This window comes from Magnolia sinica, chromosome 9 (assembly GCF_029962835.1).
Source record: "Magnolia sinica isolate HGM2019 chromosome 9, MsV1, whole genome shotgun sequence".
NCBI classification, from domain to species: domain Eukaryota; kingdom Viridiplantae; phylum Streptophyta; class Magnoliopsida; order Magnoliales; family Magnoliaceae; genus Magnolia; species Magnolia sinica.
In genome coordinates, this window is record NC_080581.1 from 87,035,363 (window position 1) to 87,179,541 (window position 144,179).

The 144,179-nt window shown below is 41.4% G+C and overlaps 7 protein-coding genes, 1 long non-coding RNA gene and 1 other non-coding gene across 17 annotated transcripts; 7 read left to right on the forward strand and 2 right to left on the reverse strand.

Moving 5' to 3' along the window:
• Positions 1 to 12,034: 12,034 nt before the first annotated feature.
• LOC131257043 (small nucleolar RNA R71) lies at positions 12,035 to 12,141 on the forward strand. The gene has a single exon (XR_009177066.1). It is a non-coding gene; the product is annotated as a small nucleolar RNA R71 (small nucleolar RNA).
• Positions 12,142 to 30,467: 18,326 nt separating this feature from the next.
• LOC131255958 (disease resistance protein RPM1-like) lies at positions 30,468 to 49,419 on the forward strand. Its single transcript, XM_058256923.1, has 3 exons — positions 30,468 to 32,479; positions 43,205 to 43,265; positions 49,149 to 49,419. The coding sequence occupies exon 1, from the start codon at positions 30,474 to 30,476 to the stop codon at positions 32,451 to 32,453; it is 1,980 nt and encodes a 659-aa protein (XP_058112906.1). The 5' UTR covers positions 30,468 to 30,473; the 3' UTR covers positions 32,454 to 32,479; positions 43,205 to 43,265; positions 49,149 to 49,419.
• Positions 49,420 to 56,006: 6,587 nt separating this feature from the next.
• On the reverse strand, positions 56,007 to 69,977 carry LOC131255959 (uncharacterized). 8 transcript variants are annotated; one of them, XR_009176539.1, is made up of 5 exons: positions 69,797 to 69,976; positions 65,017 to 65,231; positions 59,759 to 59,947; positions 58,253 to 59,048; positions 56,007 to 56,143 (listed from the first exon to the last, which is right to left on the reverse strand). XR_009176539.1 is itself a non-coding variant. In XM_058256925.1 (5 exons), the coding sequence occupies exons 3-5, from the start codon at positions 65,203 to 65,205 to the stop codon at positions 58,602 to 58,604; spliced, it is 825 nt and encodes a 274-aa protein (XP_058112908.1). In that variant the 5' UTR covers positions 65,206 to 65,231; positions 69,227 to 69,655; positions 69,797 to 69,977; the 3' UTR covers positions 56,933 to 58,601. The 8 variants fall into 8 exon arrangements, 5 of the variants coding, with proteins under 5 accessions (XP_058112908.1, XP_058112909.1, XP_058112910.1 ...); XR_009176537.1 differs by lacking the exon at positions 56,007 to 56,143 and adding an exon at positions 56,933 to 57,696; XR_009176538.1 differs by lacking the exon at positions 56,007 to 56,143 and adding an exon at positions 56,933 to 57,729.
• Positions 69,978 to 81,024: 11,047 nt separating this feature from the next.
• Positions 81,025 to 82,526, forward strand: LOC131255964 (disease resistance protein RGA5-like). Of its 2 annotated transcripts, none has more exons than XM_058256935.1 (3): positions 81,025 to 81,107; positions 81,189 to 81,291; positions 81,897 to 82,526. In XM_058256935.1, exons 2-3 carry the CDS (start codon positions 81,225 to 81,227, stop codon positions 82,172 to 82,174), a joined length of 345 nt encoding a protein of 114 aa, XP_058112918.1. In that variant the 5' UTR covers positions 81,025 to 81,107; positions 81,189 to 81,224; the 3' UTR covers positions 82,175 to 82,526. The 2 variants fall into 2 exon arrangements, with proteins under 2 accessions (XP_058112918.1, XP_058112917.1); XM_058256934.1 differs by having other exon boundaries at positions 81,027 to 81,107; positions 81,213 to 81,291.
• On the reverse strand, positions 82,184 to 96,298 carry LOC131255965 (uncharacterized). The gene is made up of 2 exons (XR_009176540.1): positions 96,182 to 96,298; positions 82,184 to 82,289 (listed from the first exon to the last, which is right to left on the reverse strand). It is a non-coding gene; the product is annotated as an uncharacterized LOC131255965 (long non-coding RNA).
• Positions 85,202 to 86,775, forward strand: LOC131255963 (disease resistance protein Pik-1-like). The gene is made up of 3 exons (XM_058256933.1): positions 85,202 to 85,353; positions 85,460 to 85,538; positions 86,144 to 86,775. Exons 1-3 carry the CDS (start codon positions 85,348 to 85,350, stop codon positions 86,419 to 86,421), a joined length of 363 nt encoding a protein of 120 aa, XP_058112916.1. The 5' UTR covers positions 85,202 to 85,347; the 3' UTR covers positions 86,422 to 86,775.
• LOC131255962 (disease resistance protein Pik-1-like) lies at positions 94,925 to 96,295 on the forward strand. Its single transcript, XM_058256932.1, has 3 exons — positions 94,925 to 95,096; positions 95,201 to 95,279; positions 95,836 to 96,295. Exons 1-3 carry the CDS (start codon positions 95,091 to 95,093, stop codon positions 96,114 to 96,116), a joined length of 366 nt encoding a protein of 121 aa, XP_058112915.1. The 5' UTR covers positions 94,925 to 95,090; the 3' UTR covers positions 96,117 to 96,295.
• An 18,536-nt stretch (positions 96,299 to 114,834) lies between the features above and the next one.
• LOC131255961 (disease resistance protein Pik-1-like) lies at positions 114,835 to 116,317 on the forward strand. Its single transcript, XM_058256931.1, has 3 exons — positions 114,835 to 115,008; positions 115,115 to 115,193; positions 115,805 to 116,317. Exons 1-3 carry the CDS (start codon positions 115,003 to 115,005, stop codon positions 116,083 to 116,085), a joined length of 366 nt encoding a protein of 121 aa, XP_058112914.1. The 5' UTR covers positions 114,835 to 115,002; the 3' UTR covers positions 116,086 to 116,317.
• Positions 116,318 to 135,063: 18,746 nt separating this feature from the next.
• On the forward strand, positions 135,064 to 136,549 carry LOC131255960 (disease resistance protein Pik-1-like). Its single transcript, XM_058256930.1, has 3 exons — positions 135,064 to 135,212; positions 135,316 to 135,394; positions 135,975 to 136,549. The coding sequence occupies exons 1-3, from the start codon at positions 135,207 to 135,209 to the stop codon at positions 136,253 to 136,255; spliced, it is 366 nt and encodes a 121-aa protein (XP_058112913.1). The 5' UTR covers positions 135,064 to 135,206; the 3' UTR covers positions 136,256 to 136,549.
• Positions 136,550 to 144,179: the final 7,630 nt, after the last annotated feature.

A 144,179-nucleotide genomic window follows, 5' to 3' on the forward strand; every position in this document is an offset into this window, starting at 1 on the left:
TACATGTATACCGGGTTGAAGATGAAAAACAAATATCGGATCCAAAACTTGTGTAACCCTAGGAGGGATTCAACAGTAGACGTTCAATCTCCCACTGCTTTTTGTGTAGTTCATTTGATCTTTGGATTTGTCTTATATTTTTTTTACCTCGATCCTCAAGATAATCTAGCCAAATGGAAGGGCAGTTGGGATATAACACATAACTTATAATGGAACCCACATAGCTTGTTGACGTCTGCACACGCTCAATGGGTGATGTGTGGTACGCCAGCCAATTCTCTCCCCTATCTCATTCCGTGGAGTGCACCTGCCATTATTCTATGAAAATAGCCTAGCTACCTTTTTAGTTAAGAAAGTTTTATTCATATGCTTGACACTGGATTACCGATTCCATAGATTGCATCTGCTATTATTCTGTGAAAATAGTTCATATGCCTTTTTAGTTAAGAAAGTCTTATTCACATGCTTGTCACTGAAATGCTGCAGCAGCTGCTATTATTTGGTGCATTTTCTTCCCCTTCTTCTGAACTGTGGAGAGAGACAAAAACGAGGTAAACACTTCTCATTATTATCTATTTATCATATGGTTTTTATTTATGACCATGCTGGCTTCACTTGAGTAGGAACTGCATAGGCCGGAGATACATCATATCTGCCCCGTCTCCATCAGCTGCAGCATCACATTTTCACCATTAATCTTAAAACTCAATCAAATGTAAAAGGAAGCGTTGAGTAGGCCACACCATAAGGAACGTGTGAAATCATTCTATATTCATTCACATGGGAAAATGATGAAGGATGAATGTGATTAGGTTGATCACTGTCTTCATCAAAGATAACTACTAATCCAGGGAGCCTCTTTGGACTCCTCACTATCATTCCTCAAATCCATGAGGAAAGAATAAAAAAGAACATAAATAAATTCTAAAAGTTCAAAATTTCATTGATAGATAATAAAAGCAGATTTACAACCCTTTAAATGGTGATGCCAAATCTTACAAAAAATTTCATAATCAACATCCAACTCAAACTGCCTATAAATCATATAGTAAGTATCTAACTCAAACTGCCTATAAACCATATAGTAAGTATCTGATTTGACTTGACCAAATTGTTCTCCTAATTTTTCTAGGCAATTTTCATGTTGGATATAACTCTTAAAGCTCAAAGGATGAAGAGTTATAATCAAACTTGATACCATGGAATCTCATAAATTTTGGATAAAGTAGCTTCTCCTGCCTCAAAATCACATGTGGTATGTCAGATAACTTATTTTGATTTGTGAGATACGCTTGTGGTAAGGTTTTGGCGGTCTGGATCACCTCCACCTCTGAATCTTCTCTGATCAATCCTGAACATGAAAGTGTGTGCTACCCACTCTACATCATAAAAGTTCACGGTAAATGGGGATACCTGACTATGAGTCCCACTAATACCCATATCTATCCCATCAAATCCTCCGTCCAACAGCTAAACTACCGTGGCTTTGGTGGATCCCCGACTGTGGGGCCCAATATGATTTGTGTGACTTACATCCACACCGTCCATCCATTTTGAAACTCACTTTTAGGGATCAATCCAAATATGAAGCGCATATCCAAATCTTAGGTTGACCACACCGCCGGAAAAAAGTTGTGATTGATTACCCACCATTAAAAAATTTCTTGGGAGCCATTGGAATGTTTATTTGCCATCCATCCAGTTAATAAGGTTACAAAATTTAGAAGAAGGGACCACACAAATATCAGCTTGATCTCAAACTTCTGTCGCCAACAAGAAGTTTTTTACGGTCAGTCACCACTATTTCCAATGGTGTCGTCCATCTGAGATTTGGATCGGCTTCATTTTTGGTATCATGCTCTGTCAAAGTAGATGCAAGGCAGATACATCAGAGTGGGTCCCACCTCAGTTGATCACCAAAGCCGCCCACCCGTAGGAACATGGACTAAAACATCAATCGGTTTGGAAGATCTTAGCCATTTGATATTTCCCATTGAATTGAGATTTATTGGTAAATAAATGGCTTAAAACAAAAACGAAGCCCGAGAATCACGGACCCACCAATTCATTGAAAAAATAGAGATAAAACCTATAACGGACATGCCTGCAATTTTGGTGTCTTTCACCCACCCGAATCCGTTATAGGTTTTATCTCTATTTTTTCAATGAATTGGCGGGCCCGTGAATCTCGGGCTTCTTTTTTTTTTCTTTTTTTTTTTTCAAAAATAAGAATAGGTTTGAGGGTCATCAGGTCATTAAGATTTTCAGGCTATGCCCCGTCTACAACAGGCCTTTCAAATGGGATGGCCTGGATTAACATGCATGAATGTCATGTGTGGAGTAGATGCATTCGTACCTTTAAATTAAAAATGGCAACAGTGCATGAAAATGAAATGCGCCATCTCCGGTGGCCAAACCACACGAAACACTAGTGATTGAACGCCCACAGTTAAAAAATTCCTAGGACCCACTGTAATGTTTAATTTCCACCTAACCTGTTGGTTAGGTCACACAGACCTGGATGAAGGAAAAACGCAAATATCAGTTGACCCAAAACTTGTGCCTCCCAATAACTTTTCAATGGTCGCCGTTCAATCCCTACTGTTTTATGTGGTGTGGTTCACCTGGGATTTGAATATGTATCATGGATGGGTGAATGTAGTGGGTAAAATACACTTGTCATGATGACCGCCTCAGAGCTTTTTCCAGCACTAACTAGTACCGAACTTGGGATCATTTCAGAATCTGAGTCCGTTACCATATGCTCTGTAGAGCCCAATGTAATGTTTGTGTTACTTCCACTCCGTTCAGGTCACTACAGGAGGTAGTCTGGATGGAAAAGACGCACCTAATATAATGTTCATGCCATCGTACCCTTTCATAAGTTGATTACCACTGGGCTGCAGGGAAAACACAAATATCAGCCTGATCAGAAACTTACGTGACCCTTAAGAAATTCTCGACGCTTGCATTTTCATCCCTATAATTTTTATTTTTTTTTGTGGGGAGTCCCCGTTTAAAAAAAATAAATAATAAAAAAATAAAATAAAATAAAAAATTTAATGAGAACCATTGATATTACTCATAGGAAGAACAGGATACATGAATACAGCCCTTTCAGTGGGACCAAGGCCAAAAAAGAGGAGGCCCCACCTATCATATCCTTTACAAAGAACCTATTAACAAATTCTAATCGATCTGAGGCCTGCCTTGTCCAAAACTATTCCTCCCTTTACCTGACAAGGGAGGTTGGAGGAGTCCCTGAAGAAACAGGATGCTTGCCTGGCACTGCCTTCCTTAGCAAGCTTGTCAACCGGGCCGTTCGCCTCCCTCGGGATCGGGGAAAACAGCCCTTATCAGCCAGCCTACGAATCCTAAGGAACCGGTATCTCCAGCAACAGGCAGGGGAGGAAAACCCATTCAGGCAGCCCACTAGCCAAGCTGAATTTGATTCAATCAGAACCCTGTTCAGCCCAAGGGAAACACAAAAGGCCATGCCATCGTGCAGAGCTCGCATTTTAGCCACGTTGTTGGAGACGTTGCTGAAGCCAGAGCAGAAAGCAAAAATCAGGTTCCCGAGATTGTCCCTACAGATGCCGCTGCCCCCTGCTGGGCCTGGGTTGGACAGAGCGGACCCATCAACATTAAGTTTATACCAGCCAATGCTTGGCTTTTTCCATCTCACCAGAGATCGCTGGAGGAGAGCAGAGCGGGGCACGATGATGAATAGGATCAGGAACATCAGACCGCAGAGCGCACGCATGGTGGCCGTGGAATATATTTCTCAACCACCAATTGGCCCTGCGGATGATCGAGAGGGGGGAAATGTGAATGCCATCAAATCTGGAGTTGTTCCTGGCCCACCAGATCTCCCAGATGAAGAATATCGGGGCCAGGTGCAAGGAGGCTAACTGGCCGGGATGAAGAAGGGGCCTCTGCCACCACCAATTGAGACAGTCCTAAATCGAAGAATGATGGAATAGTGGAGCATGAAAGGAGACTGCAATGTGCTTCCAAACATAAACAGCCAGCTCCCTATCCAAGAAGAGATGCTCCAGCGTTTCAAGGAGAGGTGTTCACTACCCAAGTATAGGGTTGTGATGTAGTAATAAACTCAGTAAGACCGAGGCCGAATCCACAGGGACTGATACCTGTACGTTATCTGAAACCAAGTAGAACTAGAACTAGACTAAGATGTGATCTAAATCAAATAGAATTTCAGAAATAATTGTAGAATAATTATCTAAAACTTTAAACAATTCAGGGAAGGGAAACTAGGGATTCAGAGGATCCACTTGTAGAGATCAGGGAGATCTTATGCCTGCATCAAGAATTATGGAATTTAAACTGAACTTCCTTTGATATAGTTGTCAAGAAGTGAAAGGTATATGAATTAGAATGGATTCCATCACCAAACCATGCCCAGGAAACAAAGTTGACAACAGAATTAAACTAATCACCAACCAATCAATAGTGCATGAAGGTTAGGAAGGGTACCATCATCCGACCATGCCCAGGAGGCGATGGTGAACAACAGGGCTTCCTGACGTCATATACATTAAAAGGGAAAAAGAGATATTCAAGGCCATTGCAGATCCATTGTAATTTCAGTCACAACAGACCATTAAAGACAAGAAATATTCTTTTAATTAATCTAAAAGCAACATCAGTTCTGTTTAAACCAAAAAAAAACATAAGTAAAAACTCCCATCAGGCTACAAGCTTCACCTCTTAGCCCCAGCTAAGAGGTTTAGCCTAGCATGATCATGCTAGAACCATAGGAAAAAAATCAAAGGAAAGAAATAAATAAAAGAAAAAGAACAAAACCGGATCTCTCTCTCTCTCGCAATCGTCCAGCCACCTCCCTCCAAACGCTGATCTCCTCCAAACGCTCCCTGTCTTCACGTTTCTTCCTTTCTTCTTTTCTTTCCAAAAACCTCTCTACACAATAGACGGTCCGGATCACTGTTTTGATCAGCGATGATGGCCCACCTGGATCGACCGCAACTTCCTATTGCGAACAGAGCTCACGCGGTCGGGCGCTGTGAAGGTCGGCGAGCCGCTTATTGACGCCGTGTGTAAAATCCACTCCGACCATTCGATTCGCGTCGAAAAACCAATAAGATTCGGCTGGTTTTATGTTAGATTCGGTGTGGCCCATGCGATCTTTGTTCCCACCGTCCATTCCTGCGTTTACATGAAATCTGCCTCTGTGTGTGTGCATGGGCCAAAAAGGAAAGCTAGGCGATGGTGTTGGTCACCTCGCAGAGCATATGGACGGCTCGGATTGTCGAAACCTGTGACTGATGGGGCCCACTACACGAAAACGGACGAACAGCGTCCGCCCGCTGTTCTCCGTATGCGAGAAGGATCGGGTCAGCGGCGCTGACCCGATCGACTTGATTCGGTGCACATCGAGTGCACTTACGCACTGTGCACTGGCGATATCGATGGGGTCCACTCGTGATGAATCTGTACAATCCTCTCCATCCATCTTCTTCCCCATTCAAATTAAGATGTTGAGTCCAAGACTGAAGCGTATCCAAAGATCAGGTGGGCCCCATATCACTATTTTATAGGCTGATATGTCCATTGGGACACTTCTAGAGCGATCCAATGGATGAAATTTTACGTGTACGGTTCATTTATGGTCCTCAGGCCACGTATGGAGTTTCGAACTGATCAGATGGTGGGAACCCTATGATCTTGCATTCTGGACACTTTTCAGGCCACTTGAGCTTCAATTCCTCGATTTTCTTGGATCCTTGGCGTGCAAATCTGTCGATCTTGGTCTCCTAGGGTCCGTCGCTTGCCTTGGTGACTTCAGACTGTTAAATCCATGCTTTTAGTACCCTTTCTCAGTCCAGGCTCGTGAATACTTTCTGCATCACAAACATGATTAAATCAGGCCGATAACAGTACTATGTTTGTAAATCCAGGCAAAAACTGGGGTCTGATATGCAATATTTGACCCTCAACACAACCCCCAACCAGCATCTTGGTTGTCCTGAGTAAGGTATGCGAAAAATAAATTGAGAGTTATAGGACAATTTCTACAAACTCAAGAGGTTTATGAAAAACAATTCAGATACTCGAATTCTAAGATTCATGAATGTTGGCATTACTTTCTCCTGGAATCAAGCTCACATATTAATCCATTAATTAGAACGATTCAAAATATTGAGTTCCATGAGTGTATAGTGTAATATCGGCTTAACATTATTAAAATTCACTTCTCTAATTCAGGATATCATTGGTAACCACAAGAGAATTCATGATAACCAACACCTAAACCAAAGCTTGATTCATTCTTCCAGCTTTTGATGATTTTCCCACTATGTCAACTTGCTTAAAAGTACAGCCAAGGAGGAGAATCGAATCTATACCTATAGGGAGCAAACCTATGGTAAAGACCGGTTGCCAAAAAGTTTATGAATGTCAACCTTGGGGAATCAAACCTTCACCTGTAGGGAGCAAACCTATGGTGAAAACCATTCGCCCAATCTTTTCAATTTCTTAAGTTGGTTCCTTTCAAGCTTAGTGATCACCAAATTAATCCTTCAATATCGAATGGAACCTTAATGTGTAAGCGAAATGTGACATGTAAAATTATGATTCAATCTATGTTTAAAACTTCTAATAATGGATTAATAGTTCAAACTCTGAATCCAAGGGTCATAAATTACCAACATCATGTATTTTATAACTCCAAGTGTCCCAGATGGCCATCAAAATCACTTTGAATTCATACGAAATTCCAGAAAAATTTAAAATTTTCACAATTTTCGCTCAAGACCAAGAAAATACAGATTAGGAAACCTAATCTCCCACCCCCAACCTAAAATCTACATTGTCCTCAATGTAAAAGAAATAGGCATGCAATGCATATGGGACAACGAAAATATAAGAGGAGTGATGGAAAGATAGTACCTGGACGAAAGAATCAAGAGGTTTTCCAAAGATATCTACGTAAGAGCGGGTCAGCACAAAAGAGAAACCAACAAAAATAAAAATAAAAATAGCACAAATGAAATCCTACCTATACCACTTTCGCAGGTACTCTCGATTGCATTTAGCATATGCAACAAGCCTTTAAACCCCTAGGTTGCCCCTAGTGGACGAGTTTGAGTCTCGTGAGGGTTTGCAGTAATGTTACCCACAAACATTGAACTAACTAATGAAAAAAAAAATGAAATGAAATGAAGGGCTGGGTTGCCTCCCAGGAGCGCTAAGTTTACCGTCTTCAGCCAGACAAATGAAGCAACTACCCTAGTCCTATGAAAGCGATAAACTTACCTGTACCTCCATCAGACTAGGAGATCAATCCTTGTAGACAGGATCAGTCAGAGGCATGGACATGTCCTCTGAATCAAATTTCTTGACAAATGTTTTCAATCGATGTCCATTGACTTTAAACTCCTTGCCATTGTCGGGATCTCTTATCTCAACGGCCCCATGCGGAAAAACAGTGACAACAATGTAAGGGCCGGTCCAACGAGATCGAAGCTTACCCGGAAAGAGATGTAATCGAGAATTGTACAAAAGGACCTTCTGACCAGGCGTGAATGATTTTCGCAAAATGTGTTGGTCATGAAATGCTTTCATCTTGTCCTTGTAAATTCTCGAATTATCGTATGCACTATTCCGGATTTCCTCCAGTTCATTCAATTGAAGTTTGCGTAGCGAGCCAGCGTTGTCTAGATTGAAATTAAGATTTTTGATCGCCCAGTATGCTTTATGTTCCAGCTCCACAGGCAAGTGACAAGCTTTCCCATAGACAAGTCTAAAGGGAGACATTCCAATAGGGGTTTTAAAGGCAGTACGATATGCCCATAAGGCATCGGTCAATCGAATTGACCAATTCTTACGATCTGGGTTAACCGTTTTCTCCAAAATGTGTTTGATCTCCCTATTGAAAATCTCAGCTTGTCCACTTGTCTGTGGATGGTATGGGGTGCTCACCTTATGAGAGATACCGTATTTCTTCATTAAGCTCTCAAATGGTCTATTACAAAAGTGTGAGCCCCCATCACTAATGATGGCTCGAGGCGTTCCGAATCGAGAAAAGATGTTTTCTTTGAGGAATTTAATGACCGTGCGATGGTCATTAGTTCGACATGGAATCGCTTCAACCCATTTAGTGACATAGTCCACGGCGAGCAAAATATACAGATTTCCAAATGATTGGGGGAATGGTCCCATGAAATCGATGCCCCAGCAATCAAATGCTTCAATGATAAGGATGGGATTCAAAGGCATCATATTTCGACGGGACAATGCTCCCAATTTCTGACAATGCTCACAAGCTTTGCAAAACTCATAAGTGTCCCTAAACATAGTGGGCCAGTAAAAGCCACACTGCAGAATCTTGGCCATGGTCTTTTTAGCAGAAAAGTGACCACCACAGGCCTATGAGTGACAGAAAGAGATGACGCTCTGATGCTCATCGTCTGGTACACATCTCCTTAGGATTTGGTCTGGGCAATATTTAAATAAATAAGGATCATCCCAGAAAAAGTTGCGCACCTCGGTGAAGAATTTCTTCTTATCTTGCCCAGTCCACTATGTCGGTATGGCACCTGTAGCAAGATAATTAGCAATATCAGCGAACCAAGGTGAATGGGAGACTCGGAACAGTTGTTCATCAGGGAACATGTCGTTGATATGGGTTGTCTCAAGGGAATCAGAGGTATTAAGGCGAGAAAGGTGATCGGCTACAACGTTTTCTACTCCCTTTTTATCTTTAATTTCCAAATCAAATTCTTGGAGTAGAAGATTCCATCGTATCAAGCGGGGCTTAGAATCATTCTTAGAAAGAAGATACTTCAGTGCCGCATGATCTGTATAGATAATGATCTTGGATCTGATCAGGTAGGACCTAAATTTGTCCAAGGCGAACAATACGGCTAAGAGTTCCTTTTTCGTAGTCGAGTAGTTCACTTGGTCAGGATTTAGAGTCCTACTCGCGTAATGAATGACGTATGGCCTCTTATCTTTTCTCTGGCCTAGGACCGCCCCAAGAGCATAATCAGAAGCGTCGCACATAAGCTCAAAAGGAAGGCTCCAGTCGGGTGGCTGCATGATAGGTGCAGTGGTTAACGTGCGCTTAAGCTTGGTGAAAGCTTCCTGGCATTGCTCGGTCCACTCGTATGGAGCATCCTTTTGAAGAAGATTACATAAAGGACGAGAGAGGAGACTAAAGTCCTTTATGAATCGCCTGTAAAATTCTGCGTGTCCTAAGAAGGATCGCACGTTTCTGATGTTCTTGGGTGGAGGTAGGTTAGAGATAAGATCGATTTTTGCCTTATTTACCTCGATTCCCTTGGACGAGATGATATGCCCAAGGATAATTTCCTTCTGAACCATGAAATGACACTTCTCCCAATTAAGTACCAAGTTCTTTTCTTCACATCTTTTCAGCACACATTTAAGACTTTCCAAGCACTTGCTGAAAGATGGACCGTAAATAGAGAAATCGTCCATGAAGACCTCTAGATATTGCCCTACCATATCAGAAAAGATACTAAGCATACATCGCTGAAAGGTGGCAGGGGCATTACATAGTCCGAATGGCATCCTTCGATAGGCAAAGGTGCCGTAGGGACATGTAAATGTGGTATTTTCCTGGTCTTCAGGGGCTATCTCTATCTGGTTGTAGCCTGAATACCCGTCAAGGAAACTGTAATAGGAATGACCAGCTAACCTTTCCAAGATTTGATCAATGAATGGTAAAGGAAAGTGGTCTTTCCTCGTGACGGTATTCAACTTCCTGTAGTCAATGCACATTCTCCAACCAGTAGTGACTCTAGTTGGCACGAGTTCATTATTAGCATTGGCTACGATGGTGATTCCGGACTTCTTAGGGTCCACTTGAGTTGGGCTCACCCATTGACTATCAGATATAGGGTATATGATACCCACGTCCAATAGTTTAAGAACCTCGGCCTTAACCACTTCCTTCATGTTTGGATTTAGTCCACATTGTAGTTGCCGAGCGGTTTTTGCATTATCCTCAAGATATATGCGGTGAGTACAAATCGAGGGATCGATTCCCTTGAGGTCCGCTATCGTCCATCCCAGGGCTCCTTTATGCTCAATGAGAGTAGATATGAGCATACTCTCCTGTTCTTTCTCCAAGTGGGCAGAGATCACCACCGGGTATGTCTCATCTTGACCTAAATAGGCATATTTCAAATCAGAGGGCAAAGGTTTTAGGTCAAGCTTCAGCGGCTTGAGGTTAGACGGTAGAGGCACTACATCGGTTTGTGGTAATTTTTCAAATTGTGGCCTCCACCGGTTAACTTCAAGTACCGGTGCAGTATTAAGCAAGGCGCATGTCTTCCTAAGCATGTCATCATCAAAATCATGGGAGTGGGCCAGGCATGTCTCTAGATGGTCGGAGGATAAGGTCAGAGGTGTCGTATCGTCCATGAAAGAGTCAATCATGTTAATGTCGTGGAAATCGTCATCATCCTCTGCGTTGCTGCTGTTATTGAAAAAAATGTTTGACTCCAATGTCAAATTTCCAAAAGACATAGTCATGACACCATTCCTACAATTGATAATTGCATTTGACGTGGAAAGGAATGAGCGACCAAGAATGACAGGAATCTGAGTGCTCATGTTATTGATGGGTTCAGTGTCCAGGATGATAAAATCTACAGGGTAGTAAAATCTATCAACTTGGACCAACACATCCTCAATTATCCCTCTTGGTACACAAACAGAGCGATCAGCAAGTTGTAGTGTGGTTAGGGTGGGTTTTAATTCACCCAAACCTAACTGTTTGTATACCGAGTAGGGAATTAGATTTACGCTCGCTCCTAAGTTAAGAAGTGCGTGATCAATTCGATAGTTCTCAATTACACATGATATAGTTGGGCTACCGGGATCCTTGAATTTCTGCGGCACGTCTTGCTTCAGGATGGCACTCACTTTCTCAGTCAAGAAGATTTTCTTTTGAATAATTTTTCGTCTTTTGGTCGTGCATAAGTCTTTCAGAAATTTAGCATATGAAGGAATCTGTTTCACGACATCAAGTAAAGGAATGTTAACTTTCACTTGTTTCAACACCTATAGGATATCCTGAGAGTTAGAAAGAGGTTTTGGTGAAACCAACCGTTGGGGGAATGGAGCAACTGGCTTCTCTAGAAGTTCCGGTTCTAATTTTTGTGGGGCATCACTAGCTCCATCATTGTTGTCCTCTTCTGGTTCTTGAGGCTTTTCAGGCCTAACCGGAAGAGTTTTATCAATGATCTTTCCACTCCTAAGAGTGGTGATGGATTTAACGTGCCTCATCTGATTTGAAGAACTGGGATCATTAATCTCGTACTGCGGTTTAGGATTGGGGAGAGGTTATGCAGGAAGCATCTCCTTTTCTATAACCATCATACGAGAATCTAACTTTTATAAAAAATCTGTAATTCCCTGCATAGCCTGAGCCAGCTCTTGTATGGAATTTTGAACCGGTTCTTCTTGAGGTTTCACTTGATTTGGATTTTGATTGAAGAAACCTGGAGGAGTAGCCGTTTGTCCATTCCTCCAACTAAAGTTTGGATGATTTTTCCAACCAGGATTGTATGTATTGGAGTTAGGTCCAGTAAAAGGTCTTTGATAGTTGTTTACGGCATTAGCTTGTTCATTCAATACTCCTCGAAAGGCGGGTATTGTAGGACAATTTTCAGTTGTATGAATGTTGCAATCGCAGATGCCGCAAACAATTTCATTAACCTTATCCTTCTTTTCTTCCATGGCTTCAACTTTCCTTATGAGCGTAGTCACTTTACACTTGAGATCATTCTCTTCTTTCAAGAGATATAATCCACCTTTCTCCTTTAATTGAGTCGGCCTAGACGTGGTGTTCGCCATTGGGTAATAGTCCCATGATTGTGTTTTTTCAGCGAGACTATCGAGGTAATCCCATCCATCGTCAACATCTTTATTAATGAACTCTCCATTACACATTGTCTCGACCATTTGGCACATGAAAGATGTCAGTCCATCATAGAAAAAATTTATAATACGCCACGTTTCAAATCCGTGTTGTGGGCATGAACTGACCAAATCTTTGAACCTTTCCCAACATTGGAAGAATGTTTCATCTTCCTTTTGGGCAAAGTTCATGATTGCTTTTCTGAGGGTAATCGTTTTATGATGTGGAAAGAATTTTTTTATGAATTTCCTCTGCATGTCGTTCCATGTGCCAATGGATCTAGGACGCAGTGAATGTAACCACGTCTTAGCTTTCTCTTTTAAGGAAAAAGGAAAGAGTTTCAGCCTGACTGTATCCTCAGATACATTAGGAAAACATAATGTAGCCATAATCTCATCGAACTCTTTCAAATGTAAATATGGACTTTCTGATTCAAGTCCATGGAATTTGGGAAGGAGTTGGATAACTCCTGGCTTGATGTCCATTTGTCCTGTGTTTTCAGGGAAAATCATGCATGAGGGCGTACTCACTCCCGCCGGTTGTAGATAGTCTCGTAAAGTACGAGGCGGGGGTGCCTGTTGTACCTCATTCTCATCTTGGGTATCCTCCACCCTTGGTGGAAGTAGAGGAGGTTGGTCTTCAGCCATAACTTCAGTTAACTCAGGGGATTTCGAGCGGTGTCTAGTCCTGCGATGGATAGTCAACCCCTCAACCAATCCTCTTTCAGTCAAGAAACGTCGAGTGTTGTCACGGGCCTACTTGGGCATGAAACACTCGCAGCCCTCAATCAAATTCAAAGCCTAATCTTAAGAAAGAAAAGAAAATCTAGAAAGAAGGAGAGAGAGAGTTGGAAAGAAATTACCAAATTGAAGCCCCTAAGTTAAGGACCTGTAAAAGAAAACAAACAAGTTAGTTCTAAAGAGAATGTCTAGAATTAGAAAATCCTTAAAAAGGAGGATAGAAGTAAACTAGTTTCTAAAAAGAAGAAAATCCTAAAAAAAATAAATTAAAAAGAAATATGAAAAATAGAAAGTAGAGAGAACGAACTTACCAAATTAGAAATTTCTATCTTAAAGGCCTACACAATAGGAAAGTTAGTTTCTAAAAAATTCTAAAAATAAATTAGGAAACAAATTAGATTCTAAAATTAGAAAGTTACCAAAAATAAAAGTAGAAAGTTAATTTCTAAAAAAGGGAAAGAAATAACCTAGTTTCTAAGAATAAACTATTTCCTACAGATGGGAGGATACTAAAATTAGAAAATTTCTAAAATTCAAACCCTAATTCCAAAAATAGAAAAAGTAGAGGAATTAGAAAAGGATTACCAATTTAGAAGTTTATGTTAGGATCCTACAAAACAGGAAACAAGTTAGTTCTAAAAATCAAATAGAAATGAAACTAAAGTTAGTAAAATCCTAATCTCAAACTAATTCTAAAACTAATTAATTTCAAAGAATCGTAACCGTCAATCCCCGGCAACGGCGCCAAAAACTTGTTCACTCCCCAAGTATAGGGTTGTGATGTAGTAATAAACTCGGTAAGACCGAGGTCGAATCCACAGGGACTGATACCTGTACGTTATCTGAAACCAAGTAGAACTAGAACTAGACTAAGATGTGATCTAAATCAAATAGAATTTCAGAAATAATTGTAGAATAATTATCTAAAACTTTAAACAATTCAGGGAAGGAAAACTAGGGATTCAGAGGATCCACTTGTAGAGATCAGGGAGATCTTATGCCTGCATCAAGAATTATGGAATTTAAACTGAACTTCCTTTGATATAGTTGTCAAGAAGTGAAAGGTATATGAATTAGAATGGATTCCATCACCAAACCAGGCCCAGGAAACAAAGTTAACAACAGAATTAAACTAATCACCAACCAATCAATAGTGCATGAAGGTTAGGAAGGGTACCATCATCCGACCATGCCCAGGAGGCGATGGTGAACAACAGGGCTTCCTGATGTCATATACATTAAAAGGGAAAAAGAGATATTCAAGGCCATTGCAGATCCATTGTAATTTCAGTCACAACAGACCATTAAAGACAAGAAATATTCTTTTAATTAAACTAAAAGCAACATCAGTTCTGTTTAAACCAAAAAAAAAACATAAGTAAAAACTCCCATCAGGCTACAAGCTTCACCTCTTAGCCCCAGCTAAGAGGTTTAACCTAGCATGATCATGCTAGAACCACAGGAAAAAAATCAAAGGAAAGAAATAAATAAAAGGAAAAGAACAAAACCGGATCTCTCTCTCTCTCTCTCGCAATCGTCCAGCCACCTCCCTCTAACCGCTGATCTCCTCCAAACGCTCCCTGTCTTCACGTTTCTTCCTTTCTTCCTTTCTTTCCAAAAAACCTCTCTACACAATAGACGGTCCGGATCACTGTTTTGATCAGAGATGATGGCCCACCTGGATCGACCGCAACTTCCTGTTGCGAACAGAGCTCGCGCGGTCGGGCGCTGTGAAGGTCAGCGAGCCGCTTATTGACGCCGTGTGTAAAATCCACTCCGACCATTCGATTCGCGTCGAAAAACCAATAAGATTCGGCTGGTTTTATGTTAGATTCGGTGTGGCCCATGCGATCTTTGTTCCCACCATCCATTCCTGCGTTTACATGAAATCTGCCTCTGTGTGTGTGCATGGGCCAAAAAGGAAAGCTAGGCGATGGTGTTGGTCACCTCGCAGAGCATATGGACGGCTCGGATTGTCGAAACCTGTGACTGATAGGGCACACTACACGAAAACGGACGAACAGCGTCCGCCCGCTGTTCTCCGTATGCGAGAAGGATCGGGTCAGCGCTGACCCGATCGACTTGATTCGGTGCACATCGAGTGCACTTACGCACTGTGCACTGGCGATGTCGATGGGGTCCACTCGTGATGAATCTGTACAATCCTCTCCATCCATCTTCTTCCCCATTCAAATTAAGATGTTGAGTCCAAGACTGAAGCATATCCAAAGATCAGGTGGGCCCCATATCACTATTTTATAGGCTGATATGTCCATTGGGACACTTCTAGAGCGATCCAATGGATGAAATTTTACGTGTACGGTTCATTTATGGTCCTCAGGCCACGTATGGAGTTTCGAACTGATCAAATGGTGGGAACCCTATGATCTTGTATTCTGGACACTTTTCAGGCCACTTGAGCTTCAATTCCTCGATTTTCTTGGATCCTTGGCGTGCAAATCTGTCGATCTTGGTCTCCTAGGGTCCGTCGCTTGCCTTGGTGACTTCAGACTATTAAATCCATGCTTTTAGTACCCTTTCTCAGTCCAGGCTCGTGAATACTTTCTGCATCACAAACATGATTAAATTAGGCCGATAACAGTACTATGTTTGTAAATCCAGGCAAAAACTGGGGTCTGATATGCAATATTTGACCCTCAACAAGAGGGCCTGGGTTGCATGCAAAATCGCAACACTCACATTTCGAAGCCAATTGAATCCCTTTGGCTTGGACATGTACGTTAACAGGGATGGCCCCTCGAAGAAGTCTCCACAGGAATGAAGAGATTTAAGGAGAACCTTAGGATGCCACACCCAACTCGCTCAGGCTTTCTTCTGGCCACTGCTTCTACCAACACTCTAAGCTGATTTTGACAAAACCACAACACACAAAACAGAATACTACAAACACAAGAAGAATGTTTGTGGTAAATTTTTCTACTATCAACTGAGAGTTTTCCTGTCCATAATATAAATATTCTACAGCAATCTAGTTCCCCAATTTAGGGGTCAGTTACATCAATCTAGATCCCCAATTTAGGGGTCAGTTACATCAATCTAGATCCCCAATTTAGGAGCCAGTTACAACAATTTACAGCAATTGGTCAGTGACAACAATTTACAGCAACAACAATTTACAGCAATTGGTCAGTGACAACAATTTACAGCAACAACAATTTACAGCAATCTAGATCCTTTATGTTAGGGGTCATATCGTTGACACCCCCCCTGAAATTGATGCTGGAGAATCAAGGAGCATCAATTTGTTTACGAAGAACTGATGCCGAGCGAGAGGGAGAGGTTTGGTGAGAATATCTGCAATTTGAAGATTTGTAGAAATGTGAGGAAGGATAATGATGTTGTTTTCAAAAGCTTCACGGATTAAGTGACAATCAACCTCTATATGCTTGGTACGCTCATGGAAAACTGGATTTGCCACAATTTGAATAGCACTCGTGTTATCAACATGCAGGAGAGTAGGGACAGTTTGTGCAAATCCCAGTTCAGAGAGCAAGCCACGCAGCTAAATAATTTCGGAACAGGCCGAGGACATAGCACGATATTCAGCCTCAGTGGATGATTTGGAAACTCGATCTTGTTTCTTACACTTCCAGGAAATCAGTGCATTACCCAGATATATACACCATCCAGTGGTGGAGCAAAGTGTATCGGGGCAGCCAACCCAATCAGTATCACTATAAGCGACAAGTTGAAGAGGAGAACCTGAAGGAAAGAATAGCCCACGAGTAGGAGAACCAAGAAGATAGCGGATGATGCGTCGAACTACAACCATATGTAAATGACGCGGTGAAGTCATGAATTGACTCACAAGATGAATAACGTATGAGATATCCGGCCGAGTAATCGTTAAGTAGACGAGGATCCCAACTAGTCGCCGATATATATAATTTAGGGTCGGGAAGAAGATCACCATGCATCATCTTGGCGAAATTTCACATTAACTTCCATAGGAGTATCAACCGGAACAGAGTCTTGTAAGGCAGCCAAGATAGTAATATCTCTGATGTACTTCTGCTGATTTAGGAAGAGACCTTTGACACCTTTATGAACTTCAGGCCCTAAGAAATAGGTGAGGGAGCCAAGATCTTTCATGTGAAAGGAGGAACGAAGGGAAGCTTGAAGTTGTTAAATCAATACACTATCATTGCCGGTGATAATAATATCGTCCACGTAGACAAGTAAAAGGATGATACCCAAAGATATCTTACGCAGGAATAGAGAATGATCATACTGGCTTTGCACAAAGGAGAGTTGAAGAAGTTTTTGCCGAAATTTCTTAAACCAAGCACGAGGGGCTTGTTTCAGCCCATACAATGAACATTTCAAGCGACACAGCGTTACCACTAGAACCAGAAATACCCGAGGGAGGGAGCATATAGATTTCTTCTTTAAGATCCCCATGAAGAAAAGCATTTTTAACATCCATCTGGTGGAGAGTCCAATCCTGAGAAGCGGCAATAGCGAGAATTATACGAACAATGGTCATTTTGGCCACCGGGGCAAAGGTTTCCTCATAGTCAATGCCATATTCCTAATGATTGCCAAGAGCCACAAGGCAAGCCTTATATCTGTCCAAGGATCCATCAGATTTAAGCTTGACAGAGTAAACCCATTTACAACCAATGGGCTTGATGTATAATAAAATCCCAAGTATTATTGTTCTGTAAAGCATCGAGTTCTTACTGCATGGCTTCTTTCCAACACTCATGTTTCATAACCTGGGAGTACGAATTAGGTATAGAAATTGAGGGCAAGGTAGCAACTAAAGATGTATGAGGAAAGATGTATCGATCAGGGGAGTAACCATAGTGATCAGGAGGATGAGAGAGGCGAGTGGACCATCGAAGAGGAGTAGCCATTGTGTCAGATGCAGATGTCAGAGGTGACTCGTGAGGGGTTCCATTAGTAGAATTGTCATGCCTTTCTCACCTTTCATACACAAAACTAGGTCTAAACCGTGTGATAGTGGGGGAAGGAGTAGACACCTCCTCAAAGTCAGGTAAAGAGCATATAGGTGTAGAGTTGGAAAACTCCATATGAGAGGCAAAAAAATATTTTTGTTCAAGAAAAACAACATTCCGAGAAGTCCGAATCCTGTGAGTGACAGGATCGTAACATAGATAACTCTTTTAATTTGGAGCATAGCCAAGAAAGAAACAACGTATAGATTGAGCGGAGAGTTTGGTGCATTCAATGGAAGGGAGATTAACAAAGAAAACATAACCAAAAGGACGGAAATGGTTATACTTAGGTGGCCTTTGATGAAGAAGAAAAAACAGGGAGTGATGATGAAGATTAGAGCAAGGAAGGCGGTTAATCAAGTGCACAGCGGTAGAGAGAGCAGCCTCAACCCAGAATTGAGGTGGAACGGATGACTCAAGAAGCAAGGAACGAACCACATCAAGGAGGTGATGATTTTTCCTCTCAGCGACTCCATTTTGTTGAAGAGTGTACGGACAAGTCCGTCGAGAAATAATCCCCTTCTGTTGGAGAAAATCCTGGAATTTGTTGGACATGTATTCCCCCCCTGAATCAGAACGGAGGATTTTGATGTTGGTAGAAAACTGGTTTTCAATTAAAGCTAAGTATTTTTTAAAGGCATGAAAAACTTCAGATTTCCTCCTTAGAAAATATATCTATATAAAGCGACTGTAGTCGTCAATGAAGGTGATGAAATACTTGAAATTAACATGAGAGATCACTGGTGTTATCCCCCATATATCACTGTGAATCAAATTAAAGCAAAAAGCAATGAGTAGAAGGAGGATCATGAGTTGGAAATAGAAGACTTTTGCTCTTTCCCAATTTGTAACTAGAGCACTCAAAATCAACATATTTAAGAGAAAATGGGATTTTATTATCCATCAAACCAGAATTTAATACAGAGAGAAGGGTCCTAGAATTTGGATGGCCTAACCAATTATGCCACAATTGACATTGACTCTTGACAGAGGTACAAAATAGAGAGAGCACACTTGAATCCCTAGGTTGTGTATGGAAGCGAAGAGGGAAGAGTCATCCACATTTAAGCCCCTTCGCGATTGTCTTCCCTGACACCTGATCCTGCACAATGCAACCAGAACGAGAGAAAGAAACATGACAATCAGTATTAACTAATTGCCCAACAGAAATAAGATTAGCAGATTATCCAGGCGAATAAAAAATATTTTGCAAGGATGGAGAAGAAGAGATATCACCGACGGCGGTGATGGGAAGACAGTCCCCATTGGCGGTATGGACTTGCAAATTTCCATCATACTTTTTTACATTGACAAGATTGTCATAGGAAAAGGTCATGTGATTCGAAGCACCAGAGTCAAGAAACCACAAGCAAAGAGAGATTGATGTTTACCTGTGAGACCAAGTGAAGAGAATGCAGATAAGATCATCTACTGGACTGTTTCAGTTGTGAGAGAAGGTGCTACTGATTATGAAGGCATGGAGGCTGAAGCCATGGAGTCAGGGGCTATATTATCCACGGAGGTATGAAAAACTCGTGGATTGCGATTTTGAGGGCATTTCTGATATTCAGAAATGATGTGGCTCTTTCCTTTACAATAATTGCAGAATTTCTTTTGACACTAATTAGCAATATGGCCAAACTCCTTACAACTATAACATTGGACATTGATCATATTCTGAACCCATTGTTTTCCTTGTGCAGCGTATGCAACATTGAGAACATTGGGGAAACTTTCCTGTTGTTCTAAAGTTGCTTGAGTCAAGCAACGCTGCTCCTCCCTAAGGAGTTCATGCAAACAATATCCAAGGATGGCAAGGGAGTCCTGATCATGATGTTGGAGCGGACATTTTCAAATTCATGTCATAGTTTCATCAAAAATTGGTCTCGCTGAGTAGTTTGATGAACTGTTTGAATAGCTTCTAGAGCATTATTGGGGACTGATGCATACACGATGTCTTTATATTCAGTCCATAAATTGATAAAACCTGAATAATACTCCTGAATAGACATATTTCCTTGAGTTTAGTTGGCGATTTCGTACTCCAATTGAAATCTTCGAGCCGAACTATCTTGATTATACACCTTCTTCAAATAATCCCACATAGCTTTGGCTGTCTTATAGGGTCGTAGATTGAGAATAATGGCGGGATCCATGGAGCTTAATATCCAGCTCATAATACGAGCATCCTTTGCCTCCCATTGAACGGCCGTTGTTGGATCAGTGGGCTTGGTGTCGGATCCATCAATATACCTCCATAATTCCTTCCCCTTAATATAGATCTGGAATTGAAATGCCCAAACAAAATAATTCTTACCTGAAAATCTGATGTACACGAACTTAGATTTCTCCATAGGCGAGTTGTAAACAATATCAAGAAGAAAGAGAATCAAATCAAGTGAATCTGATGCTGCCCAAGAATGCCACAGAACCAGCGGTGAAGAACCTCCACCCCTTGCCAAGATCCAACTTTAAAAAAGTTCAGAATTGGATACTATGAAAATACCCAAGAAGACGACCTCTTTATGCCCAACGAAATCACAAATCGAATAAAGATTGTTCTAAGACGATGGCAAGAGACCGGGCTTTGATACCATGACAAAACCACAACATACAAAACAGAATACTACAAACACAAGAAGAATGTTTGTGGTGAATTTTTCTGCTCTCAACTGAGAGCTTTCCTGTCCATAATATAGATATTCTTCAGCAATCTAGTTCCCCAATTTAAGGGTCAGTTACATCAATCTAGATCCCCAATTTAGGGGTCAGTTACAGCAATTTACAGCAACAGTAATTTACAACAATTGGTCAATTACAGCAATTTACAGCAATCTAGATCCTTTATGTTAGGGGTCATATCGTTAACAGATTTGACCGAGAATTTGCCAGTAGGATCGAGGGGCTAGATAGGACGATCAACGCTAGCAGAACAACAGAAGCCACCTTTCTGAATGTGGTCGAGGATCCAAGGAGGGAGGGGAAAAGGGATATTTGGCTTGACCCCATTTTCACCAAGGAAATCAGCCATGCGGAGGTCCGAAAGTTCTGGAGGAATGAGAAGAGCACTTGTGTCTGGGCTCATGTACTTAAAATATGTTGGCCAAACAAATTAACAGAATAGATATAACACAAATATCACTATGGGCCAACAGAGCTTAGGGACTAAGCATACAATCCCAGGTCAGTCAGGGCCTTTTCTAGGTGTACTCACCTCACATCATGGAACGAGGAAGACGTGCAAGATCAAAGATGCTCATCCTACTTTCTACATAACTTGTTTAGAAAATCAGGCCGACCTGATCAACTTTTCATCTTATTTCAGAAGTTTGGCCCACCTAGTAATCACTTTGGCCTACTTAATAAACAAATACTTTACTCAGTGGGAATAGCCTGATGAGTGGCCCCATCTTTCACATGTCTGCCTCTTTAGTGAGTGCACTCAGCACTCTTCTTACTCGAGAAGATAGAAGGAAGCCATATGAAGAAGAAATGTACAGTATTTTCATCTTTAAAATCATACTTTCTATGAATTATTTTATCACTCGCTGTTCTTTTCAGATTTTGTGCGAGTTTCATCAAACTCTCATTTCAATAACTGAAAGCTGAGAGTTCTCCTGCCAAAGAGAAGCATCCTTTAATCTCTATTTGTATTTTAAGGTATGGTCATCTCTCTACTAATTGAGTTTGTTTTCAACATGCAATTAGGCTCACCACCATTTGTCGTCCTATCTTGCCCATATGGTGGGATGATCAATTCGATGTCCATGTCTTCCTGTTATTTTACTTGGGTCACATTTCAATTTTTCTTTTTATTTCTGAATAAATTTATACGTGCATGCGTTTTAACATCCATTTCTTTCTGTTGTTTTACTTGGGTCACATTTCAATTTTTCTTTTTATTTCTAAACAAATTTATACATGCCTTTTAACATCTATCCTTAGATAAAGATATGTCTCGACAACTATATGGAAAGCTATACAGATTTCTTAGGATAGTATTCAAATTGTATAAATACAATGTTGTGAATGAAATATGATAAAGAGAATTCTCCGCAATTCCTTCTCACTTTAGTGAATTTTTTATTTTCAATAAATACTGAACATCCATGGAACCCATTTATTTTGTGTGAGTATTGCGAGTGCAAGCTCACGTGTTTATATTCTCCTCATTATTTCTAGTAGTACGCTACTTGTGTGAATACTAGTGTGCAAGCTCTCGTGTTTATCAGAAATCCCATCCACACACCACCACATGTGCTAGTGTGGCATACTAGTGTAACATCTAAGGGATTTGTCTAGTAGGTTTAACCATCTGTCTTTCCCATCAATCATTTTGGTCTATTCATCAGGTAGGGCATAATTTTATATATACTAGATGGTTAAGAAAATTTAGTGTCACCCTCTACAGTTAAGATATGTACTAAGTGTGCACTCTTATGCTTGAGTTACGGTACATAATCTGTAGACTCAATATACTTAAATCAGTGAGTCACATTATTTTGATAAAGTTATAATATAATTTGAATTCTATGTTCTCATTAATATCCATCAATACACTCATATAAACTACTAATCCATTCATAAACATTCACCATAACACATTCATAATAATCAAGAATAAAACCTAAAATATTTATATCCACCCATTTGAATCTTTTATTAAGTCATTGTTCAGAATCATCAAGTTATTCAAAAAAAAATTATAAAATCTAAATAAAAACTCATTTCGAAATAGAAATGAGAATAATAATAGGAAACACATATCTCATTTAATCATTCTACTGATCCAGCGAAGTAAGCTTGTCTTCGGTTAAATATGATCACTATTTCTATAGATCATCCACTGGTTTGGCCTCATGCTCTTGCTCTTGAGTCGTTGTATCTGTTTCAATTTCATTTATGTAGTTTTTTTATTAATACAACATCAATTGGCCATGACTAGTGAGTGAACCTATTATATTTCGTGCACAATACAATTAAAATAATACACACTATTGGGAATTTGTGCTGCGGAATCACACAGATATAGATCTAGGATAGCAAACCAAGACCAACAAGCAATCATAAGAGAACACAAAGTTTTAACATGGCAAACCATTGCAGGAAAAAACCACGGCACAAAGCGATAGAAATCCACTATGAAAAGAAATTACAAGAGAGAGGACTTACTCGTTTCAAACAATCTCGAATCTCACCCTTGCTACACCCTTTGATAACACTAGAACCCTTTAGGAACCCTTGAAAAACTTTTAGAAAGCTTTAAAACACTTTAGAATAGCCCTAGGGACCCTTATTTATAGTTTATGAAACTCCACTTACGCACTTAGTCTGAAAAAGTCCAGAAACCGCCTCAACTTTACGCAGTCCGCACAGGATCTACGTAACCTCGACTGGTTGATGAACCCCCTCGACCGGTCGAGCCATCTCCTCGACTGGTCGAGCAGCCCGGACACTAAAAATAATAGCTCGTTGGGCTTTGAGTTGAGCAGTGCTCGACTAGTCGAGCGGCTCACTCGACCGGTCAAGCTAGACGCTTGACCGGTCGAAAGACCCAAAGAAAAACCAGATTTAAGGCATCTCTGCCAACAATCTCCACTATGCCTTCAATCTTCAACCGTGTAGCTTGCTGACCTCTTCTTTTATCTCTTCATCGCATCATAGCTTCAGTCAATGCTTCTCGTGCACACTCCATCCTTCTTTTACGCCATCGTCAAGCCCAGAGAAATTGCACAGAACTTGAACTTCTCTTTAAGAACAACCTTGGTGAGCATGTCTACTGGATTCACGCTGGTATGAATCTTCTTCAGTGTCACGCCTCCTTCCTCAAGCACATGTCGGATAAAGTAGTGACAAACATTAATGTGTTTAGTACATGAGTGATAAACAGAATTTTTAGCCAAATTGATAGCTCTCTCGTTATCACAATTAACCGGCACAGCCTCCTGTTGAAGTCCTAACTGATTTATCATGCCTCTGAGCCAAACACCTTCTTTAAACGCTTCCGTCACTGTCATATATTCTGCTTCAGTCATCGAAAGAGCCACCCAGACTGAAGCTTCGACATCCAACTGATTGATCCACCCGCTAGTATAAACGAATATCCTGAAGTAGACTTCCTAGAATCTATACTACCTGCGTAGTCAGAATCCATATACCCTACCAACTTTGTCCCTATTTTCTCAAAAGTTAAGACGCAGTCTTTCGTACCTTGAATGTATCGAAGTAGTCATTTCACTGCTTCCCAATGTTGCTTGCCGTGATTTGATATGTATCTGCTTACAACACGACTGCCTGTAAAATATCTGGTCTGGTACAGACTATGGCATACATTAAACTGCCAACCGCATTTGAATAAGGCACATGAGACATAACTTGTTTTTCCTCATTTGATTTAGGATATTGTTCTGAGGAAAGCTTGAAATGAGCCGCATGGAGAATGCTCACCGGCTTTGCTTGGTCCATCCCATACTTGATAAGCACCTTCTCAAGGTAATCTTCCTGTAATAACCAAAGCTTGCTCTTCTTCCTGTCTCTATGAATATCTACACCGAGAACCCTCTTTGCAACCCTCAGATCTTTCATCTCGAATGCCCCTGATAATTGAGTCTTCAGTATGTTGATTTCAGACATATCATGATAGGTGATTAACATATCATCAACATACAGTACTAGGATGATGAATTTTCCATCACTCAGTGTCTCGTAATAGACACAGTGATCGTATTTACTCCGAGTAAATTTCTGACTCACCATGAAAGAACTAAAATTTTTTATACCATTGCCTAGGCGACTATTTCAGGCCGTACAACGACCTCATTAACATGCAAACCTTTTTCTCTTCCGCTTTAACTTTGTAGCCCTCTAGTTGCTTCATGTAGATCTGTTCTTCCAATTTCCCGTACAGAAATGCAGTTTTCACATCCATCTGTTCCAGCCCGAGATCATATTAGGCAACCAGTGCCAACATGAATCTGATAGATACCAGCTCAACCACCGGCACGAATATCTCTATGAAGTCGATTCATTTTCTCTAAGCATAACCCTTCGCTACCAACCTTGCTTTGTATCTATCCTGTTTCCTTTTGAATAACCACTTGGATCCGATCGCTTTTCGGCCCACGGGAAGCTCTACCAGCTCCCATGTGTGATTTTTGTGCAACGGGTCCATCTCATCGTCCATAGCTACCTTCCACTTTTCTCCATCAGGCTCATCAAGAGCATCCTGAATAGTAGACGGGTCCCCCTCATCTATAATGAGGGCATATGCAATATTAGAGTCGTCTCGATCACGTGGTGGATTCGTTCTCACAGGTGGCTACTCCACCTGATCTTGTACCTCTGTCCTCGCGTCTATCTCTGCCTGAGTATCATCTGAGTCAATCTGGACATTTACGATCAACCTTTCTGGTTCCTCTTGCTCCTCTTGATCATTCTTGTAAAATAGGGAGCTTTCATCGAATCTGACGTCGAGCTAGTGATGACCTTGCGTGTAACCTTGTCGAATAACCTGTAACCTTTCACACCAATGTCATAGCCAATAAAGATATACTTTTTGGCTCTATAGTCTAGCTTATCTCTCTTAACTGACGGTACATGAAAGTTAACTTCACAACCAAATATGCGCAAATCTGAGTAGTCAATTTTCTGACTACTCCATACTTCCTCTAGAATTTTACATTCAATTGCCATTGAAGGAGATCGGTTCACCAAATAACAAGCCGTGTTAACGGCCTTTGTCCATAGGTCCTTGCTCAACGCAGCATTACTTATCATGCATCTGGCCTTCTCCAGGAAAGTTTGATTCATTTGCTCAATCACACCGTTTTGCTCAGGCGTATGGCGCACTATATTGTGCCTGATGATCCCTTCATCCTTTCAATACTCATTAAACTCAGTGGAAGTAAATTCTCCACCTTTGTCAGTTCTTAAAACCTTTATTTTCTGCCCTGACTCTTTTTCCACCATTGTCTTTCATTGTTTGAATATGGTGAAAACTTCGGATCTACATTTTATAAAGTAAGCCTAAACTTTCCTGGAGTAGTCGTCAATGAATGAAACAAACCATGACGACCCCCTAATGGAAACTTCTGGTAATGGCCCCCATACGTTAGAGTGCACATAATCAAACACTCCCTTACAAACATGTTTTCCAGATTTAAAAGATAATCTAGATTGTTTACCATATCTACAATATTCGCATATATCTAAATTAGAATTTTTAAAAGCTGGAAGAAGCCGCTGAATTTTCTTTCTTCGTTTTAGGATTTCTACAATCTTTCTTCATATGTCTAGACGACCCATAATTCCAACACTTTAATTTTCCTTTGCCATTGCAATTGAATTTGGATCTAGGTCTTGAAGATCCTGTACCTCGCTCAGAATCTCTATCCCTCGTAATCAGTACATCTGAAGATACCCCCATATCGCCGTTTAGCTTCGTTGATATGGCAAAACAAAACTTTTTACAACTTAGGCTATTTGGGTAGGGCCCAAAGCTACACAACAGCCCTGCCTATCATATCCTATACATTTGGGTGACTCTTTAGTTCTCTAATAGCGCCTAAACCCCCTTTATCCAAAAGAAAACGACCCTTGATTAGCCGGGGGAGGGAGGAAACCTCCCGGAACGTTCTAATAGATTGTAGCCTACTTCCCTCTTTAGCTAGCCCGTTGGCAGGCCCATTTATTTCTCTAGGGATGTGGGAGAAACAAAGGTTCCCCGGGCACCGAGATTTCTGATTCTAGTTAGCTAATATTTTCATTTCCAGGCACAGGTTGACTTCCCGGATATGCAATCCACCACCGATTTGGAATCAGATTCTATAAGCACTTTATGTAGACCAGTAGACACACACATCTCCATACCATCAAAAACAGCCCGAATTTCAGCCATGTCATTGGACACAGTCCCATACCCACTGAAGAAAGCAAAAATCATATCGCCTTTACTATTTCTACAAATACCTCCTGCACTCGCTGGCCCTGGATTGGCTAGAGCAGAGCTGTCCACATTTAATTTCAAACAGCCCCCAGATGGCCTGATCCATTTGACGATATCAAAGGCCGGAGACGGGCAGGTCTGGGAGGCCTGACGAATAGCTATGGATCGAGAGAGGCTGAGGACGGCTGCCGAGGGGCTCTCTTAAATTGAAGGGAAATGGTCTCCATCCACCATTTGAACTTGATAAACACGCCAAGAACAGAAAACAGGCTTCCCTCAAACCCGGCTGGTTCCTGGCCCTCATCTATATGGTTTCATGCATTTATGGTCCATTTGAGGAGCGAACCAACCTGATTAATGCGGCCCATTTTTAAAATGCATAACTCATTCAACTATCTTTGAATCTGCACATAGTGAGGGCCTCAATCATGCACACGCAAATATTTGTCGGCACGGAATCTATGTACGAGCGTGGATGGCATCAGTGTTTCCATGATCATGGAAATTCAAACGCACAGAATTTGGTGATTTTGTTTCAAGGAAAGCTTCCATAAATTTGAATCCCATTTAAAATTGAATTCTAGATGGAAGTATTTTAATCAGATTCGTTGATTTTGCAAACACATACAGTGAAGTCCGTTTAGACATGCCACGCTGATTACTCATGGTTAATATCCGAGCCATCCACGCACAGGTCTCATGCTGTAATCCTCCAATATGAGAGGCTTTTCTTTGGGTGTCAGTGTTCCCATCCACGGTAGGCCTCATTAGTTGAGCAGTTTGGATAATTGAAACATGTCACTAGGTCCAATGCCCCTGATCCCAATTTAACTTCGGTGTGCCCAGGAAAAGGCTTCAATTGCTACCATCCCCGTCCATAGTTTTCCCTGTAATGTGGACCACCTGAGTCTTAGATGATCTTAAGTTTTCGAATCACACCTAAACTGATCTGTCTCAAATGATGTGCGGATTGGATGTCACACAAATATCACAGTACAACCCACACGGGTTGTCATAAGGAATTTTTTTATAGTAATCTTGTTCGTGTTGCTCGCCTGAGTCATGGGTTAGCTCATTTTTTGGAAACATTGCCAAATAAATGGTCAGAGCATCATGTGGGCCCCACTTACCATGATCAGCCATGTGCTCAAAAATGAGGCCAATCTATCACTTAGGTGGGCCACATGAGCAGGAGCAGTTGGGAGGGGGAGGTCGTGCCCTCTCAAGTGTTCCTTATGCTGCGGCCCACCTAAGTCATGGATTGACTTATTTTTTAGTTCATTGTCGAACATGATTTCCCAATAGTCAGAATGGATGTCCTGAACACATTATTATCTGCCCACGCAACTACCTGTGGTTCAATCTGTTATTTGTTGGCCCCACCGTGATGTGTTGACATGTACCTCATGCATGTCGTCCATTGTTTTTGTTGTACTTAAAAATTAGGCAAATCCATGACTCAAGTGGCCACAGCAATAGGAATAGTCGAGAGTAGAAACCTACCACGGATTCTCGGCTAACCATGCTGCGTGTATGCCATCCAATCCATCAATGTGAAATACCTTAACCTCCCCCAGGCGCTGGTAGTCTTGAAAAATCAAGCTATGTTGATCAGATTCGGATGGACCAGTGATAGGTGTCCACTTCATAGCTCTCTCTCAACAAGGCTGGGCGTCCACTTCAACTCTTCCTACACGTTGGCCCACATGGATTGGCCTAATTTTTGGGGCCAAATGAGATAACAAATACATGATAGTTGTAGTAGATGTCATCAACAGATCACATGGGGCTGATGTAGAGCGGGTTGTGGACACTTTCATGGCCAAGATGGACCAGAAATGGCAAAAGTGATCAGGACCGTCAGAACTCTAAAGCAGGTGTATCTTGCAAACTAGAATGAGTTATTCAACATACCTTGTATGATTTTGGGATAGGAGAAGCTACTTTAGCCAACCCCTCTAAGCTGGGTTGCCCATGTCGGATTTGGGAGAGTACATCAGATCGGTGGTCGAAATCCCATTTTATTTCTATTTTTTTACTATTTATAGTGAGTACTTTTGATCCGTTGAGTTCTAGGAGTCTTACCAAACATGAAAAGAGCTTAAAAACATTAGGAGAATAATGTGGTTATGCAAAATTGGATGCTTACTATTTTTGGCTGAAAACCATGAAGTCTAGTATAAATCATGACCATCTATAAATAATAAGTTTACTACTTATAGTAAGTCACGTTTTTAGAGAGTTTGACGATGAAACTTCATCCTAGATTTGATATCACTGTTTAAATGGTTGTAAGTTCATTTTTATCACCAATCAAAATTTTTTTTTCAAATTTATTAGAATTTATTTCTATTTTATATTTTCTATTTTCTCCTAGATAAACTCTGTGGATTCAGAGTAGTTATCCTTGAGAAAGACAGGGATCGACATCATCGCGTCCATCAATCAGGGACCCACAACAACCTTTTGCGCACACACGTCCGTGTGTAGAGAGAGCATCCCCGCCAAGTCCGGCTAGGGCAGGATCCAGAGTCATGTGTATGCGAAATCCATTCGGACTATCTAGTTCATCACTTAGGTTCAGAGCCAAATATTTAGGTAGATCCGTTATTCAGGAGAGCCACACAGTGCAACATGTTTGCCGGGGGGACACCCACCCTTGATTTTCATACGGTTCACCATTTTGTGTATGTGAAATCTAGTCCATCTATTACGTGTATCACCTAATGTTATGCCCAGGGCCCAAATCCCAGTCTATAACGAAATTTAGGTGGGCCCGGCCAGGTATTATCATTCGCTCCCAACTGGTTCCCTTGGTGCAGCCCACCTAAATTACAGACTCCCCTTGTTTGTTTGGCCCTGGACCAACATGATCCAATGTATCTAATCGTCCGAGTAAATTTCACATGCATATCACGGTGGGGGAAATCGTGTTTGTCTCGGTTTTCTTCCACGGGAGACCCATCTCTCTACGAATAGAGACATACCCGTATGATGCATACATATATGCAAGCACACAGTAATATATAGCCGAAAGAATAACGTAATATTTCTTTCTGACATCGATTGTCTTCTTTTTCTATTTTACAGAAATTCCGATGGCAGAGAGTGTTGTTCTATTCTTGTTGGAAAACTTAAGTGCCCTTCTAAATGAAGAAGTATCACTACTAAAAGGAGTACACAAGGAAGTTAAAGAAATCAAGAAGGAACTTGATAGAATGCGAGCCTTGTTGAGGGATGCTGATAGAAGAAAGGATAGCAATGAAGAAATGAAAACATGGGTGGGAGAAGTAAGAGACGCTGCACATGATGTGGAGGATATCATCGACGAGTTCTTGCATCGCATGGACAGGCCACGAGGAGGTGGATTCAAGGGTTTTCTCGTTGACACTATCCATTTCCCCAAGAATATCTGCGACAGGCATCCGTTCGCCACGCGACTTCAAGAAACCAAGGTTAATGTTCAGAATATTTTTCAGCGAAGACCCAGCCAAATAGAAGAAGTTGCCAGATCCTCTGATGTTAGCGAACTGTGGCGACGTGATGTAGAAACTTCTGTTTTCAAATCGGAAAATGACATTGTGGGGATGACGAAAGAAATAGATTTGATAGACGGATGGTTAGGGGAGGAAGAAAAACGGCGCACGGTGATTTCAGTAACAGGGATGGGTGGGGTGGGCAAAACCACTCTTGTCGCTAAAGCCTACAAGAATCATCAAGTAAAGAAGCTCTTCGACTGCTACGCATGTGTTTCTGTCTCACAGTCTCTTCGAATTGATGAGCTACTATGAAGCATCGTAAAACAATTACTTGAGGCTAAGAAAGATGTTGTTCCAAATGACTTAGCCACCAAAGATGCTGGCGAGTTGAGGCGGATGGTTAGAGGACTTCTCGAATCAAAAAAGTACCTCATTATCTTGGATGATGTCTGGACTGTGAATGATTGGAATAAATTAAATGTCGTATTTTCAGATTGTGGATGTGGAAGCAGGTTAGTAGTTACGACCAGAGACTTCGATGTGGCTACTGCAGCAGGAGAGGGGAGCCGTGTCTGCAAGCTTCGGCTTCTAGATCAAGAAGAGGCCTGGGTGCTTTTCTGTAAGAAGGCATTTCCGACTGAACCCTGTCCTTTAGAGCTTGAGCCATTGGCTCGATCTATAGTAGAAAAATGTGAAGGCTTGCCGCTTGCTATTATTGCCATGGGCGGCCTCCTGTCATTGAGAGACAAGACTGCATTGGGATGGAATCGAATCTACAAAAACCTGAGCTGGCAATTGACAAACAATCAAATGCTTGAACCAGTAAAGCGCATCCTGTTGCTTAGCTTCTATGATCTACCGTACCGCCTTAAGCACTGCTTCCTGTATTGTTGTATGTTTCCGGAGGATTACGTAATTCACCGCAAGCAGCTGATTAGGTTGTGGGTGGCAGAGGGTTTTGTGGAGGAGACGGGTAAAATTACAATGGAGGAGGTGGCAGAAGACTACCTGAAGGAACTCATCCATCGAAACATACTTCAGGTTGTTGAGAAGAACTTGTTCGGAAGGTTGAAAGCTTGTCGAATGCACGATATTGTGCGTGAAGTGGCATTATCAGTAAGTCGCGAAGAAAAGTTCTGCACGACATACGATGAGCTGCAAGAAAGGCAAAATGGCAAAGTCCGCCGCATGTCAATCTACAGTAGTGGCGAAATTAATCATTCGAGCGCAGGTATGACACATCTTCGTTCCCTCATGGTGTTTGATGGAAACATGTCTCTTTCATCCTCTTTAAGTACGATGGCATCAAGCTTTAGATTGCTGAGGGTCCTAAATCTAGAAAGAGTTCCTATCGAAAGCATACCAGATGAAGTGACTAACATGTTCAATTTACGATATCTAAACTTAAGGGAAACTAAAGTTAGGGAGCTTCCTGAATCTTTATGGAAGCCACAGAACCTTCAAACACTGGACGTCAGGAATACGGGGCTAGAGAGGCTACCCAGTGGGATTGTGAAGCTATGTAAACTACGACACCTGTTTATTAATCAAATGACTAACGTGTCTCGAAATAGTGTTAATTTCTTCAGAAGCATCCCAGTTCCTATAAGAATATGTAATTTAACAAGTTTACAGACTCTAAGTGCTATCGAAGACAGAGAAGGGGAGATTGTTAGAAAAGTTGGGAACTTAACCCAACTTAGAAGTCTTGGCATTTCTAAGGTCAGAGAAATCGATGGAGCTGAGTTGTGCAATTCAATCGGAAAGATGAAACACCTTCTGAAGTTGAGGGTGACTGCAACTAGAGAGGAAGAAACACTTGAATTGGAAGCACTCTCTCCTAACCCTCCACCGCTTCTTCATAAGCTTTTCCTGTACGGGCGTTTGGAGAAGATGCCTCCATGGCTTAGCTCCCTTGTGAACCTCACTCATTTGGGTTTATATTACTCTAAGCTGAGAGAAGAAGATCCGCTTTCATCACTCCAAGCATTGCCCAATCTGGTGTTCCTTTTTCTTTGGAATGCCTATGAAGGGCAGCAGTTGTGTTTCCGCGATGGACGGTTTACTAAGCTCAGTATACTTTCTTTACGGGGTATGAAAGAACTAAATCGGATAGTAATAGAAAAGGGAGCATTGGCAACCATCCAAGAGCTAATTCTGATCAACTGTGGAGAGTTGAAGACTCTTCCAGAAGGGATTGAATACCTCACCGGACTCCAACAGCTGACCTTATTGGAGATGCCAACGGAATTGACAGATAGGTTGAAACTAAAAGATGGAAGCGAGGAGGACCGTAGAAAGGTGGGGCACATCCCCATCATCGAGCGTGGACAGTGGACAGAAGCGGAGGAATGGGTCACGGAACGACTAAACTAGTCATCTATCCTTCATTCGTTGATGAGGTAAGTTTAGCTGTACAAAGTATCTTTTCTCCATGAATGTGCAAATTTACAAATTTATTTCCAACACATAATTTTAAAGCTTGAGCTCAAAAATTAAATATATCAAACTGAAATAGTATGAATTGAACATTTACTGTTGGGCCACATAAATTTTGGATCAAATTGATATTTGTGTTTTCCCTTCATTCATGTGTGTGACAAATAAGCATCACTGGGCCTTAGGAAGGTTTTTATTGTGGAAATCATTATTTCCACCGTTTCCTGTGGTGTGGTCCACTTGAGCTTTGGATATGCTTTAATTTTAGGCTCGAACCCCTGTAATGAGCTGAAAAATCGATGGACGGTGTGGATAAACTACATACATTCATACATTCACGGTGCCCTAACATAATTTACTAATTACCATAAAAGCATAGTGAGTTTACTCAGTAGGCAATTCGATTTCCGGATTTCGTGCATGATCTATCTTTAGTAGGCGCCATTTGAATCGAAGCAGCAACTTTTGACTGTGTATCTTGTATAGATAAACGGTTCGGATCATTAGTAGGCCACATTTGATTGGGACTCGGATTAGCTGCTGATAGGTCGAGTAAGGAGACTTGCTACTGAAGCAACGTCAACAAGTTCTGTGGGTGCCACCATGATGTATGAGTTGTATCCACACCGTCCAACCATTTGGAGAGATCATTTTAGGGCATGTTCCAAAGCTGGAGTGGACCCCACCACAGAAAACAGTGGAGGAGAGTGACGCCCACTGTTGAAACTTTCCTGAGGTCCGCCATGATGTTTATTTGAGATCCAATCTGTTCATGTGTTAACACAGACATGAAAGAAGTGAAAACACAAATATCAGCTTCATCGAAAACTTTTGTGGCCCTTAGAAGTTTTTAATGGTGGGCGTCACTCTCCCCACCGTTTTTTTATGGCGGGTCCATTCGAGCTTTGGATCTGACTCATTCTTTGGCTCATGCCCTAATATGATCTCTCCAAATGGATGGACGGTGTGGATATAAAACATACATCATGGTGGGCCCCACAGAACTTGGTGACGTAGCTTCAGTAGGGAGTCTGTCTGCTCAATCTGTCAGTAGCTAATCCGCGTCCATTTGAATAAGGCCTAAATCCCTATCCCTTGCCACAACACTGACGGACGTACGGAAGGACGTGGCACACGTATATTGGATTTGGACCCTTGATTTTTTGTCGGCCGTGGATTGTGGTTTACCCTAAAAACCACACCCCTCCGTCATCCTAGGAACTGGTCGGATGAAAGATGTTACCTCAGAGCTGGTAGAACTGTAAGATAGCAGAACCATTTCTGTACTGCAACCTTGGATGGATGATGCCTCTATTGGTCCCATCCATGTTGTGGACCTCATCAGGGATGGACCATGTATGAAAAATCACAAATGTAGAGAATTTTAACTTTTTCTGTTTGAAGAATATTGCAAGGATGTGAGCTCCTGGGCACAGTATTTCAGCCCAACTGTGGTCAAAATAAGCCATTACCAAAAGCCCAATGGCCAGTCTGCCCCTTGAGCCCTGCTATCAAGCTCATAAGGTGGGCAGGCTAGGCTTGCACTCGGGTCTTACACTGATGAACCAGGCCAGACATGCTTGGGCCTGGCACTGCACACAAGCAATTGTTGAAACGTCCAAACCAAATGGACGGTTCAGATGCTACCGTTTCATAGCATTTGAAACAGCCACACGTTATGGCAATTTCGACATTTTCCACGTGTCGTGGCTGGTGGGTTTCAAACGTTTGAAACTGATAGAATTAATGTAGTTAATGAGGGCATTTGTGTCTTTTCACATTGGGGGGAAAAATCTATATAAGAAGTACTTGTAGTCCGTTTGGAATCAACTTAGTGAGCTTGAAAGCAATATAAAAAATATATAGCAAAAGTTTCTTTCTCTTCTCACGTGTCCAGTGAGTCAAAATTATAGGCTTTGTAAAGCCAAGAATAATTCTGGCTAGTACAGCCAACAAATTGGTATCAAAGCAAGACGATTCTGTGGGACCAGGTATCATTTGAAGGTTCAGATCGTGTGATCAAGGTGTTGCCACTGCTACGCCAAGAAAAAGGGTTGTTGAACCGTAGTGTGAAAAAGTGATGGCGTCCATCCAGCCGCAGATTCCAAAGTTATCTAAGGATAACTATGAAAACTGGTGCATCCAAATGAAGGCTTTGTTCGGATCCCAAGATCTATGGGATATCATCAGTGATGGGTATGTAGAACCCACAACGGAAGAAGAAGCTCTCTATACCGCTGATCAAAGGGCGGTCCTCAAAGATCAAAGAAAGAAGGACAAGAAGGCTCTATTTCTTGTCTATCAAGGATTGGATGAGTCCACCTTTGAACGGATCGCTGAAGCGACAACATGCAAGCAAGCATGGGAGATTCGTAGCACAATCTTCAAAGGAGTTGATCGTGTGAAGAAGGTTCGTCTCCAAACTTTTAGAGCCGAATTCGAGACCTCACACATGAAGGAAGGTGAGACCATTTCTGACTTTTTTTCAAGGTTACTTGTTATTGTTAACAACTTGAAAAGAAATGGTGAAAAGATCGAAGATGTACGGGTTGTTGAAAAAATACTTCAATCCCTTACAACCAAATTTGAGCATGTGGTGGTTGCCATAGAAGAATCAAAAGACTTAAAAAATCTGTCCATCGAAGAATTGATGGGCTCGTTGCAAGTACATGAGCAACGAATGCAAAAGAACGCTGGTTCAGTGCTTGAATATGCCTTAGAGTCTAAGTTGACTCTAAAGAATGATCTTACACAACTAGGGGGCCGTGGCACTAGCAATCGTGCAAGAGGCAGAGGGCGTGGATATTATCCAAGCCAATCACAAAATCAACAAAAGACTATCAATTTCCGTGGAAGAGGAAATGGTAGAGGTCGTTCCATGTGTGGTCGTGGAAATACAAAAAATATTCAATGTTACAATTGCAACAAGTTCGGCCATTATGCTTCAAACTGTTGGAGCAAACCAGTGGATCAAGATGAGCATTCTAATTATGCAGAAGTATCAAATTATGAAAAAGAAGACTCCACACTTCTTCTTGCACAAGAAGAAGCATGTGATCAACATGACGTGTGATATCTCGACTCTGGTGCGAGTAACCACATGTATGGAAAGAAGGAATTGTTCGTGGAACTGGCGAAAAATGATCGTGGCAATGTGAGTCTAGGAGACTCATCAAAAGTTCCCATGAAAGGTAAAGTAAAAGTTAAAATCTATCAGAAGAATGGTGTGACGAATTTTATCTCCAATGTGTATTACGTACCAATCATGAAAAGTAACATCCTCAATATCGGCCAACTCCTTGAGAAGGGGTATGTCATACACATGGAAAACCATTCTCTCTCTATAAGAGATGCATATGGGAGACTTGTGGCTCAAGTCCATATGGCAAAGAATCGCATGTTTCTACTCCATATTAACACAAAGGCTGAGAAGTGTCTCTATGGACTCGTGAAGAATGATTCATGGAGATGACATCTTCGCTTTGGGCATATCCATTTCAGTAGCCTTAAACTCTTATCCTCATCAAGTATGGTGTATGGCTTGCCGGTTATTGAAGCTCCAGAACATGTGTGTCAGGCGTGCACACTCGGCAAGCAACAAAAAAACTCCTTTCCAAGTGGAGTATCCCGAAGAGCAAGAGAACCATTGCAATTAGTTCACACTAACATTTGTGAACCATTGGAGCCAATCTCTCTTGGAGGTAATAAATACTTTATTACCTTCATTGACGATTTCAGTATAAAATTGTGAGTGTATGTAATCAAAGAAAAGTTTGCTGCTTTTACTATTTTTAAAAATTTTAAGGCCTTTGTTGAAAAAGAAAGTGGTCTTAAAATCAAAAATCTTAGATCTGACAGAGGTGGAGAGTACACCTCAAATGCCTTTCGAGAGTATTGTCGGGATCAAGGAATCAAGCAACAACATACTGCAGCCTACACGCCACAGCAGAATGGCATTGCAGAATGAAAGAACCACACCATCCTCGACATGACAAGAACCATGCTCAAAGAGAAAGGCCTACCAAAGAGCTTCTAGGCAGAGGTAGTTGCATGTACTGCCTACTTGCTCAATCAATGTCCAATCAAGAGCGTAAGAAACATGACACCACAGGAGGCATAGAGTAGCTACAAACCAAGCGTGGTGCACCGAAGGATCTTTGGGTGTGTCGCGTACGCTCAAGTTCCAGAAGTGAGAAGGAAAAAGCTTAATGATCATGGTGAAAAGTGCATCTTCATCGGCTATAGTGAAGTATCGAAGGCGTAAAAGCTCTACAACCTACTAACTAATAAGGTGGTGGTAAGTAGAGATGTTGTATTTTGCGAGGAAGAAGCCTGAAAATGGAACGAGGAAGATTCAGCCAAAGAAAATCAAGTCACGGTTGAAGAACATGAAGAAGAAAAGCATGAGAACCAGGAGCAGACACCTGCAACACCCTCTTCCGCCGAAACGTCTGCATGCAGAAGTCCAGCGATACGTTCCATCTCCTCTGGAAGTATTCCATCAAATCAAAATTCAGCCAGCACGTCATCATCCAGTTCTCCTTCACCCTTGACTCCTATCAAAATGAGGAGCCTAAACGATATCTACGCCGAAACTGAGGAAGTAAATTTGTTTTGCTTGTATGCGGACCACGAGCCTCTTACATTTGAGGAGGCCGTAGAAGAAGAATGTTGGAGGACGGCTATGGAAGATGAGATCCAGGCCATTGAGAAGAACCATACATGGGATCTTACTTTACTTCCTCAAGGCCAAAGAACTATTGGAGTCAAATGGGTGTACAAGATCAAGCGAAATGCTGATGGTGAAATAGATCGCTACAAGGCAAGGCTCGTAGCAAAGGGTTACAAACAGAAATATGGGGTGGATTATGAAGAAGTCTTCGCTCCTGTTGCTCGCCTTGACACTGTAAGGATGATTATCTCCCTTGCAGCCCATCATAGTTGGATGATCTACCAACTAGATGTGAAATCTGCATTCCTGAATGGAATTCTAGAAGAAGAGGTCTATGTTGACCAGCCTGAAGGTTTTGTTGTTCAAGGGGAGGAACACAAAGTGTATCGACTGAAGAAAGCCCTTTATGGGTTGAAGCAGGCTCCTCGTGCCTGGAATGCACGCATCGACAACTATCTTCAAGAGAACGGCTTCACCCAATGTCCATATGAGCATGCAGTCTACATCAAGAAAAATGCTCATGGCGACATCCTCATAGCATGCCTATATGTTGATGATCTGCTGTTCACAAGAAACAGTCAGGCGATGTTTGAAGAATTCAAGCATGCTATGTTCAATGAATTCGAGATGACTGATGGTGGATTGATGTCCTTCTTCTTGGGCATCGAAGTAAAACAACAAGTCGGCGGCATTTATATATCACAGAAAAAATATGCCAAGGAGTTGCTTAAAAAGTTCAAGATGGCAGACTGTAATGCCGTGAACACGCCTGTAGCAACGGGCCTGAAGCTGACAAAAGAAGGAGAAGGAAGAAGCGTGGACTCGACTCTATTCAAGAGTTTGATTGGAAGCCTAAGGTATCTCACAATCACAAGGCCGGATATCGTCTACAGTGTTGGACTTCTAAGCAGGTACATGGAAGCGCCAAAAGAATCACATTGGCTAGCCGCAAAAAGAATCCTCAAGTACGTGAAAGGAACAACGGAATTTTGTCTTTTCTATCCATACGAAGATGAAGCAATACTGTATGGATACTCAGACAGTGATTGGGGAGGTGACCAAGATGAAAGGAAAAGCACCACGGGATAGGTATTCTATCTTGGATTGACTGCTTTCACATGGAACTCAAAAAAGCAAAGTATTGTTGCTTTGTCCACATGTGAAGCAGAGTACGTGGCAGCATCGTCCACAGTCTGTGAAGCAATATGGTTGAAGAACATACTAAAGGAGCTGAAGCATCCGCAGGGGGAATCCACCATTATATATGTAGATAACAAGTCGGCAATTGAACTTGCCAAAAATCCGGTGCAGCATGGAAGGAGCAAGCACATTGATATTAGGTATCATTTTCTCAGAGATCAAGTGAAGCAAAAAGTAGTGAAATTGGAGTACTGTCACACCACTGAACAGGTCGCGGACATATTCACCAAAGCATTACTGACTGATACTTTCGGACGACTAAGATCGATGCTTGGAATAAAGCCTAGTTTGGTTTGAAGGGGAGTGTTGAAACGTCCAAACCAAATGAACGGTTCAGATGCTACCGTTTCATAGCATTTGAAACAGCCACACGTTATGGCAATTTCGACAATTTCCACGTGTTGTGGGTGGTGGGTTTCCAAACGTTTGACGTTTGGAAACCCACCACCCACAACACGTGGAAATTGTCGAAATTGCCATAACGTGTGGCTGTTTCAAATGCTATGAAACGGTAGCATCTGAACCGTTCATTTGGTTTGGACGTTTCAACACTCCCCTTCAAACCAAACTAGGCTTTATTCCAAGCATCGATCTTAGTCGTCCGAAAGTATCAGTCAGTAATGCCGGCGCCGACAGCCTCCGTAAAACCCCATTCTCGGATCTCGGCACCCATTCACCAGGTTCCGATCCTGGGATACTACAAGGAGGGTTTCAAATCATCAGTCTGATTCATAATGAGCATAACAAAAGCGTAACCCACAAACAATAAGCACAAGAACACCACCACAAAATCCACTATGATTAAAAACTTTTTAGTACAATGCGACTGAAAGGGGAAAATACAATGTAACAAAAGAAACAAAACTCCAGAAGCTCGGCTGCACGCTCCTGCTGCTACTATGCTACGGCTGCATCTTGGCATCACTTGCACGCATCAATCATGCATAAGCTTATAGAAAACTTAGAGGGTGATGTAAGTGTGTGCGTAATATAAACGTGCTCAGAATGCAATGCCAGAGTAATGCGAAATCATGCTGATGAATACATGAATGCAATCAGCCATACCAAGGCTATGCAGTGCAAGATATGAATGCTATCGGCCATATCGAGACCATACGATGCGAGATGCAATTCAAGCATACCAATCCTCATCATGTATCAGTATAGTTCTCATTCTGGATAATCACCGGGATCTAGTGCACTCTACGCCAGCTTGTCGCCCCTATTTGAACGTATAACTGGGTGAGTGGAAGAGACATCACTATCTGTCTGCCAATATCGAGCCCGGCTCATCGATAGCAGACCTATTCCTCAAGCTGATCAAACTTAACGTAGAAATTACTCCCTTACTCAGGCGGGTAAGGTCACACCTCTTTCCAACTGACCATGACACAGTGCGAGACGCAGCCTACGGTATACGGCCCTCGCGCGCTCATGGTTCCACTCGGTCTCGATATTGGAGTCATCCTCTGGTACCATCGGGTTTAGAAATTTTCACCCAGGGACATTTATAGCGCCCCGATGCTAGAAACAGTATTTTCGGTATCCAATCCGGCTATCCACGATGTGTCTGTAGAGGTTATGGCCCTGATGCCGCTAGGGCATACAATAATCACAATCATACAAATGCAAAGTGTATGAGTCACACTATCACTCATGCAACAATCCTGTATATACCATGCACTTATATGAGGCAACTCCACCTATCGGGAGCCCATAAACAGTCTATCCAAAGGTATATGCTATGATCGGTCGCCCTCACATCAGGCATACATATGGTGCGAATGATCATGAATCATGGATCTATACTAAACATGTATAAAGAGATGGGCTCTAGATATAATGGAGATGGGCCTAGACGGCCTACTTACCACAAGTTTGGGCCTATCAGTGGGCCTTAGGGAGAGCTATAATGCGGACATTTAACCAACATTATCAATGTGGACGGCAAACCAACATCGCTCCTGAGGAATGGCCTTCCATGGAGTACATATTGTAATGGGCTTTTTATACATCTAATTGGGCCTTGACCTAAGGACCCAAATACATCAAATGGGCTACATAACATGAGCCCCATATCTATATCAAGGTGGACCTCAATGGGCCTCATAATATGGGCCTAATACAAATCAAGGTGGGCCTCAACAAGGATCACTTAATACATGAAGATGGGCCTCCACAGTGGGCCTTAATTATCTCCAATACAGTTGGACAGTTGGATAAAACACATACATCATGATGGAGCCCACACTAATAGAGGGCGTGGGTTACAATACATACATAGGCAGGTCCTAAGTAGGACTGGCCATATTTTGTTCTCCACCCAGCTTAGAACGCAATAAAATGTTTATTTTCCACCCAACTTAGGGCCCATTATAATGTTTATTTTCCATCCAACTGTTCATAAGGTTATGTGGACCAGGGTAGAGCCCACAGTAGTTTTTATTTGTCATCCAATCTATTCATAAAATGTTTATTTTTCACCCAATTGTTCATAAAGCCACTTAAACCAAGGTAGGGCCCACTGGACTGGGCCCACTGGAATGTTTATTTTTCATACAACCTATCCACAGGGCCATGTGGTGAAGGGGCCCACCGTAATGTTTACTTTCATCTAACCTGTTGACAGGTTACGTGGGCAGGGAGCCCACGGTAATATTTATATAATGTCCAACCCCTTTTTAAAGGGTCATGTGGACGGTGGATGTAGGGCCCACCGAAGTGTGGTTCACGAATCCAGCCCGTCCATTATGTGGGTCCCACTTGGCTGAGGGTACAGACCAAGTTTCAGTCGCATCCAAATTTCAGGTAGGCCCCACCAACGATTTGATATATATTTTAGGCATGACTACACATGATTTTAAATGATGTGGCCCACCAGAGTTCCATATACAGCTGACTTTTGGCGTGGACGGATGAACTGTGGGGACCCATCAAATGCTCGGTGTTGATGATCGAAATTCATCACCGTGGGGGCCCACAACTGGAGCCGTGAGGCCCCAGCGTCCGTCCGCCAGTGGCAGCAGGCGCTGCCCTATACATATATATATATTTTTTTATTTTTATTTTTTTTTGTTTTGGGGCCCACCGAGATGTGATTCACAATCCAGCCCGCCCATTATGTGTATCCCACTGTTCTACCCGTCCAGAACTAGTTTCACCTGCATCCAAACTTCAGGTGAGTCCCACCGAGTACTTTTTTTTATGATCTGGCATGTCTTCACATAGTTTTAGATGGTATGGCCCACCTGATGATCAGATCGCCTTAAAATTTTGGCTCAACGCCTAAAGAAGACTGGAGAATAGATTGGACGGTGTGGATCACATACATACATCAAGGTGGGGCCTGCATGGGCAGCCCACTAAAAAGTCACCTTTTTCTTCCCCTTTTTCTTTAGTTTTGCTAGCTTGTGGGCACACACCACTGTCAGTATACACACTCCATAGGCCACGCCCGTCCAGCATCCACTGACGCTGGACGGTGTGGATAAACTCATGCATTATGGTGGGTCCCACATGGACGTGGCCCACCAGATATATATATATATATACACATATATTATATTATATATATAATACATATTATATTATATATATTATATATATTGTATAAAATATAACATATATATATATATGTATATATATTTATATATATATATATAGCATTTGGCCCATTTAAACAGTGGATGGTGCGGATCATCACCTATAATAGAATGGGCCACACCATCTGATGTAGATGGACGGGAGAGATGTAACACATATTGGTGGGATCCACACCCTTGCAAAGAAAGAAAGAGAGAGAGATAGAGAGAGAGATACACGATGAGATAGAGGAACCCCGCCACTATGGGCCCTCTTGATTAAATCACATACATCCAAATGGGTCCCACCAACAAGTGGGCCCTAAAATTTAAATTAATGGAAAAACACCCACCTTATCTTCCTTCTCCTAGCTCCCTTGGACTCCTTAGCTCCTTACCTTCACTTTTAATGGAGATTGATGAAGGATGAATGGTTAAGATTGGAGATGAGAGGGTGGGCCACACTTGAAGTTGAGAGGGAGTGTTGGATGAGTGAAATTTCTCATGGGATTTGGAAAAATTGCTAGAGAATGAGAGGGAGAGATAGAAATAATGGATGGAGGGATGGGTGGAGTGATGGTTGTAAGAAAGGAGTGATGAGAGGTATGGTTTAGTTTGAAATTGGTGGAGAAGAGAGATGGTTGTGGTTGAAAATGAGAAAAAGAGGAATGGTGAGGTGGAAAGATGGTGGACTTTTGGAAAAAGAGGGAATGGGTGAAGTACTTTGAGGTATGGTTGCATTTATGGTTAATTAGTGGGACTAATTGAGTAGAGATTCCCTCGAAATCCGCAACGCGCTGTGTTTCTTCGGAATAAACGCTGATCGGCATCTTCTTACCTGGTATCGGTTCGGTGCGCAAGTCACGGCGTTGGAACCGCGGCGACGACGCGGTCGCTATGATACAACTTTCGGATCAAGCCGACGTCAGTGCGCGGGACCTGGCTTAGGATCGTGCGCACTTACACTGATGAACCAGGCCAGACATGCTTGGGCCTGGCACTGCACACAAGCAATTACATACCACACAGGAAACGTACAAACTGTGCATTATGTGCTCTCACCATGTAGATGGACGGGCCAAAAATCAAAGCTGGATGTGTAGGTTCTCATATAAATTCTTTAGTGCATCTGTCATGAATATGTTGTTATATCAATTATCGATCTATTGTTGTATCTGTTATGAATCCATCGTTATATCTGCTAAAAATCTATTGTTTGTGTGTTCATGCTATAGATCTATTGCAGTGTCACTCTAGAGTTTTGAGGAGATTAGCAAGGTGTCGAACATGAAAAGAGTATAATGCACTTGATGGAAAAGGCCAGGTCGACGACAGAAGTGATCCGGACCATCGAACCTTAAATCGTGCGTATCTTGCAATCCGAAATGAGTTATCTGACGTACAATCTATGATTTTGGGGTAAGACAAGCTACTTTAGCCAACCAACCTGGTTATACTGGGTCACCCATGCCAAATTTGTGAGATTCCATCTTATTGATGGTCAAATTCTATGTTTAATTTCATTTTTACTATAAATAGTTTCAGTTTGATTATAACTCTTCATCCGTCGGGCTTTAGGAGTTGCGCCCAACGTGAAAAGAGCTTAGAATAATTAGGAGAACGGGTTGGTGAAGCCAAATAGGACACTTACTATTTTTGGCCGAAAACCTTGCGCACTAGTAGACATCACGACCGTCTATAAATAGTAAGTTTACTATTTATAGTAAGTCGCGGATTCTAAGAGTTTGAGTTGTAGTTTGATTCTAATTTCTTTCCCATTGCTTGGTACCCCTATTTAAAGGGTTGTAAACTCGTTTTTATTCATCAATTAATCAATTTCGAATTTATTAGAATTTATTTCTATTTTCTGCTTTCTTTCCTCGTGGATTCGAGAAGTCTCTGTGAGGAGTCCAGAGAAGCTCCGTGGATTCGGAGTAGTTATCCTCATCACGTTCATCCCTGCGTCAATTGGTATCAGAGCGAGGATTCCCCTTGGGCCGATGGCAAACAACGAAGGTATGAATCAAAATCCTGTGGATGTGATCCAGGGATTCGTTATCTTTCGGAAAGAATGGAAGCTTTCCACCGGGAGAGTCAGTTGACCATGCAAGGGCTGCAGGCAACTCTCGACCGTCTTGCGGATGCGCTACTTCCGCCCCGAGCCCTAGGCGGTGCTCCACCACCCATGGTTGCTGTACGACACAACCCCGATTTTCGTAGAGCACTACCAGTGGCAAACCGTAGGGCTACACCAGATGATTCAAGTTCTAGCGACGAGGACCTTAATGAGGGTTTTGCTCGACGACCAATCCATGGAGGTGATCATCTAGATCGTGCTGAAAGAGACTATCGAGGTAAGGCTGAACTTCCTAGTTTTAACGGTTTATTACGTATAGAAGATTTTCTCGATTGGCTAGCCGAAGTAGAGAGATATTTTGATTACATGGACGTGTCAGATCATAAAAGGGTAAAATTGGTAGCGTTTAAATTAAAATCTGGTGCTTCTGCATGGTGGGAACAATTACAACTCTCACGAGCCCGCCAGAACAAGGCACCCATCTCATCATGGCCACGGATGAGACGTCTTCTTCGATCACGATTTCTCCCCAGTGATTATGAGCAGATATTATTCCAGCAATATCAAAATTGCAGACAAGGAAATCGAACTGTCACAGATTACACTGAAGAATTTCAACGGTTGGCTACACGAAACGATCTGTCAGAATCTGAGTCACAGAAGGTGGCACGATTTATAGGTGGGTTGCGACCGATAATTCAGGATCGAGTTCAGATGTACCCAGTCGGGACCGTGGATGAAGCAGTTCAATTGGCGGGTAGGGCAGAAACACAACTTGCAAGAGCTCCTGCTCGTCCATATCCTTCAAATCGACCCCCCATGACGGGTTCCACGCAGGATCCAGTGCTGCCACGAGGAAAAGACCCAGTACCTCAACTTCCTACAACCGCAAACCGTGATACGGGGAGTGGCTCATCCAGACCTCAACGTGCAGCACCCACAACAGCAGGTCCGAGTAGGATTCCAAATCCTTATACTCGGCCAAGGTCGAACAATTGTTACCGCTGTGGCCAACCAGGCCACTTATCAAACACTTGTCCTCAACGTCCTGCAGCGCACTTGACTATAAACGAAGGGGGCACTGAAGATGAGGCCGCAGAAGAAGACCATCACTTTGATGAACATGAACAAACCACTGAAGAAATAGCAGGTGGCGATGAAGTGACGGGCGAGGATCGTGGCGAATTTCTAGTTGTGAGGCGATTACTGTATGCCCCACGAAAGGAATTACATCCACAGCGACACAACATATTTCGTACTCGGTGCACCGTCAACGGAAAGGTCTGTGATGTGATCATAGACAGTGGTAGTAGCGAAAACATCGTCTCAAGAGTAATGGTGGACAAGTTGCGGCTACCAACGATGAAACATCCTTCCCCATACTCTATTGGCTGGATAAAAAAGGTGAATGAGACCAAGGTAACTGAACAATGCACTATCTCGTTTTCAATTGGCAAAAATTATAAGGATCAAATACTTTGTGACGTGGTCGATATGGAAGCTTGTCATATGTTACTCGGTCGACCCTTGCAGTCGGACCGTGATGCGACCCATCGGGGACGAGATAATGTCTACGTATTTGTCAAGGATAGTCGAAAAATAATCCTTGCCCCTATGGCAACAGAGAACCACCCTGAAGCCTCTAAAGTGGAGGAGAGTTCCCTCTTGACCATTTGAAATTTCATGGAGGAATCCAAGAAAACCGGCGAGGTATATGCCGTAGTGGTGAAGGGCGAGGAAGAGGAACCCTCAAACATCCCTCCAAGTTTAAGACTATTGCTAAAAGAATTCAAAGAAGTCTGGCTTAAGGATCTACTTGATGGATTGCCTCCCATGAGGGACATCCAACATCACATAAACCTCGTCCTTGGGGCTAGCCTACCCAACCGCCCTCATTATCGGATGACTCCGAAGAAGTGTGAGATACTTCAGGGGCAAGTGGAGGAATTAATCCGTAAGGGTCTCTTGAGAGAGAGCATGAGCCCATGTGTCGTACCAGCATTATTAACACCAAAAAAAGATGGAAGCTGGAGCATGTATGTCGACAGTCGGGCAATCAACAAAATTACCATCAAATATCGGTTCCCAATACCATGGTTGGACAATATGCTTGATATGTTAGAAGGGGCCAAGGTGTTCTTTAAACTAGATCTAAGGAGAGGGTACCATCAGATTTGTATTCGACCCGGTGATGAGTGGAAGATGACATTCAAGACCAAGAAAGGATTGTATAAGTGGTTAGTCATGCCCTTCGGTCTATCGAACGCACCAAGCACTTTTACACGTTTAATGAATCAAGTGTTAAAACCGTTCAATGGCAGATTTGTGGTAGTATATTTTGATGACATCTTAATATATAGCCAGGATGAGGCGGAGCACAGGAAACATCTCAGGCAGGTGCTGCAGGTTTTACAAATTAACAAGTCGTACCTCAACTTGAAGAAGTGTAGTTTTTTAAATGACAGCCTGTTGTTTTTAAGATTTGTTGTAACGTTCACGGGCATTCGTGTGGACGATGAAAAGGTGCGAGCCATTAGGGAATGCCCGATCCCGACAAACATTCATGAAGTGAGGAGTTTCCATGGGTTGGCGACATTTTATCGTCAATTTGTGTAAAATTTTAGTACGATAGTCGCACCTATTACAGATTGAATGAAAAAAGGACCGTTCCAGTGGACCGATAAAGCTGACAAGAGCTTTCATGAGATCAAGTATCGTTTGTCTACAACACCGGTCTTGGTGCTTTCTAATTTTGACAAATTATTTGAGGTTGAGTGTGACGCTTCATACGTCGAAATTGGGGGAGTATTATCACAGGAAGGCAGGCCGGTAGCCTTCTACAGCGAGAAGCTCAAGCCCGAAAGAAGTGGTCGACTTATGAGCTTGAGTTGTCCGTAGTTGGCACCGCGACATTGGCGGCATTATCTCGATTCAAAGAGAGTTTGTTTTGTACACCGACCATCAAGCATTAAAATTTATTAATAGTCGGACTAACGTGAATCGTGTGCATGCTAGATGGGTTGCGTTTTTACAGAATTCACGTTCGTCAAGCACAAGTCGGGCGGCAGAACAAGGTGGTGATGCACTTAGCCGTCGTGCATCACTACTAGTTACAATGAGCAACGAGGTAGTCGGCTTCGACTATCTCAAGGAGTTGTATGAGATGAGGACCTTAAAGATTCTTGGATGAAGTGTCGAGAAGGTCACCCCAGTGACCTACATATACGGACGGTTTTCTCTTCAAAGGGAATCGATTGTGTATCCCCCAAAGTTCTCTAGAGGAGCAGATTATTCAAGAGCTACATGGAGGTGGCCTTGTTGGACACTGGGACGAGACAAGACGCGAGCTCTTGTGGAAGAGCGATACTACCGCAATTAGTACGCGATGTGGGAAAAGCCGTACAACGTTGTCATGTTTGTCGGACCTCCAAGGGGCAATCTCGGAATACGGGCCTCTACACCCCGTTACACTGCCTAACGGTCCTTGGGAGGATTTATCAATGGACTTCGTGCTTGGTCTCCCACGAACACAACGCGGCATGGATTCAGTGTTCGTGGTGGTAGATCGTTTCTCAAAGATGGCGCACTTTATCCCATGTAAGAAGACCCTCGATGCAACACATGTGGCGAATTTATTTTTCAGGGAGGTCGTTCGGCTACACGGGGTCCCCAAGACCATTACTTCCGATCGTGACACGAAGTTCATTAGCCACTTTTGGCGAACTTTATGGAATCGATTCGATACACGACTTCAATTCAGCAGTGCTTACCACCCACAGACTGATGGGCAGACCGAAGTTGTGAATCGCACATTGGGAAACCTCCTTCGCTGTATTTCAGGAGAAAAACCGAAGCAGTGGGATTTGTCCTTGTCCCAAGCAGAGTTTGCATTCAACAATATGGTGAACCGCTCGACAGGGAGATCACCATTCCAGATTATCTACGGACGAGTGCCTCGCCACACACTTGACTTGGTCCCTCTACCCAAGTACCCAGGCACGAGCATTGCAGCAGAACATATGGCAGACAAGATCATGGGCATCCATGCAGAAGTGCAGACCAAGCTACATGCCTCGAACGAGAAGTACAAGGAACAAGCGGACAAGCATCGGCGACAAAAGGTGTTCGAGGTGGGCGACCGCGTTATGGTCCATCTGCGCAAAGAGAGATTTCCGACCGGGACGTACAACAAATTGAAAAATAAGAAGATTGGACCCGTCCCAATCATCCGAAAGATCAATGATAATGCTTATATTGTTGATCTTCCAGATGACATGGCAATCTCACAGACTTTCAATGTCGCGGACCTGACCGAGTATCATGAATCAGAGCATGACGAGAACTCGAGGACGAGTTCTTTTGAAGTGGAGGAGACTGATGTAGAGCGGGTCGCGAACAATTACATGGCCAAGATGGATCGATGACAGAAGTGGTCGACGACAGAAGTGATCCAGACCATCGAACCTTAAATCGGGCATATCTTGCAATCCGGAATGAGTTATCTGACGTAAAATATATGATTTTGGGGTAGAACGAGCTACTTTAGCCAACCAACCCGCTACGCCGGGTTGCGCAGCCCGGAATTGCGAAAAACCCCTGGATCGATGGTCGTTTCCCTGTTTCAATTTCGTTTTTACTATAAATAGTAAGTTTTAGTTTGATTATAACTCTTCATCCGTCGGGCTTTAGGAGTTGCGCCCAACGTGAAAAGAGCTTAGAATAATTAGGAGAACGGGTTGGTGAAGCCAAATAGGACACTTACTATTTTTGGCCGAAAACCTTGCGCACTAGTAGACATCACGACCGTCTATAAATAGTAAGTTTACTATTTATAGTAAGTCACGGATTCTAAGAGTTTGAGTTGTAGTTTGATTCTAATTTCTTTCCCATTGCTTGGTACCCCTATTTAAAGGGTTGTAAACTCGTTTTTATTCATCAATTAATCAATTTCGAATTTATTAGAATTTATTTCTATTTTCTGCTTTCTTTCCTCGTGGATTCGAGAAGTCTCTGTGAGGAGTCCAGAGAAGCTCCGTGGATTCGGAGTAGTTATCCTCACTCTAGAGTTTTGAGGAGATTAGCAAGGTGTCGAACATGAAAAGAGTATAATGCACTTGATGCAGAGCTGAAGGGCGTGTAGTGACCTCACCAAGGATGTGGAGCTAAAGGGTGAGATGCTTCAGAAGCTATGTATTTATATTGGGTGTATTTTTAGCATGGAATTTCTTGAACAAGAGTCTATTTCTATGATAAGTGCGTTTGCCTATACATAAACGTAGCTGGAAATGGGTTTTATATATGGTGATGGGCATTGCTTAATATGGTTGTAATTTGGGGATGGCTATGTATATTGCAAAACATGGGTTTTTTTTTTTTAATCAGCATGGTTGAAAGTTGGCTTTAGAAATGTACTATGTTGCATGTGTATTTGGATATGGTTGCTTTTACATTATACGTGGTTTTCCTTTTCACACATATTTCCTGTATGGATTATATGTGAAAATTGCTTTGGGACGAGAAGCAGTGTTTGTGTTTATGGGTATGTCAAACGTGTTTCTTTCGATGTCAATGGTTATGCCATTGGTACGTGAATATAAATTTTCATGGTGGAGAGAAAATACTATTGGCATTTTAGGGACATTGGCTACGTGATATATTTGTCCTAAGCGGAGTACAATATATTGTCTGTCAAGGCAATTGTTGAAATGTTTGGCTTTCAACTCTTTCCCTAATAAGCAATTTCACCTTCATGGCCAAAGCTAGCCCACATGTTTGAACATAGGACAAGTACTTAATACCGGTTTAGTCCATTGATGAGCAACTATAGCATTGAGTTTCACAGAAAACTAGGGTATAACTGGTCCAAATAGCATAGGACTGGCTTTAGGCCTGGCCTTTATTTTCCCCATTGAACTTAGCCTTCATTTTCTATCCTGAATATTAATAAGGCTATGTTCGGATCCAGGGCCGATGCAGCACCATAGCTACAATTACACTATATTAAATTATTAATATCATGTTACAATCATTAGTAAGATATTAATATTTCATAGCTGTGTTTGGATCGAATTTAGCTGAGGCTACACTATATTAAATTATTAATATCATGTTACAATCATTAGTAAGATATTAATATTTCATAAATATTTCATAGTTGTGTTTGGATCGAATTTGTCTGAGGCCAATGCAGTTTCTCTTTTCTTTCACTTGATCTCATTTTGATGGTTATCAAAGTGGGTTTGGAAGTCTCATTTTTAGGGATGGATGGGATGCACACTTGATTGGAAGTCTCAAAAATCATGCTCATGATGCAATCCTAACCACCCAAATGATGGATATCAAATTAATATTAAAAGTCAAACAATAAGTGGTCAAAACAAGAAGGGAAATTAATATTAGACAGTTACCACTAAGGTCTTGTACTGCAGTTTTCTAGTTTATGCTTCATCCATACGAGGGTAAGTGGTTTGGTCAGTCCAGATTGAATCGGGATTCTCTGGTTGCCACAAGCAGAAAAATCATATTTTCGTGCATCCAGATTGGTCCACGTCATCTTGATGTTGTCAACACTATTGCATTAAATGCAGTGTGTGATGATGTGGCCCAATTAGATTGCAACAAGCAGTATTTTTCTCCTTTTGGTAAGCGGATGATCCAGATTTGCCGTTTGTCCACGTGGCTGAAGAAAATGGGATTCTAAAATGGTGACTATTCAGATAGCAAGTGGAATCCTTAGCCATCTTTTTTCACAGCCATGGATGGGATGATTAGGATTTCCTGCAAAAGTTTGACACTTTAGAATGGAAACGGATTGGCTACTCCCCCTGCCACCAGCCAATGGCGGGTGGTTGGTGCTATGTGGGCCCCAAAACTGAGGTATATCCCAACCTTAGGTTGACCACATTACAGGAAATAGTGTTGAATGAACGTGAACAATTAAAAACTTTTTGGGGGCCATAAAAGCTTTGGATCAAGCTTATCTTTGTTTTTTACCTTCATCTGTGCCTATATGACCCAAACAACAGTTTGGATGTCAAATAAACAGTACAGTGGGCCTTAGGAGGGCCTTAGGAGGATTTTAATTGTGGATATCCAATCACTGTTGTTTTCCGGTGTTGTGGTCCACCTGAGATTTATATTCCTCTCATTTTTGGGATCAGACCCTAAAATGATTTATAAAAATGGATGAAACACATACATCATGGTGGGGACAGCCATCAGGCTGGTGGCAGGGGGACTAGCCAATCCGTTTTCCTTTAGAATCATAAGTAATATATGATGGACCCCGATAAATAGATTGATCAAAATATAAATTGGACTCATTTTGTATGAATGACCTGGACCGTCCAAATTAAAGTCTAAAGATCAGACGGGCCGTCCAGTTCGCAGATTATTATAATATTTGCATGTAGTGCATAAAATCTAACCAAATCATTTATTAAGACCAGCTAGCCACTCAAGGATTCCCATCTTGATTGATAGAAAGTGGACAAAAGCATTTAGCTATAATAAAAAATTGCCCACTTTATAAAGAGACCAATGCTTTTTAACGGGAGGAATTCCATTTGGAGCAAATGTATATTGAGGGACCTTAACACTCTAACACTCTCCCGCAGAGGGGCATACTTGCTAGGAACACTTGACATTGTGCAATGATACCATGTCAAACAACCAATCTCTCTAAAAGCTATCAATGTACATAAAGGGACTTCACGTTTATGGTGTGGATTGTGAGTGTTCCTCCACCTAATTGTGAGCTGTGTCTCTCCACCGATACCCAGTATTTTCCCTGTAGAGTTCCACCCCACATGTGCAGGGAGTGTTGGAATAAAAAATTTATATAGGCCCGGCTCATCTGGCTTGAACCAAACATGATCCGGCGAAAATGATGAACAAAGTGAATTTTACATAGACATAGAACTGTCAATGTGCCAGCCTCAGGCCATGCAAAATAATTTTTTTTATAGATCCGGCCCAACTGGCCTGAACCAACAGTTCAAAATCCGGGCATTTGTGCCCCCAATGTTCACCTTTGGCAAGCAGATTACGATTCACGTTGAATGTGGACCACTTGAAATATTTTCCAAGCTACTGATGGATACAGTACTCAAGTAGCTCACCCCATCATAGATGGACTGTCCTCATTGTTGTGCTGCTCATCTAGGCGGTTGGCCCTGCTGATGCATGGATCAGATGTACCACCAGCCTTCCAAAGCTGCCAGTCTGATGCTCTCGATGCTAACTTTCCGTAGGTGACTCCAAATGTAGACACGAAAAGCAGCCATCGAGCTATAGGTCTGAAGGAATAGGATACTGTCAACTCCATTCAAAGCTAGGTCATACCCAATCGTGATGATACATGATCTCGAGGGTTTGGATCGACTTGAAAAAAAAAAAAAAAAAAGTGGACTCATTCCACCTTATTTTATTAAGTTGAAAAAGATTGTACAACCATTTGGGCGGGTCCCAACAAAAAAATTTCGGACCACACCTATCATATACCTGAATTCATACACAAGGCTTTGTTGAAGTCGGACCAAAATTTGGAATGTCCACGTGGTGCAGCAGCAGCGCTGATGCAGAAAGTGGGGAAAGCTATTGTTGCGCAGCCCATTAGCAATAGATAAACCAGCTCCATCCAGCGGCAGGCGATATATGGAGCCAAGAAAACTATGCCCCAGATTGGGTTGTCCTGATAGTCTCTAATCCGGCATTGTCTAATACTATAGTTCCTCTAATCCTTCTGGGGAGGTCTGCTCAGCATCTGTAGAATCTGTTGGAGCACCCTTCACTGGCCAACCTAGCCAAAGCATCCGCCACCAAGTTACCCTCACGATAAGTGTGCTCAAATATGAGGTTAATGGGGTGACGCTTATGATGGATGGCTCTCATCCTATACCAGATATTCCATGGACTGAGAGCCGAGGGGTCTCTGGCCGCATCCGCTATGAGTTTGAAATCGGTCTCAACAATAATGTTAGAAAGGCGCAAGGTGGAGCAAATGTCTATGCCATCTAGCATAGCCTACGCTTCCGCAATCGTGTCCGTTGCTCTCCCATAATATTTGTGAAAGGCAAAGATTAACCGCCCTGAATGGTCCCTGCATTCTTCTCCTCCACCACTTTCACCTGGGTTTCCTCTCGACGATCCATCAATGTTCAATTTCAGCCAACCTCTTCGCGGTTTTGTCCATTTGACTATGAGTGATTTGCCTTCGGGAGGCAACTAACTACTTTCCATCCCAAGAGCCTGTAGGGTGACAGTTTCTGCTAATGAATTCTTGTCTGTCTCTGGCATAGTGAAGCCTACTTCCTTCAGCCACCGGGAAACATTTGTCTGACATCTTATGACCTTCAAATCTGGATGCATTTCGGCTCAGCCATATCTCCCAGGTTATGAAACACGGGGTCAATCCCATTAACTGTTTGAGCTGGTCGCATGGTTTGCCTTTATGGTCCAATGCGTGATCCTTTGTTGGATTGTCTTATTGGAGATTGGAGGAATATCAAAAAGTCGGGTGAAATGGGACCATATATACCTTTCCTGCAATGTTGCTATGACAAAAGAGGTGATCGAGATCCTCCTCATTAGAAGTTGTGGAGTTTGATCGATACGGCTGCCTTGAGGTGCCGAGTTGCATCTGAATGGGGGCGTGGGAACCTTGCACGAACATCGAAGCAGCTGTATGAAGAAGTCCCATGATGGACGAGCTGCTCTGCTGTGTGGACTGAATTGAATCTTCCAGACTTGCTGGCCCACTGTCGTGCACTGTTTGGATCGACTTATCGCAATGGGTTCAGTGACAGAATTTAATTGAGTTATTTAATGTTATTGCTGAACTATGGTTTACATGAATATAAGTAGGAATTGTTCTAGCGAAGTTACATTTGATGAGAATAACCTTATTCCTCGTTAGGGATTCGGCGTCTTAACCTTATCCCTTGTTTGGGATTTGGAGACGGCTAGTCATATATGCTCTCCTCTCAATCTATTTCCTCATAGGATAGTGAAGGTGGTTGCACTCCCACAGTACACGTTGCCAATATAAAAAATAAAAAATAAAAAATCCAAGCCACCCAAATAGTGGGACCCATTGTAGATAGTTTATAGTCCAAAAAACTACAACGCATGTATTCTCCTGACTTACCGATTGGTGGTCATCTAATGGACAATAACAACTAAATTGTAAAGTGTCTGAATTCAGCGAACAAATGTCCATTAATCAGAGGTCAATTTGCCTCTAATCAATCTGATTTTTGGGTATGCATAGGCCCCACTACTTGGGTTGTTTTGGGTGCAGTAAAATAGTGGGACCCGCTCTCACCAAAATGAGCTTCTTTTGGGATGATTTGAACGGATCCTAGTTAAATCTTCTTCTTTTTTTTTCCATTATGTATGTTTGGAGGACTTGAGAACAATAAATGCTCGATTCTATAGGGATTTTACATCTCTAGTGGGATCATTGCTTAGCTAATCATGAGAGTAGGACTTTAAACCCCTCTTACATGACACGTGTGTGCAAGATAAAGGTCATTCTCAAGTCAGCCCCACCATTTTTTTTTAAATATTCTGTTTTATTTGGTAGCTGTAACCCTATATGTTTTGAGTGTCATTGCAGAAGGCTAAGATAGTCTTATTTATAGGATTGGATCTTCTCTCCCATCATAAAAAAGCAAGACTACATGGCCTCTCTTTACTTGCACATATTAGCTTGCCCTACTAAAAAGTTTCCTTTTTCTATTGGGCCACTATATGGAAGAAAAGTTAACAAGTCAACATGTTAAGATGTGTCTTGCTTGATTACCCTAAAATAAGCCAGCAAAATGGATGGTTAGTATTTCTTGATTATCATGATTCTAGAGATATACTCCATCCTCAATGGGATACACAATTTGGATGGTCTGGATAGTTGCACATGAGCATCACATGTGTGAGGATGAGCAACCACCATTTTTCAAAATTAGCCCTTGCCTTAAGATGATGCCACAGGCAACATAGTCAACCAAGGACTGATGGTTATAAACGTCGACAGCCCACCTAACGGATTCTAATTACCGTGGGATTCCATGGTAATTAGGAATTGGATGCATCATCAGTCTAGAAGAATGAGTTGAACTTCGAACCACAACACCTGGTTAGCAGTCAACCGCATTCGATGGCCCAGCTCTTCAATTTCTATAGGACGATGGCTCAGGGATCTAAACCACTGATATTAAGGCACTCGACGTGTATCAGCCATGCACACAAAATCACCCAGATGAAAAGATCCTCATCCTTCTAGGAAAGAATACATAGTGCCAGCTCACATCCAGCCAAAAAAGAATCCATATAGTAAATAGTTAGGATCTTCCCATCAGTGTGAATCTTCAGTGCAGGGTCTATCCATCGTGAAGTACATCATATACTGTCCAAAATATTAATGGTTTGGATCAGTATGACTGAACCATGGCCCATTTTTGTAAAAAATCTCAGCCAAAGGATTTCTTCATCTCTAGAATGAGTTGAAATTTGAAACCACAACACCAACTTAATGGTTCATGGGTGAATGACCACAGTTCTTGTTTTCACCTACCCACAGAACGCACCATCATTCTCAGATGGTGTGGCCATTGCTGCATGAGGACTAATCATTGCAGAACAGCATGCAATTTCTATAAAAAGAAAAATAGACATGTAAAGCAAGAAGCATATGATTCAATTAATGTTAATCACTTGGCTTGAATATTCAAGATTCAACCCCCAGCTTAACAACCAAAGAAATACTTACTAGGGACGGATTTCTAAACACATGGCTGACTGATAAGGCATCCCAACCATAGTTCTAAAACTCAGTGTCTCAAAGCTCACTAGAGTCGACTCAATGAGATTTTGAGCCAAGTCAATGGGAACTCACTCCCGGACATGTGACTCTGCGCAGAATCAACAACTCCACTCGAGTCAGCTAGACACCACTCGAGTCAGCTAGACAATTTAGCCAATCCACTGTGACTCGGACCCAACCTCGAGCTCAATCAGCTATGTTTTTGTTTAACAAAACGAAAATGCCACTGCTTTCAACTCCTGACCTTCTCCAATGGAACAGAAGCCAGCAACCAATCTGCCATGAACAGTAGATATGCTAAATTAGCAATTTTCATTTATATTCACAAAACACTTATTGCCACTATATACTTCTAATTTAATTATTAAAATACTGAGTCAAGTCCAGCATAATTTAATTTAGAAGTGCGCTTGGATTCCTAAAATACAGTTATTGACAAAGGAATCATTCCTCAAAAATAAATAAATAAAACTTTGGTAGAAGATACACTATGATTATTACTAAATAGTCTAAAAAATAACATGGTAAAAACAAAGAAGAAAAAGATAACCATCTGTCCCTGAGTCATCATCACCCCCAAGCTACCACTCAGTGGAGATCATGGGCACTCCATAGAAAGAGCATGTTACCCGGTAGAGAAAATGCAGAAACATTATGGCGTATCATCATCGCAAAATCCAAATCACAAATGAATCATATTCTATCCCGATTATTAAAAAACGCAGATTACGCAGATTAATACATTAAGAAACTCTGAGCTTTGACACCACCATATTATTTTAGGGACATTAAAACAAGTTCAATAACTGCTTTCAATATTCCAAAAATAAAAATAAAATAAAATAAAAAACTTCACTGTAAATGTCAGATCATTGTCACACCTGTGCCACAATTCAGTATCCCACATAATGTAGCTGAGGGTGCGCGTATCTTCAAATCAAATACTGTCACCAGACAGGAACTTAACTACCACTCATTAAGTATTCAATCCTGTTGTATGGTTCGAGACCGCTTTTTTTTTCTTTTTTTCTTTTTTTTTTTTTCTTTTTTTTTTTTTGAGAGAGAGAGAGAGCCAAAAAAAATTATAAAAATAAAAATTTATAAACAGAGCGCCAAGAAGCCCAAGAGCTATACAAAAGGAGGCCAAAGCCAGCCAACCCAACTATACAAAAATAATAGCAATAATAACAATAATAAATAATAAATAACAAATCCCCACCCAAGACTACAAAATAATAATAATAATAAAATTACATTCAATATTCCCATCCAAGCACAAAGCCTAATCCAGGCCCCTTGCATGCATCTTGATCCACCCCAAAGCATGACTGAAGTTCCTAAGGCACCTTCTGTGATTTTCTTCCCAAATCACCCAAAGACCCACCAACAAGTAAAGCTGCCAAATGTCTTTCTTCCCCTTTCCAACCTCCATTGTGCCAACATAAAAGATGGTAGCCAGCAGAGTTCGGTGAGTCATGACCCAAGAGACAAAACTTGAGAAGCAAAAAAATCCATAACATTCTAGCAAAAGGGTAGCGAAGAAATAGATGATTAACCGTTTCCAAATAGACCATGCACATGATGCAAATATTTGGAAGCACCATCCCCTGTTTCTGAAGTTATCCACAGTCAAAACCTTGTCCCTTCCCACCAGCCATGCAAAAGCTGCTACTCTCGGCAGAACTCCATAACACCAAACATACTCTGTATTGATGATCCCATCTAATCCACTACAACTGCACCAAATTATAGAAAGACAGCAAGTGTGTCCCAAGTGTGCCTTTCTTTTTTAACAGGCCGTGTTACAAGAGTGCCTCTTTAAACATGTCCTGCACAACAAACCATGACAGCAGCTTTTATACCTGCAAATTCTTAAGTTACATACTATTTGTCCACGAATTCAGGGCTCTGCTCATCCACAAAGACATAGTTTACCAATGGACTGGACATCTGGGGCCCATGGTCTGGTGATCTGAACCATTGGTCTAATGCCTCATTGATGAAGACTCCTTCGAAATGTTCCAGAATGGAATATCCCAAATCTTCATATGAAGGTCTGTAACAAGATGTTTCCAAGAGAAAATACAGCAACGATCTACATTCGAAGGGAAAAAGACTAAATAAAAAGGCTAGGTAGGATCTTCTCATCTTGGAAATTGCTACAGGCATCACCAATCTTGGGGCAATCATATCAACAGATTGGACCAGCAACCCATGACCACAATGTACAGAATCATGCCCATAGGAAAAATATAAGGCCGCTGGTGAACAGAACCCATGAACCTGGTTGTTTACTAATAAGCAAGAAAGGCATGACTCAGCCCCAGACCTCTGCTAAAGCAAGTCTCAAGTATGAATTTGAAACACCAGATATTGTGCATGTACCTGAGCTCTCCAATAATGGTGGTGATGGAGCCAGAGGGGCAGAAAGCGATGATGAATAGTGGCATTGCCACATATGAGGAACTATCCTCGATGAGAGTTATCAGCGTCCCTAAGTCAGTTCTCACATTCCATATGAGTTCCCCTTTTTTTTTCCATCGATGATGATGATGATGACAATGATAGCCATGATGGTGATTGAGCCTTCCAGTACTTGACGGTTGAAGAAGCTTATCAGCTTTTGACGGCATCACTGTGGACATTGCCAATAACTTTCATACACAGACTCATATCATATGAAGCTGGCTTTATATTTTCCAGTTAAATTTTAATTTACCACCAACCAGGACCCTCATTTCACAGGCCGCACCCCAACAGTCCTGACACGGAACCGATACTGAGGTTGCACATCTTCTGCTTCATCTTCCTCTTCACTAGAATCATCTTCAACCCGGTCCCACCGTGAGTAGTCCAGGCCTGAATGACCTTTCGGTTTTGGGATTGCTTCCCATCCTTTGGGATGTAAATCAGAGTGCTCAAGGCTCTGAGCCTGTGGTACAGGGAGTTTGGAATTATTGCTTCGAGTCTCAGCTTTCTGATCTGAGATTACTGCTGCACCTAGTGCTTTCTCTTCTTGAGCATCAGCTTCCATTGTTTCTTCTTCAAGCTCAGCCTCCACTGATTCTTCTTCTTCAAGCTCAGCTTCGATCGCTTCTTCTTCAAGCTCAGCTTCCAGTGCTTCTTCTTCGAGCTCAGCTTCCAATGCTTCTTCTTCAGATTCGGGTATCGGAGCGAGTGACTTCGCAAGTGTAAAGAATGCCCAAGTTAGTTGATCAGGAAGGTACAAAAGATGATTTACATCAAAATTTTCTTCCAAACCTCAATTTGCATGAGCAAATAAGGAATGTAAGTTTTGCTAAGCCCACGTGCACCTCTCCAATCCATGCACACCTGTACATGCAGCCAGATGTTCTAACCCGGCTTGTAGAACTCCATGCAGATTTGGGCATCTGTAGAAAACATGCCCTTAAAAAAATCACATCCAGTCCATTTGTCAGGGGATGACATATTTATGTTGAATGTAGGCCACTGAAAGTTCTTCTGAGCCACCCACCTGATGGGTTGATCAATCATATCTTTTAGACAGGTCAAATAGAAAATGTGGGCCTATCTTATGCATTGATTGGATGTCCAACACAAGTGTTGATGAGCATTTAGGTGCATGTGAGCTCTTAGCAAAATGCTAGGATTAGTTTGGGTGTTCTAAGCTTTTGGCAATGGGGGTAACAATAAAGTTGGGGGAGAAAAGAATGATGGAAAGACATTTCATGCTTTTTTTCCATTTTCCAACCTGCCCAAATCCACAAGGGATTGGTTCCACAAAATACAAAATAAATAAATAACAAAAAATAAAATAAAATCATCAATCTCTGAAATTGGCTGAAACCATGTAATAACAAGTGTTTCAGATATCAATCTGTTAGAGAGTGAAGCAAGGAAGAGGTATACCAATTGTGTCTTTAGTCGAGCTTGAAGGTTATGGTACACATCAGAAGAAGGGTTCAGCTCTATAAGCCTATTGACATCAAAGAGTGCTGATTGGTATTCCTTAAGGGTGACCAGAGTCTGTGCACGCAGCATCAAGGCTCCAGTGTGATTGTGATCCAGCTCAAGCACTGATGTACATTCTTCTGCTGCCTGAGAGGATAATCACTATGTTCGTTACATCGGAAAAGCCCCAACAGCCAAACAAAGTCATCGATTTCATGGTTTATGTTGCATGAGAGAAATACAAGGATATATGTGCCAAAGACGATTGAGAGGCCCCTTTTGAGATGCTGCTGTTTCTGGTTCAAGTGTGTGGGATCCAGGCATACAGCAGGCAGGCTCCAACATGAGCATGCCCTGGCCCAAAATTCATGCCGATCACTTATCAGATGGGCCACACACGTATGTTGAGGGTGGAGCTTTGGTCAATTTATCTCAACGATTGATTTACACATGCACCACCATATCTGATGAAAGGACCAGCCTGATTTTGGGTCAGAGCATGTCCACGATGGAGCCTGCTCAACAAGGAGCTCACATATGCGTTCCACACTCGCAGGCATGCTACGATGAGAACTCTCAATCCTCATCAAGCAGATAACATTAGCAGAGCTCAAACTGTACACTTTCCATATAACTAAGGCCTTTCATACTAAAGAATAAATTATTACTAACATCCAAAATAAAAACACAATTGCCTACTCCCAGCATTGGAGAAAGCTGGAAATGCAAGTCCACCTCTTGTTCTTCGAGGCATTCCTCAACTACTGCAAGCAATAGGAAGCAGGAAGAACAGAAACAAAATGAGGAAAGACAAACTATTTTAGAGACTGGAAGCATTTAGGAACTGTGATATTTTGAACCGGGGCACTGCAAGTAGAAGATTCACATGCCAGATATGTCAGTAGAGTAATTGAAATGGGCATTCTTTTGATTCTCAAAGATGTGGGAGTGCCGTATAACATTTCCATCTGGTTCATATAGGTAATCTTGTACACAGTCAGCATTTAAAAGTAACAGAAAAGTTGCTTTCTTTCAGCTGATAACATTTTTAATCTTTTTCAGCTTATGACATTATCCATCCATTAATTATAATGTTAATTTTAATTATAAATTTTGGATCTTTCTTCTTTTCTTCTTGCTCTTAGTTTTTGTTGAAACGGGAACTACCGATTTATTTGTGTTTCTCTAGATTTTTGCTTATGAAAAGGACAGAACCTAATATCATATATGGTCAGGATGTTTTAGATGTCTCTAAGTAAACTAGTACGTATGGCACATGTAATGCACGTGATAAGTTGACTCATGGAAAGTGGTGGAGAAGCAATTCAAAAGGGGGTATTATTTGATAATTTAGTAGTGGACCTAATTTGATAATGTAGTAGTACTCTCGGTTTTTTTTCAACTTCTTCTTCTTCTTCTTGTTTTGAAAAGGTTCCTATTGAAGTATTTCATCCCTTGGAAAAGGTTATCGCGACTGTACAAAATCAACGGAAAAGAATCAAATGCTCAAAGGGATAAAATATACCAATCTAAGACATTGTTTCTTTGTATATACCCCATCTAAGGTGATACCATCGTATATAAACAGTTTGGATCATTGGAAGACGACCCAGATCCAAAGGCCAAAATCCCAATTCTATAGCAATACAAAGATGATGTATTTGAGCAAACCTTGATTTTGTGTTGTAGGACACACATTTACGGCTACTGACATCAACATTTAAAAGTGTCAAAAATGCCATTAACTTTGGTTCAAATCCCTTCCCATAACTTTGAAGATCTAATGTTTATGACCCTCCAAAATTGAATTTATGCGGCCCCAGCTCCTAAAAAAAATAATCCATTAAATAGCATTTCAACAGTCACCTTCAATATACAAGGCTGTGGAAAAAGATCAGCAAAAATTAACTAGCCTTCAACCACACAGCCTAAAGAACTTAATGGTATGCCCTTAGGCCTTTTTTTTTTTTTTTTTTTTTTGAATGAATCTGAGGTGAGGACATGAAAAATTGTAATCATGATTTGCAAACAAAGAGAAATGCAATCAATAAGGATGGAAATGTTATTGAGGGTTCCTCTCCATTACTAAAAAATGAAAACAGTGATTTTGTGGAAAACAAATTCTTTTTCCTGTTTGGATCACATGTAAAGATTGGATTCCTCAAACTGGTATTGAAGAATGACTCCAAATGGTCACCTCATATCTTCCAAACAAATTGCAGCGGCAAGATGACTTTTTTCAAGAATCTCAGTTACAATTTTTCAATGTGTCAGGATGTAAATGGAATTGAGGATCCTCACTGCCTTTTACAATCCAAACAGTGGAAACAGTGATTTTGTGGAAAACGAATTCTATTCCTGCAAACTCCTATCCAGTAATTAGGAGATCTTAATTGGAGATTCATAGGGAGTTTAGCGTGTCTTTTACGGTATATGAAAAGGGGATTAGTTTAGGAGGTAAAGCATTCCAGTTTCATTAGTTATGTGAGTTTTGTAAGTATTTGTATTAGTAATTTTGATTTCAATACGGGCATGTTTGGATACATGGAATTCAAAGGGAAACAAAGGAAAATGGCAATAATTATCCAATGATGTTTTCCATGAGAAATATCGAAGCATGGATTCCAATTTTGAGTTCTTGTTTGGATAGCAAGCGGAATCCTATATTCCTCGCACAGTACTCACCTAGTTTCTTGTGACACGAATTCAAATCATGGAATGGTGTGATGATTGGTGAGTAGAATACACCCATTTTTGCGTTGTCCAAACAGCACAAAATGTCACACCAAAAGAGAACCCTTTTCCTTTTCCATTGTTTGGAATGGATCAATGGTTTCCAAACATGGCCTAAAGTTATTTCTCCCTTTTTATTCACTCTTCAGGGTTTCTTTCTGATTCAGGTATCCAAATCTCATTGATTCAATAACCAAATTGTATCAGAATGTGATCGACCATTGCCTTGATAACCAAATTGCATCAAAATGTGGTCAACCAAAAAAAGGAAGCCAATAATTAGAAATGCATGGTTTCTTTAACACAAATTATCAAGATTCAAGAGTCACATTTTATTGGCCATGGCAGTCAAAGAAAAAGCCTCCGTGACGCAGGACAGCCCTAATTATGATGCATGCTCATGGACACAATTAAACAGCGGAAATAAAAGGAATAAATGATCTAAAATTCTAACAGTAATCATCATAACTGAGAAAATCATAAAGGAAATATGCAATGGAGCGGGCCATCACTACAACCATGGGTTATGGAATTCAATTACTACTTGGGTTGGATCCGGCGAGGGATGAGACCTCCCGATCTTGCATGGTCACACCCAATCGATCAATGAAGATCACTAGTCCGAAGAACCAAGAAGTTTCTCGAATTAGGGATTTGAGAATTTGGGGATTAGGGTTTAGATCGGTTCTCAAGATTTTGATCGAAGAAGGATTAGCCAAAACTGGAAAATAGAAGAAAGAAAATTATTACCTTGAAGAAGTTGGAGGGGCACAAGAAGAAATTAGAAGAAGAAGATCAAGGGGAGAGAAGAAGCACCATTAGAAAGAAGAGAGGAAGGAGGCAACCAAAGGGTTTGCTTTTCATTAATCAATAGTTGAAATTCGTGTTTAGGGCTTTACCCCACTTAAATAAGCAAATAAAGACATAAAATTACTAAAATACCCCTAGGATAAGCAAATAAAGATATAAGATTACTAAAAGACCCCTAACTAAGTCAAAAAACGCGCAAATAACATAAGTATGGGAAAGTTTGGGCGCTCGGTCTTCTTTCTCCAATCTTCCTTCACATGTGTCTTCCCTAAGTGGGGTCTTCTATATGTCCAATCACATGTGAAAGGTCTTCAGCTCCTCAATATTCACCTATCCACAAGGACAGCACTTGTGGTTGACGCTTTCTTCGTTGGTACACCTTGAATGCACCTGTGTCCGCATCACTCCGCTCTCAGAGGTAACTGAATCCCCCACACCTTTGCACAAAGGACACTCCTCAATGCTAGAAGGTGATGGTTTGCAGAATGTCTTTGAAGAGAAGCACCATTTGAGGTGCCCTTCATATCTTTTGATCCTCCTCCATTTAAAATATACCTCCATTAGAATGCCCATAAACTTGTCAAAGGACACAATCCCATCATCCTTCAGATTCAGGCAGACCATGGCACTCCACACGAGAGGTCCACCTAGGTATTCATGGTAATCCTCCACCATGGCATATCCACACATGGATATGGAGTAGAGATATGGAACAAAAGTGGCATGGGTTGCCACTCCAATCCACAGGTCCTCCTAAACAGGCTCACTCAATCTGACATGTAATGAAGACAATTCTTCTTCATTTTAATTACAATTCCTCAGTATTACCAAAAAAAAAAACAGTCCTATTCATGATTTCCCAAAACACACTCACTCAATCTGACATGTAATGAAGACCATTCCTCATTATCACAACAACAACAATAACAAACCATCCTATTTATGAGTTGATCTCAATATTCAAATGAAAAAGTGAATGTCAAGGTTTAGGTAGAATTTCGGTGGCTTTAAAATTTTTGACTTCGGCCAATCCTTTTGCTTCTTTTCAATCCAAGGGGCACAGTAACAATACTCATGCTGGATGTTTGAATAGTATTGTTCAAGGTTTTGGTTTGTACAAGTGTAATCAATAGTTTAATTATCCTAGCTGTTGATATGATGGGTCCCACTCTGGATGGACCAAGCACAAAAATTACCCAGGACAGGAAAATCCAGACAGTTTAATAGGTTGCCCAACAAACAGACAATTAAGAAAGAAAATACAGCAAAGTTCATACTTCAACCAGGAAAAGATCAATTAGTCAATAGCTATGATCTTCCAATCAGGGCATTTCTAGATCTTCAGCCATCCAAGGTGAGGAACATCATATTAATGGTTTCGATGATCGAACCTTGGGCCCCACTAGCATGAACAGAATTGTGCAACTCTTGGCCTGAGCTTTCTACAATACCTCTTAATCAAAAGGTCTGTACATGGGCCACGCAATATATGGCCCACTGGATGACAGTTCTGGTGGGCCATGTATGCTAGAGTACTGTACATGGAAGATGTACCATCATAAAATCGGCATTTCAACTCATCTAAATAAACAAAGGATAACAAAAGGGTTAAAAAAACCATTCTTAAAAACAAATATGTGATCGATCATCTCTTTAAACAGTTGGAATCACACCTTCTTGAAATCATGCAATTTCAAATAGCACGCTGCCCGGTTGCTGTGAAGTGCAATCTTCTGTGCCTTCGTCTTTGCCATCACAAGTGCTTCAGTGTAAAACCCTAGGGCCTCATCATGCTGTCCGTCTTTGTAGAGCTGATGTGCTCTTTCGATCCTGTTGAATGCTACTGCCACTGCTGATGTCATTATCTTTTCCTAACCAATTCAATACTCTGCAAGCTAATATTATCAAAATCCACAAAAACTAAAATGCGATCAATTAAAGGAAACAAAAAGTGGAAGACACAGATATTGGACATGATATGCAGAAGGCAATCAATTAAGCTAAGAATCCACAATCAAAACCAATCTCAATTGCAAAATCTGGGAAATGAACAGCGAGGGGTAATTATACTTCCCTCAACCGTTTCAAAACTCAACCATAAGATTTGAAAACATAATATATATATATATATATATATAAAAGAAAAAAAAAAAAAAGAAGAAGAAGAAGAAGAAGAAGAAGAAGAATAAGAAAGCGAATGAGATCAGGATTGATTAAAAACCAAAAGAAGATGAGATTCCCAATGCATATGGAGCGGAGAAATCATAGAAAGGGACTAGTTAATGGAGAGATTTGGATGAGAAAGATGGATGGAGTGTGAGGACAAGAACAAACCGTAGACATTTTTTATTAGAAAAAATGAGATAGGTAAGTTGGACATGATCCCCGTACCTAATGTGGGGGCATTTTCACACCGGGCTAAAGTGGGGTGGCCTGTGGGATGCAGGGGCACACTCGGGGTGGGGGGCCCGCAGAACCCATGGATTTGGGGCCCGTGTGAGGTGGGTGGCTCGTGTGAGGCGGAGCCCATGGATTTGGGGCCCACGAGGGGGTGGAACCCATGAATTTAGGGCTCACGAGGAGGGTTTGGCCGAGGACCTAACCCATGGATTTGGGGCCTGGGCTATGAGATAAAGGGATTAATTTGCCATGCTCTATCAGTTTGAGCTTTTGGAGCAAGTGGTTAATTGTCCCGCATCAAGACCTCAATGTTGAAATGCACTTTTTTCTTCATGTACCTTCTCTACCATGGAGCTAGGGTGCAAACCTAGTTCCACTTAGTACTTGAACCAATCAAATCGTTTGTAAGACTATAACTCAACCAACAAGTATATAGGCTAAACAAAGCTCCCATGCAAGGTATTCCACAACAATAATGGTGGACATAACGGGCACCACTATTACCACTACAATACGAGCCGTGATGGCCTTTTTTTTCTTTTTTTTAATAAAATAATAATAATAATATTTCAATCATTTTTTTTTTTGAAAAGTGAGAACTTTATTAATCAAGAAAAGAGCTACAGAGTGGAAAAGGAGAAACAGCACAACGAAAAGAAAAGGAAACTACAGAAAAGGAAAAAACAAAACAAAACAAAAAAAATACAAACATCAGTCTCAAGACCGACCCAAACCCTAACCAAGGTATCGATGGAGCCAAAACCCTAAACCGAGAAAACACCCACCAAAGAAATAATCGGATTTCTAAAACACCAATTATTTATTTTGGCCCACACCACCCAAAAGACTACTAAAAGGAGGATTCTCTATTTCCTCTTTCTTAAGGCCCCTTCATGATCCACATACCAGATGCAAAAGAGTTGATCCGCAAACACCAGCATTGCCCACGACACTCCTACCAGGAGCATTACGCTCTACCAAAGATCTGATGTGAATGGGCAGTGGATAAACAGATGATCCGTTGATTCCTCCGCACATAGACAAAGGAAATAGACACATTGAGAAGGCGCATGCTCCTTTTTTCTCAAATTATCCATCGTTAGGACTCTGTTTTGGCCAACTAACCAACCGAACGCAGCAACTTTTGGAGGGAATCCATAATGCCACACAGATCCTGTGTGACAGAAAGAGATAGAAAAAGCAAGGGCCGCCAGAGACTTATAGAAAGATTGGACCGTGAATAATCATAGAATCAGCAGCAATCATCGAATGGAGTCCTGCTGGTTAGGTGAGGAAGAAAAGTCATGGAGACTGGAACAGAGAAGATTAGAAGAATATAAACTCTTGAATTTTAGAGTCCATAAGGTTTCTTCTAAATGGTGGGAGCCAAATGCCCCCGCCCCCATAATGCTCAAAACAGTTACCTACTACTATATTTGAATTTGGAATAACAGCAAAAAGGGCTAGGAAAGAGTCAGCCAAGGTGGGGGAGCCACACCAAAGGTCCAACCAAAATCTAATTTTGAAGCCATTCTGAAGGGAGAAAGACACCTTTTCAAAGACTCTCGAGTCTACTTTTGTTATTCCTTTCTAGATGAAGGAGGCACAATACAGAGAGGATTCTTTGGTCCACCACCCTTGCGATGAAATGCCATATTTAGCCACTAAAATCTGGCTCCATAGACTTTTCGTCTCAGTTCCAAGCCTTCCAATGCATTTTCTCAAAAGAACATTTATTCATTGTTCCAAGCCTTCCAAATCCATGATAATGGGCTTTCTCAACATCGAGCTTACAAAGAATTCCTGATCGCCTCTCTCGCACACAGGAATCCAAACATTTATTAGCTATCAGAACACAATCAAAGATCTCTCTCCCTTCCACAAAGGCAAAATGAACGGGAGAAACTACCTTAGAAATAACAACCCTAAGTCTTGGCTCAGCACTTTGGCCAGGATTTTATAAAGACTTCCAAGTGAGCTCATGGGGCGGAAGTCTTTAAGGTTTTAGGCCCCTTCGAGCTTGGGATTTAGGGCGAGGAATGTACATACCAACTCAAAAGACAATCGATTATGATTATAGAAATCCAAAATAAACAATTGTAAATCAAATTTCGCAATTTCCCAAAATGATTGGAAAAACGCTATTGGGAATCCATCTGGACCGAGCGCTTCATCCCTCCCTAGCCCCCAAGCTGCTTCCTTAATTTCTTCCAGATCTATGGGCCTTTCTAGATTCATCGCATCTTCTTCCGAGATCGAATTGATATGCAAATCATCAATGCCAGGATGGGCCACTTCATTAGAAGCCAACAATTTCGAATAGAAATAAACAATAGAGCTACAAATGGTGTTCTCATCCGACACCGGAACCTCGTCTATTGAGAGAGAGAAGATAAATTTTGTTTGTGATCTGGCATTAGCTATATTGCGAAAAACTTAGTATTACAGTCTCCTTTCTTGAGCCAAGTAGCCCTAGATCACTAACGCCATTTTATCTCCTCCTCCTTCAATCTTGAACAATATTGAAACAAAAGATTAGATCTAGCAGCCATTTCCTCCTCCGATAATTGGCCAGCTTCCTCTTTAACATCTAAATCTTGAATTGCTGTCGTTGCGGGCCATTTTTTCTATAACGGCCATTGCATAACCATTTTGGTATACCATGCTCCCATGTCTGTAAAAAAAGGATGGTGGCTCTAGGATCACGTACATTGGTCCCTTAGAGTAGTCTGGACTACAAATGGATCATGTGAAGAAAATGACATTGAAAGGATTATGGATGTGAACTGCTGCCATTTTTTAATTCTGCCATGTGCTTGAAATAAACAATTGGATGGTTAGGATTATCCAATTGTTGTGATTATAGGACCATGGTTCATCCGTGGTGGATCCTGAGTATTGTATAGTAGCAATAATCATACCCAACTAGGCGCGGTAGAGATTGATATATGATTGCTGGTACTAGGCATGTCTCTACCATAAATGTGATAGTGAACATGATTATCTCGATTGCCTCCTGTTTGTCATGCATGCCTCCTGTTTGTCATGCATGCCTCCTTTAGTAGAAGATTAGCATTTGGAAGCTGCACAGCACTGGCAGTCCAAATCAGTGATCATGTATGCCATGTGTTTGGTAATGGTTGGCTTGTGAATCAAAGAGCAAGTGCACTACATGATTTTCTAAATAACCTCCCACATGTCATGCCAATCCCCTTTGATGCATTTGCTTAAAATTGCTTATCATTCCAAGGATGAGCAAAACCAACAGTCCAAATCAACAACCACATGAACGGCGAAGATTGCTCGTGAATCAGTTCAGAATTGATTGGCCAAATAATCATAGAGGATGCAAAAGAAGACCTTTTCAGTAGAAGAAGCTTTGGTAGATGCACATTCATGCTTATTAGTCTAGATTTCCAACATTTCAACAAAAGAAGAAGCAACCCACATTGGCACTGACCCGCCAAAGAATCGAAATCTCACATTGGCACTAGTTGGTAAGAGGATATGAGCAGAGCAATCGTTGTTGCTGCTGTCGTTGGGCATGGAACTAAGAGGTACCAAGCGATACTTATGCCAAGGAAATCAACAAGGTTATCATCAAACCATGAAATGTAGACCGCTGATCTGATAGCCCCACCTCTGATGGAAGGTTCAAAAAAAAAAAAAGCCCTGGTGAGATAATCCTAACCCTTTGAACTAAAAGATGGTTAGGAAGAAAATTAGGCGAGCAGAGATTGAATAAAATGATAGGAGAGATGGGACGTCTACTGTCCTCGAAATATAACTTATCTTCAGGGAATCCGCCATCCAAGTTGGGACCTAACAGATTAACGGTGTGAATCACCCAGATAGGGACCGCCAATCAGAGAAAGTTAGATTCAGAGAATAGAGAACAAATTCGTGGTTCCACTGTGTATTTACCGGCAAAAGAAATCAAAGAAAAAAATCAATCTTTTTGTTAAGATATGAAAGTTTCAGTAAAAAAGATGCGATTTTGTTTCACATGAGAAGAGAAGAAGAACAAGAAGAAGAAGAAAGATGATTAGTTACCTCAGATTTAGAAGGGCAGCCGAAGAATAACTCCTCCTCTCTCTCTCTCTCTCTCTCTCTCTCTCTCTCTTAGGGTGCGTATTGCTATATAGCTGTTTCCTTCTTCGTCTTCCCAAAGGCTAGGTCTGGGTTCTTCTGAGAGAGAGAGCTCTGGATCCCCGGAGAGAGAGAGAGAGACAGGTGGGCGTTTGGACGGACGGGGCGCGGATTAGGCGAGGCAAGGGGGAGACGGACTGGCTACTCCCCCTGACACCAGCCCCGTGGCTGGAGGTCGGTGCTCTGTGGGCCCCACCATGATGTATGTGTTTCATCCATTCCGTTCATACATTTTTAAAGATCATTTTATAGATTTTCGAATAAATTTTAGGGATGTAAATCTTAGATGGACCACACCACAGGAAAACAATAATAGTTGGATATCCACCATTAAAATCCTCCTAAAGCCCACTGTACTTTTTATTTGACATCCAATCTCTTTATTAGGTCATAAAGACCCAGATGAAGGGAAAAAATAAATATCAGATTGATCAAAAACTTTTATGGCCCCCAAAACGTTTTTAATGGTCAACATTCATTAAACACTGTTTCCTGTGATGTGTTCCACTTGAGACTGATATATATCTCATTTTTATTTTCATGTGTTAAAATAATCTATAAAAATAGATGGACGGAATGGATGAAACACATACATCATGGTGGGCCCACAGAGAGCCGACCATCAGCCAATGTCTGATGGAAGGGGGAGTAGCCAATCCGTTTCCAGGCAAGGGTTAGCGGGACGCGGCTTCGGTGGATCTTCGGATAGACAGAGGTCGGTGGATCCTGACTATGTGGCCCATCTTCATGTATTTTTATTGTATCCACGCCGTTCATCTGTTTCACCAGATAATTTTAGAGAACTAGCTCAAAATTGAAGAAGATTCTAATGCCAAATGGACCACACCGTAAGAAACAATGGTGATTGATCATTAGAAACTTCTCGTGGGCCACGAAAGCTTTCAATCAAGCTGATATTTGCGTTTTTCCTTTATTCGGGTCCGTGTAATCTTGACAACAGGTTAGGAGTGGACCTTTGGAAGTTTTTAACGGTGGGCATTCAATCACCATCTTTTCCTGTGGCATGGTCCACCGGAGATCTGAACCGTGCATTTTTTGGATTATACCGTAAAATGATATGGCAAAATGGATAGACAGCATGGATATGAGACACATACATCACGGTGGACCGTACAGTCAGGGATCCAACCTCGGTGTATCTGGGATCCACGGAAGCCGCGTCCGAGAGGTAGGCTCGTATCTGATATGGCAGGTATATACAGCTCATTGGGTCAGGCCCGACCGTGGGAAATGGATTGGCTACTCCCCTTTCCACCAGCCATGGGCTGGTGGTCGGTGCTCTGTGGGCCCGCCATGATGTATGTGATTCATCCACGCCGTCCATCTATTTTTATAGATCATTTATAGCATGAGAACAAAATTGAGGTATATCTCAATCTCAAGTGGACCACATTACTGGAAACAGTGTTGAATTAACGTTGACCGTTAAAAACGTTTTGGGGACATAAAAGTTATGGATCAAGCTGATATTTATTGTTTCCCTTCATTTGGATGTCCATGACCTAATCAATTGATTGGATGTTAAATAAACAGTACAGTGAGCCTTAGGAGGACTTTAACTGCGGATATCCAATCATTATTTTTCTTCATATGGTGTAGTCCACCTAAGATTTATATCCCTGTCATTTCTTATATCAAGCTTAAAATGATCCATAAAAATGAATGAACGGAATGAATGAAACACATACATCATGGTGGGTCCCACAGAGCACCGGCCACCAGCCACCGGGCTGGTGTCATGGGGAGTAGCCAATCCGTCTCCCTGACCGTGGGGACGATGGGGTGCACCTCGTACGAGAACAACCATCCGTTTTGCCGTCTGGTCTAAAAAAAGAGGCAGATCGAAATATCAGGTGGACCACACAGTGGGAAAACAACTGTGATCAAATGCCCACCATTAAAAACTTTCTAAAGCCACTGGTCCAACCATTTTTCCTTTGGACCCAAAAATAAGGCATATACAAATCTCAGGTGAACCACACACCACGGGAAAGTAACGGTGACTGAACACCCACCATGAAAAGCTTTCCAAGTCCCATTGTAATATTTATCTGCCATCCAATCCTTCCATAAGGCCTCAGTGATGTGGAGGAAGGGAAAACACAAATAGCAACTGATTCAAAACTTTTGTGTCCTCAGGAAGTTTTAAATTGGAATTCAATCCCTCATGTGTAATCCACCTAAGATTTGGATTTACCCAATTTTGGATCATGCCTTAAAAAGAGTTGGCAAAATGAATGGACAGCGTGGATGTACATCAAAGTGGCCAACGGTGGGGGCCCGTACGTACTAAGCTGCTACAACCCCCTCACTTGATCCACCCCCACGGTGTCAGCACAGTCACTCACGTTTTTAAATCTTTTTCTTTAGTTAGAATTCGAACGAGAATACAGGACACAGTTAGATATGATATGTTTGACCAGAGTTGCCATTAGTAAAATAAAATTTATAATTTACAGTCAATAAAAAAAATTCATAAATTTGCTTTTAGATTTGGAGAACTCCAATTTGAGTAACTCTAAGGGTTTGATTTACATTTATAAATTTTGAATTAGTACTTGGCCAAGGAAAACGGATGCTGATTGCGTCCTGCACTGCCTAGACGTTAATCTGTCTAGACAGGGCTTTGTGGGGCCCACTGTGACGTATGTCTTTTATACATACTGTTTATCCATTTTCTCCGATCATTTTAGGGTAAGAACCGAAAAATGAGGTAGATGCAAGGCTCAAGTGGACCACATGGTCGGATTGAATGCCCAACATTAAAAACTTTGGGAGTTTGTATTTGTGATGTCATTAAGAACATGTTGGATTGTAGATAAACATCAGGCCCTTATGAAGGTTCTAGGAAGGTTTCGATAGTGAGTGTCATTACTATCATTGCTTCTTATGTCGTGGTCTGTTTGAACTTTGGATCTGCCAAAAATTTTAACTCATACTTTAAAATGATACACAAAAATGAATGGATGGAGTGGATAAAACCATATATCATGGTGGGCCTCACATAACTTCTGCCTGGACAGATTATTGTCCAAGCCGGGGCAGTAGGCAATTCATTTTCCTGGATATATAACAGTGGAAATTGAATGCCTATCATTGAAACCTTCTTGGGGCAGCGCACAAAAGTTTTGGATTAAAATGATATTTGTGTTTTACCTTCTTTCATGTCGACGTGACCTTATAAAATGACTGGATGACAAATAAGCATCACCATGGGCCTTAAGAAGGTTTCAACGGTAGAGCTCATTATCCAACTATTTTCTAGTGGTGTGAATCACTTTAGCCTTGGATATGCTTCAATTCCAAGCTCATCTCTTAAAATGAGCTAGTAAAACAGTTGGATCAAACACATCACGGTGGGCCCCATTGGTTTTACTTAGTACTCAATCCATGTCACAAAGGTTGGGGAATGCATTTCCATCTTCTAACTGCAAGGTGACTCTCCAAATCAAAGGGAGAAATGGTGAATCATAGAATGTTATAGGCACAGGCTATTAATTACCTTTAATTATGGTGTAAGAAATGTGTTGATACTAGATTTTTAATCCATATATATATCTTTTTCATCCCTCCAGACACTTTTTTGGTTTTTTCTTGACAAAAGTGCCCTCTATAAGTCATCTTCTGGTACAGCATTAGCTTGTCATGGAAGTCGAGAGAGTATTTTGAGAATGGGGTGTGGGCCCACTAAATCAACAATTGAGGCTACCTCTCAGCTGATTTGATCTGTTTACTATAATCGCATAGTCGTGAACCTATATTAGGGTCATTCTAAAAAAATTAAGTTATTTGTGGCCCACAACTGCATTAATATTGTGAGTTAATTCCGGTGTAGTCTATTCGTGATAAGTCTTTCCCTTAAACTTGGGCAAATTGTATAAAATTAAAACTCCTTTTAAGTGGACGACTTAAATCTTTTACAAGATGATCCAATGGGCCCCACACAAGATATGAGATATATTTAATAGACAAGTCCCTTTCGTGGGGAGATCATTTAACATTTCCTTTCTCTTTCTTCTTCTTCTTTTTTCACAAGAGGGGTCCATTTTGGCCATTAAGATTGTTGCCACATTCAGCGCCATTCTCTCCATTTCGACAAGCTTCAGAGTGTTTTCTCTTAACATTTCCAACTATACTCTCCAACATAGAAGCTAAAATCGCCAAAGATAGATTTAAGTTAGCATGATAATGCCTTTTATGTGTTGTTTTTTTTATAGTTGTCAATTGTGAGAGTTATTAAAAGGAAAAAGGGTGTAATGGTTCCCTTTATAATTTTTTTTTAGTTAGGTATGAATTGTGAGAGTTTGTGAAATTGATGAATTTTATGATAAAAGAACGTTGTAATGGATCAATTTTGAAATTACATAATATTGTAAATAATGAACGTGAATAATATCAAAATGGAAAAATGTTGTAATTGATAAATATTGTAATGAATGAATATTGTATGGCAGATCGCCGATATTCATTGTGGATCACTAATAATCACAATGGATTGTCGATATTTAGAGAGGATAGCTAATATTAAATATAGATAGCTAATATTCATTGTGGATCGCTGATAATCAGTGAAGATCACTGATATTTACTATGGATCACATATATTCACTATAGATTGAGAATTGTCGATACTCACTATGGATCATCGATACACATTTTGGATCACTGATCTAATAAAAAAATAGTTAAAATTCTCTCATTACATGTCTGATTCGGGTGATCTTATACTCGTTGGAAAGATAATTTAATGAATTTTCAAATGATTTTAGTATCATCTTATTTGGACACAAATTGATTGTCCAAAAGTAGACCTAAAGTTCATTAAGGATTGTAAATTGCTGATACACACTATGAATCGTCGATTTGACGAAAACGGTCATAATTCCTTCATTATGAAAATTATGATCGTTCATCCATTTCAACATTCTTCAATTCACCCATTAAAATATTCGGCATTCATCACATTCATCCATTATAAAGTTCATCCATTTCAATATTTATCACATTCATTCATTACAACATTTTTATATTTCAAAATTCATCTGTTATAACATTCTTACATTACAAAATTCATCCCATTTGAAAACTTTCGTCATTCATACCCATAAAAAAATAAGAAAAAATAATTATAATGGGAACCACCACACCATCCTCCATTTCACAAACTCTCATCAATAATACCCATTAATAATAATTACAAAAACACATATGAAAAAAAAAATAGTATTATCCTAGCACAAACTTACCTTTGGCCTCATAGCTTTTACGTTTGAGAGTTTTGAAAAAAAATCTTTAAAAAACACTCAAAAGCTCACTAGAGTGGGTGTTATGGAGGTGGTAATGGTACTAACAACTAAAATGGTTCCCTCTCATGAAAAAAAAATAAAATTGAATAAGAAAGAGAAAGAAAATGCTAAATGGGCTTCTCGCATAAGGGACCTACATATTGAACACATCCCACATCTTATGTGAAGCTCATTGGATCATCTTATAGCATATCCAAGCTGTCTACATGAAAGGAGTTTTAATTTCATGTCATTTGCCCAAGTTTGAGAGCAAACTCGTCATGGATGGACCACACAACGATTCAAAATTAACTCACACTAGATTGACTACACCGAAGGAAACAGTTCAAAGTTCATTTTTATATAAAAATGACAATAATAAATACTAATATAAAAGTAGCAATACTAAAAAATAGCATTAAGTTTAATATCCTCCGTAGGACGATAATAACGAATAAAATGTTACAGACTTAAAACACAAACATATATGAGTCTTAAAATTCCCAATCAGAAAAGGCCATAACCAAAGTAATATAATAACATGGAAATGACATCTTAATATAGGTAAAAATGAGACCTTTATGCAAACTCATTTTACCCTTGACCCTTGTGCTCCTCCTCATTCTCCTCCTCAAAAGCATAACTACTACCTCCCCAAATCAGATGTAACCAATCTTGGCAACATATGATAACCTCAATTGTTTTTTGTATAAGTGGGCAATGATGCTTACTCACAACCCCGCTCTATATGCGGAAAGCAACTTCTGATGCCATAATTGAGATTGGAATTGATAGTATATCACGTGCCATCATTGTTAACGTTAAGTATAATTTCTCACTTTGTTTCAGCTTCCACCATCCCAAAACATCAAATTTTAAATCAGAATTCAATACATGTGGCTCCTTAAGATATATGTCTAATTCTGATTCAATTATTTGTTCCATTACTTTCTCATTTTATAAGAATGACATGAAATTAAAATCATCGACATATTGATCAAAATCATTTTCTATTAATGCACTAAGCCCAACCTGAGGATGAGCTTCTTTATTCTGTGTTTCAGACACAATATAAACATAAAAATTGAATAACTCATTAAGTGATTCATGAACCAAAGAGAGCTCTTTTTTAATCCTATCTGCAAGATAAGTCTTGGCAAAATAGAATTTAACCATTTTCATCTTGTATCGAAGATCAAAGATAGCTGCAATTGCCATTAATAACCCACAATTACCCCAATACTTACCAAATTTTAATTTCATCCCATATGCCATGATTTACAAAAAAGTTAGACCTCTATTAACTCATTTTTGTAAAGTATCTTTAATCTTACAAACTTCTGAAAGGAACATATTTGTCGTAGGATACTTATCTTTTAAAATGAAATATAAATATTGGATGTAAAAGAAAGATTTAAAGAGCATAAATCCCATGATTGCACTCCTAGATGGAAGAGCCAGGATCTTAACCCTAACCCTAGAGAAGAGGAGAAATTCACAGAGAGAGAGAGAGAGAGAGAGAGAGAGAGAGAGGCTGATGCTATGCAGGAAACAAAATGGGCCAGTGAAAATCACCCACAGAGAGAGAGAGAGAGAGAGAGAGAGAGAGAGAGAGAGAGAGAGAGAGAGTGCGGCTGATGCTATGCAGGAAACAAAATAGGCCAGTGAAAATTGCAGAGAGAATAGCTATGTGTGGGAAACTAAAAGGCAAGTTTTGGCCTTCTGGGATTATTTTTATTATTTATTTATTTATTTATTTATTTGCGAAGACTCGAATTTTGTAGTGAGCCCTCAAGTACTGAGCTTGGTATTGATAAATGTTTTGAGCCCCATTATAATGTATTTATTTTATCCACTCCATCCATCCACTTTACAATATAATTTTTGTCCATGAACCCAAAAATGAGATAAATCCAAATCTTAGGTGGACCACACCACTAGACATATTATGATTAAATGGCTACCATTAAAAATTATCTAGGAGCTACAAAAGTTTTGGATCCAACCAATATTTATGTTTTCCCTTCATCCAGGTCTGGTGTGACGTAATAAACAGGTTGGATTGAAAATAACTTTACAGTGGGCCCTAAATTTTTTTTAATGGTGGCCATTCAATCACTACCATGTCTTCTAGTGTGGTCCGCCGTAGACTTAGATTTGTCTCATTTTTCGGATCATTCTAAAAAATGATGTCATAAAGTGAATTAACGAAATGGATAAAACATATACATCAAGGTGGGGCCCACATAACTTTTCCAGTACCGACCAACTGAATTCAAGTTTGCTTGAAGGACTAGTTTTGTCTGGATTTTTCTATATATGGGGCCCACCTAAATGTATGTGTTGTACATACAATTAACCACTTGTCCTGCATCTCGAACTACTAGAGTATGGCAAATTAATCCCTTTATCTCATAGCCCAGGCCCCACATCGTATGGGTTAGGACCTCGGCCGAACCCCCTACGTGGGCCCCAAATCACATGGGCCGCCCACCCCGATTGTGTCCCCGCATCTCACGGGCTACCCCACTCGAGCCTGGTGTGAAATGCACATTAATCACCCCCGGTGAAGAGTCTCGAACACGAGACCTCCTCCGTAGGCCGCACCCACCCCGAGTGTGCCCCTGCATCCCACAAGCGACTCCACTTGAGCCCGGTGTGAAAATGCCCCTGCATTAATCACCCCCAGTGAGTAGTCTCGAACACGAGACCTCCTGCTCTGATACCAATTTGATGCATGACAATTAACCATTTGCTTTAAAAGCTCGAATTGTTAGAGTATGACGAATTAATCCCTTTATCTCATAGCCCAGGCCCCACATTGCATGGGTTAGGACCTCGGCCAAACCCCCTACGTGGGCCCCAAATCACATGAGCCGCCCATCCCCGATTGTGTCCCCGCATCTCACGGGCTACCCCACTTGAGCCTGGTGTGAAATGCGCATTAATCACCCCCGGTGAGGAGTCTCGAACACGAGACCTCTTCCGTAGGCCGCACCCACCCCGAGTGTGCCCATGTATCCCACAAGCGACCTCACTCGAGCCGGGTGTGAAAATGCCCTTGCATTACATAGACATGGATAAAAAAATTATTGGCCATGAAATACTTTGTACGGCCATAAAAATTTTGGATTAAGCTGATAATAACACTATGCAATTACTGTCGTTCAATGATTAATGTTTCATGTGGTATGGCCCACTTGGTATTTGGATTTACTTCATTTTTTTGGCCTATGCCAGAAAATGAGTTCGAAAAATGGATGGGCGATGTGGATATGCATCACATACATTCAGGTGGGCCCTTTCACAGGAAAACGATATCGATCTGAAATTTTTATCCCCTAACAAGTTTGGATACTTTGTTATCGTCTACAGAAGGTTTGAATCCTTCTTATTTTTGGTCTTATTTTGTAAAATGAGCTGATGTACAACGGGATAAAACACTCACCATAGAGCTTTGACACCAACTACGTGATGGGTGTTGAGGTCAATAGTCAATTTGAATCCCGCTTTAGTGTACATAGTAAACTTTGTGGGGCCATAGTCATGTATATGTATTATCCAAGCAGTCCATCCATTTTTACAAATCATTTTAAGACATGATCTAAAATTGAATCATATCCAAAGATCAAGTGGACTGAACCACCAAGAAACAATGTGCATTGTACATATATGTATTATGTATTATCCACGCCGTCCATCCATTTTTACATATCATTTTAGGACATAATCCCAAAATTGAATCACATTTAAAGCACGAGTGGTTCACATCACATGAAACAGTGTGCATGCAATCTATGAGCCAAATCAAGCCAAGCTTCGAACCAAGCCGAGCTGATCCGGTATAGCCCTGGTTTGAGCTTGATTTGTTTTTTAAGTGAGATTGACTCTGAGACTTACTTTGGTTTGAACTTATATTCAAACCAATTCAAGTTGAACTTTTTCAAACCATGCCAAGCTTTTTGAGCTGATTTGGTTTGTGTTTAGCTCTGTCCGTGACAAGTTAATAACCTAGATAAGGATGATTGGCGGATGGGCATTTTCATTCGGAATAATTCAAAAATGCATGGAGCTAAAATGATAAGGCCGTTTTAATTATTAACCCCATGGCAATCCACTTTTTTTTTTTCTTTTTTTGGGACCTTTTACGATAGGGACAGCTATGGGGCGCGGTAGCACCGTAGACTGCGATGGTACCTGATAAAAGCCAGCCCCAACTGATGTGTTCATGACATCCAACCCGTTTGTCGGACGCATGACCTCAGGTAACAGCGGTATCTAAAAATCACCCCAGACTAAAATTCATACGGGCCACACCACAAAGAACAATTAGAGTAGACGCCTACTGTTGATTTGAATAAGGGGTCTACTGTGTAGTTTATCTCCAATCTATAACATTCAGTTCTTTCATCTGCCCTGGATAAATGGTCAGGCCCAAAGCCGGGCTGTTTTACATCTCAGTTGAGCCCTGGAGCAAGCCAGGCTGTTTTACAGCTCAGGTGAGCCCTGATGCCATTCATTCATTCGCGTGTTATTCCCTATGCCGTGGCTTACCCAAGTGTTGGATCAGGCTAATTTTTAGTGCCGGGAAATAACATGAGATCAGGCATCTGATGGACGGTTTGGATGTCCTTCGTACATTACGTTGGCCCCACATCTTTCCGGTAACAAATGATCGCACCTCTATAATTATCCAATGCAAATTATTCCTACCTATGTGAGACCCAAGTGGGCCACCTATGATACCGTACGATAAGAAGAATTCACCAGAGATGGCACATCACCCAAAACCAACCACGATCGTATAATTACAGCATATAATTACATCAGCATCCGAGATGGACGTTGCAAGAAAGGACCATATCACCATCCATTTCACAAGCCCTTGAAAGGGGACGCAGAAGCTAGGTGGAGCTCAACATGATGTTTGTGAGAAATCCACCCTGTCCATCCATGTTGCTAAATCATGTTAGAAGATAAGCCCAAAAATGAAACAGATCTAAAACTCGAATGGGCCACACGCCAGGAAAAAAGGGTAGGAAAATGCTCACCGTTGAGACCTCCCTGGGTCCACCGTGATGTTTATATGCCATCCATGCAGTTCATAAAGTTCACTCCTACTGGGATAAACTGAAAACATAAAAATATTATACTGATCATATGTGGCCCCACAAAAGTTTCAGCGGCGGACATTAAATTCTCACTTTTTCCTTTTGTGCGGCCCACTTAGAGTTTTGGATCTGTCTCATTTTGGGTCTATTTCCTAACTTGATCTGGCAAAACGGATATGGATAGGATGGATTTCCAACAAACATCACGGTGGGCCCCACCCAGCTTCCTGTAGCAGGAAGTTCCTGCGACTGTAGCAGGCAATCCGCGTCCTTTGAATGGCTGTGATCATCTGATCATGATGTTATCGCGGCCATATACAATCCACGGTGGACCCTTCCTACTTGATGGCCCATCGTGATCGTTGGTGTCCCGGGCCTAAATAGGTACCCATGACCCACACAAAGTAGAAGATTCCGCAGCGGCAATTGCAAACATTCATCAGTCAATAACTGCAGCCCGTAACCGCGTTGGCTGGCCCACCATGAAATGAAGTGCTGATTTCGACGCGGTATCGCGTCGTCTTACATAATTATTCTTCTCTTGACGGTGTCTCCTCTCAGAAGGCCCCCTTCTCAGCTTCAACGCAGTACGGTTGAAAAAGATAGTGAATCTTTCCACGAAGATCTACAGCCATTTTCATGATGTCTATAAATAGAGGAGTTCTCCGGACCAACAACCACACTCAAAAGTTTTCGTTGTCCTTCATCCTACCTCCGCTGAAAATCGTTGGGTGGGATAAACAATCACGCACAACGAACGTTTCTGCTGTGGTTGTTCGCTAAAGAAAGACAATGAAGGTATCTTATATTAACTGTCTTTTTACTATGTTTGATTTCTTGAAGTGGGTCTTATGAATTTTTATGTGGTTTTCATTGTAGTAACTTGTTTAATTCTGTTTACAGCAAAAAATCGTGATGAAAGTCTCTATGAATGATCCAAAGAGCCGGTCCAAGGCCATGAAAACTGCAGTCAGCATACAAGGTAATTTCACCAAAACATTTAGCAGATAATTCGTTGACAAGCTCGTAGTTTTAATTTCTTCGATGCGAGTTTTAAGCTGTCATCAAATCAAGTGCTGGTTGCGCAAACTGAGTTGACTCACTGAGTTCATCGAGTCAGTGATAGCTGATTTAGCAGCACATGCCGTGGCTCTTTTTATTTCACTTGATCTCTTTCTGATGTTTATCAAGTGGTTTGGAAGACCCACATTTAGGGACGGTTGGGATGTACTTGACTGCAAATTCCAATTGCAATTGAAATTGAGATTCTACGCAAAAGGGTGGGGGAAAAGGAAACTAACCAGATCTCATATTCATTTTCCTGCACCACTCTAAGCAAAAACCAGATGAGCCAACTCAGTGAGTAGTGGTAGTTCTAAATCGTACCCAAGTTCACTACTGACTTGATTTCGCCAACCCATGAGCTGAGTCAACTCAGTGAGTCCACTCTCTAAATGTTGAATAGAGTCCCTACATCTTCTTGGTACCTTGAAATTTTGAACCAAACCACAAATATGCCATGAACTGGCGTCTTTTGTAGATTCTGATTTGGGTTCTAAGACATCATTTTGATTGTGTTGGTTGCAGGTGTTATATCTGCTACGTTGGAGGGCAGCGATAAGGAACAGCTTGTAGTGGTTGGTGAGGGAGTCGACTCGGTCGTGTTAACAACCCTGCTTAGAAAGAAGATGGGATTCACAGAGCTCGTTAGCGTTGCAGTCGTCGATGAGAAGAAGAAAGAGGAGGAGACAAAGCCGAAGGGTGAAACGGTGGTTCTGCCCTCTTATTCACCCTACCAATACAGCTGGTCACAACCACTATATGCGTACGAAGACCCAAACCGGGATAATTGTTGCATCATGTGAAGCACTACAAATGATATCAAAGGTTGAAGTTGCGTGATGAGTCATGATAAGACTGCTTGTGCGACCTAACCATTGCTTGAAGATGTGTGATGAGTCATAAGACTGCTTGTGGGACCTAACCATGCTTTTTCTCTAAAAAGCTATTAAGATAGGGGAAATGGGCTGGAATTGTGTTGGATGTAACAGCAATATTTGAGAAAGTGTCATGCATACTTGCGTGGTTATTCAAAAACGAAACAAAAAAAAGTTTTAGAAGTAGTAGATTGTTGTTAATGAAGGCACCATGCTCGATTTGAGTGAAAGGGAATTTTATTAATAACATATTAATCACTGATAGTCCAGGATATGGATCCACCTGATTTTTGGGTGTCAAGGAAAACGTGGGGGGCACATGATATGCTGATTGGATGTCATTTGCAAATTATGGTGAGCCCACATATATATATATATATAGAGGACAAGCTTATCCTACAAAGCACATGGTAGATTGGACTCATTGTAGAAAATTTATTAGCATTGAGAGGTTTGCTAGCTACTTCAGAAAACTTTAATCCATCTGAGGGTTCAACATGACATTCGTTAGAGATTACCAGAGATGCCATTGAGTCAATTTAGGTCAAAGCTAAAAGCATAGTGTACCTACACTGAAGCAGGCTCCAAGATTTAAGTGGGCAAAAGAAAAGGTAGGCAGAGAAATTCTTGCCGTTGAAAACCTGGGGTCGACATTGATGTTTATATGTCATCCATATCGTTCATAACATCATTCCTACTGGGATGAACTGAAAACACAAATATTATCTTGATTCAATACTTCTGTGGCTCCCCGAGTATTAAATGTCCACCAATCCAATTGTCATATAATTAAAGAAGCTTAACTTTTTATTAATGATACATCTAAAGTGGGATCCTATAACGCTCTAGATTTTTTAATTTGAGTTTAGTACTCGTTTTTCAAGATCTCGAATATTAACCATTAAAGATATCTCACAATTCACCCTATATATATATATATATAAGCAAGCAATCGCAATGGAAGTAAAACAAACTACAATAGAAGAAATGTCCAAGTATACATTTAAATATTTAAGTGGTTGCCCATAGGATTTATACAAACCAATTACTCAAAATTCAAAATAAAATAACCAAACAATGAAAGGAAATTTTCAATTAAGAGTCTTAATATCATCGAGCTCTTTGTGCTCCACACCAATGTCGACTTATGCATCATCTACATAACCTGCACCAACTGAATAAGGTTTGATAGTGTTAGTAGTTATCCCAATGATGTATACCCTCCAAGATTACCAAGGCATTATAATAGTTAAGAATAAAATTTAAATAAACTCAATAGAATACAATATCCAAAGTACATTTCAAAAGTAAAATACAAAAATGTACAAAGATACCACCTACAATTTAGAAGAAGTCATAATCCATATTTTACATGTAGAATTTAAGAAACTATAATATTTAAATTACAATTCATAATTTATAAGTACTACAATTATATATCCACCCACAATTTAAAGTATAACATAAGAAGATACAATCTACTCACAAATATAACATAAATCGTTATAACATCCAACTAAAATTCAACTACAAGCCACTTCCCACACAATATTCAATCTATAATTTAATCTTGATTAATACATGAGTGTGTGAATGCAATTAGCCCGGGGAGGCACATCCAGCTAAACAAATGAATGGACCTTTTAGACAGTTGATTCATTTGTGTAAGAAAATGGATCTTTTAGACAGTTGACCCAATTCAAAATGCAAAAAGGGTTGTTTGAACAGTACACTGGTCTCTTAAACAGTCAACCAGATACCCGATAACGCCTACGTGTCATGTATTTATGATTAAGAGAACCATTATTGGTCCAATTTATAAACAACATATTTGAGAAGCTCAAAGGTCACTATGGGCGGGAGGAGGGGAACCCAGCATAGGCCGACAGCTCAAGCATAATGTCCTATACTATCATCCCCGGCTCATGAGATTTTAACAAGTTAAATTCTAACACATGCAAATGATTATAAATAATGTTGATAAAATATCACGTTTTTGTCCCACTTGAGTATTGGATACTGTTCATTTTTGACCTCATGTCCTAAAATGAACTCACAAAGTAGATGAACGGAGATGATTTCTCACAAACATCACAGTGGGCGGATTGTCTACTCTCCTGCCAGCATCCAATGGCTGGTGGTCGGTGCTCTAAAGTGCCGCCACTGGCTACTCTGCGTCCTCCTGTAATACCGGACGCGGATTAGCTGCCGATGGGTTGACCGGAGAGACTCCCTATTGAAGTGACATCACAAAGTTCTGTGGGACCACCATATGTATGTATTGTATCCACGCCGTCCATCCAGTTGGAGATATAAATTTAGGGCATGAGCCAAAGAATTAGTCAGATCCAAACCTTAAAAAACAATGGAGAGAGTGACGCCTACCATTAAAAATTTCTAAGGGCCACAAAAGTTTTCGATCAAGCTGAAATTTGTGTTTTCCCTTCTTTGATCTCTTTCTTAGCTTATGATCACGTTGGATCTCAGATAAACATCATAGAGGACCTTTGGAAGGTTTCAACGGTGGGCGTCACTCTTCCCACTGTTTTCTGTGGTGGGGTCCACTCCATATTTGGATCTGACTCATTCTTTGTATCATGCCTGAAATGATCTCTCCAAATGGATGGATGGTGTGGATACAACACATACATCATGTGGGTCCCACAGAACTTGGTGACATCTCACAAGACTAACTAGGTACCCATGACCCACACAAAGTAGAAGATTCCGCAGCGGCAATTGCAAACATTCATCAGTCAATAACTGCAGCCCGTAACCGCGTTGGCTGGCCCACCATGAAATGAAGTGCTGATTTCGACGCGGTATTCCGAGATCTATCTTTATTTTTTCCATAAAACATTTCTCCTTAGGGCCCCTTCTCAGCTTCAACGAAATAATACAGTTTCAAAAGATAGTGAATCTTTCCACGAAGATCTACAGCCATTTTCATGATGTCTATAAATAGAGGAGTTCTCCGGACCAACAACCACACTCAAAAGTTTTCGTTGTCCTTCATCCTACCTCCGCTGAAAATCGTTGGGTGGGATAAACAATCACGCACAACGAACGTTTCTGCTGTGGTTGTTCGCTAAAGAAAGACAATGAAGGTATCTTATATTAGTCGTCTTTTTACTATGTTTGATTTCTTGAAGTGGGTCTTATGAATTTTTATGTGGTTTTCATTGTAGTAACTTTGTTTAATTCTGTTTACAGCAAAAAATTGTGATGAAAGTCCCGATGAATGATCCAAAGAGCCGGTCCAAGGCCATGAAAACTGCAGTCAGCATACAAGGTAATTTCACCGAAACATTTAGCAGATAATTCGTTGACAAGCTCGTAGTTTTAATTTCTTCGATGCGAGTTTTAAGCTGTCATCAAATCAAGTGCTGGTTGCGCAAACTGAGTTGACTCACTAAGTTCATCGAGTCAGTGATAGCTGATTTAACAGCACATGCCGTGCCTCTTTTTATTTCACTTGATCTCTTTCTGATGGTTATCAAGTGGGTTTGGAAGACCCACATTTAGGGACGGTTGGGATGTACTTGACTGCAAATTCCAATTGCAATTGAAATTGAGATTCTATGCAAAAGGGTGGGGAAAAGGAAACTAACCAGATCTCATATTCATTTTCCTGCACCACTCTAAGCAAAAACCAGATGAGCCAACTCAGTGAGTAGTGGTAGTTCTAAATCGTACCCAAGTTCACTACTGACTTGATTTCGCCAACCCATGAGCTGAGTCAACTCAGTGAGTCCACTCTCTAAATGTTGAATAGAGTCCCTACATCTTCTTGGTACCTTGAAATTTTGAACCAAACCACAAATATGCCATGAACTGGCGTCTTTCGTGGATTCTGATTTGGGTTCTAAGACATCATTTTGATTGTGTTGGTTGCAGGTGTTATATCTGCTACGTTGGAGGGCAGCAATAAGGAACAGCTTGTAGTGGTTGGTGAGGGAGTCGACTCGGTCGTGTTGACAACCCTGCTTAGAAAGAAGATGGGATTCACAGAGCTCGTTAGCGTTGCAGTGGTCGATGAGAAGAAGAAAGAGGAGGAGACAAAGCCGAAGAGTGAAACGGTGGTTCTGCCCTCTTATTCACCCTACCAATACAGCTGGTCACAACCCCTATATGTGTACGAAGACCCAAACCGGGATAATTGTTGCATCATGTGAAGCACTACAAATGATATCAAAGGTTGAAGTTGCGTGATGAGTCATGATAAGACTGCTTGTGGGACCTAATCATTGCTTGAAGATGTGTGATGAGTTATAAGACTGCTTGTGGGACGACCTAACCATGCTTTTTCTCTAAAAAGCTATTAAGATAGGGGAAATGGGCTGGAATTGTGTTGGATGTAACAGCAACATTTGAGAAAGTGTCATGCATGCTTGCGTGGTTATTCAAAAAAGAAACAAAAAAAAGTTTAGAAGTAGTAGATTTTTGTAAATGAAGGCACTATACTCGATTTGAGTGAAAGGGAATTTTATTAATAACATATTAATCACTGATAGTCCGGGATATGGATCCACCTGATTTTTGGGTGTCAAGGAAAACATGGGGGGCACATGATAGACTGATTGGATGTCATTTGCAAATTGTCGTGAGCCCACATTTTTTATTTTTTATTTTTTGTAGGACAAGCTTATCCTACAAAGCACATGGTAGATTGGACTCATTGTAGAAAATTTATTAGCATTGAGAGGTTTGCTAGCTACTTCAGAAAACTTTAATCCATCTGAGGGTTCAATATGACATTTGTTAGAGATTATCGGAGATGCCATTGAGTCAATTTGGGTCAAAGCTAAAAGCATAGTGTATATACACTGAAGCAGGCTCCAAGATTTAAGTGGGCAAGAGAAAAGGTGGGCAGAGAAATTCTTGCCGTTGAAAACCTGGGCCGACATTGATGTTTATACGTCATCCATACCGTTCATAACTTCCTCCGTACTAGGATGAACTGAAAACATAAATATTGTCCTGATTCAATACTTCTGTGGCCCCACGAGGATTTTAACTGTGAACATTCAATCCTCACATTTTCAGCCCCCTTTTTTAGCCATAAGTCCTAAATTGAGCTCACAAAACGGATGGCCGGCGTAGATGTCTCACAAACATCACGGTGAGTCCCACCTACGTTCTCAAGTGCAGGAACTTCATGCCAAAGGCTTTCGCAGGAAATTCGCGTCCGTGGTTGAGATGGGATTTCCGGTATCTCTTATGTTTGCAGTAATCATAACGGAAAATAAAGCATTGAACCTGTGGAAATAAATAGGCCTGAAAGGTTATAAATATCACGTGTGAAAGAGGAAAAAGTAAAAAGAAGATAAAAAGGGTCCTGTTCCACGAGCTGATGCTCTTTTTAGAGTCCATGGTCAAGTAAATCAACGATCAAGGTCTTGCTTGCGTGGAGACCGTGGCGGATTGCAAATGTGAAAAGCATATATGATTTCACACATATCCCAACGTGGGTTACACGTGGAAGAGTTATAAGTGTAAACATGGGTTGAGCCACTGCAGCTCATGACAAGGAGATCACTCGGTTCAGATTGGTGACTCAGCCAATTAATATGGTCTTATGTCATTAATATTTTATTGGATATCTACCACCTTATACCTCTAAATGGAGAGTACATCTAGACCATCCATGGGCTGGGCCTACCCATAACATTGTTAGAACACTTTTCTCAGCAATTTCTCCCAGATTGAGAAGTTTTGAAGAGTTGTTCAGATTTTAAAGTTTTTCTTATAATATTATCAGAAAAACTTCTAAATAGTATTTGCATTAAATTGTTACCATTTGGATCATCTGCAAAAGTTTTGTTGGACAAGCTTATCATACAAAAGCTCATGTGGGCCCACCATGATGTACTCATGACATCGGATCCGTCCATCATGTTTACCCTTAATCCATGTCTATGTGACCTTATGAACGGATTAATGGTAAAATAAACATATAGATGTAATTCTAGGGAAATTTAAATGGTGGGTGTCATTGTCGCCAATGATTCTTACAGCATAGTCCATTTAAGTCTGGGATCTGCTTACTTTTTGAGCTCCATTCTAAAATAATCTATAAAAATGAGTACATAGAAGATATATAAAATACATATATCATATGGTAGGCCCCACACAGAGCTCCTGCCAGGACGGTCTGTCTCTAGCTAGGTCCTGGTGCGGCCCCCTTAACATGGACGTTTAAGAGTTTGTAAACGGTAGGTTCAATCAACAGTTCGTTACCTGTAGGTTCAATCAACAGGAGGCACACGTGTGTGATATTGTGAGCTGCCCAGCAGGATATACACACCATGTAGATCTCACACTCACAAGAGGGACCATGTGATCGTCAGATGGGTAACATGATGTATGCCCTACATAAAGATTAGAGGTGTACACTAGCTCGGTTAGCTCACTCGACTTGACTCGAAAAAGCTCGATTCGACTCGGTTTAAAATTGAATTCGAGACGAGTCGAGCTGATTTTTTGAGTTCGAAAATGAGTTCAAGCCGAGTTCGCGATGGCCCCATCTTCACTCAACTCGAATCGAACCGAACTCAAATTGAACTCAGATCAAACCAGTTCAGTGACTCTGTTACTTTGATATTGATGTTGCTCACCAAATATTTGATGAAATGACTCAACGAAGTGTGGCTGGTCACAAGGAAGGTATGTATATGAAACAAATACCATTTTTTTCTTCATTTTTATGTTGCTTGAAAAGTGTTTGATAAAATACATGTAAAACCATTATTACTGTTTTATACACAGTGAGATTTTGAAGGTGTAGTCCAAGAATTTGTAAAAATGCTACACAGATGAACTTGACTCAAGCTGGTCCGAGCTGCTGACTGAATCGAGCCGAGCTATCCAATTAAACCTGAGGACCGAGATGAGCTGAGTTTGAATTGAGGTCAGCTAGTAGCCAAGCCGAGTCGAGCCGAGGCCAGCTCGACTGAGTTGGACTCGATGTACACCCCTATAATAAAGATGAGTCGGGATCCTCTGTTATCTGGTCAATAGGGATTTCCTGTTACCCTAATCCTCATTGGTCCACATCACCACTCACTCAAAAAAAAAAAAAAAAAAAAAAAAAAAACAAAATAAAGCTTTGGACGCCAAACCATTTAAGGTAACAGGAAATTCCTGTTGACCAGATAACAGAAGATCCGGACTCAATAAAGATACATCATCTTTAAGCAGATCGCTTGATGAGCTATTTCGGTATCACACACGTGTGAGGATCGTGCACTTGGCATTTCACAGCTGAGAAAGACTTCGGTACTCGGCAGAGTGGGATTGTTGATACGCAGAGTATAAGTAACAGCAGACATACCATATAAGTAACTTAAGCCAAACCGTCCAAATGAAGGATCCCAATTTAGATGTGATGTAAGCTGAAAACTGCAGTGATTTTTATTCCTCTGTTTGGTGGACACTTAAATGAATGATCAAAATAAAAATTAACCCATGGCCCCAATTTACAACTAAATTCTCAATAATAAGAACTTAGGATCCTTCCGTCAACCAGTATTTCGGTTAATTAGTATCATATCTTCACTGGGTCCCACAACTTCAGCAGTTTAATTAGAGCAAATAGGTTCCGCATGTAGACTTTTGAAGCGCCTGCGTAGAACACCCAGATCCATAGCTCAAGTGGCATGCTAGTGAAAGATAGCTCGTTTCAATGCTGAGGTCTTAGTATCCATTTCCTAATGGGGGTGACTAACACTGAAGTGTGAACCCCTAGTGGGTCGATTCCCTAGTGGGGGTGGCTAACACTGAAGTGTGAACCCCTAGTGGGTGTACAAACAAGCTAACAAAGAAAAAAAACAAAACAGTTCCTGCGTATATACTATCACCCTCCACCAGAGTATAAAATAGTTTCCCTTCTCATATTTCATGCTCGCGTAGAGTGTGATGCTTGATGAGCAGGATAACAGAAATCAGGTCTGCTAAACCGTCCAAAGATCGGGAACTGTTGTGGATATTTCACCACAAGAAAATCAGATCTGTTAAGAAATCCAAAGCCCTGATTAAATGACATTAGTTTTTTGAATTTTGGCCGTTGACCAGACCTCATCTCAACCATCCATTAAATGTATACTAATCGATCATTTAAAATAATAATAATCAATCAATTAACTTTTGAACTATGATCCATCTAAACTTCTGCCCACGATTTGGACTGTTTAGTTAGATTTAATTTTATGTCAGATAAAATATTTTAGTGCCTGCGTATCACCCATTATACTCTGCCAGAGTGATAAAGATTTTTGTCCCTCAATTAATGTACCGTGACAAAAGGGGAGCGGATTGGATACTGAACGCTTCAGTAGCCAAAACGCTACTGAAGTGATGTGGCAAAACGCCATTGGTTATATGCAAACGGCATGTTCCTTGGTATAAATGCTACTCCGTTAGATCCGTTAACGGATCTTTCTCCCTTTCCGCCGTGCACCACTCGGCCATGAAATCGGATGGTCATTCTGAGAAAATTCAGTTGGGCCCACTGTGAATTTATGTGATTTATCCACACCTTCCATCTGTTTTTCCATCTAATTTTAGGCGTTGAGCCCAAAATTGAAGCTTGTAAAAATCTCAAGTGGACCATACCACAGGAAACAGTGGAAATAATGATTTCCACCGTTGAAACCTTTCCAGCCCCACAGTAATGTTTATTTTTCATCCAAACTGTTCAAAGGATCAAAAAACATGGATGAAGGTTAAAAACAAATATAATCTTGATCCAAAACTTTGTGGCCCCCAAAAAATTTTCAACGGTATAAATTCAATTCACACTGTTTCCTTTGGTGTGGATGATTTTAGCTTTTTATATGCTTAGGTTTTGAGCTAAGGCCCTAAAATTATCTTATAAAATGGATGGACAGATTAGATAAAATATATAAATCACGGTGGACCCCACAGAGTTTACTTACGCAATCCGCTTCCCTTGGCCACGTACCGTTAAACTCCACATTGCATTTTTTTCTGGACGCAGATTTCTTCCTGCGCTGGGAACCCAGGCTGATGTTTGGGGAAATCTCCCCCTTCCATCCGTTTTTTTAGTTCATTTAAGGACATTATGCGAAAAATGAACTGTATCCAGAAATTCCTACAGTTAAAATCTACCTGGGTTTGACAGTGATGTTTACAATCCATCCATACCGTTAATAACTTCATTCCTACTGGGATGAACTGAAATAAAAAATATTAGCATGACTCAAAACTTCTGTGGCCCACGAATATTTCAACTGTGAAAGTTCAATTATCACTTTTTTGACCCACTTGAGCTCTAGAAACTGTTCATTTTTGGCTTCAAGTCTGACTTGAACTCAAAAAACAGATGGACGGGTAGGATTTCTCACAAACATCATGGTGGGCCCCACCTGGTTCCCAGCGCCAAAAACTTCTTGGAATGTCTTTTGGCAGGAAATCCACGTCCGTGCTTGGCCGAGTGCGTTCACGGCCTAAACGGAAAAACATCCGCTAACGGATCTCCGTTGGAAGAGTATTTATTGAAAGGAAACAGCCGCTTGGCATCCAGCAATGGCGTTTTGCCACATCACTTCAGTAGCGTTTTGGCTACTGAAGCGTTCAGTATCCAATCCGCTCCCCGTACTTGAGGGGGACGTTCCACCTCTCCACGTCATCCCAGTGCGGTCGGGTCACGTGTAACATGGTAGCGAATTGCCTACTAGCCCCGCACGTCCCGAGCTTGGATCCGGCAGAGGGTCTGAGTGGCCACCATCATCTATGGGTCTATGGGTTTGATCGAAGCCGTTCATACATTCTTCTGTATCATTTTAGTAAATAGGCCAAAAATGAGGTAGATAGAATAAACAAGTGAACCCACAATGGATATTCAATTCTTACCGTTGAAAATCTCTTGTGAGGCAAGGAAGTTTTGAATCGAGTTGATATACGTGTTTACCTTCATCCGGGTCCATCTGACTTTATGAATAGGTTGGAGAATCCAGAGCCTCTGCTTGCCACAAGCAGAGGATCGAGATTGGTTGGTTGGATGGCAAACAAGCATTACAGTGGGTCCTAGGAAAGTTTCAACGGTGGGCGTCATATCCTATGGTATGGTCCATTTGAGCTTGGATCTTACTTAAATTTTATTCTTAAAGCATAAAAAGATGTGGAAAAGTAGACGAACGGTGTGGATGAAACTCATATATCTTGGTAGCCACTTAGAGCCCCTGCCCGCTCCAGGCTAGGAATAGACGGGGTAGTAGACAATTCGCGTCCGCGTAACGCGGCCTGCGGGACACAGCTCCAGCTAGGCCACACCGGCGGCGAGTTGAAAATAAAGTAGATCGGATTTGAAGACTTGACTTAAGGCAGCTGGTTTGGGTGCGGATTACGTGAGACCCCGGCCTCACCCAAGTTGGTGTGAACCTTCCCGCGGTGCCTACCTTAATATATCTATTCTCACCCTTATCATCCATCTTTTTTTATTTTTCATATTATTTTAATAATGATCCCAAAAATGAAGTAGATCCAATTATCAAGTGGACCATAGCATAGCAAATAGTGGCGATGTATCATTAATGGGCTACAAAAGTTTTGGATCAAGCTGACATTTGTTATTTTTTCCTTTCATCCAGGATTATATGACCTTGTCAACGGATTGGATGGAAAATAAATACTATGGAAACATTAAGGTTAAGAAGTTTTAATAGTAGGGCATTCAATCACCATTTCTTCCTATAGTGTGGTCCACCTGAGTTTTGGATCTTCTTCGTTTTTGTGTAAGGATTCCTAAAATGATTTTTCAAAACGAATGGACGGCATGGATTTAGAATAGATACATGAAGGTGGCCCTACAGTAAAGGCCATACTCCACAGGGTCTTGGGTGAGGCAGGGGTCTCACCTAATCCACTCCTGAGTCGTTTGGGATGGTGACTTGGAATCAGCCTTTGACTCATGCATTCTTGCTAGTGTACCCTCACTCGTATGCATCACTTAAATCCAAACCATCCAAACTTGTGCTCCAAACAGTAGGGTGCGTTAGCACCGTAAAATAGGATGGTGCCGGATAAAAGTGGGCCCAAACTGATGTATTCATGACATCCAACCTGTTTCTCGGATGCGTGACCTCAGGTAAGAGCAGTAGGTGAGAATCAGCTGAAACGAAAATTCATCTGGGCCGCCCCATAGAGAACAAGGTTAGAGTAGACATCCACCATTGATTTGAATAGGCCGCCTCACTGTATAGTTTATCTGCAATCTATGCCATTCAGTCGTTTATCTGGCCTGGATAAATGGTCAGGCAAAAAGCTAGGCAGTTTTACAGCTTAGGTGAGCCCTCGTGCAAGTGAAGTGTGAACATTTTCATACCTAAAAATAACATGACCTTGTGCATCTAATGGGTGGTTTGGATTTCCTTCTTACATCATGTGTGCCCCACATCTTTCCTGAAACATAGGATCACACCTATAGAACTACCAATGCAAATTATTCCTACTTATGTGAGACCCAAGTGGGCCCACCTATGATTCCGTATGATAGGAAGAATCCAGCATAGATTGCACATCTCCCAAAACTAACCACCATCGGATAATTACAACCATGCAATTACATCAGCATTATCCGAAATGGACGTTGCAAGCAAGAACCATATCTCCGTCCATTTCACAAATCCTAAGAAGTGATGCAGAATCTAAGTGGGGCCACCGTAATGTTTGTGAGAAATCTACCCTAGCTATCAGTTAATCTTTCCGGATCATGTTAGGACTGGCCCAAAAATAAGACAGAAATGCCTACCGTTGAGATTTTTCTCAATTCATCCTGATGTTCATATGCCATCCATACTGTTCTTCATGTCATTTCTACTCAGATGAATTGAAAACACAAAAACATTAGACTGACCAAGAACATATGGGCCCTGTGATTGTTTTAATGGCGGACATTCAAATCTCACTATTTCCTTTGGTGTGACCCACTAGAGTTTTGGATCTACCTTCTAACATGATCGGCCAAAACGGATGGAGGGATTGAATTTATAACAAACATCAGGGAGTGTCCCACCTAGCTTCCTGTCGCAGGAAGTTCCTGGGACCGTCGCCGTCCCTTGAAAAGTTGTGATCACTTAATCAGGATGATATCGACCCTTCCTACCTAATGTCGCAGAAAGTTGTGCACATTAAATCAGTCAATAACCGCAGCCTTTGTCCGGACGCGGGTTAGCTAATGACAGGTTGACCAGCGAGACTCGCTACTGAAGTGACTCACCAAGTTCTGTGGGCCCCACCATCATGTCTGTTTTGTATCCACACCGTCCATTCATTTGGAGAGATCATATTATGGCATGGTACAAAGAATGAGTAAGATCCAAAGCTCAAGTGGACCCCACCACAGAAAACGGTGGGGAGAGTGATGCCCAACATTAAAAACTCCTACAGGCCACAAAAGTTTTTGATCAAACCGATATTTGTATTTTACCTTCTTCCACTCCAGCTTTTAAAATGATCTCTAAAAATATATTAACGGCGTGGATACAACACATATATCATGGTGGGTCCACAGAACTTGGTGACGTGACTTCAGTACAAGCGAGTCTCGCTAATCAACTTGCAAGTAGCTGATCCGCGTCGATACCGCGTCGTCCCACATAATTATACTTCCATCGACCGCGTCTCAGTGGGGTCCATCTCAGCCTCAACGCAGCACAGTTTCAAAAGATATGAATATTTCCACGAAGATCCACAGCCGTTTTCTGATATCTATAAATAGAGGAGTCCAGACAGCAATATCGTACCCTGGTTGAAAATCGTTAGGTGGGATAAACAATCACACACAACTAACGTTTCTGCTGTGGTAGATCGCTAAAGATCGATAATGAAGGTATCTTATATTAGTTGTCTTTTAACTATATTTGATTTCTTGAAGTGGGTCATATGAATTTTTATGTGTTTTTCATTGTAGTAACTTGTTTTTTCTGTTTACAGCAAAAGATTGTGATGAAAATCCCGATGAACGATCCGAAGAGCCAGTCCAAGGCCATGAAAACTGCAGTCGGCATACAAGGTAATTTTATCTACCTTTAGCTCAGATCTGCTGCCAAGCTTGCAGTTCTAACTTCCTCAACGGAGATTTAAGCTGCCAGCAAATCAAGCGTCAGTTAAACAAACTGAGTTGATTCACTGAGTTCATCTAGTCAGTGAAGGCTGATTTAGCAGCCCAATCTCATTCTGATGGTTATTATGGACGGATGGGATGCGCTTGACCTCAAATTCCAGCCACAATTGAAATTGAGATTTGACGCAAGACAGAGGTGAAAAGGAACCTAACCAGATATCATATTCATTTTCCTACACCACTCTAAGCACAAACCAGATGAGCTAAGTCAACTCAGTGAGTAGTGGTACTTTTAAATCGTCCCCTAGTTCACTACTGACTTGATTTCGCCAACCCATGAGCTGAGTCGACTCAGTGAGTCCACTCTCTAAATGTTGAACTAGAGTACCTACATCTTCTTGGTACCTTGAAATTTTGAACCAAACCACAAATATGGCATGAACTGGCGTCTTTTGTAGATTCTGATTTGGGTTCTAAGAAATTATTTTGATCATGTTGGTTGCAGGTGTTATATCTGCTACGTTGGAGGGCGGCAATAAGGAACAGCTTGTAGTGGTTGGTGAGGGAGTCGACTCGGTCGTGTTGACAACCCTGCTAAGAAAGAAGATGGGATTTACAGAGCTCGTTAGCGTCGCAGTTGTCGATGAGAAGAAGAAAGAGGAGGAGACAAAGCCATCAAGTGAAACCGCAGTTCTGCCCACTTATTGGGCCTACCAATACAGCACGCAACAGCCACTGCATTATGTGTACCAAGACCCCAACCAGGATAACTGTTGCATCATGTGAAGCACTACAAATGATATCAAAGGTTGAAGTTGCATGATGAGTCATGATAAGACTGCTTGTGGGACCTAACCATGCTTGAAGATGTGTGACGAGTCATAAGACTGCTTGTGGGACCTAACCATGCTCTTTCTCTAAAGCTATTAAGATTAGGGAAATGGGCTGGAATTGTGTTGGATATGTAACAGAATCATCTGAGAAAGTGTCATGCATACGCTTGCGTGGTTATTCAAAAAAGAAAAGAAAAAAAAGTTTTAGAAGTAGTAGATTTTTGTAAATGAGGGCACTATACTCGATTTCAATGAGTGAAAGGGAATTTTGTTAAGAACATATTAATCACTGATAGTCTGGGATATGGATCCGCCTGATTTTTGGGTGTCAAGGAAAACAAGGGGGGCACATGATAGACTGATTGGATGTCATTTACAAATCATGGCGAGCCCACAATTTCTTTTTTATCGGACAAGCTTATCATACAAAGCACATAGGAGATTGGGGTCATTATAGAAAAATTATTAGCATCGAGAGATTTTTTGGCTACTTCAGAAAACTTTAATCCATCTGAGGGTCCAATATGACATTTGTTAGAGATTACTAGGGATGCCATTGAGTGAATTTGGGTCAAAGCTAAAAGCATAGTGCATATACACTGAAGCACAACTCTCATTCAAATTCAAATAATCTGGGATTTCAGTCTAGCATTACCTAGAGTTACCATTCTTATCTGCCTGTGTAAAGATTATTACAGTGTAACTCTTGTATTAATGGGCTTCCTCGTTAGGTCTTAAATTATAGCCCACATAGCTGTACACTACAACAATAGTGACATATTGTTGTTAATGTTTTAAATCTGTAAGCAATTGGGTCTGTTAATGCTATTGACAGACCACTCAATGTCATTGAGCATCCGTCGATGCCATTGGAAAAATTAGAAAAATCCATGTTGGTTGCTAGAAATTTTTTGTGTTTCTACTCAATGTCATCAAAGGTACGATGCCATCGATAGATCGTCGATGCCATCAAAGTCCCATCGAAGGTCCCATCGAGCGTGTGCACAGAATTACACAAGTGTCGGATTTGTTTCCTATTCCGATTGTGATACTATATGATCCTATATATATCAGGTGTAATCGGGATTTGGGAGGTAGTAAAGGAGTTCTAGGCTTTCTAATTCATTCATAAGGGTTTCAAGAGGATAGCTTGGGCTTGTGAATTGAATTTGAGGCTTGTTCAAATCGTTAGGACTCTATCTCTTGTTATTTATGCTTTCATAGTGCAATACTCATTGCTTTGTGCCATGGTTTATTCCACGTAAAATTCTAATTGTTTGTGTTTTGACTTGGTTGTGTGATTGGTAAAACTTTGCTTGATTTGTCTCTGTATGCTTCCCCAGTTCCCCAACAAGTGATATCAAAGCTAATGTTGGGAGACAGATTGAATTTGAAAGCAAAGTATCAATGACATCTAATCCGAAGTTCGATGTAAAAAATATTTTGGCAAAAATAATTTTGAACTATATAAAGTTAAGATGACCAGGGTCCTAGTTCAGCAAATATTGGACGATGTCCTCCTTGAAAAGTGACAAAAATCTATGACTGAAGATGAATGGAACAAGATGAATAAGAAAGCTAGAACCTCTATCCAATTGTGTTTAACAGATGATGTCTTCTATCATGTCATGAGATAGAAAGCTACAACAAGTACATGGGTGAAGCTAGAGAATAGCTATGCGAAGAAATCTCTTGAAAATCGTTTATACTTGAAGCTTCAGTTATTCAATCTGAAGATGGTGTAGGGACTGATGTTGAGGCCTGTTCACTCCCCAAGTATAGGGTTGTGATGTAGTAATAAACTCGGTGAGACCAATGACAAATCCCAAAGGACTGAAACCTGTACGTAATTTGAAACTAAGTAGAACTAGAATTAGGATAAGATAAAATCTAAATTAGGTAAAAGAAAGGGAATAATTGTGAATAAATTAATTAAAAACTAATAAAAATAAAGGTGAAAATTAATGTGCCAAGGATCCACTTGTAGCAATTGGAAAGCTACCTTTCAATGATTCAAGAACACAACTGGAATCAGAGTTCTATCTTATCCAATTTGTAAAAAGAGATTTGTCAGATCTCTGAACTTCTCATGGATCCAATCATCAATAGATAAGATTGGTGAAGATTTGGAAGTGATCCCGTCACCTAACCATGCTCAGGAGACGATGGCAAACAACAACAATTTACCAATCTCACAGCCAACCCTAAGAGAATTGTGAAGATTAGAAAGGATTCCGTCACCCTACCATGCCTATGGGACGATGGTGAACAACAGATCTTACTAATTTCACAATCTCAATTCAGAAAAAGAAGACATATCAAACTATCACAGATCTATTGTAATTTGAGTCACAACAAACCATTAAAAACTAAGAATATATCCTCATAAATAACTAGAATCCATAAGAGTTGAACAAAATATGAATTAAAACAAAGCAACCATCCTAATCACGCTACAAACTTCACCTCTTAGCTCTACTAAGAGGTTTAACCTAACAACATGATTAGGCTAAATCCAAAATAAACAAAAAGAAAAAGAAAAACAAACAACTCTACTCTCTCTCTGTCTCTTTGCTCCACGTCCAGCCCAAGCTAAGATAACATCCTTCTCACGTTCTCTCTCTCTCTCTCTCTCTCTCTCTCTCTCTCTCTCTCTGTTTTATAGGTGCCACGGGCGGTGGAGAGGACGGTTTGGAGAATCGACCTTGCTGGAGTCAGTGGAGACAATTCCCGTAAGGAGACACAACAACAGAGGCACCCGACTTGTGTTTTCCAACATTGTTAGCCCATAGCCGTTTTATATGCAAGATCCGAGCCATTTAGGCTCCTTGAGCTTGGTTGGTGTTCCCTTGGGAAGGTTTTTGATGGTCCAGATGTCCAGACCGATCCCTGCCATGATCATAGAATGACCCAGATCGTTCCGGGTCTTCGGACGCGCGCAACAGAGCCCGCGCTCTTACGCTGTGTTGACGGTGGGGCCCATGATCGGGATTTTCTGAGAAATCCAATCCGTCCATTGGATGCTGCACGAAAAACCATTCAAATATGTATGGTTTTGGATTGGGTTTGGTGTAGCCCATTTGATTTATCTTGCGGTAAATATTCGGCCATTCATTCTGTGTTTTACAACATTCCTCGTGCGTACACGTGCTTGGGGCCGAAAGGCGAGCTTGGCGAGGGTCTTGGCCACTCCACGGAGCAATTGGACGGTTCGGATCGTCGAAATTGATGATGATAGTGACCCACTGGAATCATCCGTGCAAACACTGCCAAAAACGGAAATTTTCATTTTTAAAGGAAGGCTTGGTTAGCCCTCTGTTTGACCGGATTCTTCGTCCGGTGCATCTCTTGTGCACATGTACCCTATGTACATGTAATATATATGTGGGGTGCTCTGTAATGTTCATGACAAATCCTTTCCGTCCATCTCTTTTCTCAGATTATTTTAACAGTTAGGACCAAAATTCAAGCATATCCAGATATCAGGTGGGCCCCAAATCAGGTTTTCAGGGGCTGATCTATCCGTTGGGCCACTTCCACAATGATCTAATGGCTAATTTTTGACGTGTACGGTTAATTTATAGTCCTTAGGCCCTGTATAAAGTTTTGAGCTGATCATATGGTGGGAACCCTATGATCTTGCATTCTTGATGTCTTTTAGGCCTGTTTAAGATGAGTGGCTGGAATTTCTTTGATCTCCGGCGTGTAATTCTGTCAATCGTGGTCCCCTTGGGTCCGTCCCTTGCCTTGGTGTCTTCAGAGCATTAAATATATGCTTTTAGCACCCTTTTGCAGTCCAAGCTCGTAAATTTACCATGCAACACAAACACGATTAAAAGAAGACGTTAACAATATCATGCTCATAAAATCCAGTAATAACTGGGGTCTAATATGCAATATTTGACCCTCAACAAGGCCCACATTAGTAACTTCAATAAATTGATTTACAAATTATTGGAAACAGATGAAACAATGAAAGATGAGGATAAGGCATGCATTCTGTTGAATTCTCTCCCCGCTTCATATGAGTCATTCAAGGACTCTTTGTGCATTGATAGAACAATCATTAGTATCGAGATCTATTATCTCAGCCCATCTATCGAATGCGATGAGAAAAAATAGTGACGTGAGTGCTTCTACAAATGCACTGGTCATAAGGCGGATAAATTCTGAGTGGGACAATATATCTTCACGATCGAGGTTCAAATCTAAAGGTAAGGGCAAAGGAAAGTTGAAGTGCTGGAATTGTGGGTGACCGGGTATATGAAGAAGGATTGTCAGAATCCTAAGTCGAGAAAAGAGAATTTAGAGTGTTCTTCCAGGGAAGCCACAATTGCGGAATCTAGTGAGGAGACGAATGGTAGTGACGTGCTGACCACATCAAAATCAGGGTACTTTGACGAAGAATGGATTTTAGATATGAGGGCTTCGTACCACATGACCTCTCATTAGAGTTGGTTCACCAGTTAAAGTGAGTGCAATAGTGGCCAGGTATATTTATGGGTAATGACAACCTATAAAGTGGTAGGTGTTGGATTCGTGCGAATCAAGATGTTTGATGGCATGAAGCGTATCTTGACCGAGGTGAGACAAGTTACTGATTTGAGGAAAAGTCTGATATCTCTGGGACCACTCGAGGCACTAGGGTGCACATTCACTAGGTTCGATTGTGTCCTTAAAGTTTCAAAGGGGGCACTCATAGTCATGAAGGCATAGAGGAATGAAAACCTTTATAAGTTGATTAGAAGTACATCATTGGTTGGAGATGCAATGTCCATAGTGGATTCCGCGTTTGCACGCATGTGGCATGCACATTGCGCCACATGAGTGAGTGGGGGCATGAAAGTATCTTCTGATCGTTGTTTAATTCCAACTTTTAAAAGTTTTGATTTTAATATATTCGAGCATTGTATATATAGTAAACAATCAATATTGTCTTTTAAGTCTGAAAAATATGTTTGTAAGGGAATTCCTCATTATGTGCATTCATATATATGGGGTGCAGCGCCTGTGGTTTATGGTGGAGGGTCATCATGGTTTTTTACATTCATTGATGACTATTTTAAAACAGTGTGAGTTTATTTTATGAAAAATAAACTCGATATTGTCATCAACTTCAAGTAATAGAAGGTAATGTTGGAAAAATACAGGGTGAAAGATGAAAGTGTTGAGGATAGATAACATTGAGGAATTCACTTCCGGGGAATTCAATCAGTATCGTAAAGATGAAGGGATCGTGAAGCACAACACAGTGTCCCACACACCAGAGCAGAATGATGTAGCTGAGCATATGAATCAGACTCCATTAGAGATGACCCGATGCATGATCGGTAATGCTGGGTTAGGCAAGGAATTGTGAACAAAGGTCGTTAACACGGCTTGTTACTTGGTGAATCTATCTCTTTCCACGACCATTGAATGTAAAATTCTATAGAAACTTTAGAGTGGTCAACAGGTAGAGTACTCGAGACTGTGTGTATTTGGTTATAATGCTTACTCTCATGTACTGTCAATTGAGAGAGATAAGCTATACCAAAGGGCTAAAAAGTATATCTTTGTTGGCTATAGTAATGGTGTGAAGGGGTATATGCTATATGACCGGGTCATACAAAAAAATATCCTTAATGTTTAGGGTCAAATATTACATATTAGACCCCAGTTAATGCTTGATTTTACGAACATGATAATGTTTAACGTCCTACTTTAATCATGTTTTTGGTTGCAAGGTGAATTTAGGAGCTTGGACTTAAAAGAGTGTTAAAAGCCTACATTTAACGCTCAGAAATCACCAAGGCAAGGGACGGACCCCAGGGGACCGAGATCGAAGAATTTACACGCCAGAGATTCGAGAAAACCAAGTTATTGAAGTTCAAGTGGCTTGAAAGTCGTCCTGAATGTAAGATCGTAGGGTTCTCACCATCCGTTCGGCTTGAAATTCTATATATGGCCTGAGGACCATAAATTAACCGTACACATTGAATTTCAGCAATTGAATTCTTGTGGAAGTGTCCCAACGGACAGATCAGCCACCAAAATACTGATTTGGGGCCCACTTGATATCTGGATATACTTCAAATTTGGTCTCAACCCCTTAATTAGGGTGACGAAACAGATGGATGGAGAGGATTTCTCATAAACATCATGAAGGAACCCACTAGAGGGTGGGCGTGTGCATTGCATACGTGCACACGCCATGCACTATTACACTTAAAGTTGGTCAGCGCACGTTGACCGACTACTTCCTCAACAATCCAAAGAACACACCAGTGTACTCACGTCATCCGACCATTTTTTGATAGTGTGGCCCACCCATCGTTCACACAGGAGATCTGGACCGTCCATTGCGTCCAGGGGATGGCTATGACCGTCACCAAGGTTTCCTTTTGGCCTCATGCGCACGTATACATGTGAATCACCAGAAAATGTAGTATGGACGGTGAATTGATTTTATACAGTGGACCGCACCAAAACTTCACCAAAACTACTCCTTTCCGATTGAAATTTCACTAGAAATCCAATGAACGAGGTGGATTTCGCCGAAAACACTACTATGGAGCCCACCGAACACATAAGCGCATGATTTCCAGAGGTAACGCACGTCCGGAAAAACCAGAAGTTGCGTGGAGTTATATGGCCCAGATTGTAACCGGATGGGTGATATAAACCATTCAGAACCTTCATAGGGGTTTTTTTTTTAACCTCATTTATGGAGTCTAAATTGATTTCTTGGATGTCTATTGGTGGAGAATTCGGTCCAAACACAAGTTAGTGCATTTCTTACGTCCTTGCTGCATAAACATGACTTCCACCGACTTCCAGCCCTCTAAACCCCCCCTGGTGCCTATATAAACTAGAGGAGAAGAGAGCGAGAGATCATCATCCAGGGCAGCCATGGAGGCTTGGACGTGGAGGAAGAGAGAGACAGCGTGGTTGGCTTCTTCCTTCTTCTTCCTTCTTCCTCCTTCTTCCTTTTTTCTTTTTAGTTTGGTTTATTTCTTTACTTTAAGAGTTTAGCATGATCATGTCAGGCTAAACCTCTTAGTTATGGTAAGAGGTGAAGCTTGTAGCGTGATGGGGTGGTTTTCTATTGCTTTGATTCATGGTTGTTGAACTCTCTTTGATTTAAGTTTGATTATAAGGAATATTTATAGTTTTTAATGGTTTGTTGTGACTTAAATTACAATAGATCTGCGATAGCTTTGAGTATGTTCTTTTCATTATAGGGTTTGTGAATTTGGGAACCCTGTTGTTCACCATCATCTCCTGGGCATGGTTGGATGATGAAACACTTCTTAATGTTCATAACTCTCTTAGATTGGATGTGAATTGGATAAATTCTGTTGTTTGCTTTATCTCATGGGCATGGTTTTGTGATGGAATCAATTCTAATTCTCATACCTCTCATCTCTTGAAAACTAGATCAAAGAAATTTCATAACTGATTTTTAATGTGATATCTTCTAACTGGATGAAGATGAGACTTTAAATCCAATTGTGTTTTTAAATCAAGCATAGATATCCTTTATTGCTACAAGTGAATCCTTGCCACCCTAGTTCCTACCTTTGAATTTTACAAGTTTTAGTCTAATAATTCATAATTATTCTCTTCCTTTTACATGATTTAGATTACATCTTCACCTAGTTCTAGTTCAAGTTACTTTTAGATTAAGTACAAGGTTCAGTCCCTGTGGATTCGACCTCGATCTTACCGAGATTATTACTGCATCACAACCCTATACTTGGGGTGTGAACACTTATCCGAGACGTCAAATTTGACAAAGGATCCTTGTTCCCTGAGGATGAACACAAGGAAATGAAAAAGTTGATTATGGACGTTCAGTTAGACAGAGATGAGACACGGGCTGATACAGAGACATACAGGAGTAAGTGGAGGATTCACTTGTAAGAAGAAATCTGCCAAGAGATCGTAAGTTACTGGCGAGGTACAGAGATGACTTAAATGTTTCATTTTTCCTTATTATGGATGAGAGAGATCCGTTTGCTTTTCAGAATGCCCTTGATGAACTAAATGCTGAAAAGTAGAAAGTAGCGATGGATATTGAGATTAACTGGATGGGCTGGACCTCTGCTTGGAGAAAGGATTTGCTTTAATTGAAATTGAAAGTGAATCAGAAGTAGCTGTGAGCATTTTTTCAAACACAAGTCCTAACCCATGGAGCACCTTCTGTCACGCCCCAAACTCGGAAACCGGGCTTACAAAATTTTCAATCACCGAATCCGGTGCCGACAGCCTCCGTAGTACCCCATTCTCAGCTCCCAGCGCGCATGCGCCGAATTCTGATCCTGGGATCCTACAAGGAGGATTTTTCAACGTGCATTTGTCTCATAAGAAGCATAACCACAAGTATACCAAAATCATAAGAACAACATCATCATCACATATCCACTAATATAAACATTTGAATACAATGCTGAAAGGGAAATACATATGTCAAAAATCAAAGCTCCAGAAATTCACTGCACGCTCCAAGCTCAACGCTGCTGCAACCTAACGCCACCTGCACGCATCTATCGTGTATAAGCTTATAGAAAGCTTAGTGGGTGGTGAAAGTGTGTGCAAAAGGTAAGTGCCTAGTAAGCAATATCAGAGTAATCAGAGTAAGCGGAAATACCGATAAACCCATAATCATGCAATATCAGAAACACTAGCAAGATCTCGTACGAAATCAGAGAAATATGAAAACATACTGATAGGCCAATAAATACCATCAGCCTTATCCAGGCTATGCGACGCAGAAATATAATAAAAATAATATCATATACTGATGAAGCAATGTAGATCAGTTATGCAATACGGAGACAACAAGCCAAATATCAAATGCCGCTGATGCAATGCAATATACAAATCCTGATGAGTCTACGAATACCGTCAGTTATATCTAGGTCATATAAATGCATAAACATAGTAACTCGAAATGCCATATGCGGCGGATGTAATGTGATATGTGGTGCGAATGGAATGACTATGCTGGAGTGTGAAGTCGGGATGATAGTACGTATTATCGGACGTCACGGGGTCCATCACAAGGGACTTCTATCCAAACCAGTCCCATACCTAAATTTGGATAGTCAGATTCAATGTGGTAAACCTCTAATCTCAGGTTAGTCGCGCGCCCAACCGAAATCCTAGTCATGCGAATGTACACGTAACAAATAGTTGCGCACCACTAGCCCGAGTGGATAATAAATGAAAGAATGAATGAATATGCAACGCTTGCTCAATAAGTCCACATATCAGTACGGTTCCTCTTTGGGAAATCACCGGGGTCTATTACACTCCAAACCAGATTGCCACCCCATCGCGTGTAACAAGGTGAGTGGAAGAGACCTCACTATCCGCCTACCAATATCGGGTTCGGCTCGTCGATAGCAGACCCATTCCTCGAGCTGGTCAAACTCAGCCTAACATTGCCCCCTCCTCTCGGGCAAGTAAGGCCGTACCCCTTTCCAACCGACCACGACACAGTGGGAGACGCAGCCTAATGGTATACGGCCCTTATGCGCTCATGCATCCACTCGGTCTAGATGTTGGAGCAACCTATGGATCCAAGAGGGTTTAGGGACTTTCACCCAGGGATATCTATAGCACCCTATGTAGAACAGATTTCTGGTGTCCCATCTGGCCATCTACAAAATACCTATGGAGGCTATGGCCCTGATATCACTAGGGCGTACGGTGGTCATGTCACATAAATGCGAGATGCATGAGTCACACAGTCCAATCATGCATCAATCCTACACATGTCGTGCTCTCATGTGGGGCACTCCGCCTATCAGGAAGCCCCATGAACAACCTACCTTATAGCATATGCAATGGTCAATCACATCTCATAACAAACATGCAGATGATGTGTATGGGCATGTATCATGATGCTATGTTGTCATATACTCATAATCGGTATCAAGAACCGGCATCGACAATTGATCTCGACAATGTGGACATTTAACCAGCATTACCCTCAAGGAATGACCCACAGAAAGCCTAATATATAGTAGACTCATGGCCTCACACAAGGACCTAATATATAACACTATGGGCCTTACTCAAGGGCCACATATACACAACAAGTGGGCCCTGCTCATGGGCTTCAAATACACGAAATGTGAACCCTACACATGGGTCATAAATACATCAAATGCGTCACACATCATGGGCCTAATACATATCACAATGGCCTTGCCCATAGGCCACAAATACACCACAATGGGCCTTGCCCATGGGCCATGAATACATCACAGTAGGCCTCGACTACGGTTCGCATATACATCATATAGGTCTCGACAATCAGAATTGACACTTGGAATCGGCCTCAACAATCGGAGTTAACCTAAACAATCGACCTTGACAATCGAAATCACCTTCAATACTTGGCCTCGACAATCGGGATCGATCAATAATCAAAATCGATAAATCGGTCACGATAATCAGCCTCGATCGCTAATCAGAATCGGTAAATCGGTCACGACAATCGGATCGATCGATAATCAGAATCGGCAAATTGGTCACGACAATCGGATCGATTGATAATCAGAATCGGTAAATCGGTCACGACAATCGAATCGATCAATAATCAGAATCGGCAAATCGGTCACGACAATCGGGATCGATCGATAATCAGAGTCGGCAAATCAGTCACGACAATCGGATCGGTCGATAATCAAAATCGGTAAATCGGTCACGATAATCAGCCTCGATCGCTAATCAAAATCGACAAATTGGTCACAACAATCGGGATCGATCGATAATCAGAGTTGGCAAATCGGTCACGACAATCGGATCGATCGATAATCAGAGTTGGCAAATCGGTCACGACAATGGGATCGATCGATAATCAAGGTCGGCAAATCAGTCACGACAATCGGATCGATCGATAATTAGAATCGGCAAATCGGTCACGATAATCGGATCGATCTATAATCAAAATCGATAAATCGGTCACGATAATCAGCTTCGATCGCTAATCAAAATTGACAAATCGGTCACGATAATCGGGATCGATCAATAATCAGAGTTGGCAAATCGGTTACGACAATCGGATCGATCGATAATCAGAGTTGGCAAATCAGTCACGACAATCGGATCGATCGATAATCAAGGTCAGCAAATTAGTCACATCAATCGGATCGATCGATAATCAGAATTAGTAAATCGGTCACGACAATCGGATCGATCGATAATCAGAATCGACAAATCGGTTATGACAATCAGGATCGATCGATAATCAGGGTCGGCAAATCAGTCACGACAATCGGATCGATCGATAATCAGAATCGACAAATCAGTCATGACAATCAGGATCGATCGATAATCAGGGTTGGCAAATCAGTCATGACAATCGGATCGATTGATAATCAGAATCGGTAAATCGGTCACATCAATCGGAATCGGCAATCGGCCATGACAATCGGAATCAGTAAAAATGAGCTTAACAAGGCCCAAGGGAAGGTCACAATGAGGACATCTAACCATCATTGCCTACCAATGTGGACATTCAACCGACATTACCCCTAAAGGGCAGCCCACATAAGGTCAAACATATAGAGGGCTCCCCCCCTACCCCTAATACACATCACAATGAGTCACATCCATGGGCCTCTCATACATCAGGTAGGCCGCATCATATAGGCTTCAAATACATCAAATCAGGCCGCATCACGTGGGCTATAAATACATCAAATCGGCCGCATCACGTGGGCCTAAATATATCAAAAGGGGCTCTCAAATGGGCACAACCTACATCACATCAAGATGGCACCCACACATCAATTAAAGGTCATTTTAGAGCATTATCAAAAATAAATCCCATAGAAGGATCATCTTGGCCATACCACAATAACAGTGGAGATACTGATTTTCACCGTTTAAATTCGTGGGGCCCACCATTTTATTTTTCGTTCAACCAGATTATACGGTCACAAAGACCCAAGTTGAATGGAAAAACAAATATCATACTGATCCAAAATTTTTGTGACCCCCCCGAAAAAAAGAAGGTTTTAAAGGTGGACGGTTTGGATGCAACACATGCATTAGCGACCCATGGAGATGGATGGCATAGTTAAAGCACACCTCGTGGTGAGGTCCACATGTGTGGCCCACCAGATCATGAAATGGATAGAAGGTTTGGATGCAACACGTCCGGGACAGAGGTCCCACCATCCAGAGCACATGTACAGTGAGGATGCACTTACATATACCAAGGTGGGTTCCCACATGGGGCCCACTATCCCATATATATGAATTATAATATATTATTATTATTATTATTATTATTATTATTATCACTACTGTAAACAGCAACCAGCATCCTAAATGGACGCTGAATGAAATATATACATGGAAGTGGCCCACCGTCTAAGCAATGGACGGTGAGGATCCACGTGCACATCACGGTGAGGTCCACCATGATATGGACAATGTGGATGCATACCATACATCGTGGTCGGGGCCACCTGGTAAGTAGATCTGCTGACGTCTTTGGCAGCCATGTGGCTGGTGGGACCCACGGAGTTGCTGACATGCAGCTGCTGCTGTCCAGGCCGCTTGACGGATGGCCTGGATCTAAGACACATATCATGGTGTTTCCCCATCGTCCAGACCACTGGACGGTGTGGATGGAAGGCAGATGCACCACGTGTGGGTCCCACACGGTGAACAGTTTGGATATGAAACACACCTCACGATTGGGACCCACATGGCTTGCTAACGTCACAGCAGTTGTGGCTGCTGGCCGTCCAGCAGATGGACGGCCCAGGTACTACACATACTTCATGATCAGACCCTTTTACTGACGTAAATCAGCAGCAAATCAGCTGCGTGGGACCCGCTTCTCAGATGGACGGTTGAGATATAGCACATACGTCATGATCAGGCCCACCTAGCTTGCTGACGTATCGGCAGCTATTTGTTGGCGTGAAGTACACCAGCCAATCCGGGTTTTTTTTTCCACCATCCAGGGATTTAGACGGTGAGGATATACATATCATCAAGGTAGGCCCCCACGTGTGGGGTGGGCCCCACCATCATTGATGGACGGTTTGAATATATGCAGCAAGGTGGGCTCCCACGTGAATGTGGTCCCACCGCAATATGCATATTTATATTATATATATTATATATAAATATATATTATATAATATATGCCACAAGATTCGTTCCGGGGTCCAGATGGTCTGGACGCTGGATAGCTATTTGTGGTTTCTTATGCTGCAGGGTGGGTCCACGTGGTGTGGCCCACCAGGGATTAGATCAGCTGACATATGTGGTTGCACACGCCCAGCAGTGCGGTACACATGCAATACATACATAGATGGTGGGATCCACACCAACGGGCCACTCCACGGATCGAGCTAATATTGTGTTTTTCCCTTCATCAGATCTGTCCCAAAATTGGGCAGCAACATGGTGGGCCTCAAGATCGGATGGTGAGGATAATACATCAAGGTGGGTCATGCAATCAAGGACAGAGAGAGAGAGAGAGAGACACGAGCATGAGAGGGGAGGGACCCTGCCACTATACGCTCTCCTTATACATGCATACATCAAGATGGGTCCCACTACAAGTGGGCCCTCAAATCATCAAAATCAACAAATAAAAGCACCCACCTTAGATCTCTTCTTCATTCTTCCGCTAATGCAGGCTAGAGCTCAAATGGGTGGACTTCAACGGTTGAGATTGGACTTGGATGGTGGAGATGGAAGGTAAGAAGGTGGGCCACACTAATTTCTCTCCCATGGAAGCCATGGACGGTTGCTTGGAGAGAATGAGGGAGAGAGATGTTGAAAGAGAGAGATGGGTGAGTGATGTGGTGGGTGTACTTTGTGTAAGAGAGAGTTTGACTTTGGAGGTTGCTTAGGGATGGGGTTGTACTTTGACATGTGAGGTGATGTGTAATTGATTGATGAGATTGATGGGATTTAACCACGGCGACGGCGTGGTCACTAGGGTACAAGTCTCGGGTCGAACTAACTCTAAAATACGTGATACAACTCAGGATCGCGCGCCACTGCTATTTACACGTCGTGGGTTGCTGAAATTCGATCGGGAGGACCGCGAAAGCCTACGAAACGGTACGTACTAGGATACGGGTCTTAAACCTTCTACTGTAAGAGGAGGATATAAACTATACCGGGTAAATCCACCATCTTAATTCAGCATGTCTTGAGGGAAGCAAACAGAGTGGCTGATGGGTTGGCTCACTTGGGCAGTGAAAACCAATTGGGCAAGCATTTCGAGCAACTTCAGGACCTCTAGCTAATGATCAAAGAAGAACTCCTTCTCGACCGAGCGGGCCTAGGTATAGTCAGAGAACCGAAATGAGACTATGTCCAGTTTTCAATCGACGATACAATAGGCTGCCTCCTCAAACTTTTTGTATTAGAGGTCCAGCCCGAAATTGTATGTCTTCTATAAAGCAACTCTTTAGATTAATGAAACAAGTGCTTCTTTGGAATTTAAAAAAAAAAAAAAAAAGATGGCAAATATGATCACACGCCTAGATTCATGTCACCGTACTGAGGTATTCAGTACCATCTTTAAGAATATCATACGAGAACAAACCTATATAATCCCAAATACTTATTCAGTTATTGACATTCTCAACAGCATAGCATAATCGAATGTTGGTTTGGTGCCTTGAAAGTAAGGTTCTTGATCTTACAAATTGTACTTCAGTATAAGATTGAGACACAAGTTAAGATTATCATCACATGTTGTATACTACATAACTTCATGAAAATTGATGACAATTCAGACTGGAAAGAGCCATAAGAAGAGGTATAGAGAGTCAAATGGAGGAAAACCCTTCACCCGCTGATGGGAACTCAAATGAGGGAGAAAAATGTCATTCTGAATGTTACTTCTGGTGGAAAGAAATGCATGGTCCCAGAAGCGGGATGAAATTGCTAACATGATGTAGATGGGCTCCCATCCTTCCGATGATGCATGTTTGGTTGATTAGGTTTTTTGAACATGGGATTGTAATAATTTATATAGCTACCTCTTTTCTTTTCTTTCTTTTTTTTTGTTTTTAATCTAATGGGTATGAATGGATGGTATGATTGCTTTAGTTTATGATTTTACTAACTGTTTTTTCATTTTGTATATTTTGTCAATATGATATTCTTATAAATTGGTTGTACTTTAATTGTAACTATGTATTTTCTATCCTTGACAATATTATAGGATTGGCTCCCATTGTTGCCAGGAAAATGAGTTATCAAATGATAGACCTTGAATTGGCCCTAAATGATATGTATGACCAAGATATCTCAACATAATTGATGAGGTCCCCATGGAAGTATAAAAAAATCACTTGCTGAGAGCTCCATTTATGTAGATACATGCATAGAGTGGGCTGATGGCATTGATAATATTTTAATAGATGGTTCGCTCATGGCTCTAAGTTTAGGGCATAAAGCTAACAACGGGTTCGCAATGAGTCATATAGAGGGATATGTTCTGAACTAAACCAGGTTCCCGGTCTAGATTTAACACACAAAAAAAAAAAAAACAGAATTGAATGTCCACTCTAAAGAGATGGTATAACGAAGTGAAGGATATGTTAGCTACTAGTGGGTTCGGATGGGACCTGGAATTGCATATAATTGTGGTGATGAATGAAGTTTGAACAGAATACATTAATGTAAATAATCTTTTACTATAATACACATATTTTGTCCATTCATTTAAAGTTTCTATGTCAAGATTCCCCAATAAGTAACACTATCAATTTTGTTGAATTAGTGTAAAAAATATATCAGCACACTCCATAGGAAGCTAATAAGAAGATATAACAATTTAGGGACTCTCTTTGGAGTAGATTCTACTACTGGCCCCACCACCAAATTAGGTTATTCTGTTTCCAGGTGTAAGGGTATGCAGATCGATCAAGAAAACAACGGAAGCCATCAAGCTTTAGGACAACAATTCAAAGATACCGTTTGATTGTCCTCTGAGGATTATTCTGAGAATGGGCCAAAGAGATGCCGATCATTTAATATGAGAATTGGTGACACACATTCGCATAGTCCAAGTTCTACTCTAAAATCCTCGTAGGTAACCCGTGGCACCATCGACTCCATTAAAAAGAAAAGCTTGAATAGCCTGCTGAACTTCTTAATGTAAGAGTGGTAACTGTAGTTGAGTTAATCAACAACTTGACATAGGCTTAGTGTCAAGGAAAGGGAAAAGAGTTAGATGGCCTAACTGGTAAAATTTACTTATATGCTTCTAAACACCTTTAAAAAAAAAAAAAGGTGGAAATTGTTCCACCTGATCTTTATTAATTAAGAACAGGAATTTACAGCCATTCGGATAGGCCCCAACAAAAAGGTTCCGGGCCCTGCCTATCATATAGGATGGCTACACATGGCTATACAGGAAAAACAGAACAGAAGCCAAATTTGAAGGGCCCTTAAAGCGCGACAGCAGTGAGAGGAGAGGTAGACATCAGCGGCCAACACGTCCAAGAGGACTCTAAAGGAGGTTGAGAACACAACCAAACCCCAACAGCCACCCAACCTGCACATTGGCAAAAACAGGGCTGAAAGAACATGGCTGGGAACAGGGTTGTGTGGGCTGGAACAAAATCCACACAGCCCCAACTATTTGCATCCACACCATCCAGACCTGACGCCAAGCCCGACTGATCTATCTCCCACCAACGCCCCTGCACTAGCAGCTACAAAACACGGAGTAGGATGGATCCTAAAGCCACAATGCCCTACTACTAGCGTCCCCAAAGAACGCTGCATTAAGACGTATTGCAGCTAATCCCACTACAACCTGAACGCTCCTAAACCAGCGTTATCTAGCACCAACAACCCCAAACAGGTCTCAGCAAATCTGAACAGATGCTGTAAAAGAAATCCAGGTGACCCTCACTAGCCAGCCTTGCCAATGCATCTGCAACCGAATTCCCTTCCTGGAAGATGTGTTTAAAGATGAGGTTCATAGGCCGCCTTCTAAGATGAATAGTCCCCATCCTATACCAGATTTTCCAGGGGATAGGGCCCTGCGGGTCGCTCACCGAGTCCGCATTGAGTTTCAAATTTGTTTCGACAATAATGTTGGATAAACCGAGAGAAGAGCATATGTCCAACCCATTAAGAACAACCTGGGCTTCTGCAATTGTGTCGATCCTGTAGCGTTTGTGGAAGGCGAAAATTTCCCTACCTTGGTGATCTTTGCAAACCCCTCCTCCTCCGCTCTCAACTGGATTCCCGCTTGATGAGCCATCAGTGTTTAGCTTCAACCAGCCTCGGGGAGGTTTGGACCAAATGACCAACCCGGGGACAACAACAGGAGTGGAAGAGGGGACGTCAATCTTCAGGGCCTTGAGGGTAATGGTCTCCACCATTGAATTCCAATCGGGGCCTGGGAGAGCTAAGCCCACTTCTTTTAGCCAGTGGGAGACGGATGTGATGATACGGTTTGCTGACATTATTTGGCCCTCAAATCTGGCCGAGTTTCTGCTGAGCCATAACTCCCAGATGATGAAGCATGGGGTCGGCGATCCCAATTACGCATGTGAATTTGGATTTATGGCTGGCCTTGGATGTCCATTGCTGAAATCGTTGGGGAATGGATTGATTGAGAATGAGGGGAATGTCAAAAAGTCTGCTGAAGTGTCTCCAAACTGTAGTTACTGCCCTGCCTTGGTACAATAGATGGTCGAGGCTCTCCACCGTAGCTTGGTTAGTGGGACTGGGAGGGGGCTAATGACCCGTATTAGACGTGCTAACCAGGGGACTGACACTGCGGCTAGCTGGCCCTATGGACGTGGAGTCACCCCCATGGCGAGTTGAAGAGTGGGTAGGGAGCTGGTCGGGAAAGAGGCAGCACTCGCATTTGGATGCTAGAAAAATACCAAACTGCAACACAACTGCGTCTACTGGAACGACCCTGTTAATGGTTTTTCAAACAAATATTCCAACTTTTGGAGCAAACGATCGTTCCATAGCCACTTCGTCCAGGGGAGAAGAGGCTGATGAGTCCTGATTCCATTCCAGGCAGACTTCAATGAGAATTTGCCCGAAGAGGAAAGGTCCCAGATCAGATTATCGGGTCTGTTAGACAGGGACACGACGCTGGCCACAATGGACTGAAATGCAGCTGGAGGGATGAAGGGCTAGATTTCGGTCAGGGTCCTTGCACCAGAGGAATGGCTGAAATCTTTCACCTTAGCATTTAACAAATAGTTCAGGATGTGCCCCATCACAACGCCTGCAAGGAAGCCGCCCCCAAATAGTTCAGGATGTGCCCCACCCAGCTTCCTGTAGCAGGAAGTTCCTGCGACTGTAGCAGGCAATCCGCATCCTTTGAAAGGCTGTGATCATTGGATCATGATGTTATCGCGGCCACGTACAATCGCCCATCGTGATCGTTGGTGTCCCGGTCCTAAATAGGTACCCATGACCCACACAAAGTAGAAGATTCCGCACCGGCCGGGCAATTGCAAACATTCATCAGTCAATAACTGCAGCTCGTAACCGCGTTGGCTGGCCCACCATGAAATGAAGTGCTGATTTCGACGCGATTCCGTGTCGTCTTGCATAATTATTCTTCCCTTGACCGTGTCTGCCCTCAGAAGGGTCCCTTCTCAGCTTCAACGCAGTACAGTTGAAAAAGATAGTGAATCTTTCAACGAAGATCTACAGCCATTTTCATGATGTCTATAAATAGAGGAGTTCTCCGGACCAACAACCACACTCAAAAGTTTTCGTTGTCCTTCATCCTACCTCCGCTGAAAATCGTTGGGTGGGATAAACAATCACACACAACGAACGTTTCTGCTGTGGTTGTTCGCTAAAAAAATACAATGAAGGTATCTTATATTACTTGTCTTTTTACTATGTTTGATTTCTTGAAGTGGGTCTTATGAATTTTTATGTGGTTTTCATTGTAGTAACTTTGTTTAATTCTGTTTACAGCAAAAAATTGTGATGAAAGTCCCGATGAATGATCCAAAGAGCCGGTCCAAGGCCATGAAAACTGCAGTCAGCATACAAGGTAATTTCACCAAAACATTTAGCAGATAATTCGTTGACAAGCTCGTAATTTTAATTTCTTGGATGCGAGTTTTAAGCTGTCATCAAATCAAGTGCTGGTTGCGCAAACTGAGTTGACTCACTGAGTTCGTCGAGTCAGTGATAGCTGATTTAGCAGCACATGCCGTGCCTCTTTTTATTTCACTTGATCTCTTTCTGATGGTTATCAAGTGGGTTTGGAAGACCCAAATTTAGGGACGGTTGGGATGTACTTGACTGCAAATTCCAATTGCAATTGAAATTGAGATTCTACGCAAAAGGGTGGGGAAAAGGAAACTAACCAGATATCATATTCATTTTCCTACACCACTCTAAGCACAAACCAGATGAGCTAAGTCAACTCAGTGAGTAGTGGTACTTTTAAATCGTCCCCTAGTTCACTACTGACTTGATTTCGCCAACACATGAGCTGAGTCGATTCAGTGAGTCCACTCTCTAAATGTTGAACTAGAGTACCTACATCTTCTTGGTACCTTGAAATTTTGAACCAAACCACAAATATGGCATGAACTGGCGTCTTTTGTAGATTCTGATTTGGGTTCTAAGAAATTATTTTGATTATGTTGGTTGCAGGTGTTATATCTGCTACGTTGGAGGGCGGCAATAAGGAACAGCTTGTAGTGGTTGGTGAGGGAGTCGACTCGGTCGTTTTGACAACCCTGCTAAGAAAGAAGATGGGATTTACAGAGCTGGTTAGCGTCGCAGTTGTCGATGAGAAGAAGAAAGAGGAGGAGACAAAGCCATCAAGTGAAACCGCAGTTCTGCCCACTTATTGGGCCTACCAATACAGCACGCAACAGCCACTGCATTATGTGTACCAAGACCCCAGCCAGGATAACTGTTGCATCATGTGAAGCACTACAAATGATATCAAAGGTTGAAGTTGCATGATGAGTCATGATAAGACTGCTTGTGGGACCTAACCATGCTTGAAGATGTGTGACGAGTCATAAGACTGCTTGTGGGACCTAACCATGCTCTTTCTCTAAAGCTATTAAGATTGGGGAAATGGGCTGGAATTGTGTTGGATATGTAACGGAAACATTTGAGAAAGTGTCATGCATACTTGCGTGGTTATTCAAAAAAGAATAGTAGATTTTTGTAAATGAGGGCACTATGCTTGATTTCAATGAGTGATAGGGAATTTTGTTAAGAACATATTAATCACTGGTAGTCTGGGATATGGATCCGCCTGATTTTTGGGTGTCAAGGAAAACATGGGGGCACATGATAGACTTATTGGATGTCATTTACAAATCATGGCGAGCCCACAATTTCTTTTTTATAGGACAAGCTTATCATACAAAGCATATAGCAGATTGGGCTCATTATAGAAAAATTATTAGCATTGAGAGATTTGTTGGCTACTTCAGAAAACTTTAATCTATCTGAGGGTCCAATATGACATTTGTTAGAGATTACTAGGGATGCCATTGAGTCCATTTGGGTCAAAGCTAAAAGCATAGTGTATATACACTGAAGCACAACTCTCATTCAAATTCAAATAATCTGGGATTTCAGTCTAGCGTTACCTAGAGTTACCATTCTTATCTGCCTGTGTAAAGATTATTAAAGTGTAACTCTTGTATTAATAGGCTTCCTCATTAGGTCTTAAATTATTAGCCCACATAGCTGTACACTACAACAATAGTGATATATTGTTGCTGATGTTTTAAATCTATAAGCAATAGGGTCTGTTGATGCTATTGATAGACCACTCAATGTCATCGAGCAACCATTGATGCCATCGATGGATGGTCGATGCCATTGGAAAAATTAGAAAAATTCATGTTGGTTGCTAGAAATTTTTTGTGTTTCTACTCGATGTCATCAAAGTCCCATTGAAGGTCCCATCGAGTGCGTACACAGAATTGCATAAGTGTGGGATTTGTTTCCTATTTTGATTGTGATATTATATAATCCTATATATATCGGGTGTAATCGAGATTTGGGAGGTAATAGAGGAGTTTTAGGCTTTCTAATTCATTCCTAAGGGTTTCAAGAGCATAGCTTGGGCTTGTGAATTGAATTTGAGGCATGTTCAAATCGTTAAGACTCTATCTCTTGTAATTTATGCTTTTATAGTACATTACTCATTGCTTTGTGCCATGATTTATTCTACGTAAAATTCAAATTGTTTGTGTTTGGACTTGGTTATGCGATTGGTAGAACTTTGCTTGATTTGTCTCCATATGCTTCCGTGGTTCCCCAATAAGTGATATCAAAGCTAACATTGGGAGACAGATCGAATTTGAAAGCAATGTATCAATGACATCTAACCTGAAGTTTGATGTAAAAAATATTTTGACAAAAACAATTTTGAACTATATAAAGTTAAGATGAGCAGTGTCCTAGTTCAGCAAAGATTGGACGATGTCCTCCTTGAAAAGCAACTAAAATCTATGACTGAAGATGAATGGAACAAGATGAATAAGAAAGCTAGAACCTCTATCCAGTTGTGCTTAACGGATGATGTCTTATGTCATGTCATGAGATAGAAAGTCGCAACAAGTACATGGGTGAAGCTAGCGAATAGCTATGCAAAGAAATCTCTTGAAAATCGTTTGTACTTGAAGCTTTAGTTATTCAATCTAAAGATGGTGTAGGGGTTGATGTTGAGGCCCACATTAGTAACTTCAATAAATTGATTTACAAATTATTGGAAGTAGATGAAACGATGAAAGATGAGGATAAGGCATGCATTCTGCTGAATTCTCTCTCCGCTTCATATGAGTCATTTAAGGACTCGTTGTGCACTAATAGAACAATCATTGGCGTCGAGATTTATTATCTCAGCCCATCAGTCGAATGCAATGAGAAAAAATAGTGACGTGAGTGCTTTTATAAATGTACTGGTTACAAGGGGGATAAATTCTGAGTGTGACAATATATCTTCACGATTAACGTTCAAACCTAAAGGCAAGGGCAAAGAAAAGTTGAAGTGCTGGAATTGTGGGATGACCGGGTATATAAAGAAGGATTGTCAGAATCCTAAGTCGAGAAAAGAGAATTTAGAGTGTTCTTCCAAGGAAGCCACAACTGCGGAATCTAGTGAGGAGACGAATGGTAGTGACGTGCGGACCGCATCAAAATCAAGATACTTTGACGAAGAATGAATTTTGGATATGGGGGCTTCGTACCACATGACCTCTCATTAGATTTGGTTCACCAGTTAAAGTGAGTGCAATAGTGGCCAGGTATATTTATGGGCAATGACAAGCCTGTAAAGTGGTAGGTGTTGGATTGGTGCGGATCAAGATGTTTGATGGCATGAAGCGTATCTTGACCGAAGTGAGACACGTTACTTATTTGAGAAAAAGTCTGATATCTCTGGGACCACTCGAGACACTAGGGTGCAAATTCACTAGGTTCGATTGTGTCCTTAAAGTTTCAAAGGGGACACTCATAGTCATGAAGGCATAGAGGAATGAAAACCTTTATAGGTTGATCGGAAGTACATCATTGGTTGGAGATGTAATGTCTATAGCGGATTCCGCATCTGCATGGCTGTGGCATGCACGTTGGGCCACATGAGTGAGTGGGGGCATGAAAGTATTTTCTGATCGTTGTTTAATTCTAACTTTTAAAAATTTTGATTTTAACATATTCGAGCATTGTATATATTGTAAATAATCAATGTTGTCTTTTAAGTCTGGAAAATATGTTTGTAAGGAAATTCCTGATTATGTGCATTCATATATATGGGGGTAACGCCTGTAGTTTATGGTGGAGGGTCATCATGGTTTTTTTTTCATTTATTAATGACTATTTTAAAGATGTGTGAGTTTATTTTATGAAAAATAAATTCGATATTTTCATCAACTTCAAGCAATAGAAGGTGATGTTGGAAAAACATATAGGGTAAAAGATGAAAGTGTTGGGGATAGATAACATTGAGGGATTCACTTTCGGAGAATTCAATTAGTATCGCAAAGATGAAGGGAGTGAGGCACAACACAGTATGCCACACACCAGAGCAGAACGGTGTAGCTGAACATATGAATCAGACTCTATTGGAGAGGACCCGATGCATGATCAATAATGCTGGGTTAGGCAAGGAATTATGAACAAAGGTCGTTAACACGACTTGTTACTTGGTGAATCAGTCTCTTTCCACGACCATTGAATGTGAGTGGTCAACAGGTGGAGTACTCGAGACTGTATGTATTTGGTTACAATACTTACTCTTATGTACTGTCAGTTGAGAGAGATAAGCTATACCAAAGGGCTAAAAAGTATATCTTTGTTGGCTATAGTAATGGTGTGAAGGGGTATATGCTGTATGACTAGGTTATACAAAAAATATCCTTAGTGTTGAGGGTCAAATATTGCATATTAGACCCCAGTTAATGCTTGATTTTACGAACATGATAATGTTTAACGTCCTATTTTAATCAATATCGCCTATGCGTTGCTATTTATTTATCTTTATTTATTTACTTATTCATTATTATTATTATACCTATGTAGGATGTGAGACTACTCGTTGTGCATCATTCAGCTACCTACCCTAACTTTAGAATTGCTTTGCATTAGTGTGAGCTACACTACATGAATTTCTAATTGCTAAATCATGATTTACTGAGCATTCAGACAGTCCAACGATTGGATTGACTAACTTTAAATTTTCAATAACCATTAGGGTATTAAAGAACGCTTAGGTGTGATCCGAGAGTTGGATATGAAACCAGGTAACCCGATCTATGTTTTCAAATGGTGGATCCTAAGAAGATAGGTCTCTTAGGTGGTATGATGATTCATCTTGAAAATCGACGGATAGATAGCTTGATGTATGGATTGGTACTGTTTTTAACGGTTGGATTTAGGCTAGGATGAACGTGAATGTTCACCTAACTAGGCCTGCGTCATTCTAAATTTGGTTATACGGTAACACCCGAGTACCGAAAAGTACGGAGTGTTACACATCTCCCTAGCAATGGTGATGTTTTCAGCTATCGATCGCCCTTTAACAAAAGGCTCCCTGTTCCTTAGATATCAACTTTGGGAGGATGTGAGCAAGCCTGGATGCCATAATTTTAGAAAAGATCTTCATTATGCAGTTGTAGAGGCTGATCGGCTTATAGTCCGTGATGCATTCCAGGTTCCTCTTCTTTGGAATAAGATAGATGACAGTACATTGGAGGGCTCTAGGGATCGGTCCAACCTGAAGGAAATCGTTGGCAGCTGCAACTAAGTCATCCCCAATAGCGTCCCAGCGGAAGAGTAAAAGGCTCCACCGAAGCCGTCCGGGCCAGGAGCACTATCTGGTAAGATCAATGTGGCTGCATCTTTCACTTCCTCCATAGAAAGGGGCCTTAATAGACCGGCATTCATTTGTGGGGTCACCGTACTCGGAACACACATCAGAAGATCTTCCACATTGGTAGAGCCTTCTGAAGAGAATAGAGTCTTGAAGTAGTTTTCTGCCTCATTCTTGATGTCTTCGATATGATCTACTATATCACCCGCATCCGTCTTCATTTTATGGATGGCCAATCTCCTGTCGTTGTCCAAAATAGAATCGTGGAAGAACCTAGTGTTTCTGTCGCCTTCCTTGAGTCATGTATTCCTAGACCTCTGCTTCCAAAAAATCTCCTCTTAAAGGTGGGCCTTCTTCAGATTTGTCTGGGCGCAACTTAGCCTGATAGGAATTAGCTACCGTTTACGAGTTGATGAGGTTGAATTCAGCCTTATTAACTTCGTCCTCAGCTTTTGAACATTGATATTGATGTCACCGAATATCTCTTTGTTCCAAGTTTTGAGCGTGGCTTTCAGGTATTTCAGTTTGAGGAAGAACTTATACATATGGGCAGCAGCCACGTCTATGTCCCAACAATGTTTAACTACCCTCTTAAAGTCCTCGTGGGCTGTCCACATACGCTGAAATCTGAATGGGCGAGGGACTCTCGCTACTTCTTCTTGTACGCTAAGGGGAATGGGAGAGTGGTAGGAGTGAGCTCTCATGAGGTGTTCAACTCTAGCAGTCGACAGAGTTCACATCCAATCTGAATTGATTAGCATCCCGTCCAATTTGGCCCATCGGCGCCCGCTACATGCTCTGTTGTTACACCAGGTGTAAGGAAAGCCTGAGAATTTTGCGTCAATGAGGCCCATGTCATTAATCACATCCTGGAATTTAGTCATTGCTTGGGTCAAGTTGGTTGGGCCACCAAGTCGTTCACCTAGGCTGATTGTGGAATTGAAGTCTCCACAGACCAGCCATAGGCCTGCAATAGCATTGTTAAGCCTCCTCATCTCCTCCTAAAGGAGCTTTCTCTGATCTCTGAAGCAGCTCGCATAAACTATGGTAATGAATGCTGTGCACGGGAGACTCTGATGAAATCTGGAAAGTGATGCACTGTCTGTTGGCCCAGCGAGTTTGAAGTTGGATATGATCCTTGGCAAGGATCCAAATTCTGTTCTCTGCTACTTCTTTTACAATCTGCTTACCAAAGCCCAGTTTGGCAGTAACTGCAGCTCTTCTAGAATCCCTGATCATGGGCTCCTACAGCAGGAGGATTGCTATGTTGTGTTTTCTGATCAGACGTCTCAAGTAGCGGGTAGTTTGAGCATTACCTACCCCCCTCACATTCCATGAAAGAAGACTAGTCATCGGTAACCCGGCCCTTTTGCTCAGCCCTTCTCTGTAAGCTCTTTAATCTTTGACTCTTCCTATTAGTGAAGTTGATTTTGGGATGGTTTTTCCGTTTCCTTTTCTCCTTTAATCTATATGATCCTTCTTCCTGGGAGTTGCAGCTTGTGCCTGAAGTGATAGCTGCCTGCGTGTTGGGCTCACCTTGAATGTCCACCCAAAGAGTCAGAGCTTCACCCTTCTTCTTGTTTCTCCTCCTGTTGCAGTCCTGGCAATCCTGGTGGGCTGCTGGCAGCCCCTCTTTTGGAATGCAAGATTGTCTTTGCATAAGTTCCAACGTGTGGTCCCTGTTGGGCGTGTGGAGCTCCCTGTCTATAGGGATTGGCGAGGTGGGGATCTGAATGGCTTGCACTGCAGTTGGCTCTGTCTTTGCCTTTGTATTAATAGGATTCAAACTGTCTGGCCCTTCTTTGAATAGTTGTTGCACCCCTGATAGCCATCCTTCCCACGCCACCATCAATTCTGGGGAGGGTGGAATCCATTGACGCATTGAAGGCTGATTAATTGGCTGACGGCTAGGAGTGGTCAGTTCCTGGAGAACATTTTGACATTTAACCTATTTTTCCCTGTCCTGCCCAACTGAATTATGCTGGTCTGGCTGACAGTTAAAGTCGGCCACATTCTGCAAACCACCCCTGCTAGTAGATGCTCCGGGTTGCTGCAATATTCTACACTCAATTCCAGAACTGCTGAGCACTACCGTGGGATGAGGCTAAAGGCTTTGGTGCAGGGCCTGCCGCGTGAGCAGAACCGAAGGAGGCAGCATGTCCAAATGTCTGATGCTCTAAGGCTTGTGGGGATGGAGGAGCATTGATAGCCTGAGGCCCTGACATTGCATGAAATTGATAGTCTTGATGCTCCCTTGAATCATGGAGGGTGTTAGCCTCTAGCATAGTCTGTGGGACATTTGGTCGAGCAGCTAGGAGGCTTCTACATTGGCTGACGATAGTAAGCTCGTTGCCTGGCCTTCCTGCTGGGAGTTCCTCCATGCTCTCTTTCTAAGGATTTGCATAGGATCGGACAACCCACTACTCAGTGGTTTCTTTAGCATTCGCTGGAGGAGCTTCCCCTGTAGCCGTCGATGATCCTGTCTGACCGCTTAGTTCAAAATACACTTGAATTGGAAATGATCTCCCATCGACCAATAGATTGGTCATCTTGAGGAGAGGGGCATCCTGGTGGGGAATGATTTTAGCCCTGGCGAACCAATGATTTGGGCCTTCCAGTAGATTTCGATCTAGTTCAATGATAGAGCCCATACGTTCTGCAATGCTTCCTACTGTGTGTTCGCTCGAGGCATGAATGGGGATGCCTTCTATCTGAATCTAGGAACCTCTTCCTGGCAGCATCATTATAGGACCCCAAGATCTGGTATTCTGTAGCCCCATTTTGTGATGGATGGCCCTGTCTCTTGAGAATGAGATGACTTCTTCCCTGGATCTGAAAATCAGAATGTAGGCTAAGAGAGATATCTTGAAAATATCCACCTAGGAGAGGTGGAATGGAGATGAGCTCAGGAGATCTCGAATGGTGTTGGTGGCATCGCTCGGTCTCGTTATTTCCCCAACCAGAGCATTGGATAGGGCTGCCCTACTATGGTCGGAGATCCATTTAGGGCCTGTTTGGATGCCTGTAAGTTGGGTAAGTGGGAAGTTACTTACAGGGAAGTCACTTATAGGTAATGTTTGGGGGAGAAAAATCACCTGTAAGTAACTTACAACCTGTAAGTCACTTACAGGCAAATCTACCAAAAAACTGCAGGGGGATGGGGGTGGGAAGTCACTTCCCTGTAAGTCACTTACAGGCTCAACGGTCAGATTTTTAAAAAGAGGGGAAGAGGGAGAAACGCACCAAAGGGGATTGAAGGTTTCGTCTCTCCATCCCAAGCACTCTCCTCCTCCCTCTCTGTAATCTCTTTTCCCCTCCTTCACTCCCTCTCTGCAATCTCTCTCCCCCTCCTTCCCTTCCTCTCTGCAATCTCTCTCCGTCTCTGCAATCTTTTCCTGCAATTACCGCCTTCCGTCTCTTCTCCACCTAGAACGTTAGGGTTTCATCAACCCTTTTTTTCTCTTTGAAAACGGTAGGGTTTCATCAACCCTTTTTTAATATTTGAAAACGGTAGTGGCTTGACGTTACACGATAAGGCACGCTCACTTATACGCACATGCGCATGTGTGTATTTTTTCACACGTGTCATGGACCTCTAATCCGAACGGCCCATGTGATGCAGCATCCCATGAAATCGTCAGGGACTAATTTTCTCCGTGATTTAAAACTTTGGTGGGCCATAGAAAAGAGAGATACAAATCAAAGTAGGAAAATGTTTTCTTTTGTTATGGCCCACCAATGTTTTAGATCAAAGTAACAGTTGGGTCATAGGAGTTTCATGGGGTTTAGCATCGCGTGGACCGTTCAGATTTTGGACTCAAGTCACGCGTGATGAGTTCTCAAAAAGTTCTCAAGAGAACTCTTGCCAACCTGTCCGCAGCTGAGTAATCGGCGGGAAGGGATTAAGTGCCGAGTGATGCTTAAAATATGTGGGATTCACCATGATGTATGTATTTGATCGACCCCGGTCATCCGTTTTAATACTTAATTTTTTAAGTCCTGAACTTGAAAATTAGCTATATCCAAAGATCGAGTGGACCACACCACAGGAAATAGTGTGAATTGAGTGTACACCGTTGAAAATTTCTTGGGTCCCACAGAAGTTATGGATTGAGCTGATTTTTTTCCCCTCATTCAGGTGTTCGTGATCTTATGAACAAGTTGGATGACAAATAAAGATCGCTATGGGCGCTAGAGAGGTTTCAACCGTCCAAATCAGTACTTCCACTGTTTCTTGTGATACGGTCGACTTGAGCTTTGGGTATACATTTATAGTGGGCCCAACTAAATTTATTTAGTGTAATAAAAGTACACCAGCAACTGGGTACACAATCTGATTGCATTACTAGTAACACGGTAGTAGGTGTTACCCCTGCCGTGGGCCCACCTTGATGATGTGTTATATATCCACTCTACCCAATCGTTTCTCCATCGAAGAATGTAGGCCCACCTTATTTGTGTTGCTAAGTTTTTCACTTAGGAAGTTTATTCTCAATGTTTAAATTGAGTTATTACTCCATATTATGGATATTTTGAATTCATGGGCCCACTTTTATAACTCACTTGATGATTGTTTTAGCTTAATAATTATCTCAAATATTCATCTTGATGGGCTTAAGAAAATAACATATTTGATCTCATGTTTTTTTTATATGATTATAACATTTTATAACAATTCCCTAATCTAAGTTCTGCTTGATGTGAATATACAACTTTCTACCTGTAAGTAACTTACAGGTTATCCAAACAGAAAAACTAACTTACTTGTAAGTGACTTACAACTTACATCCAAACAGGTTACCTATGAGTAACTTTCACTTGTAAGTGACTTACGAGTAAGTCACTTACAACTTAAAAGAACTTACAGGCATCCAAACAGGCCCTTAGGAACAATGATTGAGTGTGTGGGAGAGGGAGGGCAGGGAGGGTGAGGTGCCTCCATATACGAAGATGGGGCTGGGCGATTGGAAGAGTTCATGGGTTGCTGTGGCCTCCGGTCTTGGGAGTTCAGAGATCCTAGCGTAGGATGATTTTGGGTAGGCCGAATAGTTGCAGTTCGTTTGCTCTACAGAGGATACTTGATGTTGGGGGCCGTTTTTTTGTGCCGGTGGGATGTTGGGCGTTCTTCTCTGAATGGCTTCCTTCACAGTCATTCTTCGTCTGGCCAAGAATCAGTTGTTGAGCATTTGCTTAGCCGACTCAGCATCCTCCTGACGGAACCTCACAAATGCAAAGCCTCTTCCTCGTCCTGTTGTCGAGAATGTCGGGATGTACACATCTGAGATTTCCCCAAACTGCCCGAATCTGGTTTTTAGGTCTTCTTGAGTAATGGTGAAGGATAGATTTCCAACGAAGAGGCTATAGCCTCCCTGTTTTGGACGACTGCGGCGAACGGCTTGCCACTCTTCATCCATCGTCCACACCACCTGTAACTTTATAACTCTTGGAGCTCTGCCATGCGATCAGCAAAATCAAGATGGGTGTACTAACAAGCTAATTTTTTTTAAAAAAAAGTCCTACAAAATAGGAGCGAGGACCCGCCTATTATATTTGAAAAGGCAAGAAGAACCCATGTCATTAATCCATCATCCTAGACTCTCTGATGTTGCCTAACTCCACCCTACTTAAAAATAAGGTGCCACGGAACAAGGGTGGGACTATCACAGAAGCATGAGGCTGAACTTTTCAAACCTACCTATGAGCAAGAGATTCATTTGGCTTCGGAGGAAGTTTTGCACTAATCAGGCCTATGCTATGGGTTGTTGCTACCCCTGGATGGTTGTTAAAAGACAATGGTTAACAATCTTTTGAGTTTTTGGAGTGGTACGTTTTTATTCATTCTATGCCTACTTGTGTAAACTTAAATAAGCTCCCTGTATTGGGCATGTTGGAACCTAAAAAATACTCTATGGCCCACAGATTTCGTATGTGTGGATATTTACTAATACTTATTTTTTAAACTCTAGTTTGCCAAATTTGGCTAAGACCTAAACACATGCTTGTGGGTGAATTAATGGTCATGTTTAAATCGTATGTTTGGTTATGCAAATGTTAATCTCATCTTGCTTGTTGCCTACCATTACAAAATCTTTCTACATATTATTTGCGTGTATAATCTCATCTTGCTTGTTGCCTACCATTACAAAATCGTTCTACATATTATATGCATAGCCTGGTATCTTGTAAATGTGCTTTTCAGACTCGCATTGAAATATTGAATGATTATATTCTACTTCCGAATGTTATCCTTTATCCTTTTCAATCATCAGAAATTTCAAGTAATGGAAGTGTATTTTACAGTATCGAGGTATATTTCCACATAGCTTATGCCATTCAGACATTAATAGTAGACTTTATACTTGTTTGCAGAATTTAACAGGAAAATATTACATTGTATTCGTTGGCCTCAATTTGGGGATTTATAACTGGGAACACTGCCAACAATAAGTGTTTCGATATAGTGGAAACAACTACAGATAAAGCAAAGGAAGCTTGGAATGATGTGGTTTGCAAAGGTGTGGCAATGCTTGATGCATGCGGATAACATACTTCCTAACGTTACTGGAGGAGTTTATGACAATCCAAGGACTAGTGTATACTATGACAGTCCAAGAACCAGTGTTCAACAAACTCCTAATATAATTCCTGATGCCCAATTAAAAATGGGCCGCAAAGAGTATTTGGAGGATATTAAAGCACTTTCCCGTTTGTTTATTGTTGCTCTTGTAATGGCCTTTGTGTTTCACTTGGTCCTCTTTGCCTGGAAGTAGTATGCATTTTTTGTTCTATTTTAAGCTTTTTTTTTTGTTAAACTTCAGCTGGTACAATTGAGCTACAGAAAATTTAAAACTATTCGTATCTAGTTTGGACTTACCCTGCTTGGATTTTATTGTGGTTTGCTTCCTTTATATGTAGGTTAACCCAATAATTATACACACACACACACACACACACACACACACACACTCACTGTTACTGGTTTAAATTTTCTATGAAATCGTTATCAACATGTTCTTCAATTGTTGCCCTGATAATCCGGACTTAGGGCCCACTTCAGTTCTGAATAGACTATAAAGAGGTTCTCTCAATGTCTTGGATAGCAATGGTTACTGACTATTGTAATCATTTGGTGGACCGCAAAAGTTTTGAATTAGGCCTATTTTTGTTCGGCCATTTATCAAAGGTCCTTGTGAATCTTGAAAGGGTTGAATGGAGAATTAACATTTCGGTGGCTCGAATGTCTGTAACGGTGGAGTTTCAATCATCACAGTTTCCTCTGGTGTAAGCTCGGAAGTGAACATGCATCACGATAGAGATCATGCCATCAAAATGAGTTATCAAACAGATGGAAAGCATGGATGTAATGCATATCGTCCGGTGGATCTTAGAGTGATGCAGCTACGTCGGCAATAAATCATAGCAGTTCTTGACATTAGACGCCACCCTCAATGGCGCATGGACATGTGAGAGGTGCATTGTCCATGTCTGTGTACATGTGCCACTATCTAGACAACGTAAAATCCAATTGTTGTATTGATCTTGATGAGATATCCAATCACCGCATTGTTGTTGAGGGACATGCGGGAAATCTTTTCGCACGAATTTCCTGCAGTGGAAACCTAGGTTGGGTCCACTGTGATGTCTGTGAGACATCCATCTCGTCCATCTATTTTTTTGAGCTCATTTTAAGACGTGAACCAAAAAGTGAGCAGTATCCAAGATTTAAGTGTGCCGCACTAAAGGAAAAGGTGGTTAGAGAAATTCCTACCGGTGAAACGTCCCTGGGTTGAAATTGATATTTACATGCCATCCATATAGTTCATAACGTCATTCCTTCTGGGATGAACTGAAAATTTGCTGTTACGGATTTAAATTTTCTATGAAATCGTTATCAACATGTTTGATTGTTGCCCTAATAATCCGGACTTAGGGCCCACTTCAGTTCTGAATAAGACTATAAAGAGGTTCTCTCAATATCTTGGATGGCAGTGGTTACCGACCATTGTAATTATTTTGTGGACTGCAAAAGTTTTGAATTAGCTAAGCCTATTTTTGTTTGGCCATTTATCAAGGTCCTTGTGAATCTTGAAAGTGTTGAATGGAAAATTAACATTTCGGTGGCTCGATCGCATGTGTCTGTAACGGTGGAGTTTCAATCATCACAGTCTCCTCTGGTGTGAAGCTCAAAAGATGTGAATATGCATCATGGTTGAGATCATGCCATTAAAACGAGTTATCCAAACGGATGGAAAGCATGGATGTAATGCATATCGTCCAGTACTAGATCTCAGAGTGATGTAGCCACGTCGGCAATAAATCATAGCCGTTCTTTACATTAGACACCACCCTCAACGGTGCACGGACATGTGAGAGGTGCATTGTCCCTGTCTGTGTACATGTGCCTCTCTATAGACATTGTAAAATCCAATTGTTGTATTGATTTTGATGAGATAACCAATCAACGCAGAGGGACGCTGATTTCCTGTAAAGGCCTTCCTCAGTAATTCATGCGCTGGAAACTTAGGTGGGGCCCACCGTGATGTTTGTGAGACATCCACCCTGTCCATCTAATTTGTGAGCTCATTTTAAGACTTGAGACAAAAGGTGAGCAGGGATCCAAGGTTTAAGTGGTCCACTAAAGGAAAAGGTGGACAGAGAAATTCCTACCGTTGAAACCTCCCTGCGTTAACATTAATATTTACATGCCATCCATACCATTAATAATGTCATTCCTATTGGATGAACTGAAAACACAAATATTATCCTGATTTAATACTTCTGTGTCCCATGAGTATTTTAACCGTGATCGTTCAATCCTCACATTTTCAGCTACGTTGAGTATTGGATCCGAATCATTTTTTACCATAAGTTTTAAAATGAGCTCAAAAAAATGGATTAACAGAGTGGATGTCTCACAAACATCACAGTAGGCCCCACCTAGGTTCCCGGCACAGGAACTTCCTGCCAAAGGTTTTAGCAGGAATTCCATATCTTACGTTTCTAATAAATATAACAAAAATATAGCATGGAAATTGTGGAAATAAATAAGCCTGAAATTGCCTTCGAAAGTTAGTCTCTGCATAGTATCCAGAGTGCATAAGTACATGTCTTGAATGATGCGTGCAGAGGCTACTTATAAATATCACGTGTGAAAGATGAAAGAGGAATTAGGAAAAAGTTAAAAAGGAAGAAGAAGACAAAAGGATCATGATCCACGAGCTGATGCTCTTTTTAGAGTCAAGTCAAGTAAATCAACGGTCAAGGTCTTGCTTGCATGGAGACCGACATATCCCAACGTGTGTTACACATGGAAGAGTTAAAAGTGTAAACATGGGTTGAGTCACACTATAGCTCATGACAAGGAGATCACTCGGTTCAGATTGGCCGGTGACTCAGCCAATTAATATAGTCTTACGTCATTACTATTTTATTGGATATCTACCACCTTATGCCTCTAAATAGGCAGTAGATCTAGACCATCCATGGGCTAGGCCTACCCATGACATTGTTAGAATACTGTTCAAAGCAATTTCTCCCAGATTAAGAAGTTTTGAAGAGATGTTCAGATTTTCATGTTTTTCTTTCAATAATATTATCATAAAAACTTCTAGATATATAATATTTGCATTAAATTGTTACCATTTGGATCATCTGCAAAAGTTTTGCTGACAAGCTTATCATACAAAAGTTCATGTGGGCCTACCATGATGTACTCATAACATCAAAGCCGTCCATCATGTTTCCCTTAACCCATGTCTATGTGACCTTATGAACAGATTGATGACAAAATAAACATACAGATGTAGTCCTTGGGAGGTTTAAATGGTGGGTGTCATTGTCGCTAATAAATCCTGTAATATAGTCTATTTAAGTCTTTGATCATCTGCTTACTTTTTGAGCCCGTGCCTAAAATAATATATAAAAATGAACGGACAGTAGATAAAACACATATATCATGGTAGGCTGACAGAGCTCCTGCCAGGACGGTCTGTCTCTAGCTAGGTCCTGGTGGGCCCATTAATATGGACGTTCAAGACTTTGTAAACGGTAGATAATTCAATCAACAGTTCGGTACCTGTAAGTTCAATCAACAGGAGGCACACGTGTGTGATATTGTGAGCTGCCCATCAGGATATACATACCATGTAGATCTCACGCTCACAAAAGGGGCCATGTGATCGTCGTCAGATGGGTAACACGTATCTTTCTCGACGTGTGCCCTACATAAATATACATCATCTGTAGAGCGGATTGCTTGATGAGCTATTTCGGCATCACACGTGTGAGGCTCGTGCATTTAGGCATTTCACAACTGAGAAAGACATCGTACTCGGCAGAGCAGGATCGTTGATACGCAGGAAATAAGTTACAGCAGACGTCCCATATGAGTAAACTTAAGCCAAACCGTCAAAATGAAGGATCCCAATTTAGATGTGACGTAAGCTGAAAACTGCAGTGATTTTTATTCCTCTGTTTGGTGGACACTTAAATGAACGATCAAAATAAAAATTAACCCATGGCTCGAATTTAAAACTAAAATGAGAAGTTAGATCCTTCCGTCAAGCAGTATTTCGTTTAGTAACCTATCTTCAATGGGTCCCACAAATTCAATAGTTTAATTTGAGTCAATACGTTCCCTTGTACACTTTCGAAGTGCCTGCGTATATACTGTCACCCTCCACCAGAGTATAAAATGGTTCGCCTTCTCGGATTTCGTGCTCTCGCTGAGTGTGATGGTTGATAAGCAGGCAAGCAGAAACCAGGTCTACTGTACCGTCCAAAGATCAGGAACTGTCGTGGATATTTCACCACAAGGAAACCAGGTCATTTAAGAAATCTGAAGGCTTGATTAAAGGAAATTAGTTTTTTAAATTTTAGCCATATCTAGACTTCATCTTAATCATCAATTAAATGCCTAGAAATCGATCATTTAAAAACAATCAGTCAATGTGACTTTTGAATTTGTGGGACCCGCAATTTGAACGGTTTAATTAAATTTAATTTTATGTCAGATGAAGTATTTTAGTGCCTACGTATCAACCATTATAATTTGCCAGAGTGAAAAAGAATTTTCTCCATCAATTAAAGCACCGCGACAAAAGTGGTGACGTTCATCCACTTTTCCACGTCATCCCAGCTCAGGCAGGTCACGTGTAACACGGACGGGAATTACGTACTAGCTTCGCACGTCCCGATCTTGGATCCGGCAGAGGGTTTGAGTGTCCACCACGATCTATAGGTTTTATCGAAGCCGTTCATCCATTCTTCTGTATCATTTTAGTATATAGGCCAAAACGGAGGTAGAGCGAATAAACAAGTGGACCCACAATGGATATTCAACTCTTACCGTTGAAAATCTCTTGTGAGCAAGGGAAATTTTGAATCGAGCTGATATTCGGGTTTATCTTCGTTTGGGTCTACGTGACTTTATGAATAGGTTGGAGAATCCAGATCCTCTGCTTTCCATGAGCAGAGGATCGAGATTCGTTAGTTGGATGGCAAACAAGCATTAAGGTGGTTCTTAGGAAAGATTCAACGGTGGTCGTCATATCCTATGATATGGTTCATTTGAGCTTGGATCTAACTAAATTTTAGTCCTAAAACATAAAAAGATGTGTAGAAGTGGATGAACGGTGTGGATGAAAGTCATATATCATGGTGGTCACTCGGAGCCCCTACCCGTTCCAAGTTAGGGATAGACGGGGTAGTAGACAACCCGCGTCCGCGTAACGCGCCCTGCGGGATGCGATTTCAGCTAGGCATATACAGGCGGCAAGTTGAAAATGAAGTAGACCGGACTTGAAGACTTGACTTGTTTTTTTTTTTTTTTTAACACACGCACAGACCCCTGCCTCACCCAAGTGGGCGTGGACTGCGGGGCCCACCTTAATATATCTATTTTGCATCCTCACCATCCATCCTTTTTTTTCCATATCATTTTAATGATGATCCCAAAAATGAAGTAAATCCAATTATCAAGTGGACCATAGCATAGCAAACAGTGGCGATGGACCATTAATGGGCCACAAAAGTTTTGGATCAAGTTGACATTTGATTTATTTATTTTTCCCTTCATCAAGGATTATATGACCTTATCAATGGATTAGATGGAAAATAAACACTATGGAAACATTAATGTGTGCCCTAAGAAGTTTTATTAGTAGGGCATTCAATCACCATTGCTTCCTAGAGTGTGATCCACCTGATATTTGGATATTCTTAATATTTGGGAGGGCTCCCTAAAATGATTTGTAAAAACGGATGGACGGCATGAATTTAGAATAGATACATCAAAGTGGGATCTACAGTAAAGGCCACACTTCGCACTGTCTTGGGTGAGGCAGGGGCTCACCTACTCCACTCTTGAGTCATCTGGAATGGTGACTTGGAATCGGCCTTTGACTCATGCATTCTTGCTATGGTACCCTCCCTCGTATGTATCACTTAAATCCAAACCATCCAAACTTGTGCTCCAATCCGTAGGGTCCGTTAGCACCCTAAAATAGGATGGTGCCGGATAAAAGTGGGTCTAAACTGTTGTATTCATGACATCCAACCCATTTCTCGGATGCGTGACCTCAGGTAAGAACGAAAATTCATCTGGGCCATCCCATAGCGAACAAGGTTAGAGTAGACATCTATCATTGACTTGAATAGGCTGCCTCACTGTATAGTTTATCTGCAATCTATGCCATTCAGTCGTTTATCTGGCCTGGATAAATGGTCAGGCCTAAAGCTAGGCTGTTTTACAGCTCAGGTGAGCCCTCGTGCAAGTCAAGTGTGAACATTTCTTCATGTATCATTCCCTATACTGTGTTTTATGTGTGTGTTGGATGAGGCTAATTTTTCATACATAAAAATAACATGACCTTGTGCATCTAATGGGTGGTTTGGATTTCCTTCTTACATCATGTGTGCCCCACATCTTTACCGTAACATAGGATCACACCTCTAGAACTACGAATGCAAATTATTCCTACCTATGGGACCCAAGTGGGTTCACCTATGGTTCTATATGATAGGAAGAATCCAGCACAGATTGCACATCTCCCAAAACTAACCACCATCGGATAATTACAACCATGCAATTACATCAGCATTATCCGAAATGGACGTTGCAAGCAAGAGCCATATCTCCGTCCATTTCACAAATCCTAAGAAGTGACGCATAATCTAAGTGGGGCCACCATAATGTTTGTGAGAAATCTTCCTCATCAGTTAATCTTTCCGGATCATGTTAGGACTGGCCTAAAAATAAGACAGAAATGCCTACCGTTGAGATTTTTCTCAATTCACTTTTTTGTTTTTAATTTTTTATTTTTTTTGAGTTAGCTTGTTAGTACACACCCGGGTCAATACACACACTCCATGTTAGCCACCCCCGCCAGGAATCGATACCAAGACGTCGAGTGTTGAAAGGAGGTATCTCCACTCAGTCTGCCAGTTGAGCTATGGGTCTGGGTGTTTCACTTTGATTTTCATATGCCATCCATACTGTTCTTAATTTCATTTCTGCTCCGGTGAATTGAAAATACAAAAACATTAGACTGATCGAGAACATATGGGACTCATGATTCTTTTAACGGTGGACATTCAATTCTCACTATTTCCTTTGATGTGACCCACTAGAGTTTTGGATCTGCCTCATTTTTGGGTCCATCGCCTAACATGATCTGCCAAAACGGATGGACGGATTGGATTTATAACAAACATCAGGGAGTGTCCCACCTAATGGCCCACCCTGATCGTTGGTGTCCCATTTAGGTCCTAAATAGGTACCGTCCCCACAAAGTATGAAAATTCCGGACCGGGGCAGCTGTGCACATTAAATTAGACAATAACCGCAGCCCTTGTCCACGTAGGTTGGCCCACCATGAAATTAACGGCTCATTTCGACGTGATACCGGACGCGGGTTAGCTAACGACAGGTTGACTAGTCGAGAGACTCGCTAATGAAGTGACGTCACCAAGCACTGTGAGTGCCACCATCATGTATGTTTTGTATCCACACCGTCCATTCATTTGGAGAGATCATATTATCGCATGGTACAAAGAGTGAGTAAGATCCAAAGCTCGAGTGGACCCCACCACAGAAAACGGTGTGGAGAGTGATGCCCACCATTAAAAACTTCCACGGGCAACAAAAGTTTTTGATCAAGCTGATATTTGTATTTTACCTTCTTTCATGTTTGCGTTAATACATGAACAGGTTGGATCTCAAATAAAGATCATAGTGGACCTCAGGAAGGTTTCAACGGTGGGTGTCACTCTCCCCACTGTTTTCTCTGGTGGGGTCCACTCCAGCTTTGGATCTGCCTCGTTCTTCGTATCATGCCCTAACATGATCTCTAAAAATAGAATAATGGTGTGGATACAACACATATATCATGGTGGGGTCCACAGAACTTGGTGACGTGACTTCAGTACTAGCGAGTCTCGCTGATCAACTTGTAAGTAGCTAATCCGCGTCGATACCGCGTCGTCCCACGTAATTATCCTTCCATCGACCGTGTCTCAGTAGGGCCCATCTCAGCTTCAACGTAGCACAGTTTCAAAAAATATGAATATTTCCACGAAGATCCACAGCCGTTTTCTGATATCTATAAATAGAGGAGTCTAGAAAGCAATATCGTACCCTGGTTGAAAATCGTTAGGTGGGAAAAACAATCACGCACAACTAACGTTTCCGCTGTGGTAGATCGCTAAAGATCGACAATGAAGGTATCTTATGTTAGTTGTCTTTTTACTATATTTGATTTCTTGAAGTGGGTCATGTGAATTTTTTTGTGGTTTTCATTGTAGTAACTTGTTTTTTCTGTTACAGCAAAAGATTGTGATGAAAGTCCCGATGAACGATCCGAAGAGCCGGTCCAAGGCCATGAAAACCGCAGTCGGCATACACGGTAATTTTACCATCATTTAGCTCAGATCTGCTGCCAAGCTTGCAGTTCTAATTTCTTCAACGAGAGATTTAAGCTGTCAGCAATTCAAGCGTCAGTTAAACTGAGTTGATTCACTGAGTTCATCGAGTCAGAGAAGGCTGATTTAGCAGCCCAATCTCATTCTGATGGTTATTAAATTGGGTTTTGAAGACCCACTTTTATAGACGGATGGGATGCGTTACCTTGACTGCAGATTCTAGCACAATTGAAATTGAGATTCGATGCAAGACAGGTGAAAAGGAACATAACCAGATATCATATTCATTTTCCTACACCACTCTAAGCACAAACCAGATGAGCTAAGTCAACTCAGCGAGTAGTGGTATTTTTAAATCGTCCCCTAGTTCACTACTGACTTGATTTCGCCAACCCATGAGCTGAGTCGACTCAGTCAGTCCACTCTCTAAATGTTGAACTAGAGTACCTACATCTTCTTGGTACCATGAAATTTTGAACCATACCACAAATATGGCATGAACTGGCGTCTTTTGTAGATTCTGATTTGGGTTCTAAGATATTGTTTTAATCATGTTGGTTGCAGGTGTTATATCTGCTACGTTGGAGGGCGGCAATAAGGAAGAGCTTGTAGTGGTTGGTGAGGGAGTCGACTCAGTCGTGTTGACAACCCTGCTAAGAAAGAAGATGGGATTTACAGAGCTCGTTAGCGTCGCAGTGGTTGATGAGAAGAAGAAAGAGGAGGAGACAAAGCCATCAAGCGAAACTGCGGTTCTGCCTACTTATTGGGCCTACCAATACAGCATGCCACAGCCACTGCATTATGTGTACCAAGACCCCTACCAGGATAACTGTTGCATCATGTGAAGCACTACAAATGACATCAACGGTTGAAGTTGCGTGTGATGATCCATGAGGCTGCTTGTGGGACCTGACCATGCTTGTTGAATTTGTGTGATTAGTCATAAGACTGCTTGTGGGACCTCACCATGCTTTTTCTCTGAAGCTATTAAGATTGGGGAAATGGGAATTGTGTTGGATGTAAAAGTAACATTTGAGAAAGTGTCATGCATGCTTAGGTGCTTATTTAAAAAGAAAATTGGTTATAGAAATAGTAGATTATATTAAATTTCAGTTAATGAAGGTGATTTTTACTAAGGACACATTAATCAGTGATGGTCTGAGATATGGATCAGCCTTATTTTTGGGCATCAAAACAAAAAGAAAACAGAGAAAAGAAGAAAACAGCAACAACAGGAACACGGATGGCCATAAGAAATCCAAGGATCAATAATCATCCTCCATTTTCATCAAACTCAAGGTTAATGATCAGGATGACAACAAAGTTAAATTCAAGATGCAGAGAAACACTCCAATGCGTGTGCTAATGAACACATACTGTGCTGTGCAATCAGTGCACATCAATGAAATTACTTCCCTGTTTGATGGTTGTCGCATTCGAGGAGAATAGACAGCAGATGAACTCCACTTGGAGGATGAGGATAAGATCGATGTCATGCCAAAACCATATGGTGGTAGCATGCTCGAACGGATAGATGTCGATTTCCTTCATCTTTTGAAAACTACATAACATACAGTGTGGTCATGCGAACTAATAATCTTTTTGTTTTGTTTTGATGATCCATGTGGGGTTGGTAGAAGCCATGAATGTAATGATGGGCTAGACTTCATATTTTCATGAACAATCTGTGTGGTTTAACCAAAAAAAAAAAAAAAAATTCCCATTTGCAATGTAAAAGGGCAGCTCATTTGGTACACACCACGTAGTATGTGCCAACTTCCTTGAGAGTTAGGCTGGTAAGATAGTGAAGTGGGCCAAACATGTAAGAAATATGGGGCCACGTGTTTAATGATAGAGCACTGAGCTACACTTTCCATGCATGCATGGCTCCTGATGAACGGGTCCAGGTAAAAGAAAGAACGTCATGTCACACACATGTGGCGCAAGTGGATCGTGCATCTCGTTTTCATTCTTTATATCCTTCACTATTTTACGGTGGGCTTTGTATCTTCTAAATTATTTAAGCATCTTAAAAGTACTTTTAGATTACTTTTTACTCTTCATAGAAAAGCCTCTTGTACGATTCTTTGACTGAGCAAAATGTATAGGCTATTGATCTGCACCCCCATTTACTGATAATACATCCAAGAGTGGCAATGGCCCTCGTTTGGGCCTGACCAGCACTTGACCTGACTGGCCTGGCCCAAAACTTGATAAAATTCCTACTTGAATTTTACTAATATATCCACTGATCAAGTGTGTCACATGCATTTAAAAAAACAAAAAAGGCATTTGGAAGCAATTAAACCAATGATCTAGAATTAAGATATATTGGCTGCTTCAACAGAGATAATACATCGAAAGGTCAGCACTCCCTCTAACATATCGCTCGCATATCTTGAAAGGAGAACATATCCAAAAGTCAACTCTCTATAAAATGTCCTTGTGAGGTTTATTCAAAGGAGAATACATTCAAAAGTCATTTCTCTCAATAAAATGTCTTTAGAATTCTTCTTAATTACACATTCTACCATTTTAAGAGTCAATGGGGGAATGTCATATGTTACCAAACTCTATTATATAATCACAAGGCATTATTTTGCTCTACTCCCATGTTATCAAGTTTTCATCCTGTTACCTATAAACACTCCCACCTCCTTCATTCTTAATACACACCAACAAACCAAGAGGAGAGAAGGGAGAGAGTTCTCATCTAACCTAGTCACCCCTCTCCTAAGCTTAGCTCATCTAGTTCAAAGCTTAACCATCAATCCCAACCAAGCTTAGCCCATATAGCCAAAGCTATTTCCCAACCAAATCCATCTAACCTAGCCCCTCATTTCCAAACAACCTATCACATCTAGCCCAATCAATCTTTTCCAAACAAACACATCCAACCTAGTCCCTCATTCCTAACCAACCTAGTGCATCTTGCCCATCCTACCCACTCAACCTAACTTATCTATAGACACCCTGCGATCAAGTGTGACACGTGTTGGTGGATCCAAAGCTCAAAGATGGCGGTAGCTTCACCATTTTCACACAAAGATGATGATAGTTCCTTTTTTTTTTTTTTTTGCACAAAGACGGTGGTAGCTCCACCATTTATGTGAAAAAAATAGCGTTGCTACCACAATTTGCAGGTTTTGTCTCAATTTTGACTATGGTTGGGCTTGTGAGCCGGACCAATCCTTGGTGGACACGGATTTATACTTTGCTTTAGTTTACCCCGAACCTGGCATTAATACCAAGGCCCAGGCTCAGGGGAACCAAGCCTCCTTAATCTAATCCATTCAACCTCACGTGTCCTTCTCCAAGTATCTACAAAAGCAACCTCGCACTCACAATTTGGGGGAGGAAGGGAAAAAACAAGAAGAGGCTAGAGTCATTTAGCATGTTTGTCCTTTTATCTACTTTCATATTACCAAGTTGTCATCCTCTTACCTATAAATACCCCCACCTCCTTCATTCTCAAGACATGCCCACACAATTAGAGAAGAGGAAGGAGATGGCTCTCATGCAACTTAGCCACCATCTCCCAAGCTGAGACTATTTAGCCCAAGCCTAACCATTCTTCCCAACTAAGTTTAGCTCATCTAGCTCAAGCCATCTTTCCCAAGCAAATTCATTCAAACCTGCCCTTTTAGCCCAAGCCATCTTTCCTAACCAAACCCATCTATCCTTCCCAACCAACCTAGCCCATCTTTCCCATCTATCCATCTAACTAACTGATCTTACCCATCCAACGTGGCCCATATAGCCCATTCAAACCATTCAAACACTCCAACCTAATCTGGTCAATCCAAAGCCTAGCTCGTATTTATGCTAATCCAATCCACTCAAAGCCATCATTCAACCAATACAAGTCATTTTTATATTTATTTTTAACAAAATGATTTCATTGCAAGGGGAAATTTGCAAGCCTATTTCAGGCAGATGAACTGCCTATCATGTGCTATACAAATTTGAGTGGGAGACTTTTCTAATATAACCAAGACCTGATTTATCCAATAAAACCTGACCTTTGATCATGCGAGGGAGAGAAGCGAGACCAAGGAAAAAGGAGTTAACCTGCTCTGAGCTGCCAATCTTAGCCAAACTATCAGCCGGGCTGTTAACTTCCCTGAAAATGTGGAGAATCCGGAAGTTCCCTTGACAGGAGAGAGGATGAATCTTTGTCAGCCAGTAACACCATTTCCAAGATGGTGGGGAGACTTTGGTGTGGCAGGAAACCGCCCAACTAGAATCTGATTCGATGATGACGTTAGTCATCCTGAGAGCCATACAGAATTTAATGCCGTCAAGCACAGCCTGCATTTCAGCCATATTGTTGGAGGCAGAGCCGCACCCGCATGTGAAGGCGAAAATAGGGTCTCCATGGTGATCCCAATAGATCCCACCACCTCCCACTGGACCAGGATTTGCAAGAGTTGAACCATCGACGTTTAGCTTGAAAAATCCAACCTGAGGCTTGATCCATTTGATAATGGAGGGGGGCCAGACGGGCAGATTGGAGGACGGGCCAGTGTGGGAAGTTAAAGGCGAAAAAGCTTGGTGCCGAAGGAGGAATATTTTGTCCAGGAATAGGAACATAGATTGTAGCCACCACCAAACCTTGAGGAAAATTGAGGAAGCAGAACATCGGTGATCGTCAAATCTGGCAGCGTTCCTAGCCTTCCAAATCTCCCACAAAATGAAAACCGGGGCCATACGAATGTTCAAATTCCTTCTACCATGGGGAAGGGGTCTCTGCCACCACCAGAGCAGCCTATTCGAGATGGAGAGATGAGTGAAAAGCTGGGTCCCAAGGAAAGCAACGATCTGACGCCACACCGCGTCTGCAAGGGAGCTCTGAAGAAAAAGGTGCGATGGTGATTCAGTGTAGGGGCCTGAAGAGGAATGAACGATGCAACAACTACACGCAGACGCAGGGTGGATACCCTTTCGCTGCACCAAGACATCAATGGGAAGGGCATCATGAAGCAACTGCCAAAGGAAAATAGAGATTTTGGGGGGAATTTTTTATTCCAGATCCATTTCGACCAGTGAGGGGCTTGACCGCGAAGCCAGGAGATGTTCCAAGACAATTTGGCTGAGAACAACCCTGTGGGTTCCAGCGGCCAAATGACAGAGTCCTCGGCATCCGACGTGCATAAACCACAGTAATACAAGTCATCTTAATTATCTACATCTTGTGGAGTATGATCGAGTCTCTATGAGAGGAAAGAGTGTCGGGTCTTTTCTTCCCTCTCTCATACATACATTTTATCAACCATCTCCTATGGTACACACACACACACACACACACACACACACACACACACACACACATATATTTATTACTTTCTTTTACTTTGATTATAGTTAGTCGACACTTCTTCTCTCTTCAACCCCCTACTTCTCTAGTTTGTTCGAGTATATGCTTTGGGGATTGCCGATTTACCCAGATCTTATGACATTAAAAATCTAGATATGCTAGACATTTTTCTTTTCTTGCTCATCTTTCTTAGGTAAACAAGTGTCGGGAGATTGCTTTTGTTTCGATCCCTCACACTTACTCCTGAGTTGGACATTGCACCTCTTGATTGTGTTAATTAAATCCTTTATAATTCATTGAGTTTCGTAAAATAGAAATTGTACACTTGTGCGGATAAGAATGTGCCTAACAACTTTCTTCTTTGTTACTGTGGTTCCTTACTTAGAATCCCAAGTCGCAAATTAAGAGTCATTTTAGAACAGAGAATACTTAGATTTTCATATTTTTAAGGATTTTATAGGATCTAGTTGACTGTGAAATTTTGAATTAATTAGCTAGTGACAACTTCAAGTCAAATATCTAATACCTTGAGTCAAACCGACTGTACTAGCAAAAGAATTTGATAAGGCTCCAGTGAGTGCGATCCCCATTATCCATTGTTCACAATATGAAGGATATATTAGTTTTGAGAAAAAATCTACCTCTTTTTTAAAGTTTCATTTCAAGGTTATCAATAAGTTTGACACTTAAATACCTGGGTCATCTCAGCTACTTTCTTGGTCCGGAAGGTACGCAAACATGTCACACCTTTCAGTTAATGCTGATAAGAGATATGCTTCGAAACTTTTGCATAAATCGAATATGGCCGAGGTGCAAGCTATGGTCTACTCCCGTTACTACTATTTCTCAACTGCATATGATGGAGATTATTTAGATGATCCCACATGATACTAAAGTCTTTTTGGCAGACTTCAGTTTCTTACACCAACTAGCCCAGACACAATAGATTCATCGTCAATCAAGTATACTAGCACATACACAATCCTTGAACTACTCACCTTCAAGAAGTAAAAAGAATTTTGTGCTTTGTTAAATGCACACTGACCACTAGCTTAACATTCACAAAAGGCCAATCTTGTGAATTAGTCACCTTCTCATATGCGAATTGGGCCAGAAATCCCAATGACTAACGTTTCACTTCTTGGTCTTAGCTTCTTCTTAGGCCCAATATAATTTCATAATATCCCAAAAAGCAGAGAACAGTCTCCGAATCCAGCATCGAGGCTGAATACAGGGCTCTTTCCCACACAACAGCTGATCTACTTTAGTTAACATCAATTCTTCGTGGTCTTGACGTTCTGCTTTGCGATCCACTGATGCTCTACTAGGATAACATCATTACGACAAACATGTCTGAGAACTCGAATTTTCATGCTCAAAGTAAGCACATTGAAATTAACTACCTGTTGAGGGTCAAATATTGCATATTAGACCTCAATTATTACCTGATTTTACGAATATGATACGGTTTAACGGCCCATTTTGATCGTGTTTGTGATGCGAGTTATATTCAGGAGCCAGGACTGAAAAGAATGCTGAAGGCATGGATTTTACGCTCAAGAAGCACCAAGGCAAGGGACGGACATCAAGAGATCGAGATCAAAGAAATTACACGCCAGAAATCCAAGAAAATCAAGCAACTCACGTTAAATGGGCCTGAAAGTCCGCCAGAATGCATGATCATATGTTTCTCAATATCTGTTTCTGCTTAAAAATTTATATATGGTCTGAGGACCATAAATTAACCGTACACATAAAATTTCAACCGTTAGATCCTTGTGAAAGTGGGCCAACGGATAGATCAGACCACATATCAGCAATTTGGGGCCCACCTGATCTTTGGATATGCTTTAATTTTGGTCTCAACCCCTTAAATTAGATGGGAAACTAGATGGACGGTGTGGATTTATCAACAGAATCAAGGAGGGACCCACTTTATGTGAGTACGTGTGCACAGTACACGTACACTCACCATGCACCAAGACACCCAATGTGACGCCCCGTCACTGTAGCCACATGTGGGTGGGCGCACATGGGCGGGCGCATATGTGGGCGGGCCCCAAGATGGCTGGCAGGCTACTGTGTGGCTGGCAGACTACTGTGCTGGCAGGCTACTGTGCACATTGTGAAGGTGAAACTTTGTCCCACATCGGAAATGTCGTCTGAAGTAATGGTAGCTATATGTGGAGTTGTCACCTTATACTGCATGAGGCCTTTTGGGGGAGTTTCCCAAGAACAAAACTGTGCGGGCTGTGCCCAGAGCGGACAATATCATACAGTGTGGGTGTGAGCTGTTACAAATGGTATCAGAGCCGAGGACGGCTCTACCCTTGGTGGGGGATATTGTGACGCCCCGTCACTGTGGCCACATGTGGGCGGGCACACGTGGGAGGGCGCACATGTGGGCGGGCCCCAAGATGGCTAGCAGGCTACTATGCTGGTAGGCTACTGTGCACATAGTGAAGGTTAAACTTTCTCCCACATTGAAAGTGTCGTCTGAAGTAATGGTAGCTATATGTGGAGTTGTCACCCTATACTGCATGAGGCCTTTTGGGAGAGTTCCCCAAGAACAAAACCGTGTGGGCAGTGCCCAGAGCGGACAATATCATATAGTGTGGGCGTGGGCTGTTACATCCAAAGTCGGTCAATTCTCCAAAACGCAACAGCGCCTTATGCACATTGGCCCTTTTTGGCTAGTGGGCCCCACCCATCATCCGTTCGAATAATCTGGACCGTAAAAAGACAAGATTAACGGTGACTTGATTTTATACAGTGGACCGCACTAAAATTCGACAAAAACTACTCCTTCTTGACTGGTTTTTCGCCAGAAATCCAATGAACGGGTCAAATTTCTCAGAAAACATCAATGCAGAACGACGGCAATCATAACTCATTACTCGTGGAAAATAATTACATATAATCTGATAAAAGAGCAATACTCCCAATGAAAGCTCATGTTACAACGACTCATAAATTCAAGGAGGACTTCTTACATGAGGGGCCAAAAGGAGCATGGATGTACATGGCACATGTTAGAAATCTGGACCATTCATCTAATGTGTTCTAATCAAGAGAATGTATGACAACATCACGTGTACGGCCATTAATTCTACTGTAAATATCATAAAAGCATCCTTGCCACAATCAAGGGTGACTAGACCAGCCCGATCTGACCTTGAGCTGGGCTTGTACTTACTTGTCTGCCCATAGGCCTGACTTGAGCCTCTCATGCAAAGCATGAACAAATTTCGAGTCGGGCTTGGTGTTAAGTCGTTTTAGCCCAGCCCAGCCTGGCTCGACTGAATTTATGCATACATGTGTTTAACTTGGCTACCGGCGAAAAAATTTCTTGATAATCTACGCCATATGTCTGAGTATATCCCTTTGCGACTAGTCTTGCCTTGTATCATTTTATATATCCATCTGCCTTGTGTTTAACAGAGAAGACCCAT

Excerpts from the sequence above, each read along its gene's own strand:
- LOC131255958 (XM_058256923.1), top strand. The coding sequence starts at position 30,474 with ATGGTTAGAGGACTTCTCGAATCAAAAAAGTACCTCATTATCTTGGAT.
- LOC131255959 (XM_058256927.1), bottom strand. The coding sequence starts at position 65,205 with ATGACATCAGCAGTGGCAGTAGCATTCAACAGGATCGAAAGAGCACAT. Across the intron at positions 59,948-65,016 it reads AATTGCATGATTTCAAGAAG|GCAGCAGAAGAATGTACATC; the intron begins GTGTGATTCCAA and ends TTATCCTCTCAG. Across the intron at positions 59,049-59,758 it reads CTCGACTAAAGACACAATTG|TCACTCGCTCCGATACCCGA; the intron begins GTATACCTCTTC and ends ACACTTGCGAAG.
- LOC131255964 (XM_058256934.1), top strand. Across the intron at positions 81,292-81,896 it reads AACTGCAGTCAGCATACAAG|GTGTTATATCTGCTACGTTG; the intron begins GTAATTTCACCA and ends TGTTGGTTGCAG.
- LOC131255963 (XM_058256933.1), top strand. Across the intron at positions 85,539-86,143 it reads AACTGCAGTCAGCATACAAG|GTGTTATATCTGCTACGTTG; the intron begins GTAATTTCACCG and ends TGTTGGTTGCAG.
- LOC131255962 (XM_058256932.1), top strand. Across the intron at positions 95,280-95,835 it reads AACTGCAGTCGGCATACAAG|GTGTTATATCTGCTACGTTG; the intron begins GTAATTTTATCT and ends TGTTGGTTGCAG.
- LOC131255961 (XM_058256931.1), top strand. Across the intron at positions 115,194-115,804 it reads AACTGCAGTCAGCATACAAG|GTGTTATATCTGCTACGTTG; the intron begins GTAATTTCACCA and ends TGTTGGTTGCAG.
- LOC131255960 (XM_058256930.1), top strand. Across the intron at positions 135,395-135,974 it reads AACCGCAGTCGGCATACACG|GTGTTATATCTGCTACGTTG; the intron begins GTAATTTTACCA and ends TGTTGGTTGCAG.